We start from the raw sequence: 122066 nt of genomic DNA, 5'->3' as shown, positions 1-122066 counted from the left end.
TGTAAAAATTGTCTTAGACATAAAAAAAGAAAAAATCACATTTTGAACTTCAAGCATATTTAAGTTTTCATTTATATACATTTACATTTACATTTATTCATTTAGTAGACGCTTTTATCCAAAGCGACTTACAGATGAGGACAGTGGAAGCAATCAAAAACAACAAAAAGAGCAATGATATATAAGTGCTATAAAAAGTCTCAGTTAGGTTAACACAGTACACATAGCATGGGATTTTAACTAATATAATAAATAAAAAGAAAACAGATTGAATAAAAAAAAAAAAGAATAGAGCAAGCTAGTTAGAGGTCTTTACACATACACACATATATACATATACAATTGCATAATAAATGAAAAGAAAATAGAATACAAAAAGATTAGAAAGGTAGCTAGATTTTTTAAAGAATAGAATTAGAATAGTGAGTGTTAAAGTTAGAGGGTCAAATAAAGATGGAAGAGATGTGTTTTAAGCCGATTCTTGAATTTATATATATTTCTAAATATTTAACAGCTTTTTAAACCATCAAATATATGATTTGTCCTATGTCCCAAAGCATGTGTGCCATTTTTATGATGAATACAACACTTAATATGAGTAATACATACATTTATTTATTATCTTTCATCTTTTTTTGGTATATAAGTTATAGTTTTCTTGAATGTGCAACATATATATATATATTCCAAGTATTAAATAAAATAAAAAAAGAATAATAATAACCTCACACCCTGTTATATTTGACTACCGGCCCTTTAAGAAAGTTGGAAAAGGTAATTACATCTTATCACATCGCTGACATCATTTCCTTGGAGGGAAAACAACTGGGGGATGTGAGTGAGAGCCTCTGTTTTGTTAATTGTCTGTTTTGATTTGTTTTATCTTTCCAATCTGATGTGGTCAACTTCAACATGTCCGTCCTGTTATGACGAATATGATGAAGAAAGTACATAGAAATTCTTTTTTGTAAAAATACCATTTAAAAAGTACATTTAGCTCTTTATTTGACAGACTTTCTGTGTTAGCATTTTTTGCTCAGACTTCGTTGTAATTGTTGATTTTAGGACAAAATGTTAGTGTCCACACAGTCAGTGACCACCCAGTCAGTGTCCACCCTGTTAGTGTCCACCCAGTCAGTGTCCACCCAGTCAGTGTCCACCCTGTTAGTGTCCACCCGGTTAGTGTCCACCCGGTTAGTGTCCACCCAGTCAGTATCCACCCTGTTAGTGTCCACCCCAGTTGGTGTCCACCCTGTTAGTGTCCACCCTGTTAGTGTCCACCCGGTCAGTGTCCACCCAGTTAGTGTTAAACCTGTTAGTGTCCACCCAGTCAGTGTCCACCCTGTTGGTGTCCACCCGGTTAGTGTCCACCCAGTCAGTATCCACCCTGTTAGTGTCCACCCCAGTTGGTGTCCACCCTGTTAGTGTCCACCCCAGTTGGTGTCCACCCTGTTAGTGTCCACCCTGTTAGTGTCCACCCAGTCAGTGTCTACCCAGTCAGTGTCCACCCAGTCAGTGTCCACCCGGTTAGTGTCCACACTGTTAAGTCAGAAAACCTTTCAGGCTGGACACATGTAGTGTACATAGTGATGATGACAGCAACTGATGTTCCAGTTGAATAAGAAGTCTATTTAAACTTATTACATATTACATATTACATTTTGTATATGCATAAATCTTTCAAATTGTTGTTCATCTGTCCCTAACAGGGTGGACATTTTTGGTCCTCCTTCTAATTTAATTCGGCTCATAATTGCTTACATTGATATACCTAAGGTTGTATTTACCCTATATGTTTTTGCCCCAGTCTTCCTTCTCTCTGAATCTCCTACTGAAGTGACCATCTCTTGGTGGTCTTTTGGGCATCATGGATTTGCATAAGCAAAATTTAAATTCAAATTTGTCAGATACATGTCAGCAAATTATCAGACTCTAAAGAAATTTGCATGAAACTGTCAGAAATGTAGTGAACATATGTGACCCTGGACCACAAAGCCAGTCTTAAGTGTCATTTTTTGAGATTTATGCATCATCTGAAAGCTGAATAAATAATCTTTCCATTGATGTATGGTTTGTTAGGAGGACAATATTTGTCTGAGATACAACTATTTGAAAATCTGGAATCTGAGGGTTTCCAAATAATCTAAATATTTAGAAAATAATCTTTAAAGTTGTTCAAATGAATTCTTAGCAATGCATATTACTAATCAAAAATTTAGTTTTGATATATCTACGGTAGGAAATGTACAAAAGATCTTCATGGAATATCACTTTACTTAATATCCTAATGTTTTTTTGGCATACAAGAAAAAAATGATAATTTTGACCCATACAAGTATTTTATTTTATTTATTTATTTTATTTTATTGGCCATTGCTAAAAATATACGCCAGTGACGTAAGGCTGGTTTTGTGGTCCAGGGTCCAGAAAGAATGAACTTGTCATGCATTTCATGCATATCATTTCGTCCAAACAGAATTAATCCTTTTCTTAAATGGGTAATATTCATCCATGTTAAGCTACACCACAGGCATAAAGAAACATATTTACAATATAACCACTTTATTTTATATTATATAACTGAGGCGCAGTTCCCTGTTTAAACAAATGGTTTATTCATTAGAGTCTGATCTTTTTAACGAATCGGTCAAAGTAGTCCGTGGCTCGCAAATCAGTCTGAATCATTTGGACAGTTCCCATAATTCATTTGACTTGCTGTACAACTTTAACACGATACGAACACAAGGTAAAAAAATACCACAGAAAGTGGAATATTTACCTACAATACAGTGAAGACGAGCCTGAAATCGAACTGTCTGTCCATTTCCTATGTGTCACGTTCGGCGTTGCAGGAACGAGGTGAGAGAACCAAATGCAGGTATGAAGTTTATTTAATAAGGGTAATCCAATCGGGTAAACAAGCCAAGCAGGGTCAAAACCAGTAAATCCAAAACAGAACATAAACAGGACATGAACACAGGGCAAGGCAAGACAAGGCAAGAGTTGACTGACATGTAACGCTCAGACATTCATCAAGGACTCCGTAACAAAGACAGAAACAAACCAGGTATTTATAGACAGGTACAAACAATGAAAGTGGAAACAGCTGAAAACAATGAACAGTGACGATAAGGGGAAGTGAGACCTCTAGTGGACACCCAGGGATACACAGACCAGACACACTGTGACATTACCCCTCTCTAAGGAGCAGCTACCAGATGCTCCTCAGACACACCAAACAGAACAAAAAGGACCAGGAGGGAGGAGGACCGGAGGAGGTACAGGGGGAGGGACGGAGGGCCGGAAAAGAAAACTAGGGGAACAGACACCAGAAGTGGAAACACAAAACAGGAAGACCAGGATGGAAGAGGACCGGAGGAGGTTCAGCGGGAGGGACGGAGGGCCAGACTAACTGAGGGGAACAGACAGAAACATATCAGAATCCAACACATCAAACAGAAGTCCACGAAGGGCATGATGAGGCGCCCACCAGGGCGGAGCAGAGGACCACCACAGCCGTGTGGTCAGGGCGGAAGCCCCCTTGGATGGAGCAAACGACCCCCACAGCCATGTGGTCAAAGCCAGAGCCCTCCAGGGCGGAGTGGAAGACCACCACAACTGTGTGGTAAGGGCGGAAGCCCCCCAGGGTGGAGCAGAGGACCACCACAACTGTGTGGTCAGGGCGGAAGCCCCCCAGGATGGAGCAGAGAACCCCCACAGCCATATGGTCAAAGCCAGAGCCCTCCAGGGCGGAGTGGAAGACCACCACAACTGTGTGGTCAGGGCGGAAGCCCCCTAGGATGGAGCAGATGACCCCCACAGCCATGTGGTCAAAGCCAGAGCCCTCCAGGGCGGAGCGGAAGACCACCACAACCATGTGGTCAGGGCGGAAGCCCTCCAGGGCGGAACAGAGGACCACCACAACTGTGTGGTCAGGGCGGAAGCCCCCCAGGGCGGAGCAGAGGACCACCACAGCCGTGTGGTCAGGGCGGAAGCCCCCCAGGATGGAGCAGATGACCCCCACAGCCATGTGGTCAAAGCCAGAGCCCTCCAGGGCGGAGCGGAAGACCACCACGGCCTTGTGGTCAAAGCCAGAGCCCTCCAGGGCAGAGCGGAAGACCACCACATCCTCGTGGTCAAGGCCAGAGCCCTCCAGGGCGGAGCAGAAGACCACCACGGCCTCGTTGTGACCCGACTCCGGAGAGTCCACGGGAATCTGACTCGACTCCGGAGAGTCCACCGGAACCTGACTCGACTCCGGAGAGTCCACGGGAATCTGACTCGACTCCGGAGAGTCCACCGGAACTTGACTCGACTCCGTGGAGTTCACCGGAACCTGACCCGACTCCATGGAGTCCACCGGAACCTGACCCGACTCCGGAGAGTCCACGGGGATCTGACTAGACTCTGGACTGTCTGTGAAGACCTGAGGCGCCTTGGCTTCGGGCACTGTCTCTGGAACGGTCTCGGGCACCGCCTCGGTCAAGGCATCGGGAGCGGCCTCGGACACTGCATCGGGAATGGCCTCGGGCACCGCCTCGGCCTCCAGAACCGCCTCGACATCGACACCCAGGGATACACAGACCAGACACACTGTGACATTACCCCCTCTCTAAGGAGCAGCTACCAGATGCTCCTCAGACACACCAAACAGAACAAAAAGGACCAGGAGGGAGGAGGACCGGAGGAGGTACAGGGGGAGGGACGGAGGGCCGGAAAAGAAAACTAGGGGAACAGACACCAGAAGTGGAAACACAAAACAGGAAGACCAGGAGGGAAGAGGACCGGAGGAGGTTCAGGGGGAGGGACGGAGGGCCAGACTAACTGAGGGGAACAGACAGAAACATATCAGAATCCAACACATTAAACAGAAGTCCACGAAGGGCATGATGAGGCACCCACCAGGGCGGAGCAGAGGACCACCACAGCCGTGTGGTCAGGGCGGAAGCCCCCTTGGATGGAGCAAACGACCCCCACAGCCATGTGGTCAAAGCCAGAGCCCTCCAGGGCGGAGTGGAAGACCACCACAACTGTGTGGTAAGGGCGGAAGCCCCCCAGGGCGGAGCAGAGGACCACCACAACTGTGTGGTCAGGGCGGAAGCCCCCCAGGATGGAGCAGAGAACCCCCACAGCCATATGGTCAAAGCCAGAGCCCTCCAGGGCGGAGTGGAAGACCACCACAACTGTGTGGTCAGGGCGCCTGGGCGCCTCGGCCTCCAGAACCGCCTCGACATCGGGCACCACCTCGGCCTCTGGAACAGCATCGGTCACCGCATCAGCCTCCAGAACAGCATCGGGCACCGCATCGGGAACGACCTCGGGCACCACCTCGGCATCGGGCACCACCTCGACCTCCAGAACAGCACCGGGCACCGCCTCGGCATCGGGCACCACCTCGGTCTCTGGAACAGCATCGGCCACCGCCTCTACCTCTGGAACAGCATCGAGCAACGCCTCGTCCTCCGGAACCGCATCGGGCACCGCCTCGACCTCCGGAACAGCATCGGGTACCACCTCGGGCACAGCCTCGGGGACGGCAGCGGTCCGCTCGGAAACGTCCTCCTGGACGGAAGCGGCCACCTCGGGAACGTCCTCCTGGATGGCAGCGACCCACTCAGGAACGTCCCCCTGGACGGCAGCGGCCCGCTCGAGAACGTTCTCCAGGCCTTGAGGAACAGTAGATGCCTGTCTCCTCGTCCTCCGCCCTCCATGACGGCGAGTCGGTGGCACCTTGACTGGCGACTCAGGCGTTGAGTCGGCCATCTTGTGCTGTGGTGCTGGGTTGGCGGCCATCTTGTGCTGTGGGGCTAGGCTGGCGGCCATCTTGGGCTGTGGCGCTAGGCTGGCGGCCATCTTGGGTTGTGGCGCTGGACTGGCGGCCATCTTGTACTGTGGCGCTGGACTTGTGGCCAATTTGGGCATTGGCGCTGGGTTAGCGGCTCTCTTGTGTTGTGGCGCTGGACTGACAGTCATCTTGAGTTGTGGCACTGGCTCAGCAGCTTTGACATGAACAGTCTTGGGAACTTCTAGGATCTGTGACAGCGTGGAGAAATACTCTAGTATTTCTAGTACTCTAGTAGGAATGAATCAGTGGCCATCTTGAATTTCGGCGCTGAGCTGGTGGCCATCTGGTACTGTGGTGTGAGGCTGGCTTCCATCTTTCCTCGAGGTTCGGGGTTGGTGGCCATGCACCGCAGCGGCGCTGGGTTGGCGGCCATCTTGTGCTGTGGCGCGGGGCTGGCAGCCATCATGGGCAGTGGCGCCACCAGTGCGCTCCTTCTCACCTCTCCGTCCGCCATGGTGAGACGGTGGCTCTGACCCATTCCACCGAAGCCCCGGATCGAAGGGAGGCCATGGTTGAGAGCGATGCCGAGTCTCCTCTCGACCACTCTCTCCTCGGTGACCTCCCCTGGTCCCCCGGAAAATCACCAGGCGAGTTCCCTCAAAACCGCCTCTGTCCCGCTCTGTGGCTAGGGATGAGGCATGAGTAGACATACCGTTGGTTCTCTGTTTGTGACGGAGTCACTATGAAGAAGGCATTTCTGAAATCAACACTTGCAGGTTGTGAACGACTGAGGTAAAAGAATAATCAAAGCAATGATAAATGAATAATACTGCACACTATCAGTATTTAAAAGCGTATCCAAAAACAGATTGATTCACGACGAGTTGGTCCCGTGACCTTCATCAGGCATATAAATATAAGCAGAACACAGAAAAGCACACAGGACATTTTGTTGAAAATGTACCACAGTGTAAAGCTTGGAGTGTACATGCCATATTGTGTTTTTCTCATAAGGATTTTCAGGCTTAAAACTGTTAAACCCAGGCCATTGTAAACTTAGGTTTACAGAATACTGGGTTATGATTTTCATTCTATTAAATCTTTACCCCGGGTTAGGATTATGGGGCCAGTTGTTCAAATGTAATCTGATTGGAATTTGGCTAATCAGATTGGATAAAATCTTTAAAATGTATTTTTACAAAATAATAAAACTATTCTGAAATCAGATTAGATTACAAAATCAAACTAATCTAATCTGGATCAAATTATCAGTTTGTGTTGTTCAAAAAGTTTCAGGTAGATTGGGATACATTTGATCCAAAAAAAAAATCTGGATTATACTGATCCCAGCAGGAGGGTGGATTTTAGGAACAGATGTTAGGAACATGTACTGTTTACAGACATTAAACAGGTTGACATTAAGCTTCTTAAGCCTTTTAGTAGCCTACAGTTGTCACGGTTGGGTTGAATGAACAGACATGAAGAAGGTGATTCAGACAAATAGGCAATCTTTATTGATCTAATCAGTAAATCCAACAGAGAGATGACAACAAGAACTGAAACAGTAGAACTTCAATAGAAATAACTGAGATTCCTGATAGAGTACAGATTAAACTAATAAGTGTCCATAACAAACAAACTCAGGGAAAATAGTGCTGAAAAAGTCCATGTGGAATGAAGGTGTGACAACAGTAAAGTGCCATGAAATAATCCCCAAACAGCTGTCAATAACAAACAAAATCACTGTTTGTAAACTACATTAGCACAAGAGATTAACCAGTCAAAAGTATTTTTTTTTTTTTTTTTTTTATGAGCGAATGCAAAGTTTCTTGTGGGAATGCAATGCAGAACTTCTCTGAGAGAATGCAAAAGCATTGCCATATATACATATATATATATATATATATATATATATATATATATATATAGAGAGAGAGAGAGAGAGAGAGAGAGAGAGAGAGAGAGAGAAAGAGAGAACTAATATTCCAAATTTGGTAATCTGAAGAAGTGTGATTCAATCCAATTCCTCTTGTTTTATCCTCTGTGTTTGTATTTTCTTGTTTTATTTATGTTGCTTGTAAATTACACACTGCAGCTCTCACTAATTAATGAGAGAGTCTCATTGGCTGCCTCTGCTATTTGCACCCACTGCTACAGTCAAATCTCATAAGCCCCTTTCACACTGCACGTCGGACCCGCAATATTCCCGTAACATTGCCTGGTCGCCTTCTGTGTGAAAGCAACCACGTCCCGGAATTGATTACCGTATCGAACCCGGGTCGGGGACATAGTAACATTGCGGTAATCGATCCGGAATGAGCGCTGTGTGAACAAAAGCCAGATCTAATTCGGTATCGAAGTGATGACGCGCGTTATCGCGCGACTCTTTTACCGGCTGTTTTGAAGGAAGATCAACATTCGCGACGAAAACATATGTGCAAACTGTAATGAAGCAGAGATCAGTTAGTTCCTCACTTTCCGCGCTGACGCAGAGATCGTTTGCTTGCTTCAGTTAAAGTATAACGTGCCAAGCTTTGTCGACTCGTACATTACACGTCACGCGCTGATGTCACGTGTCGTTACGGGATCTTCAAGGGTTGTGTGTGAAAGCACGCACATATACCGGGTCATCACTGGCAGTGTGAAAGTGCCAAATCTAGCGACCAGGGAACAATTACAGGAACACTTTACCCCTGTATTTGCCGGAATGGCAGTGTGAAAGGGGCTATATAAATGTTGTGCAATCATCGCCTTTATAATATCAAACACATAACAGCCCCACACACAGAGAGGAGGACGTTTGAGTGGCCAAACAAACTCCAACAGTAGCAGATGTTAGTTAGGTATTGAGGTCAAAAGGTCTCCACAACTATAATTAGACAGCACCTACATAACTACAGTTTGTTAGCCATATAAAGTCTTTGGTGTCTTCAAAGAACATATCATACATCCACAATTTGCCCTACATTACTGAAACTTTCAACCGGACTGGATCCTATAGTCAAATGAGACCATAACAGAGCTTTTTGAAAAAAATTAATAAATACAGAGCTAGATTTGGTGTGAACAGAAATGGAGAAATGGTCTCAGTGTCACAAGTTAAACTTAGAAACCAAGAAGAGCTTGAATACAAGTCCGGATCAAAAATTTATAATACTTCCAAGCAAAATACAAAATCAAAAAACAAGGAAACAAAATATGAGGAAACAGAGCAGACACACAAGATGTCCACGAAAGGAAAGGACCCGACCAGGGAGACAGGAAACACCAAAGCTTTTACTGTAAACACAAGGGCAAGGAAGGTAACAAGGAACACCTGGAGAAACAATCAAGAACCATCAATGATAGTTCAAAGGGACAAAAAACTGGAACAGAAAATAGGAAACCAAGGGGAAAAAAGACTTTTAAAATTAAAGTCCAGACAAAAATTAAAGAACAGAAACTAACAGACTCCAAGTAGAGAATTCCAGACACTACATTAAAACCAGGTGGGAGATGGTTGTATACCAGGGGTAAAGATGGAGGGCTAGGTCCATGAGGGTGAAGGGAGGAGCTGGCAGAGCAGAATAACATGGAGAACACCACCAGGGCAGAGCTGGGGGCCAAGGTAAAGCCATTGGAGTAGGAGACCAAGGCAGAGATGGAGTGGGGACTAAAGGCCAATTCACACTGGATTATTTATCTGGGGACCTCGTGTGATTTAGAAATTACACCCCAGATCTGAATTTCATGTGGCACATTCGCACAGCATAAGTTAAGCTTGTGGTTTTAGTCGAATTTACTGACTTTATCACCCGGATGTGATGTCAAGGCTTTGGTTCTTGTCACATGACCTGGTGCGCTTGCGTCATTCTGAAAAGCTGTTGTTTTTAACTCGATGCGGTGCGGACGCGCCAGGAAAAAACGAGTGCATTGTGAGTGCGTCTCTTCCACGATGAGCGCACATGCCACATTTGAAATAATGAACTTGAGCACAAAAAAGACGCGATGTGATCGGCCTCTTCATCGGTCAAAATATTTACTTTCGGTTAACGGTTAAACGGTCAATATGAGCATCCCTTACTGACATATAAACATAATATAACATAAAAAATGTACTAATTTTAAGCCACACAAAGTCAACATGTTGGTATTTCTTGCTCTGAATCAGCCATATAATAAAATAAAACAAAATGCAAACACATGAGACCACCATGAATGGACAAGACCTGACTGGGAACACAGGAAAAACTAAAGGTTATAATGTACAGCTACACAGGGTCAAACAAGGTAACAAGTAACACCTGGGGAGACAATCAAGATGAACTCAACAATGAAACTACAAGAAACAAAAAATTAATCAAGGGTTCATTCAGGCTGCAAGCCTAAGGCTACGTTCACACTGCGAGCTTTAGTGCTGAATTCAATTTTTTTCTCAGATTAGATTTCTTTGTATAGCTCTTCATATTGTTGTTTTAACCTTTTAACCCGCACCTGGATGCCAGCGCACTGAAGGCTCTATGTTTGCACGTGTCAGTGTTTATGAATAGATAAAACAGGATATTTTTTTTTACAAATTATATATCTTTGCAAAGGTCTAAGCCTCAAGCATTGATGACAGACCGTTGTTGTTTTTTTCAGTGGTAAGCTTATAAGTAATATATTTGCTAAATCTGTACAGTACACATCAAAACATATAACGTATAATTTAAATTCTGTACATACCAGATTCATCGTAATGAGTCATAAACAAATCCACAGCTGTTAATCCTGGTTTAGTTAGAAAGGTAAGGGTCCACTGAACAACATCCAAAAGTCAAGTCAAGTCATCTTTATGTATATAGCGCTTTTAACAGTACAGATTTAGACTAAGTAACTGGAAAGCATTAAGTAGGAAAATAGTGTGTCAGTAAAGCAAAAAGGCAGTTCATCATTGATTTAATGAATTCGGTTATCATCCAGTTCAGTTCAGTTTAAATAGTATCTGTGCAATCAAGTCAACGATATCGCTGGTAATGAATTTTCCACAACTTGTCACGCTGTCTGGTCTCTGTTTCCCTGAGTCTCCACTAGTGGTCTCACTTCCCCATAGGCACTTCTCCGTAGGCACTACAATTCCCACAAAGCCTTGTCCCTTCATCACAGTAATTGCACTCCTGTTAATTGCACTCAGGTGTCTTCACTTGTTAGTCATTATCCTCCCTATATTAAGGCCGGGAATACAATGTGCGATTTTCATCCGATTTTGAGTCGAATTCTGACCCGTGCGACTCTTTTTTGGGTCGGGCCGATTTTCAGCATTTTCGTTTGTCGTTTGTCGTGCAGTGTTCGTGCAGTGTACAAGGGGAAACGAGAGGCGATTAACCTCTCCCGACCGGCAATCGGTTGGTCTGATGGATTTCTGACAATGGTAGCCTCTCGTGAGGTATCGCACTATTGAAGCAGGGCTACGAACAGATTTTCTGTGTTTCCCTCACTGCGCGTGCACAAAACCATAAACGAAACTATGGTGACACGGCGTGTAGTGTGGACTGAAGTGAAGGAGGGAAAACTTGTGGAATTATGGCAAAGAAAAATTAAAAATAGGGAAGAAAACGCCTGCTTTCCTCCAGTACACATTGCAAAATGGATAAACCATATTGGCTACGGCCTCCGAGCCACCTGCGCGTCTAGATTTGCCTACGCCTTTTTTTTTCTTTTGACGTTTCAGCACACAGAATTTGCGCATATCACCATAGCAGTGCGTTTATCCCGGGAAAGCATGTTTATTCCGAAACCGCCACAAACATCCGGGTTCTGGGGGATCCTACGTGTTGATTCGGTTGATTCCTCACGTATAGTGTGAGCAGTCAAATTGCAACTTGACGATCGGACCGTACAGTGAGCGCATAAAAATGGTGAGCTTTGGCTTTACATCGCAAGCGATCTACTCGTACAGTATGAGTTGGTACCTTGCCGAAATCGCACAATGTATGCCCACCTTAACCAGTCCTTTTCTGTTTGTTTCGATAGAGTTCTCTCCTTCCGTCTCCCAGTGTCCTCGCATTCCAAGTTTCTAGGTTCTATTCCGGTTCCTGTTCGTGTTCCTATTCCTTTTCCTGTTTATTTGTTTGCTTGTTTGGATGGATTTTGGTTTTGACCCCTGCATGTTGGATTCTGAGTTGGATTACCCAAATAAACCCACACTGCGTTTGGATCTCTTGTCTCCTGTGTTTCTCTGGCTTCCGATCGTAACAGAAGGACTCCATCCATGTCAAGATCCAGCGGTGTGGGACTTCATATCCGTTCCCCAGCCAGTATGGTGGAACGAAGGGCACGATACGTCAAATTGACACCCCCTCCACCAAGGGGTGATTGAGGTGGGTGCTATGGCGCAAATGTTCTGGACCTAGCTGAGGTTATGGGATATAATGATGCGGCCCTAAAGGACACTTTCAACACCGGGCTGGATGACCCAGTTCCTCGAAATGAAATGGAGCAGTTGGACGCTTATAATTTCTGGGGGTTTGTATTCTCTTTACAACTTCGGTGTCCGTGGAATACCCCAGCCACACCTATCTGGCCGATTCTAGACCGGGGTCTACAAACAGGAGGACCGCCAGCCCAGTGCCACAGCACAAGGTGGTCGCCAGCCCAGCGCCACGATGCAAGCCCAGCGCCACAGCACATGATGGCCGCAAGCCCAGAGTCATGGCACAAGATGACAGCCACAGTGGACACTCCAGAGTCGAGTCAGGTTCCCGTTGACCCTCCAGAGTCGGGTCAAGTCACCGTTGACCCTCCAGAGTCGGGTCAAGTCACCGTTGACCCTCCAGAGTCAGGGCTAGTCACCGTTGACACTCCAGAGTCAAGTCAAGTCACCATTGACACTCATGGGCAGAGGCAAGTCACCATTGCTTTTCATGGGCAAAGTCCAGTCACCACTGATCTTCATGAACAAATGCAAGTCACCATTGATCTTCATGAGCAGAGTCAAGTCACTGACTATCTTCATGGGCAAAGGAAAGTCACCATTGATCTTCATGAGGAGAGTCAGGTCACCAATGATCTTCATGAGCAGAGTCAAGTCACCAATGATCTTCATGAATCCAGTTTAAACACCACGGATGTACCAGAGGCTCTCCACGTCTTTGCTGAACTACCAGAGTCTCTCCACGTCTCTTCTGAACTACCAGAGCCTCTCCACGTCTCTGCTGAACTACCAGAGCCTGTCCATGTCTCTGCTGAACTACCAGAGCCTGTCCACGTCTCTGCTGAACTACCAGAGCCTCTCCACGTCTCTGCTGAACTACCAGAGCCTCTCCACGTCTCTGCTGAACTACCAGAGCCTGTCCATGTCTCTGCTGAACTACCGGAGCTTCTCCACATCTCTGCTGAACTACCAGAGGCTCTCCACGTCTCTGCTGAACTACCAGAGCCTCTCCATGTCTCTGCTGAACTACCAGAGCCTGTCCACGTCTCTGCTAACTACCAGAGCCTCTCCACGTCTTTGCTGAACTACCAGAGCCTCTCCACGTCTCTGCTGAACTACCGGAGCCTCTCCACGTCTCTGCTGAACGACCAGAGCCTCTCCACGTCTCTGCTGAACTACCGGAGCCTCTCCACGTCTCTGCTGAACGACCAGAGCCTCTCCACGTCTCTGCTGAACTACCAGAGCCTCTCCACGTCTCTGCTGAACTACCAGAGCCTGTCCATGTCTCTGCTGAACTACCGGAGCTTCTCCACATCTCTGCTGAACTACCAGAGCCTCTTCTCGTCTCTGTGGAACTTCCAGAGCCTCGTCACGTCTCAGCCAAACTCTCTGAGCGCTCGAATGATACTGTCGTGGCCACGGAGGCCACCCTTAACTTGTTAATGTTCTCTGTTTCAGACTTACCTAACCAGACCTAAACAGATCTCTGTTTATTTGTTTGTTTGGATGGATTTTGGTTTTGACCCCTGCATGTTGGATCCTGGATTTGGATTACCCAAATAAACCCACACTGCGTTTGGATCTCTTGTCTCCTGCATTTCTCTGGGTTCTGATCGTAACACAACTAAGCAAGCCAGTGCTTTTCGCACAAATAATTAACTATATATTTTTGATCATTATCAACTCTGGATGATTGACAGTAAAACCCAAGGCTCTTCTTTCCAAAGACCACAAAATTGTGTGTGTAGCCCACTGAAGTCAGGAACTGTTGATGGTGGGTGAAGGTTAACAGTTAAATGTCCAATATCAGATGTAAAATGTGAACAGATTGTGGTTCTCATCTGTGCCGCATGCGCAAAACAATGATACAAACAGGGTTTCCAGAATCACAGTGTGAACGTAGACAAAGTGGCACAGATCAGAATTGAGAAGATCAGATTCCATGGGATTTATTCTGTTCACACTGTCAGAAAAACAGATCTGAGTCTCAAATCAGATTTGGACCACATTTGCCTGCGGTGTGAACGTAGCATCAGATCCCTTGTCATATGTTCTTAAAGATTAATGTGTAGTGTAGAAGACACATAGTATTAAATGAAGGGGTACTAATTATTGTTGTATATGCTGTACATTTGAGAAAAAAACAAATGTAAGATTTTTTTTAGTGCTGTCAAATGATTAAATAAACGTTTTTGTTTGCATAATATATGTGTGTCTTCTGTGTATATGTATTAAATAAATATGCATACATACACATGGTATATATTTTTAAAATATTTACATGCACTACATGTCTGTAATTATAGTATGATAATTTATGTTATAAATGTCATTTTCTGAAATATATATATATTATAAATATACAAAGTACACATGCATATATTATATTATGTAAACAAAAACTTTTATTTTGGATGTGATTAATCATTTGACAGCACTAGATTTTTATATTATTTATATATATTTTACTTCAATTAAAGGTTAGGTTTTTTGAATGTACATTTTAAATGAAAGAATAACAGGAAGAGCAAAAGCATGGGTCTGCAGATATTTTATACATTATTTTGGGGCAATTTCCTGTTCCTCTTCTGTCTTGGCATTGTGCAGCATCAGTAAAATCTGGTGTCATTGGTCAGTTTTCTTTCATTGTGAAGGACCTTATCAATCCTTTTTTGCAAAGGACATTTGCAACAAATATTCAGTCTTATTGTTAATGGGATATTCAGTGGTAGAAAAGATGTTTTGGTGGTTTGAGTGCATTTTTGGAAATTAAATTAGGTCTATGTCATTTAAATAAATGTCTAGCCGAGTTTTTGTGAAGTGCTGCAGTCAGTATAAAGAAATGCATGTAACCAACAACTGTAAGAAACTTTGGCTAAATGATTGTTCAATTTTAGCCACAAGGGGGAGGAGTGGAGGAATGTGTGTGAAGTAATCAGATGTGTGAAGTCTTTTCAGCATGTTCTTTTGTCCAGAAAAACCTTTCATTAAGATGGACACATGCTTATTGTTAGTGTTGCTGACACTTTACACTGGACAGATATAAAACATGACGGGGAGGCCCAGTCTGTCATAATGCTGATTCATCACGTTATGTTCTTTGCATTAATATAACAATTTATTTGAATCTGACACACAAGAGCACCAATAAAGCCCAATTAAATTATGATTGAAATGCATGCTTAATGCTTGGAGATATCACTTTCTTATGTCAATTTTGAATGTTTTATATATCTTGCCACAGGGACTTTTATTGATTTTTGAAGTCGTGTTTTCATTAGGGCTTTGATTTATCCACAATTAGACCTTTTGCTGGAACAGTATGAGCACAGCAATAAAATGCTGGATGCTGACAATGCCTTGCATTCCACAGATCTATTGCTGCAAGTCAACACAACATAGCTTGATCCCATTGCATTCATTCTTTTAAACTTCCCGAAAAGGAAATAACACCAAAGTGTAATATCAAGACAATCAACATTTATGTCATCATTCGATGCAGAAAAATGACTGTCCGAACAAACAGGGGTTCTGTTTCCGATGGCACATTTCAGTTGTTATGAATTTGTTACACTCACAAGATCTCCTTCAAACTTGAGCAAAGCTTTGTTTTTCATTGAAGAAGTCAAGTGACAAAAAAAAAGTCCTCCTCCATGCTTTCCACAAAGGCCCTGTCATTTTGCTCTCTGCATTTGTAACCTTCCCCCATCCCAAAACATGATTACACACTGCTCTTTTGGGGAGGGGGTATGGGCAGTGGACTTGGCCTGAGGACGCTGCGGGTGCCATGTGCGAGCCTGAGCGAGGGGTGGGGGAGAACAGGGCTGGGTGGGAGGAGTCCGGGAACTGCTGTTTGTAGATGCTTGTGATGAATTACTGCCGTGTGGGTGTGTGTGTGTGTGTAAGATTTTTTGTTCCTGTGCTGTTCCGTATCCCCCTTTCTTCAAGCAGACGGCAGAGCGCTGCTGAGCAGAGCAGTGAGGCGGGAGAAGAAGCGGCAAAGCAACTCCTCCAAGAAGAGGAGAAGGAGAGTTTGAGCACAAAGTGAGAGCACAGGAGCTGCTTTTTTCTTCTCTCCTAGCTAGCCTGGGCACACGCTTCTCAAGATGATGCGTGCGAGAGGAGGGCTCTCTGTAGGCAGACTGGTGGAGGTGTGTATCCAGGTTCTGCTGCTGTGTAAGGCTGCCGCGGCGTGCCCTGCGCTCTGCACTTGCAGCGGCACCACAGTGGACTGCCACGGGCTGGGGCTCAAAACCATGCCCGGGAACATCCCCCGAAACACAGAGCGGCTGTGAGTAGACTCTTTACATCCTTCTGCATGTGTGTGCACGTGTGTGGGGGGTGTCTGCATCATCACCAAGAGGAACTGAATGAGAACAAAAGCTGAATGAGGCACAGGTACGATCAGATGTGACACACGCTGCGGGAAACTTCCTCTCACTCTTTCAGCTGCTGAGAACCGGTGTGTGACCCTGCAGCACAAAACCATCAGAAGGGGAGATTTATACATCATCTGAAAGCTCAATAAATAAGCTTGTTAGGAGGACAATATTTGTCTGAGATACAACTATTTGAAAATCTGGAATCTGAGGGTGCAAAAAAATCGAAATATTGTTTAAATCATCTTTAAAGTTGTCCAAATTAAACTCTTAGCAATGCATATTACTAATTTAAAAACTAAGTTTTTATATATTTATGGTAGGAAATTTACTAAATATATGTTTGGAACATGATCTTTACTTAATATCCTAATAATTTTTGGCATAAAAGAAAAATGTTGTCCAGAGTCACATATTTGGGATGAAATATTGACTGAAGGAGGCTTTTCCCGCTGAGGTTCAGTAAAAATGTCTCTTGAAATAGTTATGAGGAAATATCAGATGAATTCTACATGTCAGAGAAGTACTGGAACCATTGTGATATTTGAAGGAATTGGGATTTGAAATGATATAGTATACAGTGAACTACATCATGAGCGTCTGGTCAGACTTCAGTGGCTCATTGTGTGGAAGTGAAGATCGTTTTTGCTTTATGCTTATCAAGTGCTGTACATTGCAGACAGGCATGATTGGATGTAACTCGAGGGATGGACTGATACAGAGCGTCTGAAGCACTTTCACAGGGCAGGAACGGCCGTCCGTGTCCACATCAGTCTGGAGAAGCTGATAGCTGGGGGGAGGATCAACAAAACAATTCAATTTGCACCTGTCATGGGGTGTTTTTATCAGACACCACCCCTTTGGATGTGTTTGATGGATTCTGTAATGTGTTCAGAAAGTGTGAAAATCACCCGCTTCTCCTCACCCCACAAGGTTTCCCCATTAACCTGCAGTTCAGACCACTTCAGACATGCTCAGATCACCACACAAACATGTTCTGGCTCTCTGCCTGGGAATGTGGCTGATGTAAATGTATGCCAGTGCCAGACAATGAGTAGTATAGGTGTGCTCACACAGGTTGTGCGTGCAAAAGTAAACGCCCCCTTGTGCTCTCTCTGGGTTTTCTGAGCTTTCAGCCAGCTTATGAGTTTAATGTAGACAGATTTTTTCATGCTCTGCGAGACGCACAAGTCTCTCTGCTCTTTAAATGAATAATCTCAGTCCTTTCCAATTCATTTCCAGACGTCCAGAGACTCGACCCTTCTTATTTTATCTCTGCTAGCGCATCTATTTCTACACACTTGGGAAGCTGGTGTGCCTGAGATCAGTGAGAGAGTGAGAGATCTGATTGAGTATTCTGTTTAAACACAGCTCTGATCTGCTCAGGAATGCAGGACAGATGTCCCTGTGAGCTCTCTACCGACTGCTTACTGATTGTCTTGAGAGTGGACTGCTGCTGATGAATCTCATAACCAGTGTAAGATCAGCTCGTGAATGTAGGTGTTTGTGATGGCAGTCATGTATGATCAAGAGCTCTGTCTAGTGGGGAAAAACTGGCATGTTAGTTTAAAATACATGTATTTCCTAATAAGTATGGTTCAAAACATACTAATAAACATATCACTTGACTATACTTGGAGTACTGCTTTTCTTAAAATTAAGCCTAACATGTGTTTTAATGTCACTACTGATGAGGTTTTTGTAATCGTTTAATAATATTGGTCTTTAAATGCAAGATATTTAAACCTGCAATAGTTCCTCTTTAGCTCAATCAAATATACTTCAGTATATCTTTAGTTGGACTGCTTCTGCACAATTAAAGTGCATTAAACACAAAATTAGTTGTTCCAACTTTAGTACTGTATGCTAAAAGTACAATTGTTAAAGCTGGCCCTCCAAGCCGTGTCTGTGTTAGAGCATCAAAGGCTTTGTCAAATGTGTTTCTCTCTCTCTCTCTCTCTCTCTCTCTCTCTCTCTTTTAATTCATTAGCTGGATAATGAGCAGTTGCTCCCCCCGCTCCACTGTGTTATGGCAGAAATGGTTGTGGCTCTTTGCCAGTAGTAGAGTCTGTCTTTAAACTCAAATCACAGTCAGGTTTTAGTGGTCTGGAGCGCTTTATGTTTTACTCAGACAGGGACTGTGTTCATTAGAGCATAATCGACTGAGCTGGATGACTTGCATGCATTCCTTTAAGGTTTACATTCATTGAGAACCAGTAGTCACATTTTTTAAGAGAGAGTTCAAAAGAATCAACCTGATTCACAACAGAAATTTGGCAAAAAACAAAAAAAGAAAGTGTGCACTATTTTGGGTATTGTAAATTAAAATGGTTAATTTCAGTTTTCAAATCAGTCTTTCTTTCTTTCTTTCTTTCTTTCTGTCCAGCACTTTGGTCTTCATTGTAGTTTTAAAGGGCTTTATGAATAAATGAGAGTTGAGACCTTTAGCGTGGCTGTGAAATGTAAATCTCTGCAGGACAGGAGACTGACAAAGTTATCAAAGTCACAGATGATTTCACAGGCATACTTAAGATAACAGCTAACGTAAGATAAAGTACTAGCTATGTAATGCTAGTCATTTAAGCTGCTCGTCTTTAGATAACAAACCCTTCTTGGGTAGAAATCTTCACTGAACGTACGCAGTGAGAAGGGTTCATTTATGCTAAGCACATATGGTTGAAGTTTCACATTCGTATAGCGCATAACTTCAGAGTTTATTTATTGGTTTTTTTCTGAAAAGAGATTTTACATTGCAACATCAAGTGAGCTAAATCTTGCTCGTTAGACCTTACAAGTGAACTCAACTTAACTTGGCACAGGTTTCTGTGAATGAAGTATGAAATATGAACCATTGTTCTTGCGAAAAAGATGTATACTTTAGCACACTTTTTAAAAGACACGTTTTAAAACACTATATTTGAGTGGAACTAATGAAAAATACTTTTTTGGACAATTTTTGAACACTTGATAACATTGATGTTATAAGTGGGGACTTAGTACAACTCGAAATTTCAGTTATGGTTAATATATACATAAGTTAAAGCTTTTGTATTATAAAGCATACATTTTAATGCAATTTTAATTGAAACTTGCATGACCTGGATGTTTTAATTACAGATTTGTAATGAATTTGCGGTATAATACATTAAATATACATTTAATTAAATATATGTAATATCAAATTGCACACTACAGTTAAATTATAGCTAGTGTACATGTGATTTAGCATGTTAGCCAACACAGACTTCTGATTATTGAATGTGTTTTTCAATTATTTCAATGTAAAATGTTGTTTAACATTATTACAAGTTGTACAAGTTAACCAGCAAATGTTCAAGGTATTAAATTATTATTATATCCAGTACATACTTTACATTACAACAGTCGTCTTATCATCGTAAATCTCTTATTAAATACATATTGTAATGTATGGATTGTTAGGATGTGATCTGGTCAGTGAGAGATCTCGTCTACTTTCAAGGTCAAGTTTAAGGTCAAGTCTGCTTTATTGTCAATTCTTCCACATGTACAGCACATACATACAGCGAATTGAAATTGTGTTACTATCAGATCCCCGGTGCACACAGATAACATTAACAGCAGAACATTAAATACAGATAATAAAATATAAAGTACAACTATACAAATAGGTCATGTAAAAAGAAAGATAAGTAAAGCAGCACAAGACACATGGCAGACAGAGTGCAAACCAGTGAAGTAAAGGACTGCGGTTCAGAGTTCAATGTTGCATGGGGAAAAGGGGGGGGGGGGCAAGTTAGTGAGTGAGTTCAGCTTCCTGACAGCCTGGTGGATGAAGCTGTCCTTCAGTCTGCTGGTCCTGGCCTGGAGACTCCGCAGTCTCCTCCCTGATGGCAGCAGACTGAAGAAGCTGTGTGATGGGTGAGTGGGATCACCTGGGGGTGAGACGGGTTCCATAAATGTCCTGGAGGAAGGGGAGAGAGACACCAATAATGTTCTCAGCCGCTCTCACTATGCGTTGCAGAGTCTTTCGGCAGGACGCGTTGCAGGCGCCAAACCACACAGTGATGCAGCTCGTCAGGATGCTCTCGATTGTGCCTCTGTAGAAGGTGTACATGATGGGGGGTGGGGCTCTGGCTCTTCTCAGTTTGCGGAGGAAATAGAGACGCTGCTGTGATTTGGCCAGTGTGATTCTTGGCCAGTGCTGCTGTGTTTTCAGTCCAGGAGAGGTCCTCTGTGATGTGCACACCCAGGAATTTGGTGCTGCTCACTCTCTCCACAGTCACACCGTTGATGGTCAGAGGAGCGTGCTGAGTGTGTGCTCTACTAAAGTCAACAACAATCTCCTTCATCTTCTACACGTTCAGAGAGAGATTGTTGTCACTGCACCACCCGGCCAGGTGGCTCACCTCCCTCCTGTAGTTTGTCTCATCTTTGTTGCTAATGAGACCCACCACAGTCGTGTCATCTGCAAACTTAATGAAGAGGTTGGAGTTGGAGTGTGACGGTGTGCAGTCGTGAGTCAGCAGAGTGAAGAGGAGGGGGCTCAGCACACATCCTTGGGGGGCCCCAGTGTTCAGTGTGATTGTGCTGGATGTGTTGCTGCCGACCCGTACTGCCTGAGGTCTTTCAGTCAGAAAGTCCAACAGCCAGTTGCACAGTGAAGTGTTGAGCCCCAGCTGGACCAGTTTGTAAATGAGCTGTTGAGGGATGATTGTGTTGAATGCTGAACTGAAGTCAATGAACACCATTCTGACGTATGAGTCCTTTTCCTCTAGATGTGTGAGTGCTGAGTGGACGGCAGTGGAGATGGCATCATCGGTCGAGTGGTTGGACTAATATGTGTAGCAGGGTAAGGTATAGCCCAGGTATGATTGGTTGTTGTCATGCCAGCCTGGGAACCTATCAGTGTTCCTACTCCTTTGTCATTGGTTAAAATTGTTTAAATCCAATGAACTTATCAGTGGTGGGATTGATCCTATTAAAAAGGGAATGGTTTGATTACCCAGGATGCAACATCCTTGGTACTAGATCATTTTGGAAAGTCATGGACAAAGGATAGGGTTTGTTGCATCTCCCTGTTGTGTTGTAGCAAGTAGGCCTTTTTCAGCATGCTAGCAGCCGTGGTCTCGTGTGGTAAGCGACCATGCGTTTTGCTACATTGGAATTCTCTCTCGGAGTAACTACACATCCAGGGGTTTCCAGTACATTGGTTGAAGATGAATGTACATCAGTATGACTGCACTGCTGCTTTGTTTTTAGTGTTTGTTGTGTAACTGTTTAACTCTTGTTGTGATAGGAATGTCTTTTAAAGCGGGGGGTTTATACTTTTAGTGTGTCCACTTGGAGTAGTGTGGTGTTTGGCCAATTGTATTGCTTTCACAATTGTGTTGTTTGGTGTATGATGTGAGGTGAAAATCCAAAAGGCCCCCGCTGGTCATTTTTCTCCTTCTGGTCATTTTGTAACTGGTAGACTTGTGTATTAGGCATGTTTTATATTGTACACCCAATGTTTGCACCATTTTAACTGTGTATAAATAAATTGCAAATTTTTTATACTGACTATGTCTCCATGCTCACCCTGGCATTTGGCCACAAACCTGTGTGTCCTTTCGTAGGGCTGTTATGTCCCGGTATATTCCGGGTGGCGTAGTCGATGTACATCCACTTTTGGTAACCCCCCCCCCCCCCCCCCCCCCCCCCGACAATGGCTTGCCACATATGCAAACTGGAAGGGGTCCAGGGAGGGGTGGAGGGCAGACTTGATGTGGTGTATGACTAGCCGTTCAAAGCACTTCATGAGAATAGGGGTAAGTGCAACTGGACGGTAGTCAATGAAGCAGGATGGAGACGGCTTCTTTGGGACTGGAATGATGGTGGAGACTTTGGATGAGACTTGAAGGATTGAGAAACAAAACCCTTCTTCTGATCTTCTGGAGTCTTGACTGTCACAAAGTTTAGGCATGTTGATTGGTTCTTTGCAGTCTGATATATGAGACAGTTCTTGTCCATGTCCACTGTAAAGTCAGTTTGTGAAGTCTTCTCTTCAGTACAGTTGCCTCCAGCTCTTAAATAGAAGTCAGAAAGGCTGAACTCTGAAACAATGAGATCTGACGAATAGCAGTCCATTATTTCTGTGTCTGAGCACCTGTGCATACATCTGTCTGCGATCTCTCCATCTCTGTTTCGCTGCACTCCCACGAGCGGTCATTAGAAACAAGAGAAAGTGCATGACTTTGTGTCCAGTATTCATGGGAGATTTGTGCGAGTGTGTGTTTCTCTCAGTGATTGAGGAAGAGGTTACAACAAAAAAAAGAAACACATGTTTTCAATAATGAGCAGACATTTGCAAAGAACCCACGCAGTATTTTGCAGCTGCAAACTGTATATATAATAATATTCTGAACTGTTCTGTGTTATTCAGCCAATTCCAACTCATTGCACATTATTTGATCAATTGTCTTAAGAGATGAAATCATATTTATTCTTTATGTATTTATGTATTAATATCCAGTGATTCTTGTACTGTTAGAGTGTATGTATGTGCTGTTGAGCATGAATGTAATATGCATACCTGTATTGACAATATGTTTCATTTTTTTAGGGAACTAAATGGAAACAATCTCACACGCATCAACAGAAATGACTTTTCTGGACTCAAGTATCTGCGAGTTTTGTAAGTTGCTCTATATGTCACATTTCACTTTCTTTATTTCTTGTTGCAAAAGCATTGTATGGTGTTTTGATGGACTGACACTTCTTGTGAAGGTATAAGCTCTGTTAGGGCAGACAGCTATCCTGACTCTTGTCCCAAATGTCTTTCCAAGGGAGCTCTCTTCACCGCGCTTGTGTGGGTGCAATGAAAGCACAGGCATGGACCCTGTTACTTCACTAAATCACATTGAAAATGCACCATGAAACTATTTATCAGCACTATATTTTGCAATTAAGCAGCTTATAGCTACCCAAGTCTTTGGTTCTCTTGGATGTAAATGGGCTTTTCCTCCACATATTATGTGCATGATGAACCAAGTTTGTTTCTCAGCTCAACATCCTATAAGCATTTTATAAAGTTGTTTCAGTGTGAGACAGGCCTAAAGCCGCACAAAGCTCACAGAACTCCTCTTCTGTAGTTCACAAGCAGCATCTGTGTTCCTCAAATCTCTGTCCTCTCTCTGAACAGGCAGCTGATGGAGAACCAGATCGGGACGGTGGAGCGCGGCGCGTTTGATGACATGAGAGAGCTGGAGAGACTGTGAGTGTTCACTGAAAAAACACACTTGCAGGATATAAATCTCATTATTAAATATTTTAGACAAATATGTCTTATATGTCAATTCTATGTCATATTTTAAATTCATTAAATCGTGTGCATTCATGTAAAACAAATCAGCCATAGCCTTCGTCTTACCTCACACTTTTTCATCATTAGGCATCACATTGAGAATTCAGTAAAGCCTGTCTTCTTTGATAGATTGTCTCAATCATTTTGACACTGATAATTGCTGATAGACAGAAGAAGTGGACTTTATTCAAGAGCAAACACTTCTTCCATTACAAAAACGGGTCCCGTTTTATATTAGGTGACCTTACTTTACATTTAAAGTGGATTTCTGGGCACAGTTAGCATACACACACACTCAATAATAATATTGTAAGAATATAAAATCTGCAAACTTTGCAGACCAGCATTCTTTGAGATATTTTCGGAGGTTTGCTGTCATTATCTAAAGCATCTTCTTAGTTACTACAGGTTTAGTTTCGCGGTTCAGCCTCCAGAGGCGCCTCCTCACGAGGCCTGAATCAGCTGTTTTGTGTGCTAATCATGGCTTTGCTAATCACACGGAGATGTCTGTTGTCTTGTGTTTGCTCAGTCTGTCACTGTGTTTGTTTCTTCTTTTCTCAAAGACGTCTGAACAGAAACCAGCTTCACCAGCTTCCAGAGCTCCTGTTTCAGAAGAACGCCGCTCTGTCCAGACTGTGAGTCCCTGACATCTGCACTTTTCTGGAGAGTTTTTAAAGTCATTCTTATGATGAACTGATCATTCATAACGCTCAAAGATAAACTTTATGAATTTCTAGCAGCTGTCAGAAAAGTCTGTTCAGTTCATGCTTGCTGAGACAGAACACACGCTTTGTGAACAGCTCTTAATGATCTGTTGTTGTGTTGGAATAGCATTTGTTCTGCTGTCGTCTCTTTATTCTGTCTCTGATGCCGCAGTGGATGAGCGATAGAGGCCATGGTGTTAAACTAGATGTTTAACATTCAATTGCTGATGTGGCAGGCAGTTTCAGATAATGAAACATTTCTACAGCTTGCTTTTTGAGTCCTGAAGCTTTATAGTACATCATGTTTCGATTCCTCATGACCATTTAAAGTGAATAGTTCATGTGTCATTTTTTTTCTGTTGTTTTCCTCTAGTGATGAGTGTTCACATGACATTGACATTAACTAAGGCAATGAGTATTTTGTTCTTGATGTGCATGATTTGGATGGCTTTGGTTTTAGTTCAGCAGTCCATTTCTGAAATAGCAGGCAATTGTAACTGCAGTGTAAATGCATTCATGGCATCTCTGAGCTGCATTAAACAGTCTGTGTATATACGTCTAAATGCCACTTCAGATGCAGCTTCTGTGCCACTTCTGCAGTGCAAAGATTCATTTGACTGGTAACAGCCACCCTACAGTGTCTTATTATTCAAATTGCATTTGTTAAGTAAATGTATGAATTTGCACTTATAAAGGTTATATATATACATACAGTATATACTGTATATCCCTTCACTGAATTCTGAAGTGACCCCTTTTTGGTGTAGAAATACCTCTTATAGAAACATGAGCTCATGCGTGTAAGACACATAGCAAACATGTTTGACTTAATCTAAATGGGATTTCAAACCATGATAACTTTTAGGTTTATTTAATAAAATTAAGTAGGTGGACCTTCTAAGTTGGAGGAAGTTGTCATATTTTACTGTGATATTAGTTGTGTCTTCATTGCAGTCCACTGATCCATTTAGATCTGCGATAGAGTTTGTGTAGTTATCAGAAACAGCTTCTCCAGTGAAAGATCTTGATTTTTAGACTGCGCCGTCTGTTACTCTTTGTTCCTGTTCTTTCAAGGTGGATCTTTATGTTGTTGCTGTATTTTAATGATTTACGCAGCTAGTGAGAGACTCCACAGACCCATTTGAGAGACATCTTTAAAAAAAAAAACACGCTGAAATATTCAGAGCGAGTGGGACGTGGAAACCAACAACAGGGAGAGAGAGATGAAAAGAGGACAAACACAGACAGAATTCTCCATGTATGTACAAGAGAATCTATATTTCGCTGTCATCCATTATTGATGACAGGAGAGGCTCTGTGAAAGATTGAGACTGAAGAGCATCAGCAGGAGTGACGTGTGTGTGTGTGTGTGTGTGTGTGTGTGTGTGTGTGTGTGTGAGCCTCCCTCGGGTGCCCTGTTCAACACACACTGACACAAATGATGGAGGGATATGACATGTATAAGTCATTACAACAGTTTCTCTGTAAAAACTGTAAGCGATCTGGAAATGTTGTCAGGGCAGACATCTTTATTCAGCGAAACGACACGGGGGAAAAGAAAACGGCTCCGTGTCCTGCTGTTCTCCTCCATCAGCCCAAAAACTGGATTGTTTTGAGTCAATATTATATTATGTTTTGATGTCTGAATTGAAATCAAATTTTTATTTCAAAATAATATAAATATGTACATATTAATTAAAGCTTTGGAGCATCTAAAGCATTTGAAATTGATACCTTCCATGTTTTTTTATATGTACTTTGTGAACTAAATTATTAAATAAATTCAGTTGATTTACTTTCTTATTCAGATTTTTCTCAAACTTACAGACCCCTTACATGACAGCTGGGGGAAAAAAATTATATATATATATATATATATATATATATATATATATATATATATATATAAGGGAATGAATTAATAGAAAAAGGGAACAGATTCTTAATTCATGGGAAAGATTTCTTAAATTGTGCCATGTACATATATTCTTGTCTGCACGTGTTTGATGACGGCAGCAGCAGCAGTGTTTTTAATGCCTTGTAAATGCATAAATTCATCATAATTTTGCAATAATCTCTTAGGCTGTACTGTTAGTGTTCTCTGTTTGCACCGAGGGATTCTCTGTATGTTTGTACATGAGGAAGACTTGACTTGATCTTCAGCAGAGAAGAGAATTGCTCCGTCTCTTCTTGTGAGAAGTGAATCAAACCGTCGCTGTTCATGTTTCATGTGATCGGCTCTTGACTGCAGAAGCCACAATATGTCCATATATTTTAACAAATGTTTCAGAAATGTTTCTTCTTAGTTATGCGAATGATAAGGGAACATTCTGTTTTATTTATTATTATTATTATCAGTATGCAAAGTTACTTTTGAAAATTTTAAATGTAATGTACAGACAAATGTTCAGCTAGAGGGTTTCAGGAAAAAATGTATTCCATGAGTGTTTTTGAGTAACATTTTGAGAGCATTATTAAAGAGCAGAAAACTTTGAGTAAATGTTCTATCAATGTTACTAGAAGGATTTGCCAGAACGTTAGTCTTAATGTTAGCAGTTCAACTACTGTGAAACTCAGACTTTGTTCAGCTTGCTTCATGTAACACTGGACAGGAAGTCACCCTGTCCGGGCTTGAGCTCAGACCACACAGAGCCACGTACAATGGCACCGTCACATGCAACAACACCAACAATGAGTCTTTTTTGGCATGTGTGTGGACGTGGTTTTGAAGTCAAAGACATGGTTGTTAAGGTCTTTCATGGTTGCTCACTGTGTCTGGTGTGATTCTGCTGATTGCTGTGTTTCTGAAGAGGCTGGCAGTGAATGCAGGTGAACTTTCCCCGGCTGCTGGAATGACTGTTCCCTTGTTCATGGCCCAGTCAGACGGGAAAGCAGTGGCCTCGACTTTGCCTTTAAGCGGAGCACACATGGCAGTAATTGAAGAACGGATGCTATTGTTCCAAATCTGTTTCATCCAAATATTGTGATTTTCTGTGATGCAAGATCCTAAAGGTAGAGAGAGCGATTCTTGGCTGAGACTCGATGGGAGAAATCGGTGTAGTGCTTTGGATGAAACTGTGGCAGGCGTCCAATTATTAAAATCAATCCTTCCGCGGAGCACAGTACACGTCTCTGTTTTACACATTAGCGTGTGGACTTGTGTGGTTCATCTGTGGTGTGGGAGTGGGCACAGAAGGGTTTGATTACAACTCTCTTAACAAATCTCAAATCATGGCTTTATTGTTCTAAAAACAGATTTTGGGAGGACACTTTTTTTAAAAGCTGTATTTAAAGTGTTGATGATCTAGCACATACTGGACATCAGCTCAAGGATTTATGGAGAAATGAACTGAGACCATGCCAGGAGAGGACAAATGAAGTAATGCTGTGGTTTACACAAAGTGCTCCCGTTTCACTTTACTACATGAATGTCATTTAATATTACAGAGCATACTATAATCAATCTTCCTTCTGGAGGGTTTAACCAGACTGTCATGTCATGCCACGTGAGTATGTAATGAAATCTGTGAACAATCACTAAATATCATTAATCAATCACAATTGAATTAGTGGAAATTTGCTTTATTTAGCCTCGTATCAAAATGTAGTGGGTTGAGTTTTGGTGAATTTGTTTTTATAAAACCATTTATAATCAAGATTATGTAATAAAGTATTATGTACTAAATATTTAACTGATACAAAACGTGTCATTTATCCCAAATTAAGGTTTTTATTTATTGTGTTTAGGGCTTTTCTTCCCAGATTATTCAAAGATATTTAATGTGGTAATAATGCCCAAAATAAAATGTAAATTGAATGAAAAAATGGCTCAAACTCCTGTGCTTTTGTCCCTGCCAGGTAAAGGATGCTCACAAAAGGAGTTCTCCAGCTACTGTAACTGCTTTCACTTGACAGTTACATTAGTTGGCTTGCAATTAAACAATACTTTTACAGCATTTATTAATGCTTTCCGGAGCAGCTCTAGCATCCAATAACCAGTTTCTTATTCCCAGCTTTAGTTCCCAAAAGCACACATCTGTGCCATTATTAATTTCTCACCTGTTAAATATATTTCTATATAGTTCAATTCTGTTTAAAACTATATTGGCCATATAGTTTCAAGATAAACATAAAAACATAACAGTATAAAATATAAAATGCACATTCTAGGCTTTTCATGCTTTGCTTTTGTTACTTAGTTTATTGGAAAGCAGTTCATACATTGATTATTATTTAAAAGTTAAGTATACCTTTGGATATTTTCTCTGTCATAAGTACAATTTTCATAAAGATAATTTTTCCATCTTCATCTGCATACATCTTCCCTGTTTAATTGTACCATGCTTTGAATTAGATTCTTACCAACTATTAACAAACAATAATAAAACAATAACGATATGACTTTTCTGAATGAAATCAGGTAAGCTGTCCATGAAAGAAGCAGCAAACAAACCCTGGTAGTGACCTCTATAATTATTGTTTATTTATTTATTTATTTATTTTTGGTTTAAGATTATATACGTTTAAGGTCTTCTAACTGTTTAACGTTTCTTTTAAGCATTTTGCTTTCATTAAGTCAGCTTTCCAAACATCAGCTACTCTTGTATAGAGTTTTATATGCTTTCACGTTTCTAGAAAAGTGTGAAATGAGAAAATGAATTGCTAAGCAAGTGTTTTGTTAGAAGAGTGAAAGGAAATGACAAATTTCACGAGAAGGTTATGAAATAGCCTAGATGTTAGCAGAAGACTGTGTGTACAGAAGCAGCTGGAGAAATGAGGAGAATCCGGAGATACGCAAGAGCCTGTGTTTCTAAGTCAGGGCTGTGTCACCTCTTGTCTAAGCCAAAGAGACTGGTCTTTACTCGCGCCATGGGCTTTCCCAGGCTGCCATTGTTCTTGGTCTCCAAGCGATAGGCCTTGCAATGCCACCAAGGAGATCAGGGACCTGCATGTCTGATTTTTGGTCAGCACAATGGGCCCTGGCATGTCCTGAAACTCCTCTGCCATTTACTAGAGCGTTCTTCCCTCTCTCGCATCCTTCACGGCCCTAATTATGAACACTTGGAAAGAGAGACTCACAGCGCTGGCACAAGATTGGTTAGACCACCACAATCAATGGATGGAGCTACACATGTGACTGAAGAAGTCCAGAAGAAGTCTCTTTAAGCACAGACTGTGGATCTTGATTGTGGACTTCATAAGCACAGCTCAGATCTTTCATTGCCTGTTTCCTCCAAAACTAGACTGGAGCTGTTGTAAGTACAAAACGCTTAGACCTCAAAATAAACTATTTATAAAAACAAAAAACAAAGTTTCTCTAGTGTCAATAAATATCACATCACTACAGCAGATTCTCTCTTCTGTATGTGTGCAACCAAAGGAGCACAACTATAGAAGCCTTTATAAACATGATTTGGCCTTAGTTCATTCACTTAATGAGCAGATTTAAGAATCTCCATTGTAAAAAAAAAAGAAAAGAAAGCACCGCGGAGCAAGTGTTGTTTTAATTAGCAGTTTTTTTCATACACGTTTTATTTTCTGAAATAATACACAAATGCATTTCAATGATCAAAATGCATCGATAATGTTTAAGAAGTGTCCATTTGTCTCTCGTAAACAGTGTGAGAGATGCGTTTAGGTTGCATATAATGGCATTGCACTCCATTGTGCTCCAAGGCTCTTGGAAATTTCTTGGAAAAACACTTTTCATGCTACTTCGATTACAGTGGTTTTGGGAAATGTTCCACAGCAATTATGTGCTACTTACATTTGTGTAACATTCAGCTTAGTGTTTTGGGAAATCCAGCTGTTGTAACTGTCAATTCACAAATATGATGTTTGGATAATGCTGTATTTTATTTAGCGATAAGTTTTCCGGTTCATGCATCAGCTTTTAATATCAGACGCATCAGAGTTTAATAATAAAATAACTTAACTTGAACATGACAAAAGAGAGAAAACACAGAGGAATCAGGAAGATTTGAGTCTTGTGTTTCACTCAGTCTTGAGGTTCATGTGAGATCAGTAAGTGGCTTAGAATTTTTTTTATGTTTTGTTCATGCCAAAACATTATCATACTCTTTTAACTGTAATTTGTATTTTTAAATCCAATGTGTGAACAGTTTGACATCTGTGTGGAATATGTTGGTCTGTGAATGGCTGCTCCATTCGTTTTGGATTTATTACAAAAATGTGTGATCCAGAAAAACATCCTGCCATCAAAGTATTACAGTGGAGAGGTTTCAAATTCTACTCCATTATGTGCAGAAAATATGCTCTTTGAGTTACTCCCTCCGTAAAATCAAGCTCTTCTACAGATGTTACTTATGTGCACAAACCAGGTCAGAATAAATGACTTTTATGGACATATTGTACAGATGGTTACAGTCAGTATCGTTTTCTTAGACTTGCTAACTAGCCTTAAGCCAGATACAGTATGTTGATATGTGTTTTTGTGTAATATGTGTAGTAGTGCGGTCTCATACCATAATGTTTCTCAGAGTGAAAAAATTGGAGGCCTAGAACAAAACCTTGGGGGATACCATGCAGTATATGACCCTTGTTTGCCTTGTTAAATTTTTATAATGATTTTTTTGCTTAAATGTGTGTTAATAAATATCAGTGTAGATCTTGTTTATTGCTGCAGCCATGTTTTAATATCTGCGTCAACTGTTTAATTCAGGCAAATCATTTTTAAACAATGATCTGATTAAACTGCAGCTAAATTTGGTCAAGAGCAGCTAACTCCTACAGTATGACTAACCTGTCTAACTTGAGAAAATGCAATAATTATTTCATCCTCAAAACACTCACTATATCTAACTGGTACCTTATAAGCATGATTTTTGTACTGTATCACATAGTGAACTTTGATGTGCATTCACATGCTTCCACTAGCGTTCACATCCTGGTTCAGTCCACACAATCTAGTCACTTTGGATTTCAGATCAATGCCCAGAAGTGCCCCCTATGTGCCCTTAGTGCACACCAAATGCTCTCAGAAGCCAGTTAATTAGATTACTAGATTTACTAGATTGAGAAAATGCTTTCCAGTTAATGCATGATATGCATCAGATGATTAGTAAAAACCAGCGGGAAACTCAGCCGTTCTTGTTTGACACATGAAAGCAAACCTTGTTGGTATATATGTTTGCACTTCTGTTTCCCATATTGGACGAGGTTGATGTAAGTGTGTTGATCACTGTTTAAATGTGAATAAAACCTGTAATTAAATTTGTTCCTCATATAAAAAGATTGTCTCTTCTGAAGACTTTCAAATCTCTTTTTGAAGCTTGAAAATGTTGATTGCCTAGAATTCTAATTATGGACAAAAACGATTAGAGAATATTAAATATCTTCATTTGTGATCTGAAGATGAATGAAAGTCTCATGGGTTTGGAATAATGTGAAGGTGAATAAATGATGAAACAATTTCATTTTTGGCTGAACCGTTCCTATCAGTATATTCTGGCCAACTACTGACTGCAAAGGAAGAAAAAAACATATCATTGATATGCAAACGTAAGTGACTTTCAGAGAAGTGGAGTCACAGTGGCAACGTGGTTTTTGGAGTTTCTGTCGCTCATCTACCCTGAGAGGCGGATGAAGCATCTGTTAATAAATAAATTGCATTTGGAAATGAGAGCAGCTCTCTCTAGATTTGCTTTGAGAATGGCTAATCTAGGGCTGCATCCATGGATGCTGGAGAAATCATAGAATTTGAGGTGATTTTACACAAGAATTATTGATCTCTTTTTTTCCTCGTCCCACTGTTGAAGTTCTTTGTTTTACACTGTGGCACTCGCCTCATAAATCCAAATAAGTAGGAAACCAAGTAGAGACATCACTGGCATCACAATTATTAAAAAAGTCTCTGTATGAGTCATTGCATATTTAGGAGTGTGCTCAGTAATGACCATTTCACTGCAGCCTCCCCTGTGTAAACATCAGCGATTCTGCCCTACTTCTGAAGTGTTAAAGAGAGGACAAGGACATGAGGGTAAGTTGCTCCTTCTGCCTAATGTTCCACTTCCACTTCTCTGAAAGTCTTTACAGTCTTAACCTTGATCAAACACCCAGCATGCTTCAGTGTTATTAATTACACAGAAAAGAGAGTCTTTAAATATTTAGACTGTTTGGAGTAATAGGTGGAGGAATTTCAGTGTGACACAACTACCAAATGACAAAATAGAATTGTGAATGTTGCTGTCATGCTAGGGCTGATACATGTCTGGCTTACACAAACTAAATTGGCTACATTTGAATTCAAATTGAGACTGTTAAAGCCGTTAGTGAAAGGCCTTGATGGTGTATATCATGTGACTGTTTGTCTGATGCTATCCAGACACTCAGCTTTGCTCTGTAGGAAGCAGAGCTTGCATGAAGGGATTGCATTATCATTGACGTTTTATGTAATTGTATGGTGGTTTTCAGTTTAGTAGTGATCGAAAGCTGTTATTTCTGCTTTTTCACTAATGGCACCTTCTATTGTCTGAAATGTACTTCACACCCCATCCATCTCGCACTGGATTTGACCATTTTCGCCATAGAACAGCCTAATTCATATTCAGAAAGCAGTACAGCGTGGGCACCATTAACAGTTCAAAAGCATAGAGAAACAAAGAGTCTGTGAAGTGTGTGTTTGTGCATTAACCTGTAAGCCTTCATATGCTTGTGTGTGTGTGTGTTTGTATATGTGTGTGTGTATTCGTGTGTGTGCGTGTTAATGAGAGTAGGTCATCAAGGATGACAAACACATTCTCAAAATGTCACCACGTCTACCCTCCAATTATTCAATTTTACTGATCCCATGCTGCTCGGTAACCCATTGCCTTGTTGCCCTTTCATTTGCCTTTGCAAACATTGAAAGCTAAAGAGGAAAAAGCCAAATCCATGAGCAAATATTAGCCAAGCGACACAAAGGCATTCCAGAGCAGTTTGTTGTCCTCTCACTCCCTGACTCATCTTTAACCCCTCTCAACAACTCCTTTCTTCTGCAGTCATTCTCCTAGAGCTGGTTTTACTCTCTTGCATGTGTAGCACGGTTACCTTATTTAAACCTGCACATCTGTAAAACACTGTATACAGGTGCTTCTCAATAAATTAAAATGTTGAGGAAAAGTTCATTCATTTCACTAATTCAACTTAAATTGTGAAACTCATGTATTAAATAAATTCAATGCACACAGACTGAAGTAGTTTAAGTCTTTGGTTCCTTTAATTGTGATAATTTTGGCTCACATTTAAAAAAAAAAAAAAAAAAAAAAAACAATTTACCATCTCAACAAATTAGAATATGGTGACATGCCAATCAGCTAATCAACTAAAAACACCTGCAAAGGTTTCCTGATCCTTCAAAATGGTCTCTATGACAATCTACACCCTTCACAAGGAGTGTAAGTCACAAAAATTAATTGCCAAAGAAGCTGGCTGTTCACAGAGTGCTGTATCCAAGCATGTTAACAGAAAGTTGAGTGGAACTAAAAAGTTTGGAAGAAACAGATGCACATCCAATCGAGAGAACCACAGCCTTATGAGGAATTGTCAAGCAAGCTGGATTCAAGAATTTTAGAAAACTTCACAAGGAATGGACTGAAGCTGGGGTCAATGCGTCAAGAGCCACCACACACAGACGCGTCAAGGAATTTGGTTACAAATAGTTAAGAGAATGTGAACGTGTAAAAACCATTAATGGTGTTGTTTTTTTAGCATTTAATACCACCTTTAATCATACCAGAGATTTTTGTATCTGACTAAAGGCACACTGTAAATCATGAATTGCTTCTTTCAATTACATAGCAAAGGTGTACAAAATAGTATCATCTGTGTACAGATGAGCCTTAGCTTGATTCAGATTCAAACCTAAATTATTTATATAAATGGAAAATAAAATAGGGCCCAAAACTGAACCTTGAGGGACACCCATTTTTGTCAAGTTCTGATCTATTCCTTGAGCAATTCCCCACTTGAAAAGGATAATCCCTCCACATGAAGCTTTTAACTGGATTTCACTCAATAAACAGCCATGGGAACAGTTGTTTGTCTTTTATTTACCATTCCTTGATAGCAGTAAACAGGTGAAAAACCTCAAAAGAAATGACAAATACCAGTTATTATTTGAGTTGACAGTCAAACTAAACAATTCTTCACATTCACCTCAGATAAACACAGTACTGTCATTACAAAATACAAGGTTTCCACTTTTAAGTATTTTCATAGTCAAGAATTATTCTAAGGCATCATTGTAGGCACACAACTATATATCCTTTACAAAACAATCAATTGTTATTTTAATTTTTAGAACCTTCTTATCTTTTAACAAAATAGCTTTAGCCAAATAATTTTAGACTATACATTTTTAACTGAATTAAGAACTTTGTTTATTAAGATTTCTACAAAGTTGAAATTACTTTTAACAATTTCAAACACATTCTTTGTCAAACAATGAATTTGGAATTTGATTACCCCACAAACAACATTTGAAGTTACAAATACCACTGCAAAAGTCCTATCAAAGTCAACAAGAGTTCGTGTTTGACTGCTTAAGGCAGTCTAGCCAAACATGGCCAATATGGCGCTAAGCGGCTGTCCTTCACAGTAGTGTGGAAGGCTTGGTCTTGCACAGTCACCTTGATGACAAAGATGGTTTCCTTGGTCTTGTGGTCCCTTAAATGCTCCTTTGAGTGCGGTCTAAAGACAACAAAGCCAGGTACTGGCATGCTCAGATTACCTGGAAGATTTGTTCCACCTGGTTCACCACTGATTGAAGGAGGAGGAGTTTCACCACTGAGGAGCTCCCAGGCAGTTTGTCAGCACAATTTTTACTTCTAGCAGGAATGAAGTACAGTTATTTAATGCCACACACTGAGTTCTACCACAGAAAACCAATTTAGCACATTACTACTAAAACCTATGTTTTGCAATCTTTGCAGACACTAAATGTTTTTTTATTGCTTTTATGAAGTATTCTAATTTGTTGAGATAGTGAATTGATGAGTTTTTGTTAAATGTCAGCCAAAATCATCACAATTAAAAGAACCAAAGACTTAAACTACAGTACTTCAGTCTCTGTGCATTGAATTTATATAATACATGAGTTCCACAATTTGAGTTGAATTACTGAAATAAATGAAGTTTTCCTCAAAATTCTAATTTATTGAGAAGCACCTGTACTATTCTAAATGCTAGAACATCTGAAAAGCAACCCAGGCTCATTTGAGAAAAACATGCCGTCATTTCTTGCACTTTTTGTGACTCTTTCAAAGTGAAATGTATAGTGAGTGATGCTTAAAGCATGTTCAGTTTTACTGGAAACAGACAAGCATGTATTTTTGGTTGTTGTACATATCACACCAGTTCAGAAATGTGTAGTGTGAGGCTCTAAAAGGTCAATGCTCTGTCACGTTTAAAAATAATTTAGCACCTACACTTTCTCTGACTTTTTTTTTTAGTAAAAGCAAACGTGAGATAAAAGTGTTGCTGAATCAACCGTGTCATTTTAGCTTGGTTCTGCTTGAGCGTTTAATCGAGTGTCACGACTCACAAGACTCAAACCAAAGTGCTACACAGTACAATTGCAATTCTGTACCAGGTGTGAAACAGAGCAAGTTTACTATGTCAGAAATACCCTACCTGGTCTTATGGCAAAAACGTACCTGGGGGCACTTTTTCACGAAACATGAAATACATACCAGGTACAAAAAAAAGAACACTATAAGCAGTAAAACTCTGACACCTTTTATTCCTTTTCAGACAAATTTACAATTTCGATAAATAAAGCGTAATTTTCGCACAGTTACTTGAATATTATGATATTATGTAATGACTTGAAAATAATTTTAATATGCTGGGATATTTGAAAACTGCTTTTGATTGTTAGCATTACACATATCCAGCTTTATATCTATGGGTTTTTATAGATGATACGCTTGTTTGCTAACATACTTGAGAAGTGAAGAACTCCGGATCAAATCCTGTGTATCTACGGTTCGACTAAACAGTTAAAATCTACATATTACATAGCGGCATGGTTGCATCAACAAATACGATTTTATATCTGTTTTGCATTTGTTAATACTATTGGGTGGTCTTAGGGTTGGGTTTGGTGTAGGGCATATCTCCAACACGATAAAGCATTAACTTTTAGCAACTCTCCACTGATATTTGAATTCTGAACCGCTGCAATACGTACAAGAAGCAACATAATAAAAACACAGCAATACGTACCTATATCAACATAATAAAACTTGCCAGGGATCATGTATTGAACCCATGTTTAAGCACCACTCAGTGGACATTTCTCTTTGAAACTGCAGCAAAACATGCAGTAAGGTCCATAAAAACAGTGTTGCAGAAGAGTACCCAGAGGTACAGAAGACCAAATTAGAAAAACCAAATGGAGCTGATTATATGATGCAAACTTTAAAATGTAGTTCTCACATTAACATAGATGTTTAAAAATCAAATCTGCGCTTTATTTATATAAGAAATATATTTTTATTTATTAAAAATGTGTTTCGCCAATTTCGAAGACTGTCAGCTCCATGAGATCAGCTGGAGCTCAGTGCTCATGGTTACTCACGAGAGCTAGTCCTTCTGACATTTGCTACTGGTTCTGATTTCATTCAACATAAAATATTATTTGTTTTGGGTAAATCTAACAGGTTATCTTTGGTCTTTATTCAATTTATCTATATGTAAAAATTTAAATAAAAAGAGGGAACTGATATAATATTTCATATCATTGCTATGTGGGCTGTATGTATATACACATTTCCCTGAACTTCATTTCTAATATGTTTTAAATAAATAATATAAGGAGGCACTTGTATTTTATATCATATTTCGTCTTATTGTAAATATGAAGGATGTTATCAATTATGCTGCTGTTTGCAGAATTCACACTCCTGAGTCGAACTTGAAAAGTCCAAACTACCGAGGATGCAAGGCCAAAAATTTGCTTACTTTTTACTGAGAAACGCGCAAAGACCTATGTCTCCAGACTATTTGCCTAATCTTCAGGGTACTTTAGATCATGGTGGAAACACAGACAGCAACACGTCTTGGGGGAAAATAGTTCCTGGGGAAAAGGATCCTAGTACAATTGTTCCGGGTAATTTCGGTGGAGACGCGGCAGAAGTTGTTAATTTCAGGTGGAAATCTTCAGTGAATTGGTATGTGAATGGAGCACATTGTACTAATGAGTCTAGCTTGTCTAAATATCATTGTAAGTTCTGACAGGGAAACAATAAGATGAGCAAACACTCTCGCAAAAGTACACAGACGCATCCAGTGGTCATAGTCTCTGGAAGGAGGACTCTACCCACAACACAGCTACACAGAGACTTTCAAATTATTCCTCTGAAGAAATTAAACCTATAGGTCTAAGAACGCAGGAGTCGTTGTGCAACCGATGCATAACCCTAGGTGTCTCACCCTTGGCCTCGGGTCTAAATGCTGCTCCCATCGCTGTCACGGACTGAAGATGGATTGGTCAGCCTGGGCCCCTGGAGCTGTGTTTGCCTGAGGAAGACCTGAGGTGGAGAGGTCAGTGTGGTGGGCTGACCGGGGGCACAGATGATGTCCACGCTATACTGAGAGCTCTTACTGCCTATTCACACACCAGTGCTGACTTTCCTTAGAGGGAAGGTTGTAAATGAAGAAGACAAAGATAATCCGATACACATCCCTGATTGAAGGGGGCTCAGTGGGACTGGATTGGATTGTGTTGTGCCGAACCCCTTCAGACACGAGCTGTGATTGTCCTTCTCTCTGACGAGGCTGGTGCTTGGCTTGAAATCGCAATCAGTTTTTACAGAGTAACAACAAAAAAAAACATTTATTGTTTTGAAAGATGCAGGATTTGTGAATGCAGTCAACATTGTGCAGAATTGAAGAGGTAAATTACATTTAGTTTCACGTTTAGAGCGAGAAACAAGAGTATGGTGATCTGGTTTTCACAGTTATCATCCCTGATTGCATTTGTACAGACACAAGTGTGTGTAAGGATTGAAGTCGTTTCTTTTTTCTTTTTTTTTTTAGAAATGGCCAACAGGACAGTCTTTTCTCCTATCTGGGATTTTTAAGAGGGCACCCTCTCTCTATATAGGCTCTATTTATTTCCTCTCTGTTTTAAAGTTTCCTATGTTGAAGCCTCTGGGCTGTTTTAAACATATCGTGAATCTGGCAGAAACATGGCAGAGAATGACCTTTCCCAAAGAAGGCAGAGCTCTGGCTTTCTGGAGGGGACTGTGGGAGTTTGGAAGTATGAAAACATTAGCATTGGAGTCCAGAGTGATCATGAGAGCCTCTCACACACTGACTCCTGTCTGTTCCTGCTCCATTGTTCCTGACCACACACACACACACACACACACACACACACTCAGTTCCAGCTGGGTACCTTGGTCTCCTAGCAACCTTCACCTCAGTAATTTGACTGGCGGCACCTACAGCGAGGAATCATTGATTCACAAAGCCTCAGGACATTTATATTACACCCGCAGAAACAGACCTTTAGATTTCTGTGGGCCGTGAATATATCGCTGCTGTATTTCACTCGGACATCACGTTGTTTGCTTGGCTGTATGTCAACACCAGTGAAATATACTGAATGCAAGATCATAATGACATTTTCTGCTCTGAATTTGTGTAAATAGTCAGAACGTATGGTAGCTCAGTTATTAATATGGGAAAACAGCACACATATCATGTTTATGATATCTGAATCAAGTTAAAATCACAATTTATTTATAAAGCACCTTAAAAACAACAGTGTACCAAAGTGCTGAACAAATCCATAAAAATAAACAGTGTCCATGAACACTAACTCCTCCCACCACCGTGTGATTGGGCTAGTCACCAGAGGACCCAGGTTTGACTCCGCCTCTAGATTAACCTTTTTTTCTCCATTTTCAAATCTCATATCACATCAGAAAGGCTTTTATTTTCAATAAACATGAAGGCAATAATCAAAACGTTGACAATAAAGTATGGGGTAGGATTAGTGTAGGGAGTGCTTTATTCAATTCAATTCAAGTTTATTTGTATAGCGCTTTTTACGATACAAATCATTACAAAGCAACTTTACATAATATTAAGTTTCTACAATATTTAGTAGTAGCTTATAAGTGGTGACTGTCAGTTTATGTGCACATGACAGACATTTTCAGAAAAATTAATACAAGACGTAGTCAGCCAGATGATGAACACTATTAAAAGCAGTTATTATATGATGCAGTCACACTTGTAGCAATATTTGTTAGTTCTGTTTGTTGGTTCAGGGTCAGCATCATCTGAGGTCCTCTGAGGGTCAGCATCATCTCTTCTCAGGTGTTCTGGATCCAGACTGGAGCTTGTGTAGATCCTAGTTACCACGAGATGAAGATCCCAGCAGAAACAGAGAAGTAAACAGAGACATCATTAGCATAGCTGCTGATCCAACAAAGTAAAATTAATTAGTTTAACCCAAGATAATGAATAAGAATGCGCATTTGATCAGATGCAACTACACTCACAATTTATGAGATGCTGTATTCAAATGCTTGGCGAAAGAGATGTGTTTTTAATCTAGATTTAAACAGAGAGAGTGTGTCTGAACCCCGAACATTATCAGGAAGGCTATTCCAGAGTTTGGGAGCCAAATGTGAGAAAGCTCTACCTCCTTTAGTGGACTTTGCTATCCTAGGAACTACCAAAAGTCCAGAGTTTTGTGACCTTAGGGAGTGTGATGGGTTGTAGCGTGGTAGAAGGCTAGTTAGGTACGCAGGAGCTAAACCATTTAGGGCCTTATAGGTAAGTAATGATCATTTGTAACTCATACAGAACTTAATAGGTAGCCAGTGCAGAGACTGTAAAATTGGGGTAATATGATCATATTTTCTTGACCTGGTAAGGACTCTAGCTGCTGCATTTTGGACGACCTGTAGCTTGTATATTGAAGAAGCAGGACAACCACCTAGAAGTGCATTACAATAGTCCAGTCTAGAGGTCATGAATGCATGAACTAGCTTTTCTGCATCAGAAACAGATAACATGTTTCGTAGCTTGCCAATGTTTCTAAGTTGGAAGAATGCAGTTTTTGTAACATTGGAAATATGATTTTAACAAGACAAATTGCTGTCTAATATAACACCCAGATTTCTGACTGTAGAGGAAGTAACAGTACATCCGTCTAGTTGCAGATTGTAATCTACAAGATTCTGTGTAGTGTTTTAGACTTTCTGTGTTAGACTTTATTGTCCCAACAAGTTGGCATCCATTTAATAATCTGATTATAATTTACACTCAATACGTTTTTATTGCATACTGTTTTATAATGTATCACAATACTGAGGTGCAGATAATTGCCACTATTTGCACTAAGTAGTATTAATAGATGAAAATCCTGCTATTTTAACAGTGTAAATAAAATCTATTTGCATTTAGTGTACCTAGCATCCATCACCTTTCCCTTCATGCAAATAGCCGCTGCCAAAAATAAAATAGAGTAAAATAACATATATATAAAAAAAACAGAGAAAAACATGTTAGAGTAGATAAAAATCAGCCAGCACAAATGAATCTGATCCAATCTAATGATCCTTGCAAAATAGCAAAAGGCTCATCAAACAAATAAAACACAAAGATAAGACTGTAAAAAATATTTTAGCAACATTACTGGAGTATGTTTTACAAAAACGCTTTTTCAGTCTTTCTACTTCAATATCTCATGCTTAATTCATTGTTTCACTCACGTTTCTTTGTAATTATTTGCAACTAATAATAGCATATAATAAATATGGGGTTTCAATTTAATATCAATTTATGATTGAGATCAGAATAGAATAGAATTTGCTGTTGATCTGTGAATCACCTGTGTATTTATGTGTATGTTTAGTTTGCTGCCACTGCTAGTATTATTATTATTATTATTATTATTGGTTTATTACATGTCTATTACATGGCAATCCACCAGTTATTAATGATCATGAGGCAGTATTGCTGTTTCAGGGTTATTTTGGCAGTTTTGGCTGTTGGATCTGAGCGTTTAGAAGGAAACTAAACATTCCTGGTAAGGTGTATGTGCTGTTACTGAGTCACGTTTGTCTTTAGCTGATGAACAAAAGTGAAAAATGATCATGTCCTCTGTCACCCAGAGCACCGAGGCAAAATAACCGTCCAGTGAAGCTTTATGAACCGATGAAGAGACCAATCACTGGCCTCTGACCGCAATACACCCGACTCATTACCCATGTGTGTGTGTGTGTGTGTGTGTGTGTTTTAGCAGAAGCCTTCTATCTTTGTTTATTCAGTCCTCATGCTCTCCTCTGCTGCCTAAAGTGTCTCAGAGAGTGACACACATAATTCACGGTCACACACTCGCTCTCCCGCTGCAGAGACGCACAGGTACAAAGATCAACACAGTCTTACTGTGCTCTCAACGCCTCCACTCCCATTTCCGCTGCTAGCAACCAATCTTTCCTTCTGAACATTTCATAGCGTCAGGAGATTGGACTGTGCATTCATCTGAGGATTGCCAAACACAATTCTTACTTGAGTGCAAAAAGCTACCTGGCAAACGAGGAGAAAAAAGAAGCCATGCTTTGAATATTCATATTTAGCACACGGAAGCGAGCAGGAGAAGAATGCGTGAGAAATGTGTGAGAGAGCAGATATGAATGAACCCGGTCTGATCCTGCTAAAGTGCCCTCACATGATTGACACTCAATAGAGCGGCAGACAAAACACTAGACCCTTCTCTCTGTCCTGCACTTCCTCATATTGTTCAGTCCCAAGACGTTTTGGCTGGAATCATAATTTCCAGACCAGGATTCATTTTAATCAACTGCCTGCTGTTATAAAGTGCTGGAGTTGCATCGTAAGCTTTCAGAATGCATCATGTATGACTTTATACACATGTGTGAATATGTGTTTACAGGCGGTTTAGCATTTTCAATTAGATGGACATTTCTAATGCATTGCATTGTGGGAAACAGAGTATTCTTGGTGTTGTTGATTGGCTTTATTGATGTTTGTGGGGTTATTTTATATTGGCACCGGCTTCTGGCTTGTTTTTTATTCATACTTTCAGATGCTTTCAAATGATCAAGCCAAATCTAGTTTATTTGAATGGGTTGAAGCATTGTGACTGTGAGAAATGTGCTTTAAGGAATTAAATAATTATACAGTAGCTTTGTCACAAAAAACCTTTCCACTTTTCTTTTTCATGCATGCGATGTTTGCTGCCTGTTTTTCATGCATTTGGACATAAACAGTACTTCTGCTTGGAGATGTTTAGCTTGGCTTGTGTATCTCTGTTGCAGAACAGCATTCAGATGAAGCAGGAGACTCAGATGAGCGAGAGAACACATTTAGTATTGTATTCGATTATTATAAAGTGTTTAACTTGAAGCAATGTGGATCCTTGTCACTTTTTGCGTCCATATATCTTTGCTTTGATAAAACGTGTGTTTGTCAGAAGGAAAAGCTGAACAGAAATGACATGAGTGTTTTCTCCAGTACTTCAGCGAGATCTTTATCGTTTGTTTCTATCACTCATCTACCCACCAAACATCCCACATCACAATTTACACAATAGCCGCCTTCTTTTCTGGATATTCTTGGGTTTGTTTGGTTAAGAAGTTGACTATTTTAGATACGTGTGCATGTTTAGATTTCAGAACAGTAAACAGTAAAGCTCTCGGAGAGCTAAACCTCGCGTTTGAGCATAAAGAGAGTAAGTGGTGATGAAGAAAGCTCAAAGCTCAGCAAGGCTTTGACTGTTGGTCTGAATCTTGAGGGAATGAAAGCTATTTGTGTTGTCTCTGTGGTTACTGGACTTCCTCGGGAGGCTTCCGGACGATTCCCAGCTCCCTCGGGAAGCCTTCATAACTCAGGGATAATGGCATGCGGAGCAGGGAGAGGAAGACAATCCTAGTTCTGTATGGTGTTAAGCCTGCAGCTTCACAAACAGCATGTGCTACTGAACTGAGAATGGTCAGGCTCCTGTGTTTCTGACCTGAAGAGGATTGTCTTTTCTCTGAAAGTGCTTGGTAGTGTCAGTTCATTAGACTAAAACTTACTGGGTATATAATAAAGCACTATATAAATGCCTAATTCATTCATATGAACCCACCAAAAATAAATAAATAATAGATATATAGTTTCAGTTTTCCCCACCTTGTTACATTTGTGGTGTTATTGGTCAAAAATGATCAGCCTTTTAAAAATTGCTGAGAAATGTCCACTCATGCTACATTATCACCAGATATGTTCCTGCAGTTATCTATCACAGGTGTTGTACTTCCTTTAGGAGCTGATTGATAGACTCATTGATCTGGGGTTTTGAGAAAGCATTGCCACATTCACAAATCAAGTCTAATGTAATCTGTTTCTGTGTCTCCACTCAAAACTTGAGGTGCTTGAGCTCAGATCAATGAGGTCTATGACCATTCAGGTCCAAAAACAAATATAAAACCTGTGCTAACTGAAGAAAACACAAGCTGATGAAAAGATTGAATCCAAGATCTGGTGGTAATATACCATAATGAAAATGTGTGAGCTATGTTTAAAGGATTGTTCATTTTTGACTGGGAAAATCAAATCAAAGCACAAGGGTTAGGCTAAGTCCTTTTATTTTAGTCTTGGATTAATGCTAAGATCCTACACATATAGTCTTCCCTTATACGAATAAAACAAATAAGAGACTGTGGACTGGTTGTTGATTGATTAAAGACTGAAACGAATGAAGTGTAAGTGACTGCTTTGAAGGAGCTAAAGGGAAATGGCATGTTACTTTCTTGTTAGCTCCAGAGATCGTCCTCTGTTGAGGGTTCCTCGTTCGTCACATGCTTTCAGAGGACGGCCCTCTCCCAAACACGCCACCAGACCTCATTAGTTCTGTCTGCTTTATCACCAACCCTTAACCTACAGCAGCAGACTTCAAGAGAAACACACCATCATCATCATCATCACCATCGCTTGAATCAGGAAATGATCTGGGACATTACTGTGTGTAAGAGCCCAATAAAGAGCCTAACTCGAGAGGAAGGAATCTGCTGTGTGTTCTCCTCTCATTAGTGTTGAGAGATGCACAATTAGCCTCTCAAACATCAGCGTGTAATCCACTCAGATTACCCAGAGAGCTTTGTGCTCAGCAGACGATCACTTTAAAGCATGACGACAGGATTTAGGATTCTGGCTTTGAGCTGGCGCTTCGCATGGCCTGCGATGACACGTCTGTCTGTTGACTTTCACAAGCGTCCTCAGTCTGTTATCACGGCCGAGCCTTTGTTTCGTGTTCAGAGTCATGTTCCGAACAAAGAACTGCTTTTCAGATTCTCAGTGCGTAACCATTTTATTTACCTCTTTGCAGGTTTTTTTCTTTCTGTAAAAAAAAAAATCTGTATTTAGCAGGGTTATTATAGTTACATGAAACGAAAAAAAAAACATCGCAATCATTTATTGAAACATGACTGAAATGAAATATAAAAAATATTTTCATTAAAAAAAGCTATTTATCATATTTATTTAGTTAACTTGTTGTTATAATAATAATAATAATAATAATAATAATAATAAATTGAAATAAAAAGGAATCAATACATTAAAAAATCAGACAATTTTTTGTAGCAGATAAAAAATGCTTATATATATATATATATATATATATATATATATATATATATATATATTATATATTCATATAGTTAAAAATATGAATAAAAACTATAATACAAAAAAAATGATGATGGATATAATATATAACCAGTTATTTTATGTAATTTTACAATAAAAGTCTGCCAATTGTACAATATGTTAAATATAACAAATCCATGTATAATTTACAGTAAAAAAAACAGTTTTGCTATGTTTGTTATCAGTTATGTACATTAGGGATGTATTTTACATCTTCTGCTGTTTAATGAATGTTTATTGGATAGTTTTGTGTTACCATGATGGTGTTTATTGCTTGCGTGAATGATTCTATACATTAGTGTATACTTCAGCGTCTGGAAAAGCTGCTTGTGATGAACTGATTCTTCATGTCGCTGTCTATTTTACCATCTGCATTATTATGGTGGTTGTCAATTCATGTTAAAGACACAAAACTGATTTTAGTAGCAGCATGCATTGTTGAATTTACCAGTTCACACTTTGTAAATTACAGTTTTATACTGTAAAAATGTACAGTTTGTTCTGTAAATGTTTTTACAGTTTTCTGTATTTTGTACATAATTATTTTGACAACCACAGCTGCTAAAATTCTTTTGTAAAAACTACAGATTTGTATTTTATTTTATTTTTTAATACAGTGTTTTACAGTTTTAACACAATGAGTGTAACATGGGGACATAAATGCATCAGGCAATGTGTCATGATCATCCCTCGCTCATATTTGCTATTATTTGGTGGTTTAATTTGAACATCTGATATCTAAACAGTGTGTGTGTGTGTGTGTGTGTAATAGCTCTGAATGATCTCTACTGTATATGCATTAATTATAAGCTTCAATTTGGGACCGAGATCTCAATTGCAGCTAATTCTTGTGTAATGCACCTGTAATGTAAATGAACTGGCATTGTGTGTGTGTGTGTGTATTATGTGATGTATTTAATCCCAGATTTTCTCTTTTTCCAGAGACTTGAGTGAGAACTTCATCCAGGCGATTCCTCGCAAGGCCTTCAGAGGAGCAACGGACATCAAGAACCTGTGAGCTCATGACACCACAGCACAGAGATGACTAAACCAGGCCATGTTTAACCCTCCCTTCACTGTGTTTTACAGTCAGCTAGACAAGAATCACATCAGCTGCATCGAGGACGGAGCTTTCCGTGCACTACGAGGACTTGAAGTTTTGTGAGTATATAAACACACGTGTTTTACAGTCTTTAGCATCCATCATTAACACTGTGCCCGTCTCACCTCAGCGCCCTCTGGGGGCCAGTCTGCCAACCCTGCCAGTGTTCCAGGGCGCAGCAGGTCCCAGCGAGCATCACTCTCAGTATCTTCCGCCCATGCGTGTAGCGGGGCTGAGACGCTCGCCACCCCTGCGGGGGCCTCTTACACCAAAAATCAGTCTCGAGAGGCTGATTCCCTTAGTAGATTATTTAGCAGCGTGGAAACTACTGCCAAATGTATCTCGATGGGTCCTGCACACAGTAGAAAAAGGCTACCGTATTCAGTTCGGCTCCGTGCCGCCAGTATTCAACGGGGTCGTTCAGACGATAGTCGGCCTCAGGCAGGGTCTGATTATGGAACAGGAAGTGAAAACCCTATTAGAGAAGGAGGCCATCGAGGTGGTCCCTCCTCAGGACAGGGAGTCCGGATTTTACAGCCGGTATTTCATAGTTCCAAAGAAGGATGGGGGGTTGCGTCCGATCATAGACTTGAGGGTCTTAAATCGTTCAGTTATGAGACTAAAATTCAGAATGCTCACAATCAAGCATGTTGTAGCTCAGATCAGGTCTGAGGACTGGTTTGTCACAATAGATCTCAAAGACGCATATTTCCACATATCCATTCTTCCACAACACAGGAAGTTTCTGAGGTTTGCTTTCGGGGGCGAAGCCTACCAATATCGAATACTTCCCTTTGGCCTTGCACTCTCACCCCGCACGTTCACAAAATGTGTAGACGTGGCTCTGGTCCCCCCATCTGCATTCTCAACTATATCGACGATTGGTTGATCTTAGCTCAGTCAGAGCAGGTTGCGGTTCGGCATCGAGATGTCGTCCTCGCACATATGGGGGAGCTGGGTTTGAGACTGAACGCCAAGAAGAGTGTGCTTTCTCCGGTTCAGGGAACCACCTATCTAGGTGTAGTATGGGATTCAACCGCGATGCAGGCACGATTGTCCCCTGCTCGTAATGAGTCGATCCGCATCTCAATCGAGAGAGTCAAAGAAGGCCAGTCACTCACTGTCAAACAATTTCAGAGATTGTTGGGTCTGATGGCAGCTGCGTCCAACGTGATACCTCTTGGCCTGCTGTACATGAGACCCCTACAGTGGTGGCTCAAGACCAAGGTATTTTCCCCGAGGGGCAATTTACTTCGCATTATCAAGGTCATGCGGCGCTGCCTCCGTGCCTTAGACATGTGGAAGAAACCTTGGTTCTTGAAACTGGGCCAGGGAGATACCGATCAGGACGGACATACTCTCGCAGGCGCAGGGTACGATAATTCACCCTCACCCGGAGTTGTGGAAGCTGTGGGTGTGGCCCCTGAGGGGGCACAACTGTTAGCAGCCGGTCTCTCAACCGAGGTTGTTGAGACCCTTCTCCAATCCAGAGCTCCCTCAATGAGGAAACTGTATGCCCTGAGGTGGAAACTCTTCACCTCATGGTGCAGAGACCGCCAGTTAGACCCAGCAAACTGCCCGGTTGGTACAGTTCTGGAGTTTCTACAGGCTAGGCTCTCTGCAGGGTGGACCCACTCCACGTTGAAGGTCTACGTGGCGGCTATTGCAACCTACCACGCCCTTCTCGATGGCCAGCCTCTGGGAAGACACCCCCTAGTTACACGTTTCCTCCGCGGTGCGCTGAGGCTGAGACCTCCAGTACGGTCCCGTATTCCCCCGTGAGACTTGGTTGTGGTGTTAGAGGCAATGTGCAAACCCCTGTTTGAACCTATTCAAGATATCTCAGACAGACATCTCTCACTTAAAACCTCCTTTCTGTTGGCTATCACCTCTCTGCGGAGAGTAGGAGACCTTCAGGCCCTCTCTGTGGCCCCTAGTTATCTTGAGTTTGCACCAGGAATGGACTAAAGCAGTCCAGTTCGAGCACTGGACGCATACGTCCACAGAGCTGCCCTGTGGAGAAAGACCGGCCAATTGCTTGTATGCTACGTTCCCCCAACAGGGGTTCTCCTGCTTCTAAGCAGACTATTAGTCATCGGATAGTCGAGGCTATCAACGCTTCCTATGAGTCCTCTGGTCGTCCCCCGCTGTCGAGAGCCAAGGCTCACTCTACTTGGGGTAATGCGGCCTCCAAGGCCTTCTTAGCAGGTGGATCCATGCTGGACATCTGCAATGCTGCGGGGTGGTCCACGCCCTCTACGTTTGTTAAATTCTATGGCCTAGACAAGCCAGTCACTCCAGGCGCTTCCGTCCTCCTGTCCTAAGCTGTGCTCTTCGGATACACACTAGGCAGGGGTTTGGTAGTCAGTGCCGTTGGTACTCGTTCCCCAAAGCATTGACGCAGCTCGAGTTCCTGAAGAGGAACGTCTCTAGGTTATGTATGTAACCCTTGTTCCCTGAGGGAACGAGACGCTGCGTCTCGGAGCCATACCCCCCATACCCTGCCGGCGCTTGCTGGTACTCGAAGCTGACGCCAGCTGCATGGCACATGCTTTTATAGCTTCCTGGTCGCTTACGTCACTCCGCCGGTGACGTCACGCACTTCCATTGGTCTGATTTCACACGATATTCAGAGTCGCGCACACTGGGCGCGTTCCCCAAAGCTCATTGACGCAGCGTCTCGTTCCCTCGAGGAACTAGGGTTACATACGTAACCTAGAGACGTTTTTTTCAACTGCTCACACACAGAATCTCTCCTTGTCACACAGTTTCTGAAAGCTGTCAGTCAAACAGCAGAAGCACACACCAAATCTACAAAACCAGACACAAATCATCAGCCTTTGACTCAGTGTAGCAAAACACAACACACAACTCTCTGTAACACACACAAAACTAACAGGAATTAAAGGGGTCATCTGATGCTTTTTTAAAGGTCATTATTTTGTGTATTTGGTGTAACAGAATATGTTGGCATGCTTTAATGTTCAAAAAACACATTATGTTTCAAATTCTGTACATTATTGTAGGTCCTCTATGCCCCTTCTCTCTCAAACGCGTCATTTTCTACAAAGCCCCTCCTTCTCACAAGAGCAGTCTGCTCTGATTGGCCAACTGAGCCAGTGCACTGTGATTGGCCGAACACCGCAAGCACTGGTCTGAAATGTAACGGCCCTTACAGAGTTGTGCCAGACACAGTGATGAAGCTCGTATGTGTTTGCAGTACGGCGAGCGTGATTTCACCAAGTACAACATGTTCCTGGATCAGCATTCCAATCAACCAATCAGAATAGAGCGATAACTTTTCAGAATATACTGTATCTGTTTTAGGCTTAACTGGTTCATAATCAGAAGAGATGATCAGAGGAAACAATCATTCATAGTGTCTCTGATGTTTCCCAGAACCCTGAACAACAACAACATCAGCAGCATCCCAGTGTCCAGCTTCAACCACATGCCCAAGCTCAGGACCTTGTGAGTGACGCACACACACACATACAACACATGAAACACACACACATACACACACACTCACTCACTCACTCACTCACACACACACAAACACACACACGCACGCACACACACGCACGCACACACACACACGCACACACACAAACACACGCACTCACGCACACACACACACACTCACGCACACACACACACACACACACACACACACACTCAAACACACACACTCACTGTACAGTATGTTCTGCTATATTTCTCTGGAATTTGTGAACAGTTTTACCACAAGGAGCCTTATTCTAATTTTTTTCTTGTTTATTTACTTATTTTGTTTTTCACATACAGATTAACGCTATGAAATGGACAGGTTTCCATTAAATATAAATTCCTTAATACAAGTGTTAAAGTTTTAGAGAATGAAATCCAGTCCCTGTGACTCCAGTCAGTTTGGATGTTCTCTGTTTCTGTTTAATGTTTTGAAAGAGTATGTGTCCTCTTTACCAAACAGAAAGAAGCCCCTTCTAATCAGATCTAATCTAATCAGTTACTGGGTAAAGATGATCGGCTGCTGGCGTTAGTGTTAGCAGAACAGCTCAGTGACAGGCTTAGCACAGCATGAATATCCATGTCGGTCCAGACGGGTTTTTACTGGCAAGAGCTGGTCTGGTGTTGGACCAGCATTGTCTTTCTGCTAGAGCCGACTGAGTTTAATCAAGTCAAGGATCCTGGTGCGAGACCGGTAGCCAAAACACCACATGATCTTCTGCTGCTTTTATTAGCTGAGATCTGAGCAAACACCATTGACGGCCTGGTTAAAGGAAGAGTTGACCTGAAAACAAACATTAGCTGAAGATGTCCTCACCCTCAGGCTATCCAGGGTGAAGATTTGTTGAAATGCATAACTGCATCAGTGTCTCATCAATGGATGCTCTGCAGTGAATGGGTGCCGTCAGAATGAGAGTCTGATAAAAACATCCCAATAATCCACAGCACTCCAGTCCATCAGTGAACATCTGTAGAAGACAAGACCTGAAACACATCCAGCATTAAGATGATTTTAACTCAAATCTGAGTCTATAATCCATAATAACACTTCCTCCAGTGAAGAAGTGCATCTGCTGTTGTCTCTCACATCAGAATCCAGACACAGATTTGTTCAGCGCTGTTTTGGCTTGTAAACAGTACTTGATCTGTGCAGATTTCTCTCCTGATTCGGACACCAGAGGAAGCGTTATTAAGGTTTTTTCATAGTTTAACTGTGGATTACATGAAGTTATTGTGATGTTTTTATCAGCTGTTTGGACTCTCGTTCTGATGGCACCCATTCACTGCAGAGCATCCATTGATGAGACACTGATGAAATGCTACATTTCATCAAAGCTGATTTGGCGTATTTTTTCAGTAAAGTATTATTATTATTTTTGCATGAACCAATATTCCTTTATCCTGCTGTTTAAAATAATTGGATAAAAGCTTCATCTTAACATATTTTTTTTCTCCCCACCTTCAGTCGTTTACATTCCAACTCCCTGATCTGCGACTGTAATCTGTCCTGGCTGTCGCAGTGGCTGCGCGAGCGGCCCACCATCGGTCTGTTCACGCAGTGCAGCGCTCCGGCTCCGATACGAGGACTTAATGTAGCCGAGGTCCAGAAACATGAATTCAGCTGTTCAGGTAAACAGGTCTTCCAGCGTCTGCACCCGAATCTGCTGCATTGCATCATTTGTAGTGAAAAACAACGGCTAGCTCTAGTGTTGTGATGTCTGCTTACTGCACACTTTATTACTCACATCCTCTCGTTATTCGATGCTAATGTGCCTCTGCAGGTCAGTCTGAAGACGCTGCTGTGCAGTCCTGTAGTTTTGCCACGGGCTCGTGTCCGGCCGTCTGCACCTGCAGTAATAATATAGTGGACTGCAGAGGGAAAGGACTGACTGTGATCCCGGACAACCTGCCCGACAGCATGACAGAGATGTAAGATCCTCAAACAGTACAGCAAGGGGCAAGCAACGCCAAGGTTGTGGGTTCAGTTCCCAGGAAATGCATGAACTGAACAGATGTATTTTTTTAATGCAATGCAAGACAGTTTGGATAAAAGCGTTTGCTAAATGCAATAGTTTGATCTTCTGAGGTGCTGTAGTACAACACAAAGGTCAGTATAATGTGAATCAGGAGCACGCACAGACATGCACACACACTAGTACACTTCCAGACGTGGGATCTGTCGATTACAGTCGCATGATCTACAGCAGATGTCTTTGGACACAGAGAAGCTCAGTGTGCAGAGAGTCGACCGCATGAATGTGCTTTCTGGAATCACTGCAATCCAAAGAATGTAAATTGTGTTTCTATATTTCCTAGCGGGTGCGCTGCTTTTGAAGAGAAGGGAAATTCTGTAAGTGTTCAAGTCAAACTGTTATTGCCTGTGGCTCTGAAGGCACTAAATGACCCTGACAAATGACTTTCCTGTTTTAAATGAGGCTTTTTCGACTGAAAACAACTGCTTTCTTCCCAGCGCTGTGGCCTGAACCTGCAGGGTGTGCCATTAAATCAGACCCTGAAAACTCTGGCTGACCCCCAGACACCACTGACATCCAAACCCCACAGAAAGACATTCAGTCTGTTCTCTACGCTCCTGCCATCAGTGTTTCCTATCACAGCTCATCCATCCAGGCCACAGAAATCATACACACATGCGAGTTCAGACTGCTTCTGGAAGAATTACTGTATGTAGTCTTTGAATATACACACGTTATTTTAGAAAAAGCTCATGTTTCTCAATCAGTTTGTGATTGTATTCTACTTGTCAGGCCCTTTTCCAAATGCACACTATACATTAAGGCTGGAGTTCACTACACATCTTAAAAAATCTGAACAGATTTCAAACACTAGGCATCACACACTTGCCGACTTTGTAAATGGTTAAAGAGAAAAAACTGGGCATCATACACTGAATATATCACACACCACCGGAGCTTTACAACAAACTGATGCAGAAATATGTTCTACATATCAGACATGCTTGATCTCCTCCAACTGCACTGAATCAGAGTCTGAAGATGAAAAAGAAGGACCTCCAGAGAGAAGAGACTAGAGATACACTGGAGACTGTGAGAGTGTGTCTGTGGCTTCTGCTCGTGTGGATTCGAGATGGCAGTGAGACAAAAACATCTCAATGTTGCATTAACACCTGCATTTTTCTTTATCTCTCTTTTCGCAGACGACTGGAACAAAACAGCATCAAATCCATCCCTCCAGGAGCATTTTCTCCTTATAAGAAACTGCGCAGAATGTAAGTTTGCCGCAGCTGAGTGAACACAACACTCCTCACACTCAACAGACTTTCATAGACATCATGCTGACTGTACGGTGACGACCAGATCAAATTCAGATGCACTGATTAGACTAGTTCATACAGAATCCCGCTGAACCAGTCCTGTAAAGCTGGACTCGTAACCTGCTCTAAATGAACAGCTGGAGCCAAGGCTGATGTGGTAGACCACCTTGAACCAGCAGAAACCAGCCTGACCCATTTAAACAGTGTGACATTCACTCTCTTTCCAGCTGACATGTAGCACAGCTCTGCAGACTCCCATGTCTTCTGGCGGAGGAGTGTTTCCTCTCTCTGTGTGCCGTGCTGTGCTGGCGTGTGGTTTGATGGCTAGACCGCAGGCTTATTAAAGTCTTCTCCAGGGCCTATAATGCTGCCGTTTACTAACAGTCCTCCCCACAGCGCCACCACAGCAGGGCTGGAGGGTCAGAGCTACACCTCTACAGTCAGACGAGGAGATGCAGTCTGTCCTCTTCACTCATCCTCTGCTGAAGCCTGTCTTCATCCTCCTTCATCTGTCTTTACAGAGATCTCAGCAACAACCAGATTTCTGAGCTCGCTCCTGACGCCTTCCAGGGCCTGCGCTCACTGAACTCACTGTGAGTGTGTGTGTGTGTGAGAGAGAGAGAGAGAGTGTGTGTGTGTGTGTGTGTGTGTGTGTGTGTGAGAGAGAGAGTGTGTGTGTGTGTGTGAGTGTGTGTGTGTGTGTGAGAGAGAGAGAGAGAGAGAGAGTGTGTGTGTGTGTGTGTGTGTGTGTGTGAACTGTAAAGGATGCTGTGTTTTGCTACTTTTGTTTCATCGCAACCTTAAAGAAACTGTTTAACCAAAATTGCTAATTTTCTGAAAATGTATTCATGCTCAGGCCATCCAAGATGTAGATAAGTTTGTTTCTTTGTCTACTTCCGTCGGTGTGTGAATGTGTGTGTGAATGGGTGAATGTGAGGCAAATTGTAAAGCGCTTTGGATGGCCATGTGGTCTGTTGAAAGCGCTATATAAATGCAGTCCATTTACCATTTACCATTTTTGTCAGATTTGGAGAAATGTCTCATCAACGGATGCTCTGAAGTGAATGGGTGCCGTCAGAATGAGAGTCTGATAAAAACATCCCAATAATCCACAGCACTCCAGTCCATCAGTGAACATCTGGAGAAGACAAAACCTGAAACACATCCAGCATTAAGATGATTTTAACTCAAACACATAGAGTCTATAATCCAGAATAACACTTCCTCCAGTGAAACAGTGTTCTGGTCTGAATCAGGAGAGAAATCTGCACAGATCCAAAACAGCTCTAAACAAATATGTGGATTTGTTTCTTACAAACACACATCTTGTGTCTTCTCCAGATGTTCACTGATGGACTATTTATTAATTGTGTTTAGACTCTCATTCTAACGGCACCCATTCACTGCAGAGCATCCACCGATGAAATATTTCTCCAAATCTGATGAAGAAACAATCGCATCTCGTTACTGGATGGGGAGTAAATATTTCATTTTTGAAATTTTAACTATCCCTTTGATGCAAAAAAAAATCCTCAAATATCCCCTTTTCTTCTTTGAAATAATTTCAGCTGCTAAAGTGGCACATTTCAAGACCAGAAAATGTATTTCTAATGTAAACTAAGAAAATTGCGGTCAGTTCTGAGATCTGCAGCTCAGTTTATAACTCGTGTGTGATCTTCAGCAGTGAGGATGTGTGTATGTGTGTGTGTGTGTATGTGTGTGTGTGTGTGTGTGTGTGTGTGTGTGTGTGTGTGTGTGTGTGGTCTTCTGCTGACGGTCTCTCTGATGTTCAGGGTTCTGTACGGAAACAAGATCACTGATCTGCCCAGAGGAGTGTTTGACGGACTCTACGCCCTGCAGCTGCTGTGAGTGTGAGATTGCATTGCTCAGTGGTTGCTCTAGAGTATACAGCCATAAACTCAACGTGGACAGGACAGCTCAGATCATATGGTTTCAGAAGAATACCCCACTGCAGAAAGAGTTTTTATTCATGATTATTCTTTCTTAAGGGCTGGGAAGTACTCAACAGGTGTAGATTATAACAGTATATTTCATGCTAAGTGTTTCATCAGCATCTCTCTCTCTCTCTTCCTCGTGTGTTTCCAGCCTTTTGAACGCAAACAAGATCCACTGTCTCCGTGCGAACACCTTTCAGGACCTGCAGAATCTCTCGCTGCTTTCTTTATATGACAACAAAATCCAGACGCTGTCCAAGGGCACGTTCACCTCGCTGCGCGCCATCCAGACCCTGTGAGCTCACACACACACACACACACACACACACACACACACACACACACACACCATGTGCTTTTGATTCATCTTCAAACAGTATTCATTTACAATCAGAAAAGAACGTGCTTGCTTGCCTGATGTTGAGGAGTATTAATGGGCATTGAATAGATTTAAACCTAATGCTTCTATTTGTATAAAAACATGCAATAATAAATAAAACTGCATATGTGTTGTTGATGTAGTTTAATGAATATGTTCCACTGATCTTGCATGTAAAAAAAATATTTGGTATATTGTAGGTATATTTTGGGTTTTATGGTTAATTGGGACTCTCCATTGTGTAAGTTTTTTTTTTTTTTTGGTATTTTCTATCGCCCTACACCTAAACCTACCTCACAGAATACCTATTCAAATTTGAGTCCTCATAAAACCACATAAAAACACAAAAACACTACAATATATCCTCTGAACAACTTAATTAAGAGTCTAGCAAATAGCAGGTTACGTCTTCAGTCCTGAACAGTAAACTGCAGCTCATGGGAGGTTCAGACAGAGTTCCTGGTGGATTCATGATCATCAGTATCTCTAGATGAGCTGAACTGCACATGGATGTTGAAAAGGTGAATGTGTTTGTGTCTCTGCAGTCATCTGGCTCAGAATCCCTTCATCTGTGACTGTAATCTGAAGTGGTTGGCTGATTACCTGCGCTCTAACCCCATCGAGACCAGTGGTGCCCGCTGCACCAGCCCTCGCCGGCTCGCCAACAAACGCATCGGCCAGATCAAGAGCAAGAAGTTCCGCTGCTCCGGTAAAACACTGCCACAGACCTTCACTGTGCACACCTCAAACTCTGTACACTACTCCAGACTTCATTCTGTTTATACTCATACACTCGTACTGACGATCCATTACACACTGTGATTGATCAAAGACTCTTACTGAACTGAAGGAGTTAGACACATCACAGTGAGTCCGCTGTTAAACACACTAGAGTATTATAACAGCTGCTGAATATCCACTAGCATACTTCTGGAAGAAGTCTATTCTGCTCACTGAGGCTGCATTTATTTGATCAAAAATACTGTAAAATTGTGAAATAATATTACAGTTTAAAACATCTGTTTTCTGTGTGAATCTGTGTTAAAGTATAATTTATTTCTGTGATGCTCCGCTGTATTTTCAGCATCATTCCTCCAGTCTTCAGTGTCACATGATCTTCAGAAATCATGAAAATATGATGATTTACTGCTCGAGAAACATTTATGATTATGATTTTATGATTATTATTAATGTTGAACACAGTTGTACTGCACAATATTTCTGTGGAAACCATGATACATTTTATTTTTTCAGGATTCACAGATGAATAAAAAGTTCAAAAGATTCATAGAATTTATTTGAAATAAAAATATTTTGCAACATTATAATTTACTGTCACTTTTGATCAATGTAACACAAATAATATAGTTTGAGCAACATTAAATTCTAATAGTGTTTCATAATAATACAGTTTTTACTGTACTTTTGATCAAATAAAAGCAGCCTTGTTGAGCAAAAGAGGCTTCTTTCAAAGTCCTTCTGAACAGCAGTATATACTGAAGATGTGTATATATATACAACAGATTGTGATCAGCTATCATTTATTACAAATGGTTTCCAGTGCATCATGTTTTGTTTTGGAAAATGAATCATATACAGGATTTCTGAAATGCTTTATTATTTTCTGTGCTACATAAAGTGCTTGAATGCAATGTTTGATCCTATAATAATAGCGTTTGCAGAGCTGATTCTCACACATGCATTCTGTCCGTTCTACACAACAGCTGGTGAAATGGATTGATACACATACCAAAACACAAGCCAGACAAATGTAAAATCTCAATTGTTCATGCTGTTCACCACCACAGCACTGAAGCACTGCATACACACTATGGGAAAACAGTCTTTACAGTAACACTCTTTCCTTTATCTCTGTCGCCTTCCATCATTCACACAGTCGATGTTCTGTGAATGCATTTGTATTCTGAGATGCTGATGGTGTGTGATTAGCTTTGGTGATTATTGTCTTCCTGTGTTTCCATCACAGCCAAAGAGCAGTATGTCATCCCAGGTGAGTGTGTGCCGCATTCATTAACATGACACGAAGCCTTGGTTTTCTTCATAGTCTGTGTTTGAGCAGCTTCTTTAATTCCAGTACAACAAAGTAAGAAATCATGATGACTCATTTCAGAAGATCTGTGGGGACTGGGTGGTCTCCTGGAGTGTGTGTGCACTTTAATTATTGAACACTCATTAGATAACAGCCTCCAGCTGTGCTGCATGTAGACACTTGCTCTGTTCATCTCTTCTGTGAGCACTTCTGCTCAAACGGCTGGAATACGACAGTGTTGTGTTTGCTGCAGGAACGGAGGACACCAGGCTGAGCAGCGACTGTAATAATGACCCCGTCTGTCCAGCCAAATGCCGCTGTGAGTCCACTGTAGTGGACTGCTCCAATCTACAGCTGAACCGCATCCCCGAGCACATCCCAGCGTCCACCACTGAACTGTAAGACAGCAAACACCTCACACCTGCCAATGAAGGCCAACAAAATTAACCTTGGTTTCATTTTAGTAAAAGAGTATTAACCATGGGTTTTTTTTTGGCGTATTGATTACCATTTGTATAACAGTTTTACTACAAATATCATTGTTAAACTATGGTATGATTAGCGTACCATGGTTAATTTGTGGTTTCCATGGTTTAAATACAGATATCTGGCATGAAACTGTAGATAGGTCTAACTTAATCTGAACTAATGGCATCATCACATGGCACAGCTGATTGGTTCTCTCTTGCATCTGTAGCCAATGAGCTCACTGCTCAACATTCAGATATATGACTAGTGCTGTAGCGGTTGCAGCTTGCTTTAGAAACCCTCCACCTTCCCCAGCTCCACCTGTATAGATCTGTTTCGAGGTGATTCAAGTATGCTATATGAGGGTCATTTCATGTGTGTTATACTTGCAGAAGCAACATTTCTTACATGCTCACAGCAGCAGCAGCGTGGCAGATCTGTTCCACCAAGACCAAATACATTAACATTGTCATAATTCCTCCGAGAGTTGTCGTGACAGAACTGGTTTAACTGGGGGTTTTTTGTGGTTTTGTTAGTAAGCCCTGCTAAAAAACAAAAAAACAATCGAAACCATCTCAGAAATTCTAATGGTTTCCACTACTAATGCCATTACAAACATAAAAAAACATCCACTTTTAACCATTAAAATGGTTTCCTGCAGTGTGTTTTGGGACATATTCCATTAGTATTTAATAGTTTTAACAAGCCGCCAATAAAAGGTGACCAATTACCAGTAAAGACCAATTACAGTTTCCAGTAAAACAATACAATTCCCATTATAACCAGTAAACCATCTCAACATTTCAGCAAGGAAACCATGGATCATTTTCGTAAGGGCTGTTTGTGTTATTTCATCTCATTCTTCCATGTGTTTTCTCCAGGCGTCTCAACAATAACGAGATCAGGGCGATAGAGGCCGCAGGTGCTTTCAAGATGCTTTCTCACCTGAAGAAAATGTAAGTGCCGCCGCTCTCTCGTCCGTGTCACACTCTGGTCCTGGTGCTCCAATGACATCATGGTTTGATCTGCAGAAACCTGAGCAATAATAAGATCTCTGAAATCGAGGATGGGGCGTTTGAGGGGGCGTCTTCGGTCAACGAGCTGCACCTGACAGCAAACCAGCTGGATTCAGTGCACAGCGGGATGTTCAGAGGACTGGACGGCCTGCGCATGCTGTGAGCACAGCGTCCATCAGAAACCCATCAGATTTTAATCAGCCATAATATGTGTGGAAACTCCTCTTCACATCTTTCTGTTCTAGAATGCTGCGCAACAATCGCATCAGCTGCATTCACAACAACAGTTTCACGGGCTTGCACAGCGTCCGTCTGCTGTCACTCTACGACAACACGCTGACCAGCATCACCCCCGGAGCCTTCGACACGCTGCAGAGCCTCTCAACCCTGTACGAGACAAACACACATTGGCAGAAATCCTGAGAAGGAGTTTAGCATATGGTGGTAGAGACAGATGTTTCCTGTGATCATTAACTCGAGCCGGATCATTCCTGGGAAGCCGTGCCTTTGGAGCCTGATGGTTTCTTCAATAGTTTTTGAGTTGATTTAACTGTGTTCTCCTCATTCATTTGACTTTCAAAAGCTTTAAGGCCTTTCACACTGAGTGAGGAAAAGGTTAGTTCATCCAAAGATGAAAATTAGATTTAGATGAAAGATGAAAAATGATTTATTCACCCTCAGGCCATCCTGGGTGTATAGTGGTCAAACCCATTAAAGTGCATAAATCCATCATAAAAAGTGCTCCACGTGGCTCCAGGGGGTTAATAAAGGCATCAAAATCCAGGAGACGGGAGGGTGTAGTGTTGGAAGTCAAAAGTATGAAATATGATACTAAAAAAACTATTATCAAACCGTTTGATTCATTCCGTAACATATAAATGTATCTTAGTGAAAGCTCTATCTTTAGATTTTTGTAATTCATTAAACCACACTTACAACTGTGTGATTTCTGCGTAAAAATAAGGTTTGATTTTGACTTTGGTCTAAACAAAAAGAGCAGAAGGGCTTATCGAAAAATGCTAATTCATTCTCTGCCAGCAGGTGGTGCTTTCAGGACGGCAGAAATATAGCCGTTTCTCCTGTAACCGCAGTACATGAAGCAACACAGCACCTGACTTTAAACCTCGCAGTGCTGATATTTAATCAATTAAACCATAGCCTTAGAAGTGTAAGCTATATCTCAATTCTTAGCTCTCTGTCCCCAAATTGAAGATGTAGTACCATTTAAGACCATTTGCTCCCATAATTCACACAAAGCATGATGGGATGTAGGAAAAAGGTAGCTACCAGACATTATGCTGCACCCTACAATACAGATCCTGTGTTGGGTGTAATGAATTACAAAATAATGCTCTATGTAAAGAGCACTTTGTTGTTTAGGACTAGTTTGGTGCTGCAGAGGTGGCTAATTCATATCTTTGTGTGTGTGTGTGTGTGTGTGTGAATGGCAGAAACCTGTTGGCCAACCCGTTCAACTGTAACTGCCACCTGGCGTGGTTGAGCAGCTGGCTGAGGAACCGTAAGATCGTGACGGGAAACCCTCGTTGCCAGCGGCCGGCGTTCCTCAAAGAGATCCCCCTGCAGGACGTGGCTTTACCAGACTTCCGCTGCCAGGAGGGTACACGCTCGTCTCTTCAGAAATATGGATTTGACACACTGCAGTGTGCCGTTTTCACAGTAGGATGATTCACTGGTTGTGTGTCTGTGATGTGGGCAGATCAAGAGGAGGCCAGCTGCATGCCGCCCGTTCAGTGTCCCCCAGAGTGCACCTGTCTGGAGACCGTGGTCCGCTGCAGCAACAAACACCTGCACGTCTTACCCAAGGGAATCCCACGCAACGTCACCGAGCTGTGAGTCCACGATCTGAACACCATTACACTGTCTTCTGTCTGGTATATGAGTGAATAGTTCAGCTAAATGTGTGCCACAAGTATCACTTTTAGTGTGTAAGCAATTTTTAAAAACTGTAATGTGGATCAGTGAGATTTCACAGTGGGCGGAGCTTCCAGAGCAATTCACAGAGGTCTCTAAAGGTAAAGTAAGAGGGTTGTATATGGTGTGTGTGTGTGTGTGTGTGTGTGTGTGAGAGAGAGTGGTTTTCAGTGGGAGTGTCACAGAGCTTCCGATCCTTCCTCCGAGCGTGAAAACCTCTCATTTACCAGAGCTCTCACTGACTCTAGCCAGGTGTGCTGCGCTCTCAGCCGTCATTAAAGCGTCTCCTCCTACCACCAAAACACCACGAGCAGACTTTCTCACACACACACCCCTCACACACACAACAGACAGCTTCATAAAGTTATTCTGAAGATAAATGACTGTGAGAAGCTGATAAATATGCAGATGGCTTTTAATTTTCTTGAAACAACACACAAGATAAATACAACATCAATCCACTTAGCTGTCACACTAAATGATTTTGAAGCCAAGAACATCAAAGCTTTATACTAGAACACCCCCCCCCCCTTCCCCAAACACACACACACACACACACACACACACACCATGTGTAGAAGGTTACTTCACAATCAGTAATGTGGTACAGGAGTGACAGATTGTTAATATCCTGCTGGAGAGCACCATCAGCTGTCGGTGTAGTCGTCTTTACAGTGAGTGTGTGTCTGCAGGTATCTGGATGGAAACCAGTTCAGCGTGGTGCCAAAGGAGCTGTCCACCTTCAAGAACCTGCAGCTAGTGTACGCCTCGCTCTCACTCTTCAACACACGTGTAACGGAGCAGTTGTCATCTTGGTTTGACGTCATGTTGTGATCTTTAATTTCAGAGACCTGAGTAACAACAGGATCAGCTCTCTGACCAACTCTTCGTTTGCCAGCATGAGTCAGCTGACGACGCTGTAGGTCTTCCACAGCATTAATCACACGCTGAGCGCTGTGCACTCACTCACTGCGGGGTCTGTCTGATTTTGTCCTGCAGGATCCTGAGCTATAACGCTCTGCGCTGTATCCCCACGCTGGCGTTCGGAGGGCTTCAGTCGCTCCGCTTGCTGTACGTACATCTTTATGATGGCTTTCCACCATCTAGCATGAAGCTTTCAGACTCATTTCTCATTCCAAACAGTGAAATTAATATTTAATGTAAATATATGTATAAAAGGGTTTTCTAGGGTTAATCAATATAAATAAATATTTTCATATTTTGAAATCATTTTTATGTTTAATTATGTTTAACGTTTCTGGAAAATGGTTTATATATATATATATATATATATAGCATGACATAAATGTATTTTAAATACTATTTAAATTTTAGTAGATTTATTGTATATATATATATATATATATATATATATATATATATATATATATATTTGGCTATTGCAAGGCAAGTTTATTTATATAGCACATTCCGTACACAATGGTAATTCAAAGTGCTTTACATAAAAGAGAGTAAAATAATCATGAAGAAAAATAATAACAAGAATAAAACAAGACATTTTAAAACTTTTCAAATAATTAAAACATTTACTTAATTAAAATGAATTTGAAAATACAGTGCAATAGGTTCGGACATAGCACAGTGCTCATTCAATAAATGCACAGCTAAACAGATGAGTTTTGAGTCTAGATTTAAATGTGACTAGTGTTTTAGCACATCTGATCTCTTCTGGAAGCTGATTTCAGCTGCGGACAGCATAGTAACTAAAGGAGGACTCCTCTTGTTTTGTGTGAACCCTTGGTATTTCTAACTGACTATAGTCAGAATCCTGGCAGCAGTGTTCTGGACGAGCTGCAGCTGTCTAATGGTCTTACAAATATACCACAGCGACTTAAGACTTGAACTGCTCTTCTAGTTATATGTTCTGCTTTTTCTGTAGTGATATGTTAGTATGTATGTTAAGAGATTTGAACTATAATAAGTATATTTTAAATATGTAATATCTTTAGGGTGTGTATATACACTAACTGTCGTGTCGCTCTAAGGTCTCTGCATGGTAATGACATCTCTGAACTGCCTGATGGGATCTTCAGCGACGCTGCATCGCTGTCACATCTGTGAGTAAAGGGTCCACACAAACACATCCGACTACATATACAGAAAACACACTGTGTGTGACAAATCTGACAGAAACAGAGCAGCACGTCCGGTCTGTTTCGTCTGCTGTGGCCTGAGGCTGTCATCTTCTCAGGGTTTGTGCTCTGGTGGTCAATCTGTCTGTCCTCAGATCCTTTAACCGTCTGCACATGTTACCAGCGGCTGTTCTGTGAGACCTACACACAACGAGTGTGAGCACACACTGACTGTTATTAAACACATCTAAAACCACACTTTCATTTTCTGGTGAAGATCCCTTTGTTTCTGGTGGAATGACTGTAGTACCCCGTCTCTCCTGCAGTTTGAACAGAAGTCAGTCACGCTTTGTTTGCCAGTGTATGTTAAGGACGTCTACAGCTCCATCTAGCAGTAGTGAGGATACAGTACACAGCCTCTCGGAAACACCTCCATTTTCACAGTTTCTCTTTTCATAGAAGACACATTTGTCTTCCTTGAAGATATAATCTTCCATTAGGTCTGGCTGATCAATATCTAAAAAGTTTGTGAATTAATCAAGATAAGATTTTCTTATCAAACTGATCAAATGTTGTGCTGCAAAACGAACTCATCTCACACAGTAACACACAACATGCAGTAGAGAAATGCATAGGTGTTCTTCTACAGATGGGGGTGACAATTTTCAGTTTTTATTAGACATGCGTTTGAAAAAATGTCTTAGTGAATGGTATTATGAAGTAGAAGCATATCTTTATGTTTAGAGGTCGTTTACGCTGTGTACTGCACTTTATACACAGCTAGGGTTTGTTCAGATACACACTCTCAGATGCATCTCATCTTGGCTGTCTCAGGGCGATTGGTGCGAACCCTCTGTACTGTGACTGCCGTCTGCGCTGGCTCTCTGACTGGGTGAAAACCGGCTACAAGGAGCCTGGCATCGCATGCTGCGCCGGACCGCACGGCATGGAGGGGAAACTACTGCTCACCACCCCGGCCAAGAGGTTTGAGTGTCACGGTAAGATGCATGCTAAAAGCTGAAGATAAATCCATTGGTTTTGTAGACCACAGATGCATAATTGTGACCCTGGGGCTGGTTGCATGAGACAATATCTGTCTGAGATACAACTATTTCAAACTCTGGGAGCTGAGGGTGCAAAGAAATCGAAATATTGAGAAAATCACCTTACATATTATTAATCAGAAATTAAGTTTTGATATATTTACAATAGGAAATGTACTTAAAATCTTAATGATATTTGGCATAAAATAAAAATGTATCATTTTAACCCATGCACTGTATTGTTGGCTATTGCTACAAATATACCTGACTGCGTTTGTGCTTTTGACCTGCATCTTATCAGGTTCTGCCCATGCAGTGACTGACATGACAGTTAAATGAAAATCTTTGCGTGCTTCACATCTCATCAGATCTCTTCCACAAGTCTTTGCTCTGCGAGAGACACACTCAGTTGTAATGTGGATGATTTTTGAGGGACTTCTGCTGTGCGTCTGTCAGGGTCGTGTGCAGTGAGGATGGTGTTTCTGTGTGTGCAGGTGAAGTGGACACTGCTATACTAGTGAAGTGTAACCCGTGCATGTCCAAGCCCTGTCTGAACCACGGCAGCTGTGAGGCCGATCACACGGACGGCTACAGGTGCCGCTGTTCAGACGGGTTTAAGGTGAGCACACACACACATGAGCGATGCGAATGCTGACAGACAGACGTGAAACGTTAACGCATTTCCCTTCACACGCAGGGCAAGAACTGTGAGACGCCGCTCAACGCTTGCGTCAGTGAGCCCTGTAAGAACGGAGGAACATGCCACATGTCTGGAGAAGAGGATGAAGGCTTTAGGTCTGTTCATGCGTCAAGGGGGTTAAATCATACATTGTATGGTAGAATAAGATTACACTTGCAAAGACACTTATAGTCTGTTGGTTAACCATCAAAATAAAGTGTTAGCATATAATTAAATTAGCAGACATGCTAATACTTGAATGACCGCTAGTTGATAAAGTTCCAGAGTTCAGAGATCCACAGCTGTCTAGAGGCTATCATCAAAATAATCAACTGATATTACAATAAAAATTGTTCAAAGTAAGTGTGTCATATTACACATTCATCTGATCTGTTACAAGATCTTATGGCTGTTTGAAAGAAGAAGAAAAAAATGAGACTTATAATACATTTTAACTATGAGAAGTATAATCCATTGAAAAAGTGGATACAACATGTTCATTGTGATAAATCATCATACTCTTAAAAGCTATAACCAAAAATAAGTAAAAATTATAATTTATTAAAACGGTTCTTATGAACATTCATGAGATGATAAAACATATTATACGTTTTTTTATAAGGCATTATGCATTCATTAACGAATAACCTTATATTGTATTATAAATACGTGCTTCATAGAAATTGTTACCAAAAAGATTAAATAAGTTGCAATTCTGAAGTAACGCTGTTATTTCGTAGTTTTATCGTTTGCTTTTTGGGGTGAAATATGACTTGGACCTCTTGATGATATTTCGAGCCCCATTTAAAACGATGCATTTGTGTTTTGTCAGCTGTTCGTGTGCGGCAGGCTTTGAAGGCCCCACATGTGACATTGACACAGACGAGTGTAAAGACAATGACTGTCAAAACGGAGCAACCTGCATAGACGGCAGAAACAATTACACCTGTTTATGTGCCCCTTTTTACACAGGTACATATTACTACTTACTGAACACATTATGTTTTTTTTTTTCTTAATCAAAACTGCACTTTATACCGGTAGTTACCTACAAGTAACTTTGCAACTACATGTCAACTGTTATTGTTGGGTTACAGTAAGTTGATGTGTAGTTTCTAAGTCAGAGTGTCTGACCATCAAAATAAAGTCGAAGCAGACAGTCTACTAATACTCTGACTGCTTGCTGAAATGTTGTTGTAAAGTTACTTGTAGTTAGAAGAAGGTCTAAAGTAGACAGTTTACACTATGTGTACTAACAATGCATTAAACTAAGAAATGCTAAGAAAAAAATATTACTGGCTAATATAAGGTAACTGCATGGGGTAAAGGTTTAGAGGTAGGTTCAAGTTTATTACCTACTTATTCACTATAATCACATATAGTCATACAATAGTATGTATATGTGGTACAATAAAATACTGGTACAGTAAAATAAAATACCAAATTTTGGTAACACTTTATTTTAAGGTGTCCTTGTTACAGTGTAATTATACATTTAAGTAGTGAGTAATATTTATAAAGTATATGTACTTACTATATGGTTAGAGTTAAGATTAGTGTTTGCTTGCATGTAGTTCTGTAAAATGTATTATTGTTGTAATAGTAAATAGATGTTTGACAAGGACACTTTAAAACAGTATTACCAAATTTTCTTTTCTCAAGCACATCCCAGACAGCAAGCAGTTTTGGGCCAGATCTGGCCCACATTTGGCCCGCCAGATGTGGGCCGGTTCTGGGCTGAAACTGCTTGCTGTCTGGGATGGTTATGACAACAGACTTACAGATTGCACTGTTTGTGTGTGTAGGGGAGATGTGTGAGGATATGGAGGACATGTGTGCTTCTGCTCGCAGTCCCTGCAAACACCAGTCCACCTGCTTCATCACAGTCACTGGCCCAAAGTAACCACATCTCCTTTGACCTAGCAGCCATTTTCTTTAATCGTTCTAAACAGCTGTATAATGGTTGTGTACATGTGTGTTGATCTAGGTGTATATGCGCACCTGGTTATGTGGGTGACGACTGCAGTGTGAACTATGACGACTGTACTGACCACAGGTGTCAGAATGGGGCACAGTGTGTGGACGAGGTCAACGGATACTCCTGCCTCTGTCCCAAGGACTACAGGTCAGTTCTATACAACAGTGTATTTACATTTTAACACCATTTTGCTAACTGGTGAACAATTTATTAGCAACCTTAATCGCACCCTGCCACATGGTGTATTTTGGAGATAATTGTGATGGAGGTATAAAGTACTCCTTATCCAGGCAGAGATTCTGTGGAGTGTGGCATTCAGAGACTCATGAGACACAGACAACACTCCAGCAGACATTTAATTCTGGAGTGATTTATCTGACTCAATAAAATCTTCGGATTTGTTTATTTATTTATTCCTCATTCAAAAGTCATCTTGGATAAAAGTTGTCTCAGAAAGTTGAGATTTTGCTCAAACACTCAACTTTTACTCTTTTTTTTTTCACTCACCATATTTACATGTCTAGAATATAGTGCAGCTATAGCATGACTAGCAATATAGTACTCATTCCTGTATCTCAGGGAACCAAGGTAACGTTAGTAACCGAGTACGTTCCCTTTCGAAACTACACTCATACTGTGTCTTGCTAAGACGCTATGGGAACACAGTACAATCGCACCATACAAATGTAGTGGAAAGACTAAAAGTATCAAACTTCAATATTCAACCAATGTCCATTGAGAAGTTAACAACATTCCAAGGCTAAGACAGGCTGAGCTTCTAGAGGTCACACCTGGCCTGATTTATCATTCCAGAGTACAGAGTACCATTTAACTTCGACACCCAGGGTTCGAGAGTTAACAGGAGAACTGATGCCAGAGATCTTGAGCATGATACGGCCAAAGGCTCTCTGCCAGATCTGTTTATGTGTCTCTTAAAGTGGAAAGGACACTGGCCTGCAAGGCGCGGATTTCCAGGTTATAAAACCTTGCAAACGTGGACACGGAGGAAAGCCAGAAGCAGAGCAGTCTTCAGCAATAGAGACCGAATGTTTGCAGAAATTTGCGGCTTGAAAGCGGGGTCCTTCAGGGCCCTCAGCACAGTGGGCAGATCCCATGAAGGGACGATAGGAGGACAAGGCAGATTCAGCTTCCTGGCAGCCCTTAAAAAGCGGATAACTGCACAGTTTCTTGCCACTAACTGACCTCTGAAATTGAGTTCTCTGCGACTCGCTCTGGGAGGTTCGAAGGCTCCCGTTGGGTGGCCAGAGGGCTAGAGCCCATAGCTTGGGCTTGAGAGAGGAGATCCCATCTCATCGGAGCAGGCCAATGGGCTGCTACCAACAGCTGAGCTCTGATAGCCACAGCTGGTTCATCCAAAAAAGGGTCACAAGGAGAACCTTGTGTTATTGTTCCCTTACTCGCCTGATTACCTGTGGGATCAGGTAATCAGGCGATTACCTGATGCAGCGAACTTTAAATATTTCACATAGTTTTGAAAATCCAGTCTTTAGTTAATTCTAATAAGTGCTTTTAGTCACAGTTGTAAACACGATGGCTTTCTTTTTTCTTGAGGGGGTTTGTCGTAACGGCATCTTTGTTTCCAGGCGGAAGGTTAAAGAACACAAAACCCACGTGTCGCAGTAATCCTGTAGAATTCAACCAATCTGATGGCGACTTTCACGCTCCTGAAGTGTTTCCACTTTTGTGTGCCATATGCATCAGACGTTTAGCCAATGGTCCATGAGCGTGACATCTGAGGCTGAGACTAACGTATCCCTGGTCTTTGATAAATAGATCGGGCAGTGAGAGTTGTCTTCTGAGGCGAAGAGGTCCACCTCGGCCTCGCCGGAGATCTACCAGATCCTCTGAACTGTCTGCGGATGAAGTGTCCACTCCCCTGTAGGGCTGGGATGATAAATCGATGCAAAATCGATTCTGAGATTTTCAGAATGCATCACGATTCCTCTAGAATTTATACTAAGTTCAGTTTTTAACAGCAGACTCTCTCTGGCACTCTCAACTTGTTTTTATCCACACACTCAAATGCTCATGAAGGATGTAAAAAACCCACTGTGAACACCCTTGTAATTCGCTTCATCCTTTTCTGATTTTACAAATGATTATTTAAGGCTCAATTGTGTGAAAGGATTTGGAAAAAAGCAGAGTACGGCTGTTTCTAAAGCATGCAGCGCCATCTGCTGTTCAAAACTAAGCTCAGAATTGATTCCAGAGGAATCGCAATACATTCAGAAAATCTCAGAATCGATGCTGAATCATTTCTCGATTTGCGATGCATTTTCCCAGCCCTACTCCCTAGGGGATATTGCTCCTTGATAACATGTCCGCTCCTTGGTACAATTTGCTCTGTATATGCGCTGCTCTCAGTGAGCGTAGGTTGAGTTAAGCCCATTCCACTAGGCGCTTTCACAGAGTGAAGAGAAACTTCAAGGAGAGGCCTCCCTGGCGATTTATGTAGGACACCATAGACATGTTGTCCGATTGGATTAGCACATGGTGTCCTTTTAGTATTGGCAGAAAGAATTGACAGGCTCAACACAACTTTTTTTTTGCCTTCGCCTAGAGGCTGAAAGTCAGTATGGCCTCGCACAGCACCCCCAACCTGAGTTAGAGGCATCTGTCATGACAACTGTCCTTCTGCAAACCATCCCCATGGCCACGCCCTGTTCCATCCAGCAGGAGTTCTTCCAGGAGGCCAGGGCTGTTACACAGGCCTGACTCACCCTTATCTGCAGGCGTCTGTAAAACCACACATGGGATGAAACCCATGGTTTCAACCAGCCCTGAAGGAGGTGCATACGAAGCAGACCCAACTGTAGCGCTGTTGTTATGAGGCCCAGCATCTTCTGAAATGCTTTGAGAGGGTGAGTGGTACCAATCTCGAAGGAGGTCACCAGCCTCTGTATGGCTAGAGCTCATTCCGGCGTGACTACAGCTCTCATTTGGGCTGAGTCAAATATTGTTCCCAGAAATGACATTCACTGGCTGTGGAACAACATGCTCTTGGCTTAATTGACCCTCAGTCCCAGGCACTCCAGATGGCTGAGGAGGAGGGTCCTGTGTGATATAAATTCTGCCTCTGACTAGACCAGTCAGCAAAATGATTGATTCCCATCTGTCTCAGAGTAGAGAGAGCTGTGTCCATGCACTTCGTAAAAGTGCGGTGGGCCAGGGAAAGTCCGAAGGGAAGTACCGTATATTGATAAGCCACTCCCTCGAATGCGAATCTCAAGAATCGCCTGTGACGGATCTGGATGTGAAAGTGTTCATCCTTCAGGTTTAGAGAAAAGAACCAGTCTCCTGAGCAAAATTGCATAAGGATCTATTTCAGTGTAGTAACCCTGAACGGCCTTTTTATGAGGGAGTGATTCAGGTGTCAGAGATCGAGGATAGGCCGGAAGACACCATCTTTTACAAAGCTTATTCCCTGGGGGTGTTGGACTCCGCCAAGATTGTCCTATTGTCACCTAAGCTGTTTGTGATATTCATGGACTCACTGAACAGCAGAGGAACGCAGTGTTTCCAGGTGTGGACCTCAGGGTGGCATTTATTACTTTTGACCTTAAGCACAAACTTGGACTGTGGGATAAGGTTCTGTGCCTCCATATCTGAGGCCATGGTTCTCAGACAGTAAAAATTTAAAATGAATACTTTTTTGGCGCTTGAGTGTGTATTTGCTGTTTTCGGTGCAAATAAATATTAGGTTAGATAATTTGGTGATGGCAGTGTGTGTCTTTTTTGTGCCTGCTTCGAGTGTCTAGATGGTCTACAACGTCTCACCTCTAACAACTTATGGAGTTCCAATGGTGTATTTATGTAATGTATGTTTTCATCTTTAAGATATTGTTTGACTGTCTGTCATTATATAAAACAATGATTCAGACTTTGCTGTGGAAAGACCCACACAATTGCAGTGTGTGCCTCTTTTCATGCAGTCTGTCTTTTAGATGCTCACTCCAGCGGAAGAACATGCATTACAGAGAAAATCAATTACTATCAAAAATGAACTGAAAAATTATGTCTACAGTGGACAGCTTTGTGAAGTCCCATCTACTCCACGCTCTATCTGTGACCTGGCCGACTGTCAAAACAATGCCCCATGTGTGGAGCGGGGGGGCCATGCATTGTGTCAATGCCTAGAAGGGTTTGGTGGACCACGCTGTGAAAAGTTGGTCAGTGTCAACTTTGTGGACCGAGACTCCTACCTGCTACTGAGTGACCCGAAGAACTGGCCTCAGGCTAACATCACACTACAGGTATTCATCAAAGCCCAAACATTAAACAAACGCTGGATGAATTTCATCTGTGTTATTGTATATCATCTTTCATATGGCTTGCACCATCAAGAGCTAGTACATTTAGTAGGAAAGCTATGTAACCGGTAACCATTGTAGAGATGAGATCCATTTCTTGGCATTGGCAAACTAGGTGGTCACTGTGGTCAGATTTGTTCTGTTCATCTACAGATGATAGCTCTATTTTGGTTCTGTTCTCAGGTGTCCACCGCAGAAGACAATGGCATTCTTCTATACAATGGGGACAATGACCACATTGCCGTGGAGCTTCATGAAGGTCATGTTAAAGTCAGCTATGACCCTGGCAGCCAACCAAGTCATGCAATCTACAGGTGATCTGAAGTTTAAGATAAAATAGTTTTATTAAAATTGACTGTTGGCATGCATGGACATTTCAGCCGACTTCAAATAAAATATTTATTAAGCTTCAATACAATTTCAATTTCACATCAGTTATCTTTCGTGTTTGTTTCACACAGTACTGAGACTATCAACGATGGTCAGTTCCACACTGTAGAACTGGTGACCTTTGACCAGATGGTGAACCTTTCTATAGATGGTGGTATCCCAACAACCATGGACAGCTTTGGGAAGGTGCAGCCCTTGAGGGGAGAAGCTCCACTATATGTGGGAGGTAGGAGTGTACCACGAATATCTGCCTCCATCACAGTTACTATAATTGTACTATACAAAACTGTCAATCACCGATGTTTATCAACACTGTGAACATGACACATGCTCTCCACTCTATTGCTCTTGAACTTTGCTAGAATCACCAAACCAACTGTGGGATAGGCTCTAAACAATCCCCACCACTAACACACAGACAGACAGCCTGTCCAGAACACACAGAGAAAAGTGGAGTGATACACACTTCTCTGTCCTGATCATGATGGAATATAAGCACGCTTGTATGGTTCCTCAAACAATGAGATTTGAATATATACATACAGTAACGGTATACTTAGGTTTTTATCCGGTCCTAGAGGAACCACTGTCCAACATAGTTTAGTTCCAGCCCTTATTAAATCCACCTACCTGTAACTGTCCAGTAATCCTGAAGACCTTGATTAACTTGTTCACATGTGTTTGATCAGAGTTGCAGATAACTCTGTATGACATTTGACCATCTTGTTCTGCTGCTTTTTCAAAAAATTATAAATTATTAAATATACATGAACTAATTTAAAGTTGCTTCCTACTATTGAAGGGATAGTTCACTCAAAAATGAAAATTGTCATCATGTTTTTTTTCAAATTCAATCCTTGATTCAAATTGATCATAGACTAGGCGACATAGAAAATAACTACCAAAATAATTGTTGGTAACTGCAGTTTGACTAAAAGTAATGACTAAAAGTTGAAAGTTAGACTAAAACTATATAAGACTCCTATGACTAAAATGTGACTAAGACAATTAAGCATTAAGCAATTAAGTCTTTATCTCATGATAAAAACTAATACTAAATCAAAAATCCCTGTCAAAATTAACACTGTGTGCTACACGTACACCAGTTTTCTTTCCTAACTCAACAGCTTGTACATCATCTTCTTGAATCAGGCATGCCGGTCAGTGTCCACCCCACAGCTCCCCGCGTCTGGCAGATCCAAAACAGCTCCAGTTTTCACGGCTGTATTCAGAACCTTTACATCAATAATGAGCTACAAGACTTTACCAAAACCCAGATGAAGCCTGGTGTGGTGCCCGGATGTGAGCCCTGCCGAAAGATATACTGCCTCCATGGTATTTGCCAACCCAACACTGCCATAGGCCCTGTATGCCACTGCCAGCCCGGATGGAGTGGGCAACACTGTGACCAGCCTTCGGCGAACCCCTGCCTGGGCAGCAAGTCAGTCAAATTGTAGAAGTGAAATATGCAGAGCAAACGGAGACGCATCAAGTAATGCTCTAAATCCTTCATTCATTTTACACAGGTGTGTCCATGGGAGATGTATTCCAATGGACAGGCAGTCGTACCGCTGTGAATGCCTAGAGGGTTTTCATGGAGCCCTGTGCACCCAGCGGGAAGAGCTCTTCAATCCATGCAGAAAGCTTCAATGCACACATGGTCACTGTCAGATATCTGAGACAGGAGATGCCTACTGTCATTGTGAGGTGGGCTACAGTGGAGAGTTATGTGACAAGGGTAAGAAAACATAAGCAGACCCAGGCATTCTGTTTCTGATGAGATAAAGCATAGATAGCTGCCGTAGTATGGTGTTGTTCGGTTATCTTAGACCGAAAAAATTTTTTGGAAATTGAAAAAATGACTACTTCACTGGAATGGTACGAAACTAAAAGACATTTATGGCAGTCGCTATGTGGCCCCCACCTATGTGTTTGCTATGTGTATAATCTAATTAAGGGGTGACACAATTATGCCTGAAATCACTGCTCAGTAGCTAAGAAATACACAGCACGGAATATACAGTATATATGGCTATACAGCCTTCTAATGTCTACTCCACGGTATTGCAGGGAATTTTCTTGATTTTTCTCCACAAGGTGGAAAAAATCTGCCTCAAATCAATGAATTTTAAATATTTTGCTTTATTTTTAACTTTAAAAAAAACATAAAGTTATATATTTTTATACAGAAAATAGCCCATAATTTATGTGTGTGTCTTGACTTGAATTTGACTTTCATGCCGTTTCTCCTGTTTTAGAGTCTGAGTGCCACGGGGAGCCAGTGCGGGACTTCTACCAGGTCCAGCGTGGTTACGCCATCTGTCAGACCACACGCATGGTGTCGTGGGTGGAGTGCAACGGCTCCTGCGACACCGGCTCCTGCTGCGCCAGTCAAAGGATGAAGCGCAGGAAATACACTTTCGAGTGCAGCGATGGCACATCCTTCAGCGAGGAGGTTGAAAAGACCATCAAGTGTGGCTGTGTGGGGTGCATGTAGAACACAACCACTAGCATCACCACCTCATCCCAGTCCGACAGATCCGCAGAAAGAGCCATCACAAAAAGTCAACAGAAGTAGAAATCATCTTTCATTGGGTATACAGAGACATACCCCCCCACCCCCACACCCCTCAACCCTTTATATTTCCACCACAGCCTGAAATTTCAACCCTTTTTGTCCTTTGGTAATGTCTCAGAAAGGTAAAATAACACCAACTCTGCTGAGAGGAAGGTGAGCGAGGTGACCCCTGGCTTGTTTCAGCCCAAAAACTAGTCACATATTAGAAGAAAATGATGGTCTTTTTGACTCTCTCTGCAGTGCAGGACATGTATTTGAGCACTTCAGGCTCCAAAATGGTGACGAAAGGAACATCCACATTTCCACCATGCCTGTATAAAACGATATGTATGATATATCTGTGTGGAAGAACACATTCTCAGAGACATGCTGGTCAAATAAAAAAAGTCATTTTGAGTTATGGGTGGCATACGGGTCTCTTCCATGTGTCCTTGGCCCAATTCCACTGGAAATATGACATCTTTAATAAATGACATGGGGGCCAAAAATACCCAGCAGCCTTCCATGTGAATGTGTGAAGAGCTCTGCGACGCTTCTGGTACCGTAACAGAGAGTTGCCTTGTTGGAGGGGAGCTTCTTCACTATATCTTGACTTTTGAAAGATTGAGATAGCTGAAGCAAATGAAAGTCCAATAAAAGGATCCATTCGATCTATTCCATACAGTGTTTGTGATTCCATTACCTCGGAGAACTCTACAGAATGTACGGGAGAGCTGAAGTCGAGCGCTAGCTAGATCTCATCACAGTTTCTAAGATGCATGCTCATTGTCACGTGATGTCTGGATTGTGGTTGATATTAGTACTGCTGAGCAGAGAATAGAACAGCGCTTATGCATCACCACTGCAGTGTCTCTGTTGGTCAGTGTTTAAACTGTTTGAGGGGTACAATATGACTATGGGTGATGACCACAACACTGTACACAACTCTTCTAAGTGACAGTTCTCCCAGAAACAGAAACGATTCCACCATGTTCCTTTTTATTGATTACCTCTGAAAGCTACTGCGTTCATGAAGGTTGGCAAATTGCCATGAACATTGTCCTAGGATTGAAACACAAGTGCAGTTTGGCTCATTTCATTTAATTTCAGTGGGTGTTTATTTCTATTTTTTTGCGTCAATTTCCTTTTCCTAACTCCTTAGACCTTCACTTTATACAGAAATGCTTAACAGATTCTAATATATATTTGTATTTCATTTTGGTATAGTATTTTTATATGTTATAAGAATAAATTTGCGTTTTCAGGATTTTACTCTCAAACAGCAGTGTTAAATTCGGTGACTTTTGGTGTTTTATTCAGTCATTGCTTATGCAGGTCACAGTGGTTTGAAGCATAGATCATTATTAGCCTTATTGTAATAGGAGCCAGTGTCGATTGTTTTGGAAGTTTTCTTTTTTTCTTTTATTATTGTAAATGTTGTCTTCCATGTGAATACCACATTTGATTATTTTAAAATATCTTTGTGTTGATTTTGTAATTATTTATTTTAAGACCTTTCCAGATTAAACTTCATTTAGGAGTATGCTGATTTTGAGTTGTGAATAAAGATGAAGACATTGAGATGAGGCATTTAAAAAGAGTAGCTACCATCCAGTCTTCATATTAAAGAGCAAGTCAACAGTGCGACTGCTACTAGCAGGTTCTGTGATTAAGTGCAAACCAAAAGAAATGACTTGCTTATGATGAGAACTAGCAGTAATTTAATCCCCCATACATTCATTTTACCACATGGTTGATTTCTCCACAAAGTTTTGTTTTACTTTTGTGGATACTTATTGCTCTTATTGTACACTGAGGTACTAGGAATTAAGGTTAATGTTAATGTCACCGCTTCAATGCAGACAAATCATTGGAAAGGGTTACAGATATTTAATGTAGATTGCATGGGTTTCAGCTAACCTTGTGCCAGTCACAACCATCACATCATGAACTCAAGGACCTTTATTGTGAAAGATACTGTCGCTGTTGTTGCATATAGAACATTTAAGAGCTCTTGCTGTTTATTCTCCCGATGTTACATTGACTAACTGCAGTTACTCCGAATGTAAGTAGCGCCACCAAAATGGTTACTGAACTTCCTCCTTTTTCATTCATTAAAATGTGTGATTATATGAGTGTCTATGTCTGCTTTATCAAAACCATAAAAATGTTCAAGCGGGAAAATATTTGGTTCTTAGGACATCTGGTCCAACCAAACAAATCTGGTTGTCACTGAAAAGGAAATAAACAGCAACACTTAAATTGTGAATTATTAATGGTTCACCATACATAAATGTATTTCCTGTTGTAAACTTATATTAAAAATGCTGGCTTCTACTTGCATTTTCTGAATTAAAAAAAAAAAAAAAATTCCCTAAAATTTGAAAATGCATCAACTGACAAAACGCATACAACTCAAACCAAGTTAATTCACTTTTTTATATTTCCTACTTGCACAGCTCAAACCATATAATTGGGGTCTTCAGTCCTGGTGATGGTGATTGAAGAATACATTTCAGAATTCTTCAAAGTAAAAAACATAACATTAAAATATATAATTTTATATATTACAAAAAAAATGCAATTATGAAGCAGTGTAAGCCAAAAAAAAAAAAAAAAACAGACATACATTTAACTTTTTAAGGTTATCTCCAGCTAGCCAAACCCTTAATGAATTTAAACATTTTCCAGCCAATAAATCCAGTTTTGGAAAACCTAAAATCTTGCATAGTTTTCATTATAAAACTGCATCATGAATATAGCGGTTTATGAATATTCGAGACCATAAAATAATTCTAAATAAAAGCGATAGAAACGTGTGGACAGAGTATGTTCCCATGTATGTCACCTTCTAAAAGGTAGAATGGTACTACCTTATAATGGTAGACTGAGAATATGAACTACAACAAACATCAGTGCTGTAAAAGACAAAATGGAATTGAATTAAGAGTAAAAGGGGAAAAGTGGTGATCTTATGAAGAAGTTTGATACAAATTTCTCATCTATGTGCAAAAACAATGAGGCTTTATTGAGGCAACCTCAATCACCTCATACAGATAAGAAAAAGGCACATTCAGGTTACAAAGCCACTTTAATTAGCTAAAATCATCGTTTTAGAATTGTGGATTATTCCTTAAATAATATCTGGGTCAATAGTCCAAGCTGTTGTAGTAATAAGATATACAATGTAACGGTCAAACAAAGCAAGTAAGTTATTGGGTTATTTATAACCCATATTTAAAAAACCCCATTAATAGGAATCAGAACCTTTATTTCTTGACTTCTTTTTACATTAACGACTCTATCATGAAGATATATATATATATATATTTTTTTTTTCTTCATAACAAACAAATAGGTTTCTTTAAGCATAATTGGAAAATGTTTGACACTTAAAAGAATGAACTCTGGGAAATGTCTTTGCCTAAACTAAGATACATTTTTCTCAGATGTCAATAAATCCAAAGTTCTGAAAATGTACTGCTGAGCTTAAAAAAAAATAGCTTCAAAAATAATCTTCTGAAAAGCATCAGCACCCCTTGTTTTTATGAAATATTTCTACATGAGTTTCTAGTACACCTGTACACATTGTTCATGGTTTTGAGGTCCGAGTACGTTTTGTGGGAGTGACCAGTGGTTCCAAGCCTCGCTTTGTGGAGGATTTGGGAGAGGCAGTCTGTGAAGGGGTGCCTTCCATCTTTCTTTGTGATCTTGTTAACACTTGGTCTTCCAACATCAGAGGTTTAACGTCCACATCCAAAGATTGTGATTCTAAATTATTAGGGCCTTTCTGAAACTCTGGTTTCTTTGTGTCAACTTTAATCAGACTTGCTTTTGTTTGCTGTGCCTTATCAGTTCCAGTTTTTATCAGTGTCTGTTTTTTACTCGAGGTGTTTTTTGAGGCATTTTCACTGATGGGTTTCTCCATTCTTGTAACTGCCTGCGACCTCTTTGGAGAAGCACCGTTTTTATGACACTGGTTCCCTTTCAAAGCTCGTTGTTTGAGGGCAGAGTTTGTTTTTGCCTTCTTGGTCAGAGATGAGATCCTCTGAACAACCACAGACTTTGACCCTTTACATGTCGGCAGTTTTTGTTGGTTGGCTTTCTTTGGAGTTATTGATGCCTTTAAACGAGCACCTTTGAAAGTTTTCTCTTTGCATTTCTTGTTTTGCTGAACCTGAAGCTTCTCACGCATGTTGGAATATTTCCGAAGTATTCTAGCACTGGCTGGATTTTTCGCACCGACTGCGGTCGAGGCCAGGCTCTCGGGAGTCTGTGCCGGTGTCACTCCAGCAAGACTCTGTGCCTTTGTACAGATTCGTGTGGCAGTTGTCTGTTCGTGCTTTACTTTGCTCCTCATCACAGAAATACCCTGACCTAAAGCTTTGGCAAGCAGCCTTTGATTCTTGGGGTTGTTCTTCACTGGTGATGCAATAGCAAACTTTTTCAGGTGCTTCTTCAACCGTTCGGCCTGGAGGCTTGGAAATATCCCATGAGAGGAACCCGCTCCTGCTGCCGAAGAGTGAAAGCACAACTGTGTTTCAGAAGGAAGTCTAGTGTTGATCTTCTTAACGATTACAAGCGATTTGGTTTCAGTTGATTGCAGGAACCACCTGCAGATACTGGACAAGTCAAAGGGCTTCATGAATAGCATTTGCACAGGGGATAACTTTTGTTGTTCCAATGGCCTTGACTTTCGTACTCTTCGTTTGCTTTTCCAGATTTCTTTGAGCCTATCTGCCTTGCTTTTGGGTTTTGGTGCAGGCTGACCCTCCTTGTCCATTGGAACCCAACTTTTGTGCATTTTATCAAACTTTGAATTTAAGCTTGAAATCAACTGCTGGTGTTCTTCCCCCCTTAGTGCCTCCAAAAATTTTGGGGGACTGCAGACAACAGGTTCGGTTGTCTGAAGACGGATGGATTCATCCGGCAATTTCAGTGAGCCTCTTATTTGGGACACCACATGCTTCTGCTTTTGGATTTTAAGTTTTGAACTCAAGGGGCTCTCTTCAGCTTCCCCACTCGAGGATGCTGAAACCTTTTGTTGTCTCAGAGAATGTTTACTAGGGGTTGTTGTTGAGCCACAGGTATTTTCAGTATTAGCTACATTCCCTCTTCTCAACGACATGCGTCCAGGGCTTTCTGATCCATCTATGACAGTAGATGTATTGTTACGGGGTTGTTCTGGAATTAAACTGGCACTGCTTCTTAAGGGCATGTGCCCATTGGCCTCGGTTTTTCTACAGGTAGTACTGGAGGTTGAACTGCCAGGCGGTTCACTGATGAAACTTTTAACAGGAGAGTCTTTAGTAACAGTCGGTTTAATTGAGTTAACAGTCCTGCTTCGTAGAGGCATATGTGTTACGGTCTCGGAAGATGTACACGACTCTCGGTTAGCTGCCTGCTCACTAAGAGAGCTGCTTTTTCTTAAAGGTGTCTGTCCTTGCTTCTCCGAATGGCGTTCTGTTGGACTGATTGACTTGCTACTTAAAGGCTCTTCAGTGTTATTTCTGCTCCTCAAAATCATATTTTCAGAGCTTGGTGGGGACTTCTTGACAGGTGAACAGGGTCCACTGACAGACAGCTCAATGGGACTACTTTTGTTTCTAAGTGGCATTTTTTCAATGCTTTCAGAGGCTTGATTGTTCAGTTTGTCGTGCTTTCCACTCTCTGGGGTGGAAGTGATGCTTACAGTCTCTGGAAGAACCTCAGGTGACAAAACATTTGGGAAATCATTATTCACTTTGATGCCTGGACTTTGATGCTCATCTCTCCCAACAGCGGCTGCGGTTCTTGATTTTGGCCTTGATTTGACCACATGATCCACAACCAGACTATTACAAGGTGCATCAGGGACCTCCGGTGCCGTTTCAAGAATCTCTACAGCTTTCAAATCAGACTCCTGCCCAGTGTGCACATTTGTTTCAGTAGAATGAGCCTTTGGGCTTTTATTATTGGCATGATCAACAAGTTCAGTAGCACCACAATTCGAGTCTTTCGTTACGTCAACACTGCCTTTACTTCTACTACGCAAGCATCTGTCTGAGGGCGCTGCATGTTTTGCATTCAAAACTTTTAAAGTATGCAGATCCTCTTCCTTTTCTTTACATTTTATAAGTGGTACAGCAGAGACTTCAGTCAGGCTGGACACCGCTGAGTCCCCTTGATTCCTCACTGGTAGTTCGGAAGAGTTTGCTTTGTCATGTATAACTTGTTCCTGAGAACCTCTATCCTCCTCAGTGTTTGCCTTTATTTCTGATGCCTCGCCTTGTTCCTGTACATCTGCTGCTGTCTCTACTTCCATGTTTTTTTTTATTTCCCTTTTGTTTCTCGGTTCTATGTCAGCTTCATCAGTCCAGAACTCTTTAACCATGTCAGGGGACACATTGATCAGTGATGGCTCCAATGATTTATCCTCACACTCACCCTTTCTTTCTGTACCACATACCACTTCTTCTGGCACAGACCCAATTTGGAAGTCAGATGTGTCTTTCTGTACAGTGAGTTCGGTTGTTTCTCTGCTTTCTTCTACCGGGTCCATGTGTTTCTCTGAGATCAAATCTGGTTGCATGGTTAATTCACTCTGATTACCTGACAGTTCATTGAATTTTTGGCCATTACTTTTAATCTTACCCGTTTGACTGGTTTCAACCATCAAACCCAGATTTGTTACTTGTACGACATCTCCTGGCATTTCATTCTCCACTACATCCTCCGATGGTAATTTTGGAATAACATTTTTCATGCAATCCCCTGCAAAAGGTGTGTTTACTAGAGGTACACTGCCAGACTTAGAAAGGACCTGCTTCAGAGTCACTGAGGTGTGCACATCTGGCATACGAGTTGGACAATTACCACTAGAATTGCCTATCGATTTACCAGCTAAGGTACGGACTGTTTTTAGTTCCAAGTACTCCTCCACATATCTGTGCCCCCTTGTGCTCTTTCGGGCATTCTGTCGTGGATGCAGTCGATTATGAGATTGAGGCTGACATTCTGTAATTGACTTTCTAATATAAACTAGGTCACAATGGCTATCCGGATCATTTACGAGACAACTTAAAGAACCATTCCTTTGTATAAGGCAAGAACCTTTTCTGCTTTTCCTGGCTGTTCTTGGAGAAATTGGTACAACAACATTTGAGGTCTTCTGAATTGTGGAGGGTTTAACAACAGCACCTTCATTATGTGCAAAGCACTTCTGTGTGCATTTCAACGAATCTGCATGATCAGACACCGCAGTACAAGTTGGCAAGCATTGCTCCGCACTGCATAGACACTTCTTTACAGAATTGCTACTTGGAATTTGCTTAATGCTTGAACATAACACTTTTTTTGCACCCAGATTATCAGTAGTAGTCTTTGTCATGACAAACAATTTTGTTGCAGAACTTGCATTTCCACACTCGAAACCTGTTCCACAAGATGATGACAAAACTTCCATTTTGCCAAGGTCTACTTGCTTTTCAGTCATTACCCGTGCAATACTGGAAACATCAGCCTTTAACACCTCTGCAGTAGGCTTTTGACTGTTTGTGACAACAGATGCCTCTTGAGTCTTAGTAATGCTTGCAGCAGCATCCACAGAGCACGTTCTCTCCGACTGCTGAGTCTCAGAGCTGGTTTCAAATGATGCATAACTGCAGCTGGTTGATGCTTGCTTCTCAGACAAATCTGGAGTGGGTGCTTTGCAATGGTTGGAAGCAGACACAGTCTTGACTTCGCTTTGTAAGAAGTCTAATGCATCTACTATTTGGCGCTGGTGGTGCAAACACAGCTTTGACATGAACTGTTCCAAAGTGTTCACAGACTGTAGATCTTTTACTTGAGCAAGACTCAGGTCGATGGAGTCCCTGAAAGACCAGACAAAATAAAAAATTATATAAGAGACACATTCTCAACTATATAACACTTAAATGTATGTGATAAACAAATAATATAAACCTGGTAAGAAGAAACAGTATATATCCTGATCTACCTTTTGACCAAATGCGTAGCTGGGCTGACAGGAGTATTCCTTAAAGATGTATGGCCTTTGTTCAAATTCTTAGTCGAAAGATCAAGAACTTCATCTAAAGAGACACAAGTCATTCATAACCAAGAAAAACCAATTTCCTTTTAACTAGAAGCTCTTTACATTTTTATAGGTCTATACTGCACCTTGCTCAATGTCCTCCACTTTGATCTTTCTCAGAGAAAGGTCCAGCGGTGCATCTTGGTCCACCATGATGAGCTTTTTCTGAACAGAAGCAACAGAGTCTATTTTGACAGCAGTGGATGAAGTGATACAGCTAGTTTTCAGAAGGCTTTGGTCCTTTTTTCCATTGTTCTGAAGGAAGTCCTGAGAGCAGTTGTTTCTTGAGGTATAACATGAAGCCAACTCATTAATCATCTTCTGCAAGAAGCCACAAGCCACCACAGGGATGTGTGGATCGGGAATTCTTGGCGTGTATTCTGTCGACAATTCAATTAGAAATTTTATTAAAATAAAGTAAACCATATAATAAAATAAACATCACAGTTGACAAGGACTTCATTTGAATGTCCAGGAAATAGGACACTTTAATAAGAACAGACTAGAAAGGAAATTTCAGGCTTGGGGTAAATAAAACTTTATTATAGCTCTGCTAAATGCGAATTAAAACTTGTGAGAGAATAATCGATATACTTACTCTGGACAGTATCTGTTACTACAGCAAAAGTTGCAGTCATTTCCATCACTATAACAACACCGTGTCTGGCCAATCATTTCCACACGAATGACTGACTATGTGTTGGTTTGCTCACCTTTCCGGTGTAACACTGCATTCAGGAATTCCTCTGACTGCCACTCAAGTCTGCTGATATTAGAGGGATCTTTACCTAGTAAAGGTTTTCCTCCACTTTCCACAATTTGTTTGTTGAGTGCAACTACATGTTCCTGGGAAAATACAAAGAGAATGAAGGGTGGAGGTGTGTTTTTAAATACTTAAGAGAGACACTTACAACTTAATTCATCTGAAAATGCTATCACTGAAAGCACTGTATCCACATGACTTAAATAGTTTAGCTAGTACAGGAAAAACCGATAGCGTAAGGTCAAATAGAAAAAAAAAAGATAAAAACGGTTCTTCCGAGGTGTCTTGACATATCAGAAAATGGGGGGAAAGTGTAAATGAAAAAAAAAAAAACTACCTTCACTTTTTCCCGTCTTAAGCAGCAGAAAAGACAATTTTCATCAAATGACGAATTTGACACACTTGCAGGCTTACAATCTGTGGATCCAAGAGAAGAGGCAAAATTCAACTGTGTGTGCAAGAAAGGGAACTTGGAGAGAAAAAAACACTACGAGTTTCACAGTCTAACTAGCTGTTTTGGCTAGCGTGACTGTCAAAGTAAAATGGAAACAGTGCCACCACCAGCTCAAGGGTGATTTTGTTTTGGTTGTATCTTTGGACCATTGCACATGAATATAATTGCACTTTATTTCAGAACGTTTTTTTAATGATACTTTGCATACCGTTTTAATCATGTAAGGTGGAAAATTCAGGTGAAGAATTCTGGAAGAGGTTTGAGTCTGTACCTCTGTCATGGTTTTGCTTTTTTCACGATGCTCCAACTTTATTATTCACACCTATACAGATCGCCCTCCGTTAGAATTAAAAATCTCTAACTTCTCCCCACCACCTCTTAAGAAAACTAAAATAAAGTGATTCTGAGGTAAACCAAATAATTTTGATATGGTTTTAAAAAGATTGAAAGCTCAAATCTCATTGGACGACCCATTTCATTGTGGAGTAACAACAAAACAAAAAAACAAAAAACAAAAAAAAAAACACTTGCTTTTCCGTGCCTGGTGTGAATAGCCCCATTGGGGATCTGCTTTTTAGTCAAATTGACATCAAACATCCAGGCTGATGTTTGCGTACAGTGTGAAAAGGCTTTTACAAGTGTGTCAATAATGCAAAACAGACAATATTTTCAGTTAAAGTGAGTTCATCATTGAATTCAGTGATGTCATCATCCAGCTCAGTTCAGTTTAAATAGTGTCTGTGCAATTGAGTGGACGATATCACTGGAAATTAAGTATTTACAACAAAAATGTTATTAGGTCAAAGAAAAAACAACCTACAGGTGAAGTCACGCAGTCTGTGACGGGCAAATGGTTGTGGTAATACAGTGCATTAGGAAGGACATCCAAATATTCACCTGTCGTTCATCGACCATCTTATCATCCATCAGACTCCGTTCCACATTTAAATACGGCTGTGGGGCTTCCCCTTATCCAAATAAAACTGTCTGTGTGACTGAGTTGAGGGTTACTGTCAGACGCAGTTTATCACAAGATGTTTCAACATTTCTAAAACTCACTAAGATGAAAACATTCACATATCGTTGCAGTGACATGCGGATTAAGAGTTAAGTGTCTATAATACAAGATGTGTGTAACAGCATTCAATTGGAATTCAAATGTATGGTAATCTGATTGCAGTTGCATTCAAAAGTATTTTAATTTCTGGCACTTTAAATGATCTTTAAAGTTTGATGGATTCCGATTGGCAGATTTTTTCATCAGTTGGAAATTAATGTTCGAAGAGTGACTGCAATGATTTTACAACAACATTTGTTGCCTGTCCAAATGATGGAAAACTTAAGACATGGTTTTGCCCATTAGAAAACGAGTGGCTTGTCAGATGAATTTGGTTTGCTAATTTCTGAGATCGTTTGATTTGCGCAAAGTGTTAAACGCAGACGGAAACCAGTTATAAAAACTGAATTTACTGTAATCTGTAATGAGGAAGGGAGTATTTAGTTGATTATGTTTAACAAAGGGTTTAAAAAAAATAGTGACCATTAGTTCCACCAACAATTAATTTATTTATTAATTGTGATAATGGCCAAAGCCATAAAGTAGACAATTAATCGCAATAACTACCACTACTAAAATTATTAAAACTTTATATGGAATCATAATCAAACACTATTTCTTCCATCTATTCATTTCAACAGTAAATCCCCTTTGTTCGCCAAAAAAATGTTTGTTTAATTTTCATTTGAATAAAAGATAAATGTAAATAGAAATAGCTTGCATTTAAATAATTAAACATCCTTAAATACAGTATCTGATAAAAATAAAAACATAAGATTTAAGTCTTAGTTCATGATAGCTCATTAATTAACACAGTTGGAACTTTTGATTTTAACAGCATTTTATGAAATAAAAGTATCTTAGATTATTGAATGTTCAGAATAATTTTTCTTCGGCAGTTTATATCAACTAATGAATTAACTAATGTTAACTAATGAAGTGTTACTGAACAAATAAAGAATCAAAAAACTTTAAAACAATATCAAGGACATGTTGTAGTCCAGATTATGTTGTTTGTTTGTTTGTTTGTGTTCAATGCCATTCCAGCTTTCTGTGGTTATTTTCATGGTGAGAAATATTATGGCTGAATTATATCATGGTTTTAGAATTTATTTTTGCTAAAAACTCCAAACTTGGCTAAACTTCTTTAAAAAAAACAACTCTTCAAAAGAATAAACTGAATAAAAAAAAATAAAAACAGCACAATCTAATAACACATGCTTAGGGGATAAAATGACTCGATGGAGAGATGTAGTCCAGATTAAAATGTAAACAGTTTGAAATGAGTAACCTATTAAGTCTAAATATTAAAGGGGTCATTGGATTCCCATGTTCCACAAGTTTATATGATTCTTTAGGGTCTTAATGAAAAGTCTGTAACAGTTTCATGAAATATATTTTATTTTTACTTTTTTTTTTTACTTTTCCAGGCCTGGAACTTGCCCTTTTAAAATTCCATGACTTTTCCAGGTTTTACATGACTGTATGAACCTTACAGCAGAGAGCACACAAGTATTCCTAAAATGCATTCAGAATTCAGAATAATGCATGTGTATATTCATTATCAGGATATATCCCATTACCGAATACCAGCACGTGTCTATTAAACACATAAGAACGGTCCATTTACATTGGCCAGAAAATGTGGCCAGCAGACAGAAACTCTCTGGATAAAACCTTTGTCTGGTGATAGCAAATCCAGTGCAATACAGTAAAATGTGTTTGATAATGGAGGCATGCAGAAGCTAGATGAATGTGGTTCACAATTTAATATTAAAGCATAACATGCAAATGATGAAGTATTTCTGAATTTCTAATTTCTGAACTTATGTTCCATCACACACAGAAACATACCTTTTAAAAGCCTGAGATCCTCCACCACTTGTGTTTCAAGAAACACTTCCAAGATATTGTCAAGACCTATTCAGAGAAGAAGAGAGATGTGTTTTAAGTAGTCTGACAGACTGAGACACAGTAAAACAAGTTTAATAATGATCAAGAACAACAACAGACCAATAAAAACAATCGCACAGTAATTAATTATTTGAAGTGAGAGTGAAAGAAGGAGATCACAAATTAAATGCCATTAAATGTAAGTAATGCATGTTTAATTCTTTCTGAGCTCGTAACTATCAATGCAACAACTGGATTTTCTGGTGAAATGACCTGCTTCTCTCTGGTGACTTACACTGAGTAACTCCAATAATTTAATTCATAACAGTAGTAATTACAGCAGAAATAAACTGACCCTTCGCAATTGACTGCAAGTTTGCAAACACCGATTACAAATATCAGAACATCCAATCCACAACTGATGCACAGACTGCAACTAAACACAAGCAAAACTAAACCTAACTATTAAGAGTATGTTAACAACTTACATTACTGATGTTTAAATGTGCAATCACACTGCACCAAAGACAAGGACTAATAAAGCATAACTATTTTAATTGATAATAGAGTACAACAAACGTCATAAACCCTTAGAATTTCTCTCAAGTATCCCTTAAAACCCAGTAAGTGCTACATAAAGCCCCTTAACTGTCATTTTCCTAAGGATAACATAAATATTGCCCACTTTATATGTTACACAGATTTTAATTTACGCATTTATTCACATATAAGCAATGATCAACTTACATACTGCTCATAATTAGCTCAACCGTCAGTGGATCACACTTGAGAGGAAATCTATATTCCATAATATTCATTCATTCTTGAATTTTCCTACGTTACCTGGAGTTGACTTGAAAAACGCACATAAATATATTGTTTTAATTGTGAGTCTATTGCGTTTATGTTTCTGCTCTTCATTCAGCTTATAAGAAACACTACTTCTATGAATTCATTTGGACTTTCAGCGTGAGAGCGCCCCCTTGCTTTGAGTATGAATGAAACACACTCTGAAAGGGAGTTTAGCGCTAAAATGTTTACACTGTTTTGGTTACGAATAAAAAGTCATGCATAGGGCTGGGTACCGACCTTCGATGCCTTTATGGTATCGAATGAAAAACTTTGATACTATGAGTACCGAAAAATTATTTATCTTTCGGGGCTAAATTTCGGTTCCAAGAGCCAAGCGGTCTTTTTTTTTTTTGCCAAGCGGCTGTGTCTGTGTGAGCTTGTAGGGGAGGATTTCTGAAGATACTCACAGTCACACAACACAAGTGGAGTTGTTTTTTCTCAAAACGTTTCCGTTTTACAATGCCAAAGAGGTCTAAAGTGTGGCTACACTTTATAAAAGTGAATGCCGATTCAGCAAAGTGCAACATATGCGATAAGAGTATTGCAACCAAAGCCACTGCGTGCTTTGAATGAGTGCGCACAAGCCCCGAATGCACACAAATTGTTTAAAACCCTTGAATCAGCAAGATTGAGAAACAAGTGTAAATGATGAACTACGATCTGTTTCACCCTTCAAGCGAGTGAACAACGTGAATCAAGTTAGGAATTTTACATCACTATTCACGATAGCCCATCAGATTGGAAAAAAACAATATCCCCAGGACGTGGGGCTAACGTGTTTGCGAGCCCTGCAGCTCAGATTTATCCAGTTTGTGAAACACTGGTTTCGTTAAATAAAATAAATGATTCTTTTAAAAGATCGACTCAAAACAATCTTCGGTCTCATCATATTTGCGTCGTCACGCGCATGACGCAGAGTTCTAGATACAGTCAAGATAACATTAGGTACCTACAACAAAAACATCTCAATAATAATCCTAACATTTTTGCTGTTTTTCAAACATGTTAATGTTGATCTGTTTTGCTTATGTTTTGATTTGTATTTATGTCAGTCAGTCAGTGAAATGTGTTCTGTTTTCAAAGTGAATTTCCTAAGTTTTATTTTATTAAATAACTTGAGGGTGAGTAAGATTATGACGTTCAGGATTTTTGTAAACTTTAATAAAAAAATGCCATTGTAGGCTAGCTATTGTACATTATACATCACTGTGATTTGAGCACATACAATAATATAAAGTATTTTAAGGTTGGATAAGTGCCGTGTTTGTTTGCAAAATTATGTTTTTTGTGCTACCCCAAAGTAACTACTGGCCCCTGCCGGAAAAATTCCTGATTATATGCAACACCCTAAAGTAATTCCCTAAAGTAAGGTGAAATTACTCCTTAAGGCTCATACTTAAAAGAAAAACTTGGTGAGAAAGGTGAAAAATCATGGTTGAACCCCTGAGGTCACATGGACTGTTTTACAGATGTACTTCATATGTTTCTGAGCACTGATTGTGTAAGGATCCTTGTGGTCTATAGAGAGTGACAGAGCTCTCGGATTTCAGCAAAAATATCTTAATTTGTGTTCTGAAGATGAAGAATAAATAAAAAAGGTGAAGAACGAAGGTTATGGGTTTGGAACGACATGAAGGCGACTAAATGACAGAATTTTTGGGGTGAACTATTCCTTTAAAGCATAACCGAAGCATCTTTAACCCCTTTCATGCTGCATGCTGGTCCCGGAAGATCGCCAGCGCGCCTTCTTTGAGAACACAAACACGTCCCGGGACCAATCCCAGGTTGGGGACCTAGTAATGTTGCAGGGTTCAGTCCCGGTAGGCACCCTGTGTGAACAAAAGCCAGAACCCTATGCCATCACGGATGTGTCGCAGGGATGACGTAGTTATAGTGCGACTCTTTGAGCGGGTATTTCAATAACACAACCCTGCAGTGCCTGAGGGGCTAGTCTGTGATTTAAACAGACAGTGGCTTTGGCGTAAAAAACTAAGATAAACAGAAATGTGCACAAACTGGACTGAAGCAGAGCCCACGGAGCTCCAAGAGCCTCAAGAGCCTCAAGTCTCAAGAGCGGCTCCATTCACAGTTAAATGTGCTAGGAGTTTAACACGTTTGGGAATGCGAAAGCCATATTTTGTACAATTTTACAGTATTTTATTTGATTAGTAGATGTTTGTAATACTGTTTTCACAGAAGCTGGATTCTTTCACCAAAATAAAAGCTCAAGGGTTTATCATCTTTAAACCAGAACTAATTCCCAAAATATGTCCACTGTTACATTACAAGAGTATCCTACTGATCCAGGGACATCTAAAAATGTATTTAAAGATAATATGATAATGCCGTGTAGTCCATAACAGCCTACTATATACAGCCAGTTTTACTCACTGAAATAATTATGTGTCATAAAATTATCACTTCTTAATTGTATTGAGTCTATACAGATATTGTAGAGTTGTGCATTCATTTGAGTGAAGACAGATATTATAAGAGTGTCTTGATGGAGCAGGAGAAGCAGATAACATGATCACATGTTTACATTTATTAATTTAACAGACGCTTTTTTCCAAAGCGACTTACAAATGAGGACAGTGGGAGCAATCAAAAACAACAAAAAGAGCAATAATATAAAATAATAATAATAATAATAATAATATAAAATCAAATATTTAAAAAAAATTAATGAATAGCTAATTACTACATAGAAATAAAAATGTAAAGACTTATATTATATTGCACAAATATTATAAACCGCTCATCTAAGTAATTGGGAATCATGTAAGAATTAAAATAAAATAGAGCACATTTTATTTATCTATTATAACATGTAGGTTTGTTCACTTGGCCGTTTCCTTATTAAAAGTCCAGAAATTTGTCAATTTTTTCGTCGGATGTTTTTTTTTTATATATATATATTACGTCATTACGTTGCCATCTTGCTGCCAGCCAATCGCTGTACTGCTGGTCGTGGTTTCGCGTATCGATACATAACCCCTATTAAACCGACCCATGAACGCGCAGTTATCTCACATTACTAAATCCAGTCATACTAATAATAAACAGCAGTTGCGTTCAAAGACCCAAATTAGCCAGATCCTGATTAGCGCGATGATATCATCTTGGATGTACAAGCGCCGTTTGATAAAACAGTTTACCAAATAAGTCCGGCTTTTTTCAATAAGTCTGACTAATTTTGAACCAAATCTGCTGACAATAAGTCAAACTCAAAGAAATAAGCCTTGCTTATTTGGTAATCTTGTTTTTTGTTTTATTAAAACAGGCCCCTGCTCCTTATCAGTCATGACTTTGATCTGTCAATCACACTCGTACTGCACTACACGTGAGCGCGCATTAAAAAACAACAACTTTCAAACGGACGCGAGCGCGCACAGACCAAACACTAACGTTACGCAAAACTCTAACGTTATATGAATCGCGATATCTTGCCGAGAAACGGGCCGAGTGTCGCATAGGTAGGTGATAGATCACCGCAGGGTTGATCTGCGAGGATTACTCGATGAACGAAAGGCGAAGATGAGCGGAGTTTATCCGATTCTGACGGTTAGCGTTAGCATGCTAGCTGCAGGAATTAGAACTCGCATTTCTGTTAAACCAGCGTGAACAAAGAAAGTTAGTTTTTTGCTCTTACCCACGCCGTGGATGAGTTCAGACCTCCATCTGTCTGCGTCGCGGCGAATAATGAACCTCTCATTCGCGCAGACCCGCTTCGCGCACCAACTCGCCATTTTACTGCGAGTCAACACGGGAGCGCGCACGCAGCGGCTCGGAGTGACGTCATGGCATGCGCGTTTTTTCTTTCAGTGGCGGTCGGACAGTACCACCTGCTGTATGCGGTAAACAATGTGTAGAAATTATTGTTTTTATGCATTTATTAAACTCAAGATAGTAATGCCAGATATAAGTATGCTGTTCGTTTTATATCTAGAACCGAGCAAGCCATGACGGCTGACTCTATGGCCAGCAAAATGATGAGCAACAATATTACTGACTTTTGGAAGGAGGTGAGATCCCTCAATAACTGTAAATCTTCCCTTCCTTGTACTGTTGAAGGAGTCTCCGGAGAAGATAATGTTGTTGAAATATGGAGACAGCACTATAGCTCCCTCTTTAATTGTTTAAAACATGATCCACACGTGGAGGACTCTGCTATCAGTAATGAATCAATAAGTATTCTGACACATGAGGTATTTGGTGCCATATGGAATTTACCTAACAATAAAGCATGTGGTATGGATTCAATAACTGCAGAGCATCTGAAAAATGCCAGTCTTAGGCTTGCTTCCCTCTTAGCGATCAACTTTACTGGTTTGTTGATCCATGGCATACTTCCAGATTCAATGCCATCTATTCTGCTTGTCCCAGTTATTAAGGACAAAACTGGAAAAGTTGGCTGCCTGGATAATTATAGACCGATAGCATTGGCCAGTATTTTATCCAAGGTAATGGAAAGAATCCTCCTTGATAGAGTGAGTGGGTATATCTCTTCCCTGGATACTCAGTTTGGATTTAAGCCAAACCATGGCACAGACATGTGTATTTATGTTCTTTTAAGGAAATAGTGGATTTGTATAATTCAAAAAATTCCACTATTCTCATGTGTTTTATTGATACCTCCAAAGCATTTGATCGCGTGAATCACAAACAGCTTTTTATTAAGCTAAAGCAAAGGGGAGTCCCTGGGTATATTGTGAGGGTTCTTGGCTATTGGTATGCCCACCAGCAGATGCATATCAAATGGGGGGGTAGTATATCCACCCCCTTTAGAGTGTCCAATGGTGTTAGGCAGGGAGGAATCTTGTCCCCCGTCTTATTTAATTTATATATGGATGAACTGTCAAGGAGACTTAATGGTTGCAGCACTGGCTGTATGATTGGTGGCATGCTGGTGAATCATCTTATGTATGCAGATGACCTTGTTACTTTTAGTCCGAGTAGTGCTGGGCAGCAGGAGCTTCTTAATATATGCTCTGAATATGGGGTGGAATTTGATATAAAATACAATTCCAGCAAAAGTGCTGTTTTAATATGCAGAACGAAACAGGATAAATTGCTTAATTTTCCTGTGTTCATGCTAGCCAATAATTGTCTTGAGGTCTGCAAAAAGATTAAGTACCTTGGTCATTGTATTGCAGATGATATGAATGATGATGATGACATATACAGACAGTGTTATAAGTTATATGCACAGGCAAACACCATAGCACGTAAGTTTAGTTACTGTTCTACTCGAGTTAAAGTGGCTCTGTTCAAAGCTTACTGTACACCTCTCTATATAGCCCATCTGTGGTCTTCCTTCAAAAAAATCTACCATGCAGAAGTTACAAGTTGCCTACAATGATGCAATGAGAATTTTACCCAAGGTTCCCAGAGGAGGGAGTGCTAGTCAGATGTTTGTATCTGTAGGAGTAACCCCACTGAAAGCACTTTTAAGACATTTTATGTTTAAATTTATGCAACGTCTGGATGAATCTACTAACAGTATCATGGTGGCACTCTCAAATCCCTTAGTGAGTTGCTACAGGTACACATCCAGACTGAGAGTGCATTGGCTGAAATGTCTGTATGTATTTTAATTATTAGGGCCCGAGCACCGAGGTGCGAGGACCCTCTTGTATCTGCTTCGTTTTTTATTAGGGCCCGAGCACCGATGGTGTGAGGACCCTATTGGAATTGCTCCGTTTATTATTATTATTATTCCGCTTCTCCAAAATGAATCGCATTTTTGAGGGCCTAAACATGCTCAAAAAGTCACCAAATTTTGCACACGCCTCCGAACTGGCGAAAATTTACGTCTGATATGGGTTTCAGAAGTGGGCGTGTTAAAATGGCTCGACAGCGCCACCTATGCACGTTCAGCGGTGTGCGCCTCGAGCTACATTTCACGTACATGTATGAAAATTGGTACACACATGTAACACACCAATACCTACAAAAAAGACTCTTGGAGCAAAATTCTAAAACCAACAGGAAGTCGGTTATTTGTAATATTATGAGCAAATTTTGTGTAATTTTGGTCATTTCCATACGTTGTATTTTAACGAACTCCTCCTAGAGATTTCTTCAAATCAACACCAAATTTGGTGTGCCTAATCTAAAGGCCTTTGCGATGTTAAATTGCGAAGATCTTGAGTTTTCGTTGAAGGGCGTGTCCGTGGCGGCCTGGCGAATTTCGATGATTCGCCATGAAAAATGAAGTTGCTATAACTCAGACATACAATGTCCAATCTGCCCCAAACTTCACATGTTTGATGAGACTCCTGTCCTGAACAGATTGACATGCCCATATTCAGTTTTAGTCATAGCGCCACCTATTGGAAACAGGAAGTGACATATTTTACGCTGCGACGAACTACTCCTAGAAATTTTATGACATCAATGTCTTTTTTGTGGTCAGTCTAATCTAAAGGCCTGTGCGATGTTCAGTTGTGAAGATCTTGAGTTTTCGTTATAAGGCTTGTTCATGGCACCGCGACGAAGTTCGATGTCTCGCCATGGGAATAAAAGATGTTATAACTCAGGCATAAAATGTCCGATCTTCCCCAAACTTCACATGTATGATAAGAGTCCTGACCTGAACAGATCTGCAGGCCAATATTCCACCGGGTGTGGCAGAATGGCTCGATAGCGCCACCTATACACATTCAACGGAGTGTGCCTCGAGCTATGTTTCACGTACATGTACAAAAATTGGTACACACATGTAACTCACCAACATCTACAAAAAAGTCTCTTGGTACGAAATCCGAATCCCAACAGGAAGTTGGTTATTTTGAATTTTCCCTGCAAAATTGGTGTTGTTTTTGCCATTTTCAGGGGTTGTACTTTAACGAACTCCTCCAAGAGATTTATTCAGATCAACACCAAACTTGGTCAGTGTAATCTTAAGCCCTTTGCCATGGTAAATTGCGAAGGAATTGAGGTTTCGTTATAGGGCGTGTCCATGGCGGCCTGACAAATTTCGATGATTCGCCATGAAAAATGATGGTGCTATAACTCACACATACAATGTCCAATCCGCCTCAAACTTCACATTTTTGATAAGACTCTTCACCTGAACAGATCTACATGCCAATATTCAGTTATAGTCATAGCGCCACCTATTGGCAACTGGAAGTGACATATTTTACACTGTGACAAACTACTCCTAGAAATTTTATGACATCAATGTCTTTTTTGTGGTCAGTCTAATCTAAAGACCTGTGTGATGTTAAGTTGTGAAGATCTTGAGTTTTTGTTAAAAGGCATGTCCATGTCGCCATGACGAAGTTTGATGTCTCGCCATGGGAATAAAAGATGTTATAACTCAGGCATAAAATGTCTGATCTTGCCCAAACTTCACATGTGTGATAAGGGTCCTGGCTTGAACACATCTGAAGGCCAATATTCCATTATAACGATAGCGCCACCTGCTGGCAACGGTAAGATTGGCACATATATGGGATATACTTTGATATATTCCACTTATATTTAGGACATTAAATGCATATTTCTCAACGTTCACCTTTTTACTAAAGCCACACGATGGCGGTGAGCCCGGGTGCGAGGGCCCGTTCATCGCTGCTTGCAGCTTTAATTATTATTATTCTTCTTCTTCTTCTTCTCCCGAATGAATCGCATTTTTGAGGGCTTTAACATGCTCAAAAAGTCATGAAACTTTGCACACGCGTCAAACCTGGTGAAAATTTTCGTCTGATATAGGATTCAGAAGAGGGTGTGGCAAAATGGCTCGACAGCGCCACCTATACCAAGAAAATCAACAGCCTTCCAGCTATGTTTCACGTGCATGCACGAAAATTGGCACACATATGTAACACACCAATACCTACAAAAAAGACTCTTGGAGCGAAATTCTAAACCCAACAGGAAGTCGGTTATTTTTAATATTATGAGCATATTTTGTGTAATTTTGGTCATTTCCATGTGTTGTATTTTAACGAACTCCTCCTAGAGAGTTCTTCAAATCAACACCAAATTTGGTATGCCTAATCTAAAGGCCTTTGCGATGTTAAATTGCGAAGATCTTGAGTTTTCGTTGAAGGGCGTGTCCGTGGCGGCCTGGCGAATTTCGATGATTCGCCATGAAAAATGAAGTTGCTATAACTCAGACATACAATGATCAATCTGCCCCAAACTTCACATGTTTGATGAGACTCCGAACCTGAACAGATCTACATGCCCATATTCAGTTATAGTCATAGCGCCACCTATTGGCAACAGGAAGTGACATATTTTACGCTGCGACGAACTACTCCTAGAAATTTTATGACATCAATGTCTTTTTTGTGGTCAGTCTAATCTAAAGGCCTGTGCGATGTTCAGTTGTGAAGATCTTGAGTTTTCGTTAAAAGGCTTGTTCATGGCGCCGCGACAAAGTTCGATGTCTCGCCATGGGAATAAAAGAAGTTATAACTCAGGCATAAAATGTCCGATCTTCCCCAAACTTCACATGTGTGATAACAGTCCTGGCCTGAACAGATCTGCAGGCCAATATTCCACCGGGTGTGGCAGAATGGCTCTATAGCGCCACCTATACACTTTCAACGGAGTGCGCCTCGAGCTATGTTTCACGTACATGTACAAAAAATCGGTACACACATGTAACACACCAATATCTACAAAAAAGTCTCTTGGTACGAAATCCGAATCCCAACAGGAAGTCAGTTATTTCGAATTTTCTCTGCAAAATTAGTGTTGTTTTTGCCATTTTCAGGGGTTGTACTTTAACGAACTCCTCCTAGAGATTTATTCAGATCAACACCAAACTTGGTCAGTGTAATCTAAAGCCCTTTGCGATAATAAATTGTAAAGGACTTGAGGTTTCGTTAAAGGGCGGGTCCATGGCGGCCTGACAAATTTCGATGTTTCGCCATGAAAAAGGAAGTTGCTGTAACTCAGACATACAATGACCAATCTGCCCCAAACTTCACATGTTGGATAAGACTCTTGACCTGAACAGATCTACATGCCAATATTCAGTTATAGTCATAGCGCCACCTATTGGCAACAGGAAGTTACATATTTTACACTGCGACAAACTACTCCTAGAAATTTTATGGCATCAATGTATTTTTTGTGGTCAGTCTAATCTAAAGACCTGTGTGATGTTTAGTTGTGAAGATCTTGAGTTTTTGTTAAAAGGTGTGTCCATGGCGCCGTGATGAAGTTCGATGTCTCACCATGGGAATAAAAGATGTTATAACTCAGGCATAAAATGTCCGATCTTGCCCAAACCTCACTTGTGTGATAAGGGTCCTGGCCTGAACAGATCTGAAGGCCAATATTCCATCGAGTGTGGCAAAATGGCTCGATAGCGCCACCTACACACTTTCAACGGAGTGCGTATACACTTTAAACGGAGTGCGCCTCGAGCTATGTTTCACGTACATGTACAAAAAATCGGTACACGCATGTAACACACCAATATCTACAAAAAAGTCTCTTGGTACGAAATCCGAATCCCAACAGGAAGTCAGTTATTTCGAATTTTCTCTGCAAAATTAGTGTTGTTTTGGCCATTTTCAGGGGTTGTACTTTAACAAACTCCTCCTAGAGATTTATTCAGATCAACACCAAACTTGGTCAGTGTAATCTAAAGCCTTTTGCGATCTTAAAGTGCGAAGATCTTGAGGTTTCGTTAAAGGGCGTGTCCATGGCGGCCTGACAAATTTCGATGTTTCGCCATGAAATAGGATGTTCTTGTAACTCAGGCATAAAATGTCCAATCCTCCCCAAACTTCACATGTTCGACAAAAGTCCTGCCCTGAACACATCTGAAGGCCAATATTCCATTATAATGATAGCGCCACCTGCTGGCAACAGGAAGATTGGCACATATATGGAATAAACATTGATATATTCTACTTATATTTATGAGTTTAAACGCATATTTCTCACCGTTCACCTATTAACTAAAGCCACTCGCTGCCGGTGAGCCCGGGTCCGAGGGCCCGTTCATCGCTGCTTGCAGCTTTAATTAGGGCCCGAGCACCGATGGTGTGAGGACCCTCTTGGAATTGCTCCGTTTATTATTATTATTATTATTATTATTATTAGGGCCCGAGCACCGATGGTGTGAGGACCCTCTTGGAATTGCTCCGTTTATTATTATTATTATTATTATTATTTAGGGCCCGAGCACCGATGGTGTGAGGACCCTATTGTATCTGCTCTGTTTATTATTATTATTCTTATTCTTCCGCTTCTCCAAAATGAATCGCATTTTTGAGGACTTAAACATGCTCAAAAAGTCATGAAACTTTGCACACGCGTAAAACCAGGTGAAAATTTTCGTCTGATATAGGATTCAGAAGAGGGTGTGGCAAAATGGCTCGACAGCGCCACCTATACGAAGAAAATCAACAGCCTTCGAGCTATGTTTCACGTACATGCACGAAAATTGGCACACATATGTAACACACCAATACCTACAAAAAAGACTCTTGGAGCAAAATTCTAAAACCAACAGGAAGTCGGTTATTTGTAATATTATGAGCAAATTTTGTGTAATTTTGGTCATTTCCATATGTTGTATTTTAACGAACTCCTCCTAGAGATTTCTTCAAATCAACACCAAATTTGGTATGCCTAATATAAAGGCCTTTGCGATGTTAAATTGCGAAGATCTTGAGTTTTCGTTGAAGGGCGTGTCCGTGGCGGCCTGGCGAATTTCGATGATTCGCCATGAAAAATGAAGTTGCTATAACTCATATATACAATGTCCAATCTGCCCAAAACTTCACATGTTTGATGAGACTCCAAACCTGAACAGATTGACATGCCCATATTCAGTTTTAGTCATGGCGCCACCTATTGGCAACAGGAAGTGACATATTTTACGCTGCGACAAACTACTCCTAGAAATTTTATGACATCAGTGTCTTTTTTGTAGTCAGTCTAATCTAAAGGCCTGTGCGATGTTCAGTTGTGAAGATCTTGAGTTTTCGTTAAAAGGCTTGTTCATGGCGCCGTGACGAAGTTCAATGTCTCGCCATGGGAATAAAAGATGTTATAACTCAGGCATAAAATGTCCGATCTTCCCCAAACTTCACATGTGTGATAAGAGTCCTGGCCTGAACAGATCTGCAGGCCAATATTCCATCGGGTGTGGCAGTATGGCTCTATGGCGCCACCTATACACTTTCAACGGAGTGCGCCTCGAGCTATGTTTCACGTACATGTACAAAAATTGGTACACACATGTAACACTCCAATACCTACAAAAAAGTCTCTTGGTACGAAATCCGGATCCCAACAGGAAGTCGGTTATTTTGAATTTTCCCTTCAAAATTGGTGTTGTTTTTGCCATTTTCAGGGGTTGTATTTTAACGAATTCCTCCTAGAGATTTATTCAGATCAACACCAAACTTGGTCAGTGTAATCTAAAGCCCTTTGCGATAATAAATTGCGAAGGACTTGAGGTTTCGTTAAAGGGCGGGTCCATGGCGGCCTGACAAATTTCGATGTTTTGCCATGAAAAAGGAAGTTGCTGTAACTCAGACATACAATGTCCAATCTGCCCCAAACTTCACATGTTGGATAAGACTCTTGACCTGAACAGATCTACATGCCAATATTCAGTTATAGTCATAGCGCCACCTATTTGCAACAGGAAGTTACATATTTTACACTGCAACAAACTACTCCTAGAAATTTTATGACATCAATGTCTTTTTTGTGGTCAGTCTAATCTAAAGACCTGTGTGATGTTTAGTTGTGAAGATCTTGAGTTTTTGTTAAAAGGTGTGTCCATGGCGCTGTGATGAAGTTCGATGTCTCGCCATGGGAATAAAAGATGTTATAACTCATGCATAAAATGTCCGATCTTGCCCAAACTTCACTTGTGTGATAAGGGTCCTGGCCTAAACAGATCTGAAGGCCAATATTCCATCGAATGTGGCAAAATGGCTCGATAGCGCCACCTATACACTTTCAACGGAGTGCGTATACACTTTAAACGGAGTGCGCCTCGAGCTATGTTTCACGTACATGTACAAAAATCGGTACACACATGTAACACACCAATATCTACGAAAAAGTCTCTTGGTACGAAATCCGAATCCCAACAGGAAGTCAGTTATTTCGAATTTTCTCCGCAAAATTAGTGTTGTTTTGGCCATTTTCAGGGGTTGGACTTTAACGAACTTCTCCTAGAGATTTATTCAGATCAACACCAAACTTGGTCAGTGTAATCTAAAGCCTTTTGAGATCTAAAATTGCGAAGATCTTGAGGTTTCGTTAAAGGGCGTGTCCATGGCGGCCTGACAAATTTCGATGTTTCGCCATGAAATAGGATGTTGTTGTAACTCAGGCATAAAATGTCCAATCCTCTCCAAACCTCACATGTTCGACAAAAGTCCTGCCCTGAACACATCTGAAGGCCAATATTCCACTATAATGATAGCGCCACCTGCTGGCAACAGGAAGATTGGCACATGTATGGAATAAACATTGATATATTCTACTTATATTTATGAGTTTAAACGCATATTTCTCACCGTTCACCTATTAACTAAAGCCACTCGCTGCCGGTGAGCCCGGGTGCGAGGGCCCGTTCATCGCTGCTTGCAGCTTTAATTAGGGCTCAAGCCCAAAGGGCGAGAGGCCTATTGTTTTCCTTAGGATTATTTTTTATTATTATTATTATTATTATTTTTTTCCAACGTCTCGGGGGCTTTTGGGGCCCTTAACGTGCTTAAAAAGTCTTGAAAATTGGCACACAGATTGGAACCTGCGGCCATTAGGGCCGGGCAGAGACTGATACACGGGCGTGGCACAGGGGCTCTACAGCGCCCCCTGGAATATGGAGGGCCATATATCATACATTCTTGCTCGTAGACGTATGAAACTCGGTACACATATAAATCTCATCAATCCAAACAACTTTTGTATTGCATATCATAGGCTCCACCCAACAGGAAGTTGGCTATTTAGGGTTTAGTATTCAAATTTTTTGTCAAAGTTGTGGGGGCTTTGGGGGTCCTTAACATACTCAAAAACTCTTGAAAATTTGCACACACTTTGGAATCTGTGGCCTTTAGGAGCCTGCAGAGGCTGGGACCCGGGCGTGGCACAGGGGCTCTACGGCGCCCCCTGGAACACAGTCAGAAATGTTGATGTATAGCTCACACATACTTGCACATATTCATATGAAACTCAGTACACATATAGATCTCATCGTGCCGAACAACTTTCGTATTGCATGTCATAGGCTCCACCCAACAGGAAGTCAGCTATTTAGAGTTATGTAAAAAGCGCATGCTCTGGAATTTGAAATACTTGTCATAGGTTTTTTTCTCGATTGCCGCCAAACTTGGTAAACATGATCTCAAGACACTGGGGATGAAAAATTGCCAGGGGATTTTTGATATCTCGAACGGTTTGCTCGTGGCGAGGCGTTGAAATTATGGCGAGAAATGAGAAACAGGAAGTGTCTAATACCGTCCACATACATTTCCTGATTTTAATCAAACTTCATCAGATTATTCGTTGTATGATGTCGATCGCATATATGTGACTATTAGGAGTCAAAGTTATAGCGCCACCAACTGGCAGAAGGAAGTGTGTCATTTTCAAAATGATTTGAATTCAGCATCTTATTATTACTCGATTTGCTTCAAACTTCATCAGAATAATGTTAAAACACAGCTGATATAAATCTGCAAGGGGGATATTGATATCTAAAAAATTGTTGCCGTGGCAACATGTCAAACTGGAATACTTCTCAGGTGATTTTGAGGCAAATAACACACTTAGAATTTCACAAAACTCTGAACACACATCAGTATTTCTGATAGGAACTTAAATTGTGAATGGATTTTGGATAGCTTGAATGGTTTTGCCGTGGTGATTTTTTTAAATGACCTTACAAAGGGAATCATTATTGTATTTTTAAATTGCAGCTTCCAAACACGTCAAAGAATTTTTTCATACAGATGAAAAAGTCATTCTGAGGAAATATGCATAGTTTCACGACTTTACAACACTGTATGGATAACAGAAAATTAAAAAAACTGTCAGACATCTCATTTCACTCTGTCCCTCTGTTTGAGTGTGTGTGCTTCAGACTTCCATTGTCTGAGAGAAATAGCGCCCCTACAGGTTCAATTCCCGGACTTTTACTTTCACTTTAAAATCGGTTAAAAATAAAAACAAATACTTAGATTTAATTCACACTGACAAGCTAAACCAACATATCTGATTATTACCGGTTCAGGGCTCATGGATAAATTATTTCTGGCCAGAGATACGTGAGAAATAGGAGAGATGAATCACCGCTGTGATCACCAGAGTCTGGAGTAAAGAGCTCAGAAAAAACGAATTTATTCCTGTTTTAAAGCTTTTAAAAATAAATTATTACAGCGATATCACACAATCAACCAATTAGAACACACCAAGAGCTAAATTAAGATGTTTTTGAACTGTTTGTGTGAAAATGAAATATTTGCAGCTGCCTATCTGAAATCACCGCCTCCGATCAGCGCGTACAGTGTCCAGCTCAAAACAAACGAATTTATTCTTGTTTAAGAACTTTTTTAAATAAAATATTACCACAAATGCACACAATAAACCCATTGTAACACAACAAGAGCTAAATGCAGGTGTTTGTGACCTGTTTAAGTGTGCAAGACTATTTGAAAGCGCGACTGGCAGAATAACATATCTCTTGAGCTGCAGGTTTCTGTCTTTCGTCGTACGAACGAACACATCACGGACAAGATTATTTCAAAATACATAATAGCTTGGCGAATATAAACGAAAACAGCCACGTGAACATAAACTGGATCTACTGGATTTGAATATTAAAGTGACCACATTTACCACTTGTTTCTGTCTTCAATTTTAATCTATATAAAAAAGGAAACTCATTCGACTTGGCTGCTTTTTTAATGTGTGCGTATTTATTTATTTATCTTTTTATACATTTTGTATAATTTCATAGTTTGTGTATTACAATTATAAAAACAAAAATAAAATTAGCCACTCACATAGAAATAGCTTAGGCCTTAACCTTTTTCTGACAGTTTTAGGGATTTTTAAAAATCCTAAAAAAACCTTATTTGTGCTGCAAATAATAATTTCAAACTCATTTGATACTGACCTATGACATCCTGTGACATTATATTTATTTTAATTTACATAATCTCATGGATGTAACAGTAAATCTGTTCAGCTCACAGATCAATACTAAGCTGTAATGCAAGCAGAACTTTCACAAATGCTTATGAGTCATTTAAGGATTTGATAACACTGTAAAATAATGTCTAATTTGTTAACATTAGCAAATTCATTGATAACACTTTATAATAACTGCACTCATTATTAAATAGTCAGTTCATGCTTTATAAAGCCTTGTCCCAATATTAATAGTCAGTAGTAAGCAGTTTATAAATACAGCTATAAATAGCTTGTCCTTGGTTTATAAGCACATTTATTAAAAATGAGAGTAAGTTATCTTCCTATGAAAAATAAAAGATAAAAATAAACAAACAACAACACAGATTGATACAGAACTCAGAAATTTTATTGTGGATTTATGATAAAGCCTGCAAATGAATTCATACTCCTACTCATACTACTCCATACTCCTTTTTCAACATTATGCCTATATACTGAGATGTTAAATTGTGAATGGGTTTAGGATAGCTTAAATGGTGTTGCCATAGAGATTTATTAAAGTAACATAAAAAATACAATAGTTATTTTACTATATCTTTAAAATTTTTCATGCTAACTCTTCATAATTTTTTATATAAGTAGAAGTCCTCATTTGAAGGAAGCACAGTAAGTTTCATAGCTTTATCATTTTCAAGAGCCAGCATAAAATTAAAACTATCATAACTTATAAATCAAGCTTGCAATTCTTAGTACCTATAATTGCCACCAGATGGAGCTATAGGATTACTTTTAAATAATTATTGGAGAAACGAGTATGATTTAAATAATTTATAGAAATCTTTCAAATAAAATAATATGTATTTTAGGAATTTTACTGATAAAATGACCCTCACTTAATTAGAATAACAAGCTGAAGTATTGTGAACTGTATATTAAGAATAATTCTTAATAGGCTTTATGGACAGATACGTTTTAAGTGACTCTTGAAGGATCAGCACCACATCCTCTTTTACCACTGTTTAAATAATTAATCTTACAGAACAGGTGTGAATGAATTTTGGATAGCTTGAATGGTTTTTTCGTGGTGATTTTTTGAAATAATAGTAAAAAAGGAACCAGTAAAAAAAAGTGCAGCTTCTAAACACTTCAAAAAAATGTACACATAGAAGACAAGTCATTCTGAGGAAATATGCATAGTTTCATGACTATACAACATTATATGGATGACAGAAAATTAAAAAACATACATCTGATGTCACTCTGTCCCTCTGTCACTGTGTGTGTGTGTTTGTGTGTGTTTTAAGTGAATTAGGTGTGAAACTATCAGTGAGCATTTAGTCTCCAGCGCCAACATTTTACAGAACTGCCACTTTCCTGGAGTCTCAGAATTACAATGTGTCAGGTTCTGAGAGATCTAAGATTCCAAAAAATTATTTAATTAGAATACCATGAAGTATTGTGTAATACTATATATTAAGACTTTATATATAGGCTTTCTGAACAGATTAGAGTGACTCGTGAAGGACCAGCACCACCTTCTCTTGTCCGATGGTTTGAGGAATATATCTTCCAGAATCTGGGATTAAGATTTAGGAGCTCATTTTTATTCCACCTCCTTTCCTGAAAGTCTGTCTTGCAGAATTGACTAAAAATTAATCTTCACATTAATTCCTAATTCTTTTGCAATTCTTTTGTCAGTTCTTCTTGACCTGTTTTTCTCTTCCAGCTTTCCTGGACTATTGTATAGCACTCATAAATGATTAAATAAAAAATAATGGTAGTTATTAAGATTGATATGGTTTGGAATTGGTAAAATGTGCTTGGAAAAAAATCACAATAAAACAATGTTTTAATGTTTAAGTTTGGAATATTAACTGACATGAATGAATGCTATATAAATATTGTTCATGTTAACATAATGTTTATAAATGAAATCTTATTGTAAAGTGTTACTAAAGTTATATATATATATATATATATATATATATATATATATTGTTCTGTGAATGTGATTTTAAAGTCTAGATGATTCGGATTAACCCTTTAACTGCCATATCAAGTTCAAGTTCTAGTTCAAGTTCAATTTATTTGTATAGCGCATTTACAACAGCCTCCTGGCTGACCAAAGTGCTTTAACATAAGAGCAAGAATATTACACATACATAAAAATAGACCAGACAAAAAATTTAAAACCACCCATTTCAAAATGTAGCATAACACAGTAGTCAGTACACTAAGGAAAATAAAAAAGTTTTTAGCAAAGATTTAAAAATAGACAAGGAAGGGGCTAGTCTGATCTCTAAAGGCAGGGTATTCCAGAGTCGTGGCCCAGCCACTGCAAATGCACGCTCCCCTCTACGCTCCCCTCTATCCTTTAAAACCTCACTGCCAGAGGGATATTGTGAATGCATGTGCCCGCTGGGCACAGTTTACCTGATGCCACCGGGGTGGTGATGGCATTGGTGGCTTGAGCCCGCCATCGCTGCTTGCAGCTATATTATTATTATTATTATTCTTCTTCTCCAAAATGAATCGCATTTTTGAGGGCCTAAACATGCTCGAAAAGTCATGAAACTTTGCACACACCTCAGAACTGGCGAAAATTTACATCTGATATGGGTTTCAGAAGTGGGTGTGGCAAAATGGCTCAACAGCGCCACCTATACACGTTCAACGGTGTGCGCCTCGAGCTACGTTTCATGTACATGTATGAAAATCGGTATACACATGTAACTCTCCAATATCTACAAAAAAGTCTCTTGGAGCAAAATCCGAAACCCAACAGGAAGTCGGTTATTACTAATATTATGAACAAATTTTGTGTCATTTTTGTCATTTCCATGCGTTGTATTTTAACGAACTCCTCCTAGAGATTCATTCAGATCAACACCAAATTTGGTATGCCTAATCTGAAGGCCTTTGCGATGTTAAATTGCGAAGCTTTTGAGTTTTCGTTAATGGGCGTGTCCGTGGCGGCCTGGCGAATTTCGATGATTCGCCATGAAAAAGGAAGTTGCTATAACTCAGACATACAATGACCAATCTGCCCCAAACTTCACATGTTTGATGAGACTCCTGACCTGAACAGATTGACATGCCCATATTCAGTTATAGTCATAGCGCCACCTATTGGCAACAGGAAGTGACATATTTTACACTGCGATGAACTACTCCTAGAAATTTTATGACATCAATGTATTTTTTGTGGTCAGTCTAATCTAAAGCCCTGTGCGATGTTAAGTTGTGAAGATCTTGAGTTTTCGTTAAAAGGCGTGTCCATGGCGCCGTCACGAAGTTCGATGTCTCGCCATGGGAATAAAAGATGTTATAACTCAGGCATAAAATGTCCGATCTTCCCCAAACTTCACATGTGTGATAAGAGTCCTGGCCTGAACACATCTGAAGGCCAAAATTCCATCAGGTGTGGCAAAATGGCTCGATAGCGCCACCTATACACTTTCAACAGAGTGCGCCTCGAGCTATGTTTCACGTACATGTACAAAAATCGGTATACACATGTAACACACCAATACCTACAAAAAAGTCTCTTGGTACGAAATCCGAATCCCAACAGGAAGTCGGTTATTTAGAATTTTCTCTGCAATATTGGCGTTGTTTTTGCCATTTTCAGGGGTTGTACTTTAACGAACTCCTCCTAGAGATTTATTCAGATCAACACCAAACCTGGTCAGTGTAATCTTAAGCCCTTTGCGATGTTAAATTGCGAAGATCTTTAGATTTCGTTAAAGGGCGTGTCCATGGTGGCCTGACAAATTTCGATGTTTCGCCATGAAAAAGGAAGTTGCTGTAACTCAGACATACAATGTCCAATCTGCCCCAAACTTCACATGTTAGATAAAACTTCTGCCCTTAACAGATCTACATGCCCACATTCAGTTATAGTCATAGCGCCACCTATTGGCAACAGGAAGTGACATGTTTTACGCTGCGACAAACTACTCCTATAATTTTTTTGAGATTAACATATATTTTGTGGTCAGTCTAATCTAAAGGCCTGTGCAATGTTAACTTTTGGAGATATTGAGTTTTTGTTAAAGGGCGTTTCCATGGCGCCATGACAAAATTTGATGTCTTGCCACAGCAAGAGAAGTTGTTGTAACTCAAGCATAAAATGTTCAATCTTCCCCAAACTTCACATGTTCGATAAGAGTCCTGGCCTGAACACATCTGAAGGCCAATATTCCATTATAATGATAGCGCCACCTGCTGGCAACGGTAAGATTGGCACATATATGGGATATACTTTGATATATTCCACTTATATTTAGGACATTAAATGCATATTTCTCAACGTTCACCTTTTTACTAAAGCAACACGATGGCGGTGAGCCCGGGTGCGAGGGCCCGTTCATCGCTGCTTGCAGCTTTAATTGTATTTGCTTTTTTTTTTTTTTTTCTTACTGACTGTTGTTTGTTTGTTTTGTTTGTTTTTACCTGTCCTGTCTTACGTGGCTTTTGGACATGAGTCTGGCAAATAAACCGAATTGAATTAATGCACTTCAGTGGCTAGACTAGAGTCTTTATCAGGTCAAAAAACATGATCCTATTTCCCCAATTCTACAGTCTCTGCACTGGCTACCTATTAAGTTCCTTATCAGTTACAAAATATTATTACTTGCTTATAAGGTTTAGTTCCTGCACAACTAACTAGTCTTCAACCGTGTTACAATCCCAGGATCATCCAACAACACACACATAGGTGAATAATACACATTAATAATTATCATTATAATATACAAAAATTAAGGGGGGAAAAAAACAACTAAAAGGTTTTACTTTTTTTATTTTAATAATGCAGAGTTTCAGACTTTCTACTTAATTTTTTAAAGTACTTAAAGTTCTGAAGCATTTTCACTAACTCACCAAAAATACTGTATATCAAAGGAGGGCTTACATGTTTTCCATTTGCATGTATGCATATGATATTTACTCAACAATAAAACACTTTTGACAATATCTGAAAAAAGAGAGAATTTTCTTGGAAAACAAATGGAGGAATTGTTTCCATTTTTAAATATTAATATTAAATACAAGCTAAATCCTCCCCAGACATTCCCCATTTCACCATGACATTTGTTTCTGTGCACACATTTAACCTGTTCACACCGTGTTTGTCGAATTTTATAGTAATATATCCACTCGTTTAACACTTTTAATTAATATATACAGATAGATGCCTGTAATAAAGCAACCTGAAGGAAAGTTTTGTTTAATGAAATAATGTTATTGCCGCTCTAGATGTTAATATGTCAAATGGAATTAATCGTTTAAACCAATTTAAGATGTTAATGCTTTCTCAATAATGCAAACAACGTCATAACTCTTCACACTTACAGTTTAGGAGGTTTGAGGGGTGAAGGGCTAATAAAAGATGGGCATTCGCAAAAGCACTTTTTGACAAGGTCTTGACATGAGAAATCAAATCTGCTTTGCCTATAGAGGTCTTTCTACCATTAAAACATCCTGCAAGTTTCATATCTTAAAGAGATGCTCCACCCCAAAAATGTCATTCCAAACCCACAAAAGCTTCATTCATCTTCGGAACACAATTTAAGATATTCAGGATGAAAACCGGGAAGCTTGTGACTCTCCCATAGACTGCCAAGTAACAAGACATCGTCAGAATAGTCCATCTACCGTCAACAGTAATGCTATGAAGCGACGATAATACTGTTTGTATGTGGATTTATTCAACAATTGGTCTCCTCTGTGTCTCTCCACATCACTGTAGCACCCTTTTGGAGAATATGAGCTGAACACACATCTTCTGTATCAGCCGCGACACAACTATATGTTTTCTGCGTGTATTAACGCTTTGATTTGCAAAAAGAAGTTGAAAAAGGCTGAGCGTCAGTCAACTGTTAGAGATGAGTAAACGTGTGGTGCTGCTGGAGGCAGGGTGTAGATTCATGTGGTGAAGCTCCCCTGAACAACACAGTGATGAAAGGATGAAGTGAAGTCTAGGTGTGAGACGGCCACCAATGCTCAGAATAATCAAGACAAAAGAAGAATGATTAGCAGCAGTTCAGAGTCGAGTATCATGTTTGCAATACAAAAGAACCAGAATCAGTCCTTTATGGGAAGTGTGAATGTCTCATAGTCTGAAAACTGTAGCATGATGTGGGAAAAAATATTGTTTGTTTGAGTCAGTTTCTTTATTTTAGTAGTGTTCATTTATTTTATTAAACTGGATTAGTTGTTACACCTTTTTATATTTTGTCTTGTCATGATTTGATAAAAACATATGTTTATTATTGTATATTCGTTTGGGATCTCATTTACTGTATACCCTTTAAATTCACTTATTGAAAGAACAACAGCAGCAGCAGTATGGTGTTGTATATATATGTTGTTATATATCCTTTATATCTTTAATCTTTCCTTTCATTCTTTTCATGGCTTTGGAAAACTTGCATTTGATGTTTCTCTGTGTCATTTTTGCATAACTCCAGGTCGTCTGTGTGACGCTGGATTATGAAGGACAGGAGGCAAAAGCAAGTTAACAGAGTTTATTATAATATTTGAGATGATGGTAGGTTGGAGAATGACGCAAGAACCGCGATGGCAGCACAGACTGGTGAGTAGGTGAATTGAGTGCGCTGATGATGATGATGATGATGACGGCGGTGGTAAATCAAAGTGAGGTGACGATAATCCGTAAGCGAAGGTAATGATCCAACAGAAACCGAACAGGAGACAAAGCAAGGCAGGAACACACGAATCAGACATCAGACACGGAGGACCTCAAACAACGATCTGACAAACAGGAGACGAAATAACTGTTAAATAGGCAGTTGGAATGAGTAACACCCACATGAAACAATCAACATGACGTAACATGAATACAGCTGGAGACGGTGCATTCACAAACCGTGACAATACCCCTCCTCCCTAGGACGCCTCCTGGCGTCCCCAGAATCTCTTACCTGTCGATGGTAATCATCGATAAGGGAGTGATCCAGAATGTCCCTAGCAGGTACCCAACTTCTCTCCTCTGGACCGTAACCCCTCCCAGTCCACCAAGTACTGAAATCCGCGTCCCCTCCGTCTAGATTTGGGCTTGATTTTGGAAACATGAAAGGCGGGATGAATTCTCCTGTACGTAGGAGGGAGTTTAAGGTGGACTGCCACCGGACTAATGATCTTGGTGACAGTAAACGGGCCAATAAATTTGGGAGCCAATTTATTAGATACGAAATGGAGAGGAATATTCTTGGTAGAAAGCCACACTTTTTGACCCACGTCGTACACGGGAGGCCTAGACCGGTGGCGATCGGCTTTGGCCTTAGTGCGCGCCCCCACTTGGAGTAGAGTCTCGCGGGCTCTGGTCCAAGTGCGGTGACACCTCTGGACGAAGGTGTGAACGGAGGGGACTGCAACTTCGGATTCCGTACTGGGAAAAATAGGTAGCTGGTAACCTACACTACACTCAAAAGGAGATAGGCCCGTAGCTGATACTGGTAAGGTATTGTGGGCGTACTCCACCATAGACAATTGTTGGCTCCAGGAGGACGGATTCTTGGAGACCAAACATCGCAACACCCTTTCCAAACTTGGTTGGCTCTCTCGGTTTGACCATTGCTCTGGGGATGAAACCCTGAGGACAGACTTACAGACGCTCCCAGCAATCTACACAATTCTCACCAAAATTTTTACACAAATTGGGGTCCCCTGTCGGAAACCACGTCTATCGGGAGGCCATGTAAACGAAAGATGTAGACTACTGGAAGTATTACCAGTGGCACAAACAAAGCAAGCCAAAACAAAATTGTGAATGTAGCGAGGCATAAGTGGCCACCACAATCGTTGCTTGACTAAAAATCTAGTACGGTTAACTCCTGGATGGCAAGCTACATTAGAGCAATGTCCCCACTGGATAACATTAGACTTTAATCCCTCTGGCAAAAATAAGCGATTCGGTGGGCACCCGGGCGGAGGCGTTACCCCTTCTAAGGCCGTTCTGACCTTCTATTCGATCTCCCATGTGAGAGTGGAGACCACTAATGTCTCAGGAAAAATACACTCAGGAGTAGACGGGCGTTCGGAATGGTCAAAAATACGTGACAAAGATTTGGGTTTGATATTTTGGGAACCCGGTCGGTATGAAATAGTAAAGTCAAAACGTCTGAAAAAAAGTGCCCATCGAGCCTTCCTGGAGTTCAACCTTTTGGCGGTGATAATGTACTCTAAATTCTTGTCGTCAGTCCATACTATAAAAGGAGCCCCCGATCCTTCTAACCAATGTCACCATTTATCCAATGCCATCTTAACTGCCAACAATTCTCAGTTACCAATATCGTAATTTCGTTCTGCAGGAGATAAACGATATATAAAATACGCACAAGGATGAACCTTGTCTTCTAAGGGATAACACCGCTCCTACCCCCACCTCTGACGCATCGACCTCCACCACGAACTGACGTGTAGGGTCAGGGGGTAATCAGAATAGGGGCTGAAATGAAACGGCTCTTCAGTTTGGCAAACACAGCCTCAGCTGTGTCTGACCACCTGAACGCAGTCTTGGCGGAGGTCAAGGCGGTCAGAGGTGCGGCTAGTTGGCTGAAGTTGCGAATGAAACGCCAGTAGAAGTTAGCGAACCCCAGAAACCTCTGTAGGGCCTTACGGGAATCTGGACTTGGCCATTCTACCACAGCCTTAACTTTCTCGGGATCCATGTGTATTCCCTCAGTTGATACGATATACCCCAAAAATGGAATGGACTGTGCATGAAACTAGCATTTCTCCGCCTTGACAAAAAGCCCATTCTCTAGCAATCTCTGAAGCACTCGTCGGACGTGCTGCACATGTTCCTGGAGAGAGGAAGAAAAAAATGTATATGTCGTCCAGGTAGACATAAATGAACTGATCAATCATATCTCGCAGCACGTCGTTGACGAGTGCCTGGAAGACCGCTGGGGAGTTGGAAAGCCCGAAGGGCATAACCAAATATTCAAAGTGCCCTCTGGGGGTGTTAAAAGCGGTCTTCCATTCATCCCCCTCCCTTATCCGAACCAAATGATACGCATTGCGTAAGTCTAGTTTTGTGAAAATTTACGCTCCCTGCAACCTCTCGAAGGCCGAAGACATCAACGGTAAAGGATAAGTATAAGTATGGCACAGTCGTAGGGACGATGCGGAGAAAGAGAAGCAGCACGAGACTTACTGAACACTTCCTTCAGATGGAGGTACTCCGCGCGCATGTTAGACAAATCCACCGCCTCCTCCTGTAACACAGACAGAGACACAGAGGGACAGGCAGACACTAAACAAGACTCATGACACTTTTTACACCAGGACAAAATGGAATTAGAGGACCAGTCTATTTTGGGGTTATGAAGGAGGAGCCAAGGATGCCAGAGGACAATGGGTGCCAGGGGAGAGTCAAGGATGTGAAAAGAGATGGTTTCGGAGTGACTGCCAGATGTGATGAGTGTGATGTCTTCAGTAATGTATGAGATGGTAGGGAGTTGCTGTCCAGTGAGGGCGTGAACCATGATGTGGTGCGGAAGGGGTCTGAGGGGGATGTTGAGTTTGTGTGCCAATGTGCTATCCATGAAGTTACCTTCTGCCCCAGAGTCCAGTTGTGCTTGACAGTGGTGGGTCTGTGCTGACCACCGCAGTCTTACCGGGAGGAGCGTAGATGATGATGATGATGGTGATGAGGTCTTCTCGGCGGAGATCCCACCCGATAGTAGCCTCATACGCACTACCGGGCCTGGCCTTTTACCGCACAGGTATGGGCTTGATGTCCGGCTCCCCCGCAGTAGAGGCATAGGCCCCGGGACCTCCGCCTCTCCTTCTCCTCCCGGGAAAGCCGAGCTCGCCCTACCAGCATGGGCTTGTGATCGTAGACGGGGCTGGCCGCGTCCCCGCCACTGAATCGCACGTCTGCCGGTCCCCTGGATGTGGTGCTGAGTAAGCTCCTCCTCTCCATCTGTGTCAGACGTGTGTCGACCCGTAATGCCAGCTCGATCAAACCATTGAGGGATGTGGGGACATCCAGGGCGTAGATCTCCTTCTGGACGCGGTCAGCCAGCCCATGCAGAAACATGTCCCACTGCGCCTCCTCGTTCCAATGGCACTCCACCGCCAGGGTCCGGAACTCGATAGAATAGTCTGAGACTGATCTCTCGTGCTGGCGTAACTCCGCCAGCCTCCGGGCCGCCTCCCGTCCTGCGACGGCCCGATCGAAGACCCGTCTCATCTCGGCAGAGAGCACCTGAAACGAGGCGCAGCATGGATCCTGGTTCTCCCACACCGCTGTCCCCCATAGTGCCGCCCTCCCAGAGAGTAGCGTCAACACGAAGGCCACCTTGGTGACAGTCTGCACCAAGATTCGTTGCAATTTCTCTTACATGCACTTCCCCCCACCCACAATTCCTGCCGGCCCGAGACTCGAACTCACAACCCTTCGATTTCGAGTTTGACTCTCTAACCATTAGGCCACAACTTCCCTAGAGGCACAAGTCTGAAGTAATGAATTTAGGTAAAGAGGTGCTGAGCCAGCGGTGGTTTTGTAGACAGACATCAATGCCTTGAATTTTTTTTAGTTAATAATAAAACAATAGTTTTACATGTTATAGTACATAGATAAATTCATGGCACTTAATTACATCTCCACGCGATGCCATTCAGTGCTCCCTCCATAATTTCTGGAATCTGAGAGAGCAAAAAAATCTAAATGCTGAGAAAATCATCTTTAAAGTTGTTCAAATGAAGTTCTTAGCAATGCATATTACTAATCAAACATTCAATTTTGATATATTCAATCCGCTGGAGTGGTGCTCGCCGGACCGCCTGGACCCTGCTAGCCAAAGTGAGTGAGCTTTATTTAAGCCGTGTCACCTGAGTTTAGCCTACTTTCTCCTAACTAGAGACAACATGATAAAGCAGGGGTGTGCAGAGCTGTTCCTCCTGCAGAGTCCAGCTCCAGCACTGATCACACACACCTGAACCAGTCATCAGGTCCTCAGACGCTCCTGAAACCTCCAGGCATGTGTGTTGGAGCTGAAATCTGCAGGGTGCTGGCACTCCAGGAGCAGGATTGGACACCCCTGTGATAAAGCATCAAGCAAAACTCTTTGCCATGTGCCATGTGGACAAGCAGCTCTGCAGTGATGACATTTTTTGTTGGCTGACCCAAACTGACTTTGCATCACCTTGTTCCTTCAACAAAAAACACAGGATTTTTCCATTGGCAACCCTCTAGGCACACCTTGGCAATATAATCACCATTGGTAAGTAAAAATTTGAGTTTACTCGCCAGACTGATCTACTGTTTTACACACACACACACACACACACACACACACACACACACACAGACTTATATATATATATATATATATATATATATATATATATATATATATATATATATATATATATATATATATATATATATATATGATTCCAATTAGCTTTTCTTTTTAAAATGGCACAGCTTCTTAAATCAGTCAGTCAAGCTTTATATTATGGTATTAAGCACTATTTAATGATAATGATAGAACTTTAGTGATTAGAACTAAAACTTGGTAACCATGTATAAATGCATATTTGTCATTTTATACAAATGGTGTATAAGTATGGTGATGCTTAAGATATTTTTGGTCATGTAGGGTTACTGTAAAAAAAAAAAAAAAAAAAAAATAATAGTAATAGATCATATTAATTATTCTTAAAAGATAATACTACTACTAATTCTACTACCATACTAACAACAAACAGTGCACCAAGGATTGATGAGCTGCTGGGTTCATGAATATTAATCACATTGTCTGCGTTCGGTCAAACTGATTTGCTGAAATCAAAACAGGGACTGTAATATATGAATGTATTTTTCAATAAATGCGTTATTAAACAAGTTATGACAGACACTGTGTAAATGAATATATTCCAACATCAAATAGAAATTGTTTAATTTAGAAGTTGATTCAGGGTCAGCATCATCTGAGGTCCTCTGAGGGTCAGAATCATCTCTTCTCAGGTGTTCTGGATCCAGACTGGAGCTTGTGTAAATCCTAGTTACATAGAAACAAATAGAGACATCATTAGCATAGCCGCTGATCCAACAAAGTAAAATTAATTAGTTTAACCCAAGCTAAAGAATAAGAATGTGCATTTGTATTTATTTTTTACATTTTTTTTTTACTGCAGTCACAATTTAAGAGATACATTATTCGTATGCTTGGTGAAAGAGATGTGTTTTTAATCTAGATTTAAACAGAGAGAGTGTGTCTGAACCCCGAACATTATCAGGAAGGCTATTCCAGAGTTTGGGAGCCAAATGTGAGAAAGCTCTACCTCCTTTAGTGGACTTTGCTATCCTAGGAACTACCAAAAGTCCAGTGTTTTGTGACCTTAGGGAGCGTGATGGGTTGTAGCGTGGCAGAAGGCTAGTTAGGTACGCAGGAGCTAAACCATTTAGGGTCTTATAGGTAAGTAATGATAATTTGTAAACCACTACCTAGATATGTAGCTGAGTATCATCAGCATAACAGTGGAAACTTATTCCATATTTTCTAATAATATTACCAAGGGGCAACATGTATATTGAAAATAGATGGGGGGCCTAGGACGGATCCTTGTGGCACTCCATATTATACTGATGATAAATGAGATGACTCCCAATTCAAGTAAACAAAATGGTAGCGATCGGACAGGTAGGATCTAAACCATCTTAGAGCCTGCCCTTGAATACCTGTATAGTTTTGTAATCGATCTATGAGTATGTCATGATCTATGGTGTCGAACGCAGCACTAAGATCAAGTAAGACTAGAAATGAGATGCAGCCTTGGTCTGACGCAAGGAACAGGTCATTTGTAATTTTAACAAGTGCAGTTTCTGTGCTATGGTGGGGCCTAAAACCTGACTGAAATTCTTCATACAGATCATTTTTATGCAGGAAGGTGCTCAATTGAGCAAACACAACTTTTTCTAAAATTTTAGACATAAATGGAAGGTTTGAAATAGACCTATAATTTGGAAATGGTACAACTAGGATCTAGTTTTGGTTTCTTAATAAGAGGCTTGATAACCGCCAGCTTGAATGGTTTTGGGACGTGACCTAAAGATAACGACGAGTTAATGATATTGAGAAGCGGTTCTTCGGCTACAGGTAACAGCTCTTTCAGTAATTTAGAGGGTACAGGATCTAATAAACATGTTGTTGGTTTAGATACAGTGATAAGTTTATTTAGCTCTTCCTGTCCTATGGTTGTAAAGCGCTGCAGTTTATCTTTGGGTGAAACTGTGTGCATTATGTGCAATTTACAGGTTTACATACATTTCTTTCTCTTTTTTTAAGTTGAATGTTGATTATTATATAAAAATAAATGGTAATTGAATTTTAAGTGTGGGCCCTGTTGTTAATTGTAACCTAAAGTAATGTAAAAGGGCTCCCTACAGTTCCGAGCGGAAGCTGAGATACATTTTTATTCCTTAGAAAACTTTTCATTATAATTGAATTCATTTAAAGAGTAATTTGTTCAGTAAACTGCTGTTTAACATATATATATATGGATCATTTTATACAAAATATTAGTTTAGATCCTTGTATTAATTTCTGTTTCATGTGTTCTGAAATGTGTCAGTGATGAAGCAGGTCAATCTCAATAAGCGGTTCAATAAGACATCAGAGAGATACTGAAGCCAAACTACAGCTTCACTCTTTCTCTTGCTGATGTGCTGTGTTTATCTCATGGCAATAGTTAGCTCTAATGAGATCAGTTTATTTATAGACTAAAACGTCATGCACCATATATTATACCAGACTCCAGAGGATGTGGTTTGGGTTATTTTTTACTGGTTTGGTTGGCTGAAGGCTGAGTGTGTGTGTGTGTGTGTGTGTGTCAGAGGAGTGGATCTGTCAGCGCTGCATGGTGTGAGAGGCGTGTGTTAACACTGAGAGTTCACCTGAGTTCAGGACCAGCACAAACACACATACTAGAGCTGGCAAAATGGCTGAACAACTCAATTTGAATTTTGTACTTGAATATTATCAATATTCGAATTTAAAAGGCATAAATTCAATTATGGGGAAAACATCTTTTGTCTTCTGTCGAGGGACAATAAGCATTGCATTGAGCAAAACATTACTAAAGCACGTTTCTTCAACGCATTAAAATAACACGACCATCTTTAGTGCATAATGTTTAATATGTTTATAAACCATATATAATTAATTCCTTTGCTTTAACTTTTAGAAAACACACCAGCATCATGTATGTATCTATAGTTTAATACAAAGGACGGAAAACCAATCAAAAAGAGTTACTTTTTCATTTAAAAACAGGAGATGCAGTGCACTTTTTTTTACATGGCTTTCTAAACATGCATCTCTCTTGTGCGCGTGTAAACATTTGCATTAGCCACAAAATCCACACACTATATATATAGATATATATAGTTATTGTGAATGGCAGTATCACCCCTGACTTTCTTTTATTAAGAGGCTCTTTCCATTCATTGTGAACAGAAAGCATGAACTCTTCTGCTGTGCTGCATTGTGCAAGAGTTCAGTGACATCTGCAGCGTGACTCCCACACGTCATTCTCACTGACCAGAGTTTGTCCATCTGAAGAGTGTGTGCGCTTTCCTTTTGTCTTTTAATCATGGGATCTTCTTCTTCATTGCAGACCAGTTAATGTATGAAAGACTGAAAGAGAGCCTTACAAGATGAAAACCATTAAGCAACTTTTGGATATTTTGTACTAAAAACAAACATTGAAATGGTAAACTGGCCGTGTGGTTTTCTCCTCCATTTTTCCTGCAGTGAGATCTCTGCTCACGGAAGAACAACATTATTTAACATAATCAAAGATTTCATGAAATTATGCAATAAAGTTTGCTTCACAGTGTTTTATCTTGAAGATGATTGCTGCTTTAAAAATCAGATAAAATGATCGTAACAGCTTAGAAGAAAATCTGGATTAAAATGAACAATTTGCATGAGTAGGTTGTAAAGTAGGCTGAACTTTAGTTGTGTGTCCAGGACCGATCCATCAGAGATCCTCCAGAGCTTTCAGAGAGATTGTGTGTGTGTGTGTGTGGAGAGAGAAAGGTTTTGACATCTGACACTATTACTACTACTTTAAATATAAGTCACGTCTACATGTCTTTTTTCCGTCTAATCTTTTGACTGGTAGAGTACTGCCATTCCAGTATTCAGGGTTAAAACATATCATATCTACATCAGATCTTCATGTATTTCAGAAAGAAACCAAGAACAATCATTAGACACCTGCACACATTTATTAAGGCTTTACAGGTCATGTAATATAAAATGTATAAATGTTGTCCACTCAGTACTTCACTGTTAGTCAAGATTAATCTACTCACTTGGTAAAATGATGAAGGTTTAATCAGTCCGGTCTGTGGCGTGTGTTCATGAGACACTCATCTCTGAGCTAACGTTATTGTCAAAATGATACAGAACTAGTGCTGTCAAACGATTGATCACACACAAAACAAACCGTTTGAGTTACATAATACTTGTTTGTGTACTGTGTATATTTGTTATGTAAATATAAATACACACAAATGCATGTATATAAGAAATATATATATATATATATATAATTTATGTAAATATTTTCTAAATATATATGCTGTATGTGTGACTTGATATTTACATAAATATACACAGTACACATTTATTATGTAAACAAACAACTTGTATTCTGGATGCTTCATATATATTCTATTGGATTTTTTCATTGACAGATAACTGCGGGCGAGCAGAAACATCAGCGTTCAGATGGAAATCTTCAGACTCTGTGCAACAGAGGAGCTCAGACGGTTTGGTTCACAATTAAAATGAGTCGGCACACTTGCTAAAAGCCAGAAAGTAAGATGGGAATGTCCTCAGACGCAGGGGAAGCCTCTTGCTCACTCCTGCTTGACCTCTCCTGTCAGCCGTCTCTTCACACGCGAGTACGGACTCAGTTCATCGTCCATGATAAAGTCATACAGCACTGTGATCCAGGAGGTGTAGCAGGGCAGCTCTCTGTAGTACTCCGCTGCGATCTCCTTCACCTGAGGAGGGAGCAGAGTCATGATCAGAGGAGCTGCACTGTCTGCGTGGCTTTTTCTGAATCTTATTTCTTCACACAGCAAGCGCCAAAACCTTTGTCAAATTTCATACCATTCCAGTTAATGAAGTAAGGGATAATCAACGGGTCACCGTGGAGGTGAAGAACCAAAGTGCATTTAAGATCTGTCGATTATCAAGTTATTCCATGATCATTTGACAAGTTAAAACTGGTATTGCTCTTTGCAGTGCAATATTTAACAGAATGTGTAAAAATTATGGTTATTTTTGTCAATTTTGGCACATTAGCTCTAGCATCCTGCCCGCTTCAAATCAGACACAGACAGCAAACAGTGCGGTAAGATTGAATTATAGCATTTATTTTAATCGATCGAGAGAGAGATGTGTGTATTACCTGCTGCATCTGTGCGTCTCTGTCTACAAACAATGAATTACTTCAAAAACACTGATTTGATTTGACCTCGTCGTCGTTGAGGATATAATGAAGTGATCTAGTGTTTAGGATATTTTGTTTATAAAAATTGTGGGGAAATGTTGACAGGTTTATGTGTGCGCAGCATAAACTGAGATTTCCCACTTTCTATCTGTGTGTGTGTGTGATGTGTGCACATGCACGCGAGTGATGTGTGTGTGTGTGTGTGTGTGTGCGCATTAGAGCAGCACTTTCTCTGTGTGTGTGTGCATCAATAAAGGAATGGTGATTAAACTGACTTGGAACTACCTGTGCATTACTGCACACCTGCCAGCCAATCAGAATCCAGTATTCAGACAGACCGTGGAATAAATCATTTCAATAAATCATAGCAGAAAATGTTTCAGTCTAAAATGACCCAACAGCACCAGAGTTTTCATATTTAAATGTATGTAACTTCAGTTTTCTGTGAAGCTGCTCTAGGACAAACCTGAACTGAATTATTGAGACGGACTGAACAGCTTCTTACCTTCGGCAGACGGCGTCCTGGGATGCTGGGGAAGTCATGGTGCTCGTTGTGGTACCCCACGTTGAACGTCAGCAGGTTTAGGGATCCGTAGTAAGAGTAGGTCTCATGGCCTTTGAGGAACATGTAATGTTCTGCGATGAAGTGTCCTGAGATGGGATGGAGACCCATTCCTAGCATGGAGCCCATCATCATGTAGACCAAGGGCTTGGCGCCCCAGGCCCAGTACATCACAGCGTTAAACGAGAGCTGTATGGCCACGTTGAGGAGCTCCAGCTGGGTGATGGGTTTGGGGTTGATCCAGAGCGGACGGATGGCGTAGAAGAGCGGCTGGAACATGATCCAGAAGAGCTTACGCAAACGGGTGCAGAAGAACCAGCCCTCGAAATCAGTGGGGATGTCGACATCCACCCCGTCTCCACCCAGGTACCGGTGGTGGTCCAGGTGGTAGCGCTTAAAGGAGGCCGAGTAGGGCAGCCCAATGGGCAGATTGGCGAAGATGGCGAACCAGCGGTTCCATCTGGCGCGGTTGTTGCCGAAAGCCGTATTGTGAGAGATCTCGTGAATCGCTAGAGTCATTGAATGATTAATGCAACTCCCGAACACATACGTCCAGAACATGACCCATTTCCACGGCAGGTCCTTCACCAAATAGAAGGCCAAAAACTGGACGGCAACCATGGTACAGACGATCCACTTCAGCCTGGGGTCGGGTCCCATCAGAGACTTGATCTCTGGGTATTTGGCTGCCAAAGAAAACACAAGACAACCATTGTAAAACTGGAACAATCTGATGTGGAGGACGAGTGCATTCAAATGATGTCCATTTCCATGACAAATTAACGCAACTGGACACCAGCGGGATCTGGTGCGCTGGCTCGTAACGTCACCGCTCTCTGTCATCTAGATCTTAATATGCTTCATATGGTGAAGCCCGAAGCCAATCTCATTTGCCTAAAGCTTCACAGAAACAATACAAACACACAGCAGAATTTAAATGTGGGACTTCTCATACAAGGTTTTTTATAAAGCAGGACAAGTAACTACTGCTTTGAGGCAAGAGTGCTACTTTAAAGCCTAATCCAGGGTTTATATATTACATAACGCTACAGAGCAAAGGCAGTCAGGTTACTGTACACGCAACAGCTGTGTGTAAGACCGAATACATGTCAGCACAAGTGTGCAGGATCCTGGATCGTCTCCAGATCAGACAAACATGAGCTCGCATGAAGACAGCGTCTGCTGAACAAATATGACGTGAGGAGGACGTGTTGTTTGAATAAGACTGTCATATAATAGATTCAGAGCAGTAGAATCCATTCAAACTAAAGCATAACTATAACTAAACCGCTACAGAATCATTTACCAGACGACTGGTGTGTGTCCGTGAGGGCATCATGAATAAATCATGTATTAGCAACAGAGTGCTCTTGTGTTAAACACAGAATGATTGAAAAGTATCCATAAACCAGTTGTTATGTTTATCCAAAGTCCACAAATAGATCAATGCTTGCTCATCAGTTTTCTACATGCATTCATAAGCAGCTTTATCAGTGAGGAGATGATACTAATAACAGCATAGCCTTCTGTACCTTCACCCCATTTATGCGTACGTGTGTACCTACCTAACCGTATGTTTTTATGTTAAAAAAAAATATTGGGATTTCGTGGGCTCTTGTCAGGGTTGGGATTATTTTCTGTAATCTCTCTCTCTCTCTCTATATATATATATATATATGTCGTTATATAAAACAATGTAAGTCTACATAATGTCCCCAGTTGGATGGCTAAGTGTGTGTGTACGTGTGTGTGAGAGAGAGAGATTCAGAATGAATGAACAGAGAGAGAGAGAGAGAGAGTTGGCTGAGCTTCCTCATGTGACCGTCACTCCACCACACTCCCATTAAACTCTTCAAACACAGCTCAACAAACAAAGCAGAGATTATTAAATCGTTCAAAACAGACACAAAGTCTCACTCACTGCACATACAGTTTTCGGAGAGTTATGAAACGAATTAACGTTAGCTGCTAACGTTAATACTCGAGCACGCAGTTTAACCGGTTAACGCTAGCTGACAAAGCTTCATATATCCTGAGGTAAATTCTCCAAACTTGATGAAGTGTGTAGTAACAGATGTGCTGAAGTGACTGCTGTAACGTTAGTTTAGTAACGGTGTTATTATGTAAGTTAGTGTCTGTCAGGGAGTGGCCCTCACATAACGGTCATCCCTCAACTAACGACGAACACTGCAAACTCACGGTTTTCTCTCGTTATAAATCAACTTCACACATAACAGACGGTAAAGAAACATTACAATAAAATATAATAAAAGGCACTTGGCTCGTTGGGGTTTCGGCGGGAGGTCATTTTACATAACGGCTAACTTTAACTCATTCGAGTCGCGGGTAAACCGTCATATAATCCTTCGTAACGGATCAAAACGACTCTGATGAGTAGAAGAAGCGATGTTTATATACCGAGGAGAGAGAAAGAGAGAGAGACTCACCCAGGATCTCTTTCCTCCGGTCGGCGTGAGGCTGATCCGTGTAAACCCACTCAAAGTCCTCGCGAGCGACGCGGTTCCCCATGTTCTCTCTGGTTCGACGGTTGCTCTGCGCTAGTGAACTGTGTTTCCTCAGGATCTGAACACGAAATGATAGCGTATTTTTACACAGGTCTAACAGCAGCTGTCCCACATCCTTCGCTTCCTCTCGTCCGTCCGTCTTTCTTCCAGAAGATCTTTCGATTTCCGAACCCGTCGCGTCGCGGTGGGCGGAGTCTTTCCGGGTGAC

At 40.7% G+C, this 122066-nt stretch overlaps 3 protein-coding genes across 6 annotated transcripts; 1 reads left to right on the top strand and 2 right to left on the bottom strand.

Annotated features, from left to right (window-relative positions):
- Nucleotides 1–16057: 16057 nt before the first annotated feature.
- Nucleotides 16058–76163, top strand: LOC113057424 (slit homolog 1 protein-like). 2 transcript variants are annotated; one of them, XM_026224830.1, is made up of 37 exons: nt 16058–16467; nt 23139–23210; nt 23718–23789; nt 24443–24514; nt 46202–46273; nt 46349–46420; nt 49761–49832; nt 51334–51497; nt 51650–51797; nt 53044–53115; nt 53682–53753; nt 54954–55025; nt 55267–55410; nt 56040–56203; nt 57482–57505; nt 57798–57942; nt 58894–58968; nt 59044–59187; nt 59274–59417; nt 60480–60646; nt 60746–60878; nt 61653–61721; nt 61808–61879; nt 61960–62031; nt 62967–63038; nt 63888–64051; nt 64591–64715; nt 64794–64891; nt 65608–65747; nt 66581–66674; nt 66763–66900; nt 70799–71027; nt 71268–71398; nt 71546–71700; nt 72627–72915; nt 73001–73212; nt 73733–76163. In XM_026224830.1, exons 1-37 carry the CDS (start codon nt 16283–16285, stop codon nt 73969–73971), a joined length of 4584 nt encoding a protein of 1527 aa, XP_026080615.1. In that variant the 5' UTR covers nt 16058–16282; the 3' UTR covers nt 73972–76163. The 2 variants fall into 2 exon arrangements, with proteins under 2 accessions (XP_026080615.1, XP_026080616.1); XM_026224831.1 differs by lacking the exons at nt 16058–16467; nt 23139–23210; nt 23718–23789; nt 24443–24514 and adding an exon at nt 32488–32582.
- An 869-nt stretch (nt 76164–77032) lies between these two features.
- On the bottom strand, nt 77033–90922 carry LOC113057421 (uncharacterized). 3 transcript variants are annotated; one of them, XM_026224823.1, is made up of 7 exons: nt 90777–90922; nt 86234–86299; nt 83206–83285; nt 82819–82951; nt 82192–82485; nt 82010–82103; nt 77033–81884 (listed from the first exon to the last, which is right to left on the bottom strand). In XM_026224823.1, the coding sequence occupies exons 1-7, from the start codon at nt 90871–90873 to the stop codon at nt 77624–77626; spliced, it is 5025 nt and encodes a 1674-aa protein (XP_026080608.1). In that variant the 5' UTR covers nt 90874–90922; the 3' UTR covers nt 77033–77623. The 3 variants fall into 3 exon arrangements, with proteins under 3 accessions (XP_026080608.1, XP_026080609.1, XP_026080610.1); XM_026224824.1 differs by lacking the exon at nt 83206–83285 and having other exon boundaries at nt 82704–82951; nt 90777–90845; XM_026224825.1 differs by lacking the exons at nt 86234–86299; nt 90777–90922 and having other exon boundaries at nt 82704–82951; nt 83206–83218.
- A 26592-nt stretch (nt 90923–117514) lies between these two features.
- On the bottom strand, nt 117515–122044 carry LOC113057445 (sphingolipid delta(4)-desaturase DES1-like). Its single transcript, XM_026224874.1, has 3 exons — nt 121781–122044; nt 119277–120019; nt 117515–118319 (listed from the first exon to the last, which is right to left on the bottom strand). Exons 1-3 carry the CDS (start codon nt 121860–121862, stop codon nt 118173–118175), a joined length of 972 nt encoding a protein of 323 aa, XP_026080659.1. The 5' UTR covers nt 121863–122044; the 3' UTR covers nt 117515–118172.
- Nucleotides 122045–122066: the final 22 nt, after the last annotated feature.

Source organism: Carassius auratus, chromosome 38, assembly GCF_003368295.1.
Source record: "Carassius auratus strain Wakin chromosome 38, ASM336829v1, whole genome shotgun sequence".
Lineage (NCBI taxonomy): Eukaryota > Metazoa > Chordata > Actinopteri > Cypriniformes > Cyprinidae > Carassius > Carassius auratus.
This window is presented reverse-complemented; position numbering and strand designations above follow the sequence as displayed.

Bases quoted from the DNA above. Each gene is read 5' to 3' on its own strand.
- LOC113057445 (XM_026224874.1), bottom strand. From the start codon at position 121,862: ATGGGGAACCGCGTCGCTCGCGAGGACTTTGAGTGGGTTTACACGGAT. The intron at 120,020-121,780 runs GTGAGTCTCTCT...TTTCTTTGGCAG, and splicing joins CCGGAGGAAAGAGATCCTGG to CCAAATACCCAGAGATCAAG. The intron at 118,320-119,276 runs GTAAGAAGCTGT...CTCCCTCCTCAG, and splicing joins CAGGACGCCGTCTGCCGAAG to GTGAAGGAGATCGCAGCGGA.
- LOC113057424 (XM_026224830.1), top strand. From the start codon at position 16,283: ATGATGCGTGCGAGAGGAGGGCTCTCTGTAGGCAGACTGGTGGAGGTG. The intron at 53,116-53,681 runs GTAAGTTTGCCG...CTGTCTTTACAG, and splicing joins TATAAGAAACTGCGCAGAAT to AGATCTCAGCAACAACCAGA. The intron at 59,418-60,479 runs GTACGAGACAAA...TGTGAATGGCAG, and splicing joins CTGCAGAGCCTCTCAACCCT to AAACCTGTTGGCCAACCCGT.
- LOC113057421 (XM_026224823.1), bottom strand. From the start codon at position 90,873: ATGGCGAGTTGGTGCGCGAAGCGGGTCTGCGCGAATGAGAGGTTCATT. The intron at 86,300-90,776 runs GTAAGAGCAAAA...TTCTCTGAATAG, and splicing joins TGAACTCATCCACGGCGTGG to GTCTTGACAATATCTTGGAA. The intron at 82,104-82,191 runs GTGCAGTATAGA...GTGTCTCTTTAG, and splicing joins AGTGGAGGACATTGAGCAAG to ATGAAGTTCTTGATCTTTCG.